The sequence below is a fragment of the Salvia splendens genome, chromosome 2, assembly GCF_004379255.2.
Source record: "Salvia splendens isolate huo1 chromosome 2, SspV2, whole genome shotgun sequence".
Classification (NCBI taxonomy): domain Eukaryota; kingdom Viridiplantae; phylum Streptophyta; class Magnoliopsida; order Lamiales; family Lamiaceae; genus Salvia; species Salvia splendens.
This window is the reverse complement of record NC_056033.1, coordinates 2,137,182-2,244,237: the sequence shown is the minus strand read 5'-3', so window position 1 is coordinate 2,244,237 and position 107,056 is coordinate 2,137,182. Positions and strand designations below refer to the sequence as shown.

The 107,056-nt window shown below is 38.5% G+C and overlaps 14 protein-coding genes across 18 annotated transcripts; 6 read left to right on the top strand and 8 right to left on the bottom strand.

The window, feature by feature from the left end:
- Positions 1-21,550: 21,550 nt before the first annotated feature.
- On the bottom strand, positions 21,551-23,256 carry LOC121782829 (xyloglucan 6-xylosyltransferase 2-like). Its single transcript, XM_042180799.1, has one exon. It carries the CDS (start codon positions 22,999-23,001, stop codon positions 21,625-21,627), a length of 1,377 nt encoding a protein of 458 aa, XP_042036733.1. The 5' UTR covers positions 23,002-23,256; the 3' UTR covers positions 21,551-21,624.
- Positions 23,257-24,167: 911 nt separating this feature from the next.
- Positions 24,168-26,160, top strand: LOC121766004 (heat shock factor-binding protein-like). The gene is made up of 5 exons (XM_042162332.1): positions 24,168-24,248; positions 25,150-25,197; positions 25,482-25,505; positions 25,595-25,637; positions 25,845-26,160. The coding sequence occupies exons 1-5, from the start codon at positions 24,246-24,248 to the stop codon at positions 25,982-25,984; spliced, it is 258 nt and encodes an 85-aa protein (XP_042018266.1). The 5' UTR covers positions 24,168-24,245; the 3' UTR covers positions 25,985-26,160.
- Positions 26,161-26,760: 600 nt separating this feature from the next.
- On the top strand, positions 26,761-28,240 carry LOC121768081 (40S ribosomal protein S21-2-like). The gene is made up of 4 exons (XM_042164437.1): positions 26,761-26,835; positions 27,132-27,206; positions 27,372-27,504; positions 28,002-28,240. The coding sequence occupies exons 2-4, from the start codon at positions 27,157-27,159 to the stop codon at positions 28,065-28,067; spliced, it is 249 nt and encodes an 82-aa protein (XP_042020371.1). The 5' UTR covers positions 26,761-26,835; positions 27,132-27,156; the 3' UTR covers positions 28,068-28,240.
- A 1,188-nt stretch (positions 28,241-29,428) lies between these two features.
- LOC121782822 (probable protein phosphatase 2C 40) lies at positions 29,429-33,127 on the top strand. The gene is made up of 4 exons (XM_042180786.1): positions 29,429-29,934; positions 30,849-31,924; positions 32,029-32,293; positions 32,727-33,127. Exons 2-4 carry the CDS (start codon positions 30,851-30,853, stop codon positions 32,855-32,857), a joined length of 1,470 nt encoding a protein of 489 aa, XP_042036720.1. The 5' UTR covers positions 29,429-29,934; positions 30,849-30,850; the 3' UTR covers positions 32,858-33,127.
- Positions 33,128-33,412: 285 nt separating this feature from the next.
- Positions 33,413-35,860, bottom strand: LOC121765254. 2 transcript variants are annotated; one of them, XM_042161331.1, is made up of 7 exons: positions 35,698-35,860; positions 35,568-35,606; positions 35,430-35,483; positions 35,098-35,151; positions 34,069-34,122; positions 33,910-33,981; positions 33,413-33,806 (listed from the first exon to the last, which is right to left on the bottom strand). In XM_042161331.1, the coding sequence occupies exons 1-7, from the start codon at positions 35,740-35,742 to the stop codon at positions 33,696-33,698; spliced, it is 429 nt and encodes a 142-aa protein (XP_042017265.1). In that variant the 5' UTR covers positions 35,743-35,860; the 3' UTR covers positions 33,413-33,695. The 2 variants fall into 2 exon arrangements, with proteins under 2 accessions (XP_042017265.1, XP_042017274.1); XM_042161340.1 differs by having other exon boundaries at positions 35,693-35,841.
- A 4,001-nt stretch (positions 35,861-39,861) lies between these two features.
- On the top strand, positions 39,862-42,254 carry LOC121759291 (vesicle-associated membrane protein 724-like). Its single transcript, XM_042154828.1, has 5 exons — positions 39,862-40,265; positions 41,084-41,225; positions 41,323-41,443; positions 41,807-41,869; positions 41,955-42,254. Exons 1-5 carry the CDS (start codon positions 40,076-40,078, stop codon positions 42,096-42,098), a joined length of 660 nt encoding a protein of 219 aa, XP_042010762.1. The 5' UTR covers positions 39,862-40,075; the 3' UTR covers positions 42,099-42,254.
- A 2,115-nt stretch (positions 42,255-44,369) lies between these two features.
- On the bottom strand, positions 44,370-45,009 carry LOC121768676 (flowering-promoting factor 1-like protein 3). Its single transcript, XM_042165222.1, has one exon. It carries the CDS (start codon positions 44,914-44,916, stop codon positions 44,608-44,610), a length of 309 nt encoding a protein of 102 aa, XP_042021156.1. The 5' UTR covers positions 44,917-45,009; the 3' UTR covers positions 44,370-44,607.
- A 20,482-nt stretch (positions 45,010-65,491) lies between these two features.
- On the bottom strand, positions 65,492-66,319 carry LOC121768229 (60S ribosome subunit biogenesis protein NIP7 homolog). The gene has a single exon (XM_042164658.1). It carries the CDS (start codon positions 66,236-66,238, stop codon positions 65,672-65,674), a length of 567 nt encoding a protein of 188 aa, XP_042020592.1. The 5' UTR covers positions 66,239-66,319; the 3' UTR covers positions 65,492-65,671.
- Positions 66,320-70,735: 4,416 nt separating this feature from the next.
- Positions 70,736-74,523, top strand: LOC121782799 (mitochondrial thiamine diphosphate carrier 2-like). 4 transcript variants are annotated; one of them, XM_042180768.1, is made up of 8 exons: positions 70,736-71,035; positions 71,249-71,396; positions 71,568-71,684; positions 72,654-72,765; positions 72,986-73,113; positions 73,352-73,504; positions 73,658-73,801; positions 74,061-74,523. In XM_042180768.1, exons 2-8 carry the CDS (start codon positions 71,280-71,282, stop codon positions 74,277-74,279), a joined length of 990 nt encoding a protein of 329 aa, XP_042036702.1. In that variant the 5' UTR covers positions 70,736-71,035; positions 71,249-71,279; the 3' UTR covers positions 74,280-74,523. The 4 variants fall into 4 exon arrangements, with proteins under 4 accessions (XP_042036702.1, XP_042036693.1, XP_042036684.1 ...); XM_042180750.1 differs by having other exon boundaries at positions 70,738-70,899; XM_042180775.1 differs by having other exon boundaries at positions 70,797-70,814.
- Positions 74,524-76,373: 1,850 nt separating this feature from the next.
- Positions 76,374-78,401, bottom strand: LOC121793134. The gene is made up of 2 exons (XM_042191320.1): positions 77,799-78,401; positions 76,374-77,672 (listed from the first exon to the last, which is right to left on the bottom strand). The coding sequence occupies exons 1-2, from the start codon at positions 78,399-78,401 to the stop codon at positions 76,590-76,592; spliced, it is 1,686 nt and encodes a 561-aa protein (XP_042047254.1). The 3' UTR covers positions 76,374-76,589.
- A 6,184-nt stretch (positions 78,402-84,585) lies between these two features.
- On the bottom strand, positions 84,586-87,152 carry LOC121770247 (pectinesterase-like). The gene is made up of 3 exons (XM_042167014.1): positions 86,653-87,152; positions 85,788-86,276; positions 84,586-85,528 (listed from the first exon to the last, which is right to left on the bottom strand). Exons 1-3 carry the CDS (start codon positions 87,110-87,112, stop codon positions 84,825-84,827), a joined length of 1,653 nt encoding a protein of 550 aa, XP_042022948.1. The 5' UTR covers positions 87,113-87,152; the 3' UTR covers positions 84,586-84,824.
- Positions 87,153-88,459: 1,307 nt separating this feature from the next.
- Positions 88,460-90,751, bottom strand: LOC121770753 (pectinesterase-like). The gene is made up of 3 exons (XM_042167525.1): positions 90,283-90,751; positions 89,737-90,201; positions 88,460-89,323 (listed from the first exon to the last, which is right to left on the bottom strand). The coding sequence occupies exons 1-3, from the start codon at positions 90,731-90,733 to the stop codon at positions 88,620-88,622; spliced, it is 1,620 nt and encodes a 539-aa protein (XP_042023459.1). The 5' UTR covers positions 90,734-90,751; the 3' UTR covers positions 88,460-88,619.
- An 8,389-nt stretch (positions 90,752-99,140) lies between these two features.
- Positions 99,141-100,725, bottom strand: LOC121762961 (phenolic glucoside malonyltransferase 1-like). Its single transcript, XM_042158991.1, has 2 exons — positions 100,343-100,725; positions 99,141-100,297 (listed from the first exon to the last, which is right to left on the bottom strand). The coding sequence occupies exons 1-2, from the start codon at positions 100,588-100,590 to the stop codon at positions 99,520-99,522; spliced, it is 1,026 nt and encodes a 341-aa protein (XP_042014925.1). The 5' UTR covers positions 100,591-100,725; the 3' UTR covers positions 99,141-99,519.
- A 2,666-nt stretch (positions 100,726-103,391) lies between these two features.
- LOC121793133 (probable sucrose-phosphate synthase 2) lies at positions 103,392-105,330 on the top strand. The gene is made up of 3 exons (XM_042191319.1): positions 103,392-103,499; positions 103,635-103,864; positions 104,142-105,330. The coding sequence occupies exons 1-3, from the start codon at positions 103,392-103,394 to the stop codon at positions 104,521-104,523; spliced, it is 720 nt and encodes a 239-aa protein (XP_042047253.1). The 3' UTR covers positions 104,524-105,330.
- Positions 105,331-107,056: the final 1,726 nt, after the last annotated feature.

Genomic DNA, 107,056 nt, shown 5'->3' with positions numbered 1-107,056 from the left:
AACAGTATATAAATTGGAGTATTTGGTTGAATTCAAATGGATTAATTTTTCTACCAAATGACTAGAGGTATTTGAAAATAAAAATGTTACGACACAAATGTTACGAATTAATCGTCACTTGCTTCCATCTTCTATTTATGAATTTTCATATATCTTCATTCAGTAAACCAATTTGTTTGAATCATTAGTCCAGTTTCCACACACTGTCATCAAATTTACTGGTAAAAAATCCAATTTCTTTAACTTAAAAATTAACTCAAGTGATTAATCAATCTCACCCTAACAAATTAACCCACATTTTTTTGTATACAAACTTGCAATTATTTTATAATGCACTGTGTCTTGAAACTATTTTATTTTTAAATACTCTCTACAATTAGAAAGGTTAATTAAAAGTTGAAATATATTTTATACCTATATGCTTTAATTCTTTGCTTCTAAAACGAAAAAGTACAAAGAATATTTTTATTTTTCAACAATATGATTTTGTTGAACTTTTTCTTTTTGGTTTGACAACAGTCTACTGAACTCGTCTTTGGTCGAAGTTAACTTGTCACGACCGCACTTCCTAAGGATAGGAGGCACGGGAAATCGTGACTCGTGGGGGATTTAAGAAGCGGGAAAGAAGGGGGAAAACAATTCAAGGCAATACAACTTAACAATCAAAGAGGAAATTCCATTTAAATCAATCAACGTTTCAAAACCCAAGTCTCATAATGAAAGATAACAGAGTTCAACAATAACGGAAATAACAGATTGAATAGCGGAAGCAATTTGAGAGTGTAGTTACTACTACGTATGAAGACGTAATAGTAACCGGACCAATTCTTGATAACATCACTCAACATCCTCCGCCTTCCGACCTCGCTCAACCTGCACATAGGGAAAACATATGCAGGGGCTGAGTACTTGATGCACCCAGTGAACTCATGCCCGAAATACATTTATCATTTAAGTTATGTCAAGCCATCATCGTGTGAATCCCGGGTTTTTCTTTTAAAGAGACCGAGAAGCACATAAATCCATTTCCATAAAATAGTGTCCGCGCGGACTAACATCATCCTCCATCATATACCATATCTGAACCATCATGTGAAACGAGAATGTGGCCACAAACTCGATCACTGGACCGGCCGACCTAGGGGACGGCTCACGATCCCCATCAGTGCACTAGTCCGAGTAGGGACTCACTCCCTAGTCAGACCCGAATTCGTTAACCATCAAAGTCTAGTAGAGTGTTATTCTAGTAGACAATCAGATAGGCAGTTTCAAAACATAAACACGGCATGACATACTTGTAAAATCATCCTTATCACACCATAAATACATCAATTTAAGAATAAACTTTTAAAGAATAAAGCCCACCTCAAAAGCTTAGGTTTTCCGTAACAATCCTCGTTCCGACTTTTAGCGTGCGTGCGAACCACCTTTTCGCAAATTACATAAAATTCATATCAAAATTCGGTAACGATGATAATTAGAATGCATGCACTCTAATTAAATTCTTTTAAATCTTCTTTCTCGATTTCCGTGTATTTTCGGTTATTCGGCGGCCGCCCAAGGCGTCGCGTGCGACGCCGGTCGGCCGCTTACGCTCGTTCTTTCCTTCGTTGGCTCCTCATATTTTTTCCATAATCGTCGAAAATAATTTCTAAAAAAAAAATTATTTAAGCGCATACTTTAATTTCTGTATTTATTTACCGTTGAACAAGTATTAATTCATACTTAGGTAAATTATTCATTCTTCAAAAGTCTTCCGGGAATTAATTAAATAATTTTCCCCGATTAAATTTTAATTATCGACCCAAGAGACTAAACTTAGCCCACCTTATTCCTCAAAAAAAACAATTAGTGAGCCCATCAATTAAAAGAAAAGCCCAACATCAATTTAATTAAAGTTCCAATTAATTAGTAAAAGGCCCAACAATTAAAAGAATATATGGCCCAAACTTAAAAAAAATGTTGGCCCAAACTCATCTCCCTCTCCAACATACTCTCTCTCTCTTCCTTCTTTCTCTCTCTCGGCAATCACACAACAGCCGTGGAGCTGCCGTCGCCGTCGTTCTCCCTCCGGCTCGCCACCGTCGCGGCTGGAGCCGCCGAGGAGGCTGCTGTCTTCGCTGCTCGCCGGCGGGAGCTGCTGCCGCGGAGGAGAGTCCACGTCGCCGCTGCCGTGCGGCTGGAACTGCTGCCTCGCCACTCCGGGAGCTGTTGTCTCGCCGTCGCGCCACTGCCGCTGCTGCCTCCCGTCGCAACTTGAGATGCCTGCCGTCGGGAAGACGTCAAACGGCTGTCCGCCGCTGCCCGTCGCCGGCGGCGGCTTCTCCTCTTCCGAAACGACTCCGAAACATCCCGCAACATACGTTATGTTTATAAAGTTACGTTCTTTCTTAGTTTCGGTTACGCGCGGCGATTGTTTGGTTGATTCTTACGGATTATTCATAGCTTGGTTATGAAAATAAAATCAAGGCTATATGCATGCAAAGTTAGTAAACAATTCATGCTTTGAGGATGGAAGAAATGGTATACCTCAAGAGCTTAAACTTGATGTGGTTGAACAAAAAAAAATAAACCAACTCCTTCTTCTCCCCTCTCCTTCCCGTCGACTTCTCTCGGCCCTTCTCTCTCTCTCTTTTTTTTTTCTTGAAGTGTGAATGATGAGAGGAGTTAGTGAGGAGGGTAATGAAGGAGTGGTGGTGACTCTTGGGATGGTGGGAGATGGAAGGGTGAGAACTTGGAGAGTCTCCCATGAAGAATAGGGCCGTCGGCCATGAGGAGGAAAGAAGAAGAAAAAGAAAGAAAAAAGGAAAAGAAAAGGAAAAAGACTTGGGCTTGATCCACTAAAATTAAAATCCACTTGGGCTTCCATGATTTAATTTCCATTGGGCTAAAGAAATAAATAAGTTGCAAGCCCAAGAAAAAACTACTACTTGATGGATTTTAAAGAGTAATTAAAATCCATATTATCTTATTTTTAATTGGACTTCAAATTTATTTTGAAAAGTCCAAAATAAATTCATAGTTTATTTTTTTCCGCATTTTCCCTCGTTAATTAAAATTCACGGGTCTTTATTTATTTTGTTATCTTCGTTCTTCACAACCAAAATTAATGTACGTTTACCGGCATAACTTATATTTGGTGTTATTCCAAATATAATATTCCTTCAACCATTCCTCGATTTACGCGCGTCGTTATCCATAAAAACATATATTCCTTCCCACTACATTCCTTCGTTTGCTCAAGAATAGCAATTTCATCATCGATCTTTCAACGAGACCTTAAACGTGTCACCAACGTTCACAATTAAATATAAACATGCACGCTTCTTTTCACATTAACCACAATAACCATAATTCTCCGAGAGCACATTTATCGAGAAGCATCATAATTCGAAATAATTTTATTAATTATTTCATGATATACATTAAATTAGTACTTTAAAAAGTACGGGTGTTACATAACTAATCCTGCTTAACCGAGTTTGCAGATTAAGACCGAAATTTTCTCAGCGGATGGCGGGTTTGAACCGTGACCATGCTGCCTACTGCACCATGACCCGTTGTATTTTGTTGAACTTTTTGATGCAACATATATAGAAGTTGTTGGAATACACTGATGAGTGATGAATAAACCGAGGCTTCATTATTAGAGATTAATCTATTCGTAGTCTTTCTTCTTATATTTAAATAGACTATTTTTTGGAGTAGTAATTTATTGCTGCTCAATTTGTTTTGGGATGAGATCACGGATCCTATATTTTTAGAGTGCCGTTATGTACGAGTATGACTCTTGCATTATAATCTAAATAATAATAAACAGATTAGGATGAGTTAGAGATTGTAACTGGATGAAGCATAGCAAACGACGCAATGGTGAAGAAAGCTACACACAATCAAGAAGAAGCAATTCAAAAAGTAGTTAGGCTTCAAACGGCTACTAGCCGTTAGTGGCAGTTGCTGAGCTCGGTTGAGCTTGGCTGTTGCAACCGTTCAAGAAGTAAAGTCTTGTTCACTTCATTAGCTTTCTTCATGTATATAGTTAGTGAGATAGAGACTTCTTGGTGGTTGAAAGTCGAATCATCATTTCAAGAAAGTTCAATAACAGTTTCTACAATTCTCTCAAAAAATCTACTTTTCTTTCTTCTTTAGTTCTAATCGATCAAACTCTATTGTTTCATCAATTGGCGTCGTCTGTGGGAAGGCGAGTTGATCGATCGAGTGTGTAACAATGGCAGCAAGGCTCGAGGCAGAGAAGTTCTCGGGCAAGAATGACTATGGCTTGTGGAAAATGAAAATGAGGGCGGTTCTAGTGCAGCAAGGGCTTGCAGCAGTTCTGACTTCGGCTGAATCAGATGGGAAAACAAAAGCTCCGGCACTAGATGAGAAAACTCAAGCCAAGTTCGATGAGATGCAAATGAAGGCTCACAGTGTTGTCATTTTATGCTTAGAAGACAAGGTGCTAAGAGAAGTTCAAGGGGAGAACACTGACGCTGGAATCTTGAAGAAATTGGATGAAGCCTATTTGGCAAAATCATTGGCTAATCGCTTGTACATGAAGAGGAGGCTTTACTCTTACAGCTTCTCTGATGATAAATCGATAGTTGAGCAGCTGGAGGACTTTTGCAAGGTTGTAGATGATCTAGAGGCAGTGGATGTAAAGATGAATGATGAAGATAAGGCAATTCTGGTCTTGAATGCCTTGCCAAATTCTTATGATCAGTTGAGAGATGCGATTCTCTATGGAAGAGACAAGGCCATTACATACAATGAAGTTTATTCTGTACTCATGGCCAAAGAGTTGCAGAAGAATGGCTCAAGAAGCTCAGAGACACAATCAGAATCTCTAAATATCAAGAAGTGGAACAAAGGGAAATTCAAAAAGAAATTTGAGCAGTCGAGGATTGATGCATCTGGTGTGAAGGAGAAAAGATCTTGCCACTGGTGCAAGAAGCCGGGGCATATAAAAAAGGATTGCTATGGATGGAAGAAGAAGATGGCATCCGAAGGGAAATCTCACACCAACATGATCAGTAGTGATGGTGAAGATGCGGCTGAAGTAATGAATGTGGCAGATAGAATTGAAAAGGGTTCTTGGATTATGGACTCTGGGTGCTCATTCCACATTTGTCCGAATAAAGAATGGTTCCACAATCTTGTTGAAGCACATGGATCAGTATTGCTTGGAAACAACAAAGCTTGCAATATTGTTGGTATAGGGAGCATAAAGCCGAGGCTCACTGATGGCTCTGTCAAAATCCTATCAGAAGTAAGATGCATACCTGAAGTCAAAAGAAATCTGGTGTCACTAGGAACCCTTGAAAGAAAGGGATACTCCTTTGTGTCTGAGAATGTAAGAAATGAAAGTAATCAGAGGGCAACAAGTCAAGATGGTTGCTCACAGAGCTGGGAGTTTGTACTATCTGCAGGCTGCTGTCATTGTTGGGGAATCTCATATTGCCACCATGAGTGATCTGTGGAGATGGCACCTCAAATTAGGCCACCCTGCAGAAGGAACCTTGAAGGCCTTGATCAAAGGGGGCAGATTGAAGTCAGGGGCCAAGAAACCACGGAGAAGTGTGAAGATTGGTTGTTAGGGAAAGCAAAGAAACTGTCATTCCCAACAGGTAAGCATACTTCATCCTCTCCTCTTGATTATGTTCATTCAGATCTATGGGGCCCATCTCCTGTCAAAAGTCTGGGTGGAGGAAGGTATTACATGTCCATCATAAAAATGGCACTGCAGAAAGAATGAACCGAACCTTGCTAGAGAGGGTGAGGTGTCTGTTGTCTTCTTCTGGGATTGGGAAGGAGTTTTGGATAGAGGCTGTGAGTAATGCTGCTTATTTGATCAATAAGTGCCCTTCCTCGGCTATTGGTGGATCTATTCCAGATGAAAAGTGGTATGGCTCCAAATCAGATTATTCCAAGTTGAAGCCTTTTGGCTGCAAGGCATTTGCACACATTAAGCAAGGCAAGCTGAGTCCAAGAGCCTTGCAATGTGTGATGATAGGCTATCCAAGAGGAGTAAAGGGGTATAGGTTGTGGTGTTTGGAGCCAAACAATCAGAAGATCATTATTAGCCGAGAGGTTGTATTTCTTGAAGAATATATGTCATTCTTGACTTCTAGAGATCATGAAAAGCAGACTGATAGAGAGATTGAGATCACTGATTTTCATATACCACCAGTTGAGACCCAAGATCCAAGGATGGGGTTAAGTGAAGCAGGTGGAGCATCTGGTGAGAGACAAGATTCACAAAGTGCTGATCAAATTCCACCAAATGATACCCAAGAACATCAGCTGGGAAGAGATAGACCAAGGAGAGCAGTCACAAAGCCAGCCAGATTTGATGACTATGAGATGCTCTATTATGCACTCCATGTGGCTGAGGAGTTGGAGTCAACTGAGCCTAGCTCATACACTGAGGCAGTAAATGGGCCAGAGAAGGATTAATGGATCCAAGCTATGAAGGAAGAGGTTGAGTCTTTAATCAACAACAAGACATGGATTCTGGTGGACAAAGCAGATTCCATAAAGGTAATTGGGTGCAAATGGGTGTACAAAAAGAAAATTGAGACATCTGATGCACAAAAGATAAGGTACAAAGCAAGACTTGTTGCTAAGGGGTTCAACCAAGAAGAGGGGGTGGATTTCAATGAAGTATATTCACCTGTGGTTAAGCACAATTCCATCCGGATTCTATTGGCAGTTGCTGCAAAGCAAGGATGGGAATTGGAGCAGCTAGATGTCAAAACGACATTTCTAAATGGTGATATAGAGGAAACGATTTATATGTGCCAGCCACAAGGCTTTGAGGTTCCTGGATTAGAGCAGAAAGTGTGTATGTTGAAGAAAAGCATATATGGACTCAAGCAAAGTAGTAGGCAGTGGTACTTGAAGTTTGGGGAGAGCTTGAGTAATCTGGGATTTACTAGATCTTTATATGATAGCTGCATTTTTGTGAAGAGGCAGAAGAATAAAGGGCCTATCTATCTACTCCTATATGTAGATGATATGTTCATCTCAGGTCCAGATGTGACAGAGATCATGAAAGTGAAGAAGCAGCTCAGTTCTGATTTTGAAATGAAAGATTTGGGGAGTGCAAGAAGAATCCTTGGAATGGATATACTCAGAGACAGAAAGAGTAAAAGACTTTGGTTGTTCCAGTCTGATTATGTCCATAAGATTCACAAGAAGTTCAGAATTGACAACATGAAAAGCACATCAACCCCAATGGCTATGCATTTCAAACTGACCTAGGATCAGAGGGCCAAGGCAGAGGGAGAGAAGAAAGAAATGGAGTTGGTGCCCTATTCCAATATTGTAGGTAGCTTAATGTACCTGATGATATGCACAAGGCCGGATCTTGCTCATGCAATAAGCACACCAAGTAGATATATGGCAGACTTCGGCAGGCAGCATTGGAATGCTCTTAAATGGACACTCAGATATCTTGTTGGTACAGATAAGCTTGGGATTTTGTTCACTGATATAGGTGGAGCTGAGGAGGAACCTTTGGTGGGGTATTGTGACTCAGATTATGCAGCAAATATGGACACAAGAAGGTCCCAGACCGGCTATATCTTCACACTTTTTGGATCTACAATTTGTTGGAAATCTAGCTTACAAAATGTGGTTGCTTTATCTTCTACCGAGGCTGAGTATATGTCCTTAACATCGGCGGTGAAAGAAGGGAAATGGCTACTCGGTTTGATAGCAGAATTTGGAGTGCAGCAAGCTAGTGTTACAGTTCATTGTGACAACAATGGAGCTTTGTGTCTTGCTAAGCACCAAATGTTCCATGAAAGAAGCAAACACATTGATGTGAGGTTACACTTCATAAGGGATGAGGTGGAGTGTGGCCGAGTGAAGTTGGTAAAGATAGACACAGCCCATAATCCGGCTGATATGCTTACAAAACCACTAAGCAAGGAAAAATTCTCTTATTGCTGCAGATTGGTAAGAATGTGTGTAGAAAATGGTTAGCATTACTTCATCAGTTAAGGTGGAGATTGTTAGAGATTGTAACTGGATGAAGCATAGCAAACGTGCACAGACGCAATGGTGAAGAAAGCTACACACAATCAAGAAGAAGCAATTCAAAAAGTAGTTAGGCTTCAAACGGCTACTAGCCGTTAGTGGCAGTTGCTGAGCTCGGTTGAGCTTGGCTGTTGCAACCGTTCAAGAAGTGAAGTCTTGTTCACTTCATTAGCTTTCTTCATGTATATAGTTAGTGAGATAGAGACTTCTTGGTGGTTGAAAGTCGAATCATCATTTCAAGAAAGTTCAATAACAGTTTCTACAATTATCTCAAAAACTCTACTTTTCTTTCTTCTTTAGTTCTATTCGATCAAACTCTATTGTTTCATCAGGATGCATTTGAAGCATACCACATCAAATTAGTGAACCTAAGCCAAGATATGTAGAGTTTAATGATCGAATATATCATTACTTTTAGTGATTTTATCAATTTTTTCTAATTTGGTAATAATGAACTATGACACAGTGCAACGATTATTATATAGTTTTAAATTAAAAAGGATGTGATCCAAATCCAATTAATACTAAATTTTTACACAAAACAAAAAAAAAATCAAAAGTAAAAAAGAAGAGTTGAGAGGGAAGGGATGAGAGAGAATGAAAATGAAAAAAAGAAGCGCCTGGAGTGTCTGGAGCCTAGAATAATTGTCATCGCGCTCGATAAGATTGAACAACTTGCACAAGACGAAGAACAGGACTTGATTCTCAAAGAACATCAGTTCACGTTGTTGGATGTTGATAATCCAATCCATTTGTAAGATTAGGCCAGTAAATTCGGGTACCCGCGGGTACCCAAACCCAACAATTTGGGTACCCGAAGCCGAAATCTCAAAAATATCATACCCAATACCCGATCCACATGTGAATTCGGGTACCCTAATACCCGATGCGGGTACCCAAACCCTACTAATCGGGTACCCATAAACCCGAAATTATTATATTTCAAATTTATTCTTTTTATATAAATTATATTGAGATGAGAATATAAATTATTAAAAATAACACAATACTACTATTTATTGACTACTATTAAAAGTCTAAACTTCAATTCTAAATTTCTAATGTTTTAGCTTTCTCTAAATTTCTAATATATAAAATAGACATTAGACAAATAGTCAAATAGTGTACTTAATTTTAAAATAAAGAAATTATTGGCATAAATTGAAACATAAAAGAGATTAAATAAATTTACCCTAGATTTACCCAACGAGCCTATGGCCCTATACTAAATAAAAATATTTATCACAAATACATAATTAATCGGGTACCCTAATACTGGTTTCGGGTACCCTAAACCCGAAAAATTCTAATATTAACTACCCGAACCCATAATTTCGGGTTTCGGGTACCCAAAACCCGTCGGATATTGGGTCGGGGTCGGGTATACCCGAAACCAGCGGATTAAATTTGCGGGCCTATGTAAGATTGGATTAATATGATGTGACGCAAACTTGCGAAGTAGTTGGATGATGAAACAACCATCTAGAAGAAGCATTCATACGAACTGAGATCGAGTAAGAGTATCAGATATATCATTGTAACATCTTCTTGCTTTAGCTTCAACTGTGGCTAAGTGGTGACATACATTTGAACATTGTCGAGAGGGTTATTTTCATGAAGCGGAAGGTGCAGATGGCGCAACTTGTGGTATTCCGTGGCCTTCAGATGTTCCTTATCTTGATGATAAGGACATATAACGATCACATCATGTTCATAAGTTTTCAGGTTCAAATCACATAAATGTCGATGGTCTTTGTGTATCGAGCATTTTGGAGGTGCATTGGAGAGTTCAACAAGTTTTGCTTCCAAGTTGGAACATGGTTCCTCCAATTTGGAAGCAAAACTGGCTGAACTCTCTAGTACACTTCCAAAATGCTCAATACACAAAGTCCATCGATAGTTATGCAATCTAAACCCGAAAGCCTATGAACCTGATGTGATCGCTATAGGTCCTTATCATCACGATAAGGAACATCTGAAGGCCATGGAATACCACAAATTGCGCTATCTGCACCTTCTGCTTCACGAAAATAACCCTCCCGACAATGTTCAAATGTATACCACCGCTATAGCCATAGTCGAAGCTGAAGCTAGAGGATGTTACACTGATCTACCTGATACTCTTACCCGATCACAGTTCGTACATATGCTTCTTCTGGATGATTGTTTCATCAGCCAACTACTTCACAAGTTTGCATCACGTTTGGGTCATGATATTGATCCAATCTTACAAATGGAATGGATGATTGAAGGACTGTGCAATATAATTATACAGAGAGGTGATTCCCCTCAACCTAAGGACTCTAGTTCACACAACAGGTTTTTAATATGTCGATACTGCTTAACTGATCCAGTTAATGATGAAGTGATCAAGTAAGCAATTATCCAGTCGTTGGTTATGCAAATGGAGAGGCTTAGGGCCTTCAATACCTTAACCTACAATACTATAGACTAGTAAAGGGAAGTAAGGGTCGAATCCCACAGGGACAGAGGCATGCAGAGTTGTGTATGAGACATGTTGGGGGTTGGCTGCTGCCACGCTTTATTACGAGTACTAAAGCGATAAACTAACTTGATCCACTAAAATATCAACATGAAACAACATAACTTGAACTGATCAACTTGGACAGAAATCACACGTCAACATAACATCGGGAACCATTGAAAGAAAAGCGCACTACAAAAAGCTGCAAGCAACAAAAAGGTGACATGGACCGCGATCCTAACTAACTATGACTACCTTCTTCGCTAAGAATCTACGATAAACATCACGGCAAGGAAACAGAGCATGCAACATTAAAGCAAGAACCAAGCAAATTAGACACGGATCCATGCAATTTAACTGAAGAGAAAACAGATTAAGGGGGCCTAACCTAAACTCATGCAAGTTAACGAAGTGAAACTTAGATCGAACCACGATGAAAAACATAGCAACGAAGGCAATCCAAACAAGATCTAACTCCCAAAACATCAAACTCAGCTCAACATGTATCGCATATTTCATCCTAAATTCAGATCTGAACATCAATCATAGAGTGCGCAGAGATATTTCTGATTTAAAACAAAACTAAGCTAAACGAAAGAAAGCACGACAGAGGACATCAGATCCAAGGCAGCTTGTATCGAAAACTCCATTTCATAAACGATCTTCAACAAACAAAACAGAATCCCAATTCTCAAAATCAGAAGAACGACCAGCAACAAGGAACAAAGTATCAACTAAATCAAAATAACAGCTAACAAAACGAAAGAAAACAGGAATGGAAACTGAGCAACAATTGTTTTGACCCCTCAGGGTTTTAAAGAAAAACAACCTATGAAGGCTTCTTAGGCGGATCTGCGTCTTTTCTTCCCGATGAGGAAGAAAAGAGGACAGTTGAAGTAGAACCGCGACTCCGATGACTACTAGCTCTCGTTCTCCATGCTTGAATATGTAAAGAGGACTGTGTGATAACTGAGGTGATACTGGACTTGAAAGGCGGAGGACCCCTTTTGCATGCATTCTCCTTGCTATTTATAGGAAGGTGTTGGGCCCGAATTCCTAAGTTAAGCCCATCCTATCTTGACATTTATGCCCCTTGAGATGACATATTTTCTTCTCTCTCCTGTGACTCATCACTTCATGGGGTGAACTCCACTTGATCAACTTGTCGGCTGGGCAATTCCGCTGCTCGTACGCAACTGATCACTTAGCTCCAATTCTGGCCTTTCTTCACTCCTTTCCTGAGTTGATCAAGTCGATCCTGCATTTGCCGCTTTTACACTTTATAGCCCCTACACACTCAAATTCACCATTCTTTTCTCACAATATCAGCCATGTTAATGTAATAAACCCTATAAAACCATACTTGTAACGAGCCCTCTCAATGATCAAACAATCTACCTCGTGTTTTGATGCTCCTTGAGAATGAAGTCCCGTTCTTCGTATTGTGCAAGTTGTACAATCTTATCAAGCCACATAACATATTACTATAATTCAATACAATGAAAAAATAATAAATGTCAATTTCAAAACTGTGCTAATTCACATTCAGTTTATTTTTTTCATTGTTCGAGATCAACTTACCTAAAACTTGTATCAATTTCAGTTACCACCTATTAATTTGAGGTTGGTCTATGGAGTATTAACTATCACATGGGAAATTTAACTACTCGATCGGGAGAAAAAAGTCTAAACCCAAAGAAAGATGAATATATTACATAGAGAAATATGGGCATTACATTATTATTTTCTTAAATAGTTATATAGCGCATAAAGTGATGAAAAATTAAAAGCAATGAGGTGAATTTAGGGTAGCAAAACAATAATACTCCATATGCTATGATGGGGTACGGACTAAACAAGCCCAACAGCAATGACGGCCCATCAGCCCGAAGCCCAAGGAAGAGTATGAGTTCGGCATGACCAAAGAGTTCGGATGAGTTCGGCATTACCAAAGAGTTCGGCCTCAGCCTACAGCTCGGTAAAAGCCAACCAATCAAGCTCTGCTCTCAGGTCGGCATCAAGCTCTACTCTCAGATCGGCAACCAAAGCAGTTCGGTCTCAGTATTCGACCGAACAAGGAGTTAGTGGACCCATGCAGGATTTCCACAACTTCCAACACACCCACTACCACGTGGCGTCAACTCAGGCCACGATCTTAGGCCATGACCTACACGACATCCACGACCTAGAGTGATGATGTAAGCCACGATCTTAGTTCAATGTATAAATAGAACTTAGATCTGGTAGAAAAGGGTTAGAATCTCTCTAGAGAAATAATCATATAGCAAGTCTGTGTTGTAAGCTGTAATTCGCAGATCAAGCAATACAAACCTGCCCCCATTTCTCCCCGTGGACGTAGATTTACCTCAGTAAATCGAACCACGTAAAATTCTCTGTGTCGTGATTTATTTTTACGAGCATTTATCATCATCAATAATTCGCCGATTCATCACTGGCGCCGTCTGTGGGAAACAGAGAACAAAATTTGTGATAAAGCGAATTTTTGATCCATTTTTTCCACCCAAAAAATGCATACCAGATCGCAGAGTACCCGTATTCCTGCCCGTGAGAACCAGGAGGAAGCCAATCCATCCCATAGGTCGGGAAAACAGCCTAGGGATAAATCCACCACCAGTTCTCATGGTGGAGGAACAAGCCGCTCCAAAAGCCGTCACACCGAGTCTTCCCAGCAGCCCGATTTGAACGAGGCTGTCAAGCTGTTTTTGGCGGAAAAGCAGGAGGAATTCTTAACCTTCCTGCAAAAAAGCCAAAAGCAGCCGGGGACAAAAACGGCGGATTCTCCCTCTCCCTCCATACGAGACAGTCACTACCGCAGTAGTGTCATGTCTTCCAGAAGAAAGAATCCTCGGTACCGGAATCACAGGAGAACTCCATCTCCTCCATACCGAAGAAATGTCGGGTTCGCCATGTACGGAGTATTGAGAACTCCGTTCTCGGACGATATTACCCGAACTCCCCTTCCACAGAACTACCGAACTCCGTCGATAACCTATGACGGACTCGTGGATCCTCATGACTTCCTGGGACGCTATCAGTATAATATGGCGAACCAAGGTCTCAATGAGGTCCATATGTGCAAGCTGTTCCCCGAGCTGCTCATCGGGAACGCCAGAAGGTGGTTCGACAGCCTTCCTCAAGGCAGCATTAGATCCTACCGAGATCTAATGGATGCTTTCCACAGGAGGTTCTTTCAGAAAGCGGAAGCCCGGATTACTTCGGCTCAGCTGCTTTCTATACGTCAAGGTCGCGACGAAAAGATCAGCGACTTCCTGACGAGATTCCATAAGGAATGCCTACAAGTAGATAATCTCAATGATCTACTTATCATTTCGGCATTCCAAAATGGAATCCTGCCCGGAGCTCTCTACAGAAAGCTCGTGGAGTGCGGTCCGCAAACAGCTCAAGAGATGTGGGACATTGCGGACAAGTTTTCTCGTGCCGATGAGGCAGACCGTCGAAAACGGTCTTTAGACAGCTCATCTAGAGAAGACAAAAAGAAGCCCGGTCATAGCGATCAGAGGCATCCTCGCCGAACACCTTCTCCACTAAAGGAGAGATAGCGGTCATCCGAGGTGATCGAAAAAGAGCAAGTGTGTTCGCAGATTGCGCTTAAAAGTGCCGAGCAATCAGTTCGGCACCATCAAGCATAGCAATCACAGCAGCCGGAATCAGAGGCCGGCGAAATGACCGAAGTCACACCGGAGCCGAACTCGATGGTGTACGGCACTGAAGCCGTGATTCGGTTGAGATCGGCATATCCAGTCCCCGAACTCAATTTCTCCTCAGAAATGAATGGTGACGGACTGAGAGCCGAACTAGATCTTGCCGAAGAAAGAAGAGAATTGGCCTACCTAAAAGCAGCCAAGTACAAGGAGCAAGTAGCCCGGTATTACAACCAAAGGGTGAAGAAGCTGCAATTTCAAGTGGGAGATCTCGTCTTGAGAAACAACGAAGTAAGCCGAGCAGAAAAGCTGGGCGAACTCGAACCCACATAGGAAGGTCCATATCGGGTGTCAGAAGTCCTCGGCAAAGGGTCTTACAAATTGACTCACGCGTCAGGAGCACAAGTACCCCGAACATGGTACGTTTCCAACCTCAAAAAGTTCCATTTGTAAGAGACAGTCCGGTCAGTCAGTCTTATGTGTTTTCTTTGTTTTTTACTTGTTCTTGTCTCTACGTGCGTTGTGTCTGTCTATGTGAGTGTCGTCTCTTACAAATAAAACTGAGGTATCTCGTTCTTCAAAGGCTGATCCCCTTTTTAGAACATACAAGCCAACGATTGTGCGTCAAAGCTTCTAAAGAGGATACAAGACCACAATTCAGCTTAAACAAGCAGTTCGTCTGAAACGAGCTGCAACAAGCCCACGATTGTGTGTCAAAGCTTCTAAAGAGGATACAAGACCACAATTCTGCTTAAGAATCAAGCACTTCGTCTGAAACGAACTGCAACAAAAGTCCGATTCTCGCGATAAAACTTGCCTGAATTAGGACAAGGGAAAGTCCAATCCACGCGATAAACCTCGCCGAATTAGGACGACCAAGTTCGGTCAAAGCAGTTTACCTCATAAGACCGAGGACGACCATGTCTAGTCAAAGAGGTTTACTGCATAAGACCACTTCGGTTAACTGGGAAAGTCCGATCCACGCGATAAAACTCGCCGAATTAGGACAAGGGAAAGTTCGATCCCAGCGACAAAAATCGCCAAATTAGAACAGACCAAAGACGAGTCCGGTCAAAAGATGTTTATTTCATCAGACCAAAGACAAGTCCGGTCGAAGATGTTTATTTCATCAGACCATAGACAAGTCCGGTCAAAAGATGTTTATTTCATCAGACCAAAGACAAGTCCGGTCAAAGATGTTTATTTCATCAGACCATAGACGAGTCCGGTCAAAGATGTTTATTTCATCAGACCAAAGACGAGTCCGGTCAAAGATGTTTATTTCATCAGACCATAGACGAGTCCGGTCAAAGATGTTTATTTCATCAGACCAAAGACAAGTCCGGTCAAAGATGTTTATTTCATCAGACCAAAGACGAGTCCGGTCAAAGATGTTTATTTCATCAGACCAAAGACGAGTCCGGTCAAAGATGTTTATTTCATCAGACCAAAGACGAGTCCGGTCAAAGATGTTTATTTCATCAGACCAAAGACGAGTCCGGTCAAAGATGTTTATTTCATCAGACCAAGGACCAAGTCCGGTCAAAGAAGTTTACTTCATAAGACCGAGGACAAGTACGATGAAATTTTTTCGCTAAGCTGTAAATACAGTGTTAGAAGCGAAAACAAAATTTCATTTATCAAATCTTGTTCGGCATACAACTCCGCTACCCTACAAAATGGCGTTACGCTATTACAAAGGACTATTCTACTGTCCAGGGTTGCTGAAGTTAAGCCACCTATCTGCAAAATCCTCTGGAAGCCGAGTTCGGTTGTTCCGAGCAGATGAAGAATAAGCAGGTCGACGAGATGCTATCCTCGACCCAACGCCTCTTCCCCGAGCCCGAGAAGTCCTAACACCTCGGCGATGAAGAGTCTCTGCAATAAGCATCTGCTGATCTTGCTCGCTCATAGTCACAACTCCTCGGCGAATTTCAGTCCGTCCCCGTCTTGACGATTCCGGTTGCTCCTGAGCCCGTTCTCGTCTTGACGTTTCCGGCTGTTCCGGAGTTCGTTGTTGGCTGGGAGTAGGATTTTGAACAAGGGAACCAGAGGTTTGATCTGGAGTGCGAGCATCTGTTGGCGCGATATGCCGGAGGAATCTCTCAATTGAGGGACGCCGGGCAAGAACAATGTCATACCGAGAAGCCCAGCGCCGCAATGATTTCACGACTTGTTGGCAAGCCGAGCTCTCCAGCGCATTGTTCCTCCGGAGTACATTATACTCCTCCCACAGTTCGTCAACTCGTTCCTGAACCTCTGATATGGTCATTCCCCCGCGCACACGGATGTAATCCTCATACGCAGTCCTCTCAGCAATGGCCGTATTCAGCTCGGCCTCCAGATCTTTCTTATCGGACTCTAAGTCCTTGATATCGGCCTCCAGCTTCACTAAACGAGCCAGAAGCTCGTCATTCTTCGTCTGATCGGCTATAGCTCTTCTCTCAGCTTCGTCCAAAGCCGAAGAGTACAGCCGTTTCCAGTGAAGTATCTCCATCTCCTTGGGTACAAAGCAGCTATATCAGTTCGGCAGCTATACCGAGCAGATAGTAAAATACAACAGGAATAAAGGCGAGTACGAAAAGCTATACGAAGACAAATGTAGAGAATTTTTCATTCACAAGGAAAATTTTTTACACTAGGGCTTCAAGGCCATTTTACAAGGAAGAAACTAGACTAAGAGAAGGGAGACGAAATCATACTCCGCCTGCTTCGTCTCCGGCTCCTCGGTCTGGTACAGCTTCCTTCTCCTGGGCTACCTCAGCCTCGGCCTCGCCTCCTGCCGGCCTCGCCTCCGCCTCCTGATCGGCCTCCTTCTCCGGATGCCCGGCCTGATCGACTTCGGCCTCCCGCTCCAGCGGCTCGGCCTCACCCTCTCCGTTGTAAGTCGAAGCGGGTGAAACGGGTCCCACGGAGGCAAAGATAGCCTCCAGGTTCTCGTCCCGATCAGCTCGACAACTCCGGACTCGGTCTGCAGAAAGCAGGACCGAAGATGAAGCGAGCTCCTCAAGGAGCGGCAGATTCTGAAGCCGAGCTGCTATCTCTCGGCTGTACAGAGGCAGCACGACGTCGGCCCCCTGCTCGCCCTTATCGGCAATTAGCCTTACCAGACTACCGACAAAGGCCGAGAACTGGCTGCTCAAAAAGAGTCTCTCCGTGTAGGCACGGAGACCCTCTCCTTGGGCAACCACGGCGGCAGCATCCCTCCGTTTCGTCTGCTCTCGCTGGATGACGAGCTGGTTTTTGGCAAACTGAGCTTCATCCTGGGCCGAAATCCTAGCAGCTCTGGCCTTCTCAAATTTAGCCTCAGCCTGTTCGGCCCGATGACAAGCAGCCGCCAATTTCCTCTGCATCTCGGCATAGTCGTTGGACGCTTTGGAGAGTTCGACGGCGACGAGCTTGGAGAGCATATCATTCCTCTGAAAATGGATAAGGAAAAAAGTTAACAGAGGGCACCAAAAATACAAGACAAGCCAAGCCAAGGAATCAAGAAGACAATTCACCTCGGCGAAGTCCGTGGGCCATAAAAATGGCTCACAGATATGCTCCGAAGGAGGCGCCAAGACCACGTCTTTCTCTGGCGCCCTTGGGGGCTTCTGGGTCTTCCCCTTCTTGCTTGCCGAAGTCGACTCCGGCTTCTTTGGACCCGAAGAGGTCTTTTGCCTCTTCGGATTCTTCTCGGCATCAGGCGCCGAGCTGGTAGCCTTCTCTTTCTCCGGCTCCTCAAGCTCGGAGGACTTTCGGATAGCCTTATTCAGCATGAACACTGCCAAAAAGCAAGAAAACAAGGTTAGTTTTCTTCGTTAAAGCAGTAGAGCATAAAGATAAAGAGAAATCCTCACCCTCGGCCTCTTCGTCCGAAGACGAGATATTGAACACGAGGTCGCCCTTGACGAGCTCAGTTTCCGAATACTGTTTCCTAATCATAGGAATCTTATTGAGCTCGCCCTCAAGCTCGGCCAACGGTTCTAACCGAGGATGGGGAATCACGGACTTCGGCCTTCTCCAAGGAAAGCCCGGAGCCGAAGTCCTATTATAAAAAAAGAAACGGTTTTGCCATTTCGGCCACTTGGTTTTGCAGAAGGCCCTAAAAGGCTGTAAGGGGATCAAGTAAAACCAAGATCCCTTCCTTTTAAACTGGAAAAAATTAAGGATTGCCCTCAGAGACAGATCCTTATCTAGCCTACGCAGTTCGGCAGCAAAAGCCGATAAGTGCCTCCAAGAGTTCGGAGTCACCTGACCTAAAGGGAGTTGAAAAAAATCAAGAAGCTCTACAAAAGGTGGGGGAAGAGGAAAACGAAGCCCGCATTCTAAGCAGGCTTCGTAAACGGTGGCATAACCCTCCGGCGGGTCGTTAGCCCTATGATCATCGTCGGGAACCACCGCCTTCCCCCCAGGTAAAAAATATTTCTCGTGAAGGGATATCACAGTATCCTTACTCAAGATACTGTGAAAATACTCTACGGTCTTCTCCCCGGATTCTTTCCGGCTAGAAGACCCCTTATCCCCTTTCCTACCGCTACCCGACACCGAAGAAGAAGAAGAAGACATTTTTCTTACTTTTTGAAAGTGAAGAAAGTCTGAAGAAGCTCTTGAAAGCGGAAGAAAATTTCTCGAGAAAGAGAGAGTATAGAAGACGCAACAGCAAAGGTGTTCAAATGAGGAAGAAAGAGCATATTTATCAGATTCGGCGAAGATTTCAAAATCGTCGCACCGTTTCGAATCCCACCTTTTCAGGATTCAACGGCCGGATTTTACTGTCGCATTTAATGCAGTCACATGCAAGGCACGTCCCCTGACGTCAGCCTCCCCCGTACCTTTATCCAGAATGCCGAAGTGACTCGCTTCGCCGAAGTGATTCACTTCGTCTTTCGGGGGGGGTAGTGATGGGGTACGGACTAAACAAGCCCAACAGCAATGACGGCCCATCAGCCCGAAGCCCAAGGAAGAGTATGAGTTCGGCATGACCAAAGAGTTCGGATGAGTTCGGCATTACCAAAGAGTTCGGCCTCAGCCTACAGCTCGGTAAAAGCCAACCAATCAAGCTCTGCTCTCAGGTCGGCATCAAGCTCTACTCTCAGATCGGCAACCAAAGCAGTTCGGTCTCAGTATTCGACCGAACAAGGAGTTAGTGGACCCATGCAGGATTTCCACAACTTCCAACACACCCACTACCACGTGGCGTCAACTCAGGCCACGATCTTAGGCCATGACCTACACGACATCCACGACCTAGAGTGATGATGTAAGCCACGATCTTAGTTCAATGTATAAATAGAACTTAGATCTGGTAGAAAAGGGTTAGAATCTCTCTAGAGAAATAATCATATAGCAAGTCTGTGTTGTAAGCTGTAATTCGCAGATCAAGCAATACAAACCTGCCCCCATTTCTCCCCGTGGACGTAGATTTACCTCAGTAAATCGAACCACGTAAAATTCTCTGTGTCGTGATTTATTTTTACGAGCATTTATCATCATCAATAATTCGCCGATTCATTATCAGCCATGTTAATGTAATAAACCCTATAAAACCATACTTGTAACGAGCCCTCTCAATGATCAAACAATCTACCTCGTGTTTTGATGCTCCTTGAGAATGAAGTCCCGTTCTTCGTATTGTGCAAGTTGTACAATCTTATCAAGCCACATAACATATTACTATAATTCAATACAATGAAAAAATAATAAATGTCAATTTCAAAACTGTGCTAATTCACATTCAGTTTATTTTTTTCATTGTTCGAGATCAACTTACCTAAAACTTGTATCAATTTCAGTTACCACCTATTAATTTGAGGTTGGTCTATGGAGTATTAACTATCACATGGGAAATTTAACTACTCGATCGGGAGAAAAAAGTCTAAACCCAAAGAAAGATGAATATATTACATAGAGAAATATGGGCATTACATTATTATTTTCTTAAATAGTTATATAGCGCATAAAGTGATGAAAAATTAAAAGCAATGAGGTGAATTTAGGGTAGCAAAACAATAATACTCCATATGCTAATATATCAAAGAAAAGAAAATCCTCAACCACAAAACAGTTGGACGAGCGAATCGGGGATACAAAACAAACATTAATAATAATGGGAAAAAAACATTCAGAAAACAAATTTCATGTGTAAGACAAATTTGTAGAAGAGTAAGAAGAATACCTAAAACGTAGAGAAAGATTTGAATAAAATTCAGTGAATAACGTAGTAATGGAAAAAAAGATAAAAAGAGAATGGACTATAATAAGCTACCAAATGCATATATTTATAGTAAAAAAAAAAGAATTAAGTCCCTCTTCTAGAAATTTATATTTATAATCCAGAAAATATTTTATTCATAAATTTTGGAAATAAATCGTTTGTTTTCTATAGTATTGAAAAATTAATGTGCATGCACACCAATAAAGTGGAAATATTCATAAATTAATATTTTCTATATATATACTTTAATTGGGTTTTCAATTGTCATTTACGTCTCAAAACATAATGTTGTAATCTCTTAATTTCCAAATCTTCTACTTAAATAAATTCGTATATTAACTGGTGGACAATTGAGAGTGAAACAATGTATTTTTCAATAATAACATACATATTCATATTTAAAGATTGGGATTTTGACACCTAATATCATGAAACTTTCAAAAAGTTGGGTTTTTCCCACGAACTTTGAAATTGACAAATAATATCATGAGCTTTACCTTGTGTTTGCTATTTCCCACCAATAAAAAAATTCCGACTATATTAATAGATTGAAGAACAAATTTGGAGGGCGTGTTTCAAGAAAAACTATCCTTGAAAACTATCCTCAAAGATTGAAAAACTTAAAGCTCTCAAATTGTTGTCGAGAAATTTCGAAAAAAAATCCGTATCATAATATTATTTGCTGAAATTTTTTCATTAGTGAGAAATAACAAACTCGGGATAAAGTTCGTGATATTATTTGTCAATTTCAAAGTTACGTTGTAAAAATCCAAATTTTTGAAAGTTTCATGATATTAGGTGTCAATATCCCTTAAAGATTCTGCAAGTGAATTAAAACTAATGGAGACGACAACTGAAAGCCAACATCAGCAAATGCTATTACAAGGCATAACAAAAGATCCAACTACAGCAGTTCATAGCAATCAAATGTTCAAATCCTGGCATATGTGGTAAACTAGACAGCATGGTATAAATAAAGCTCAAGGTAAACTTTAATGTCTGGTAAAGAATATGATCTGGTTCCTGTCCTTTTTTGGCAATGTGGCGAAGAACAATCACCACAAGCGTAGATTACACTATGTCACAGCATAAATCGCCATAAATAAAGGAATACATCAACAATAACTCTAAGATCACGTGATATAAGTAAAAATGAAATGTATTATAACTTAAAAATACAATCTCCAGTTCAAAACCACATTTTTTTCTATGTCCACTCAAGATGAAACAGTCTTCACAGCCTTAAACGAGGGGTGAAGCAAGCCGAGCTCATCCCTCACTTCAAGAGGCTTGCTCGTCTCGTTCCTAATCCTCACCACCTTCCTACTAGAAAGCGACTTATGCGTGAAGCCATATATCTGCAGAATCTGATTATCCCCAAAGTTGAATGCACGGTCCATCTGCTTGAAGCACCTCTCAACGGGGTAATCCCCAAATTTCCCACAAGGCTTGCAACCCACAAAGTGAGTAACAAGAGGCCATCTATGATCACCAAAACCGGGATGGTAGCTCTCAATCATCTGCTCATATTTATCCACCAAAATCCCCCAATAACCGTGCAGATAATAGTGGTTCTCGAGATAAACCTTCTCACCCCACTTCTCCTTCTCCGTTGCCAAGATATACACCATTGCAGACTGATCATCAGCCTCAAACACCGGCCTGCCCGTCAGCTCCCTCGTCAGAATCTTCCCCGCATCCTCCCTAACTTTCCCCTTCGGCCCCATTGGCGCCCACGTATCAAGAATGTCCAACGACCACTGGCAATTCCTCAACAAGAAACTCCCGGTGTTCAATCCAATCCAATTCTTTTCATCATAAATCATCTCATCCCACCCGTGCATCACAAAGTTGTAATCTTTATACCTCTCCCACGGCACTTCATAAGCCATATCTGTAAACATAGCATCACTATCCATCCACCATAGAAACTCCACTTCAGGGTGAGACAGCAAAAGCTTCCTAATCAACGGCAATTTCGCCCAAAAACCAGCCATTTCAGCATCAAGCAATGCCATATTATAGAAGATCTCAATCCCATGAAGCCTAGTGTAGTCAATCTTGTTCTTGATCGATTTCAGCAAGTAATGATCCCCAACCGGATTCTCACACGGCTTCGGCGATGAACCCGTCACCAGCAAAACCCTAGGCTTATTCTCAGCGACGAAATTGGGGTAATCAGGATTGTTCTTCAGCCACTCCGATCTCTGCTCATCCCAATCCGAAATTTTCGGGCCGAGAGAGTAAGGCTGCGACGGATCTCGCTTGAATTCGGGGAAGCCATCGTCCTCATCCTTCAAGATCTTCTTTATATCGAAATCGGCGTAGTTTTTGCTACCGGAGTCCGCATTCCCGGTCGATTTGAGCTCGGAAACCTCCTCCAAGACGCGGCGCGGCTCGGCCCGCTTGCGGATGTGAGAGAAGGTATCGCGGATCTCGTCGAGGTCCTTCTCCGGAGTGCCGAACTTCCCGGCGCCGATGTTGGCGCGCAGCACGATCAGCGTGAGGAAGAGGCAGAGCACCGTCAGCTTCGCCTTGCGGAAAGCGCGCTGGAGGCGGTGCGAGTTGAGCGGGCCGAGAACCCGATCCAGCATCGCGATTCGGGCCCTCTTCGAGCTGGAGCGTTGATGATTCTCTTTCTTTTTTAAACTTTGATGAGAAGTGGAGTTCGGAATCTGGGATTTTCGAAGGAGGAAAATGGGGATCTGGGATTGGGATTGGGATTGGGATGCAGAGGTCAATTATTGAATTTAAAAGGGTTTTGAAGGGGAGAGGTGTCGGTGGAGAGAGTGATGAAGTGGGGGAAGGTAAGATGGTGGTGACCAGAAGTTGCTTTCAGACAGGAAGTTTTTTATTGATTAGAGTTGTTAATTGTGTGTTTAATCTTTTGTTAAGATGCAATTGCGCGTGGAGCCCACTTGCCAGTCAAGGTTTGGAAAATATTGGCACGATTTTATTTGCAAAATATGGTAATAATATAATTGAATGTTTTAGCCTTTTAGGGGTAGTATTATTCACCAAAAATAAATCATCTAATTCTACATCGCAGATTCACAATCAATTAATCCATATTTAATATTCGACAATCACTAATATAAAACGATTATATTTGTTAGAGATGGACATGGTGATCTAATGTTTATTTTACCCACCTAGTTCTCGTATTTATAAAGTGATTTATTCTCAAAATTGTATATATATTGACAAATCGCAAAAATTATATACGTAATAAAATTGATAAAATCACTAATATAAAATTGAAATGAGTTGAAAAGATTGAAATAGGATTAATAGATTTAAAATATTTTTAAAATAATTGATATAATAACAAATTGTAAATATTAGTAATAAAATTGGTAAAATTACTAAAAATCAAAATAATTTCGACCATTAAATTTTACATATGACATGATCGTGTAAACGATGGACAAGTTAAAATAACAAAAATCTAATCACATACTCACACAAAATAGATAATTAATTAGGTTCTCAAATAAACATGATTTATTAAGTACTAATTTTATTAAGTACTAATATAATGAAATATGATGTGAATCATTTACCCCAGATTACTAGTAAAATTGAAAAGAAGTCTTAACTGGATTGGACCTTAGGAAGATTGTATACTCATAAAACTCGTGGGCTTCAAATTATTTGGTAAATGGACCGGTCCAGATGGTAGCCCAGTTGTTTGAAAATCGACCCGCCCCGGCCTAGTAATGATTAGCTCCATTCCATTGAATTAAAGCTGAGTCACAGATTCACATTTCACAATTCAAAATCTCAAAAATTTCCATCCCAAATTCTCCATTTCCATCGAAGATTGCACTCCCAAATAATGGTAAATTACTCGATCATTCTCTTAGATTTCCGTCTCGAGTCGTTGATCTTGCATTTGGATTCTCTTTTTTGTTTGTTTTTTTACCCGTTCAGCTCACACATTTTTATTTCACCGGTTGTTTTTGGATGTGAGTTATGTGGAATTGCTCGATTGAATGATCAAATTGCTTTCGCATCTTACTCCGAATCCGGTTCTTAGAATCTATTATGTGACTTTTGTTGCTATTTCATGTTGAAATTTTCGCGGTTTCATGGAGGCAATATAAATTAGCAACTGTAATTTGAATAATCGAATGTTTAAGACATGCTTTTGTGATCGTGGACCCATGTATACAGCAGAGGATTGGCGGATGCAGAGGTGAGGTGACTATTCATATTGTTGGAGGATAAGGATGCATCACAAATATGTTGCTATTCTTAATTTTGCAGCCAATTGTTCGTATATACTCCTAATATGTACTGTTAGAATTTATTTGTTGTATGATAGCTAACACATCTGTGCGATACTATATGAGTTGTCTAAGCTTCCTCTTCTTCAGTGAGTTAGGAATTATCAATGCCACAAATCATATTATGCGATACTAATGAAATTACATAGTGTGTTATCTAACTTCCTGTATCCTGATAAAGGGTTACAATGTTTCTTTCAGATATAAGTGTTATGAATGGTAGTAAAATATAGTGCTCTTGTTTGTAAATATAGTATTTCACATTTAGAATTATATAAGACATTCATAAAGCACTTTTGTGGATGTTTTGATATCCAGTTGATAGGTTCTTGTTCAAAACCTTTCTTCTGTTCAACATACAGGCTTGTTTTTAGTAGTTCTACCACGGGAACTTTTCTTTGACTTACTATTTACGCTGGAGTATTACTTACAATATTTATACTTCAATTGCAGGATGGTCAAGATGATGCTAAACAAAGCACGGCTGACATGACTGCATTTGTAGGTTTTCTCGTGTGAACTAAAATTTATGGTTGATTTGTATGTTAGTATTGACTTTTACTCAAGAAGTTGATCAACCAGGTTTAGAAACCTGTTAGAGGTTTCTGGTTTGCCAGTATAAGTCTCATCATGTTTATAACATCTTTTTTTCTATTGTCTTTTCCTTTATGCTAAGGAAGGGTGGGTATTTGTTTGTTCTGGCGTACATGTATGTGAATGTGACTAGATTAATGGTCAATTGCCACTGTTGCTTGTGCTAATCTTTTGTCTGTTTTACTGTTTAGGTCCAAAATCTTCTTCAGCAAATGGTCAGTAGATATTGTTATATTTCTATGTTTCCATTCATGTATTTTTGCTCTTGGATTCTTCCTAATTTTTTTCCTTTGTCATTGTCCAGCAATCAAGGTTTCAGGCAATGTCAGGATCTATCATCTCTAAAAATATCCTTCAGTAGTAGACATGATTGCTTTTTTTATGGATGCTACCTGGTTTTCTTTACGAACGTATGAGTAAATTATCAATTAAACTTGGAGATGGGTTATCATGGCATTTATATGACTCTTGATAAGTGATAACTGTATACTTCTTTGTTTTTCCGTTCATATTCAATTGATACATATTGCTTGAGTTCCTTAACAAGACTGCACTTGATGAGATGGGTAACCGGATTGATGAGTTGGAGCAGAGCATCAACGATCTTAGGACCGAGATGGGTCAAGAAGGCTCTGCATTGTCCTCAGATCCAGCGAAGACTGGAGAAGAACCAAAGTCCGGTGGAAATAGCTAAAGAAATGAGTGTACATTCATATTCCGGAGTATTGCTGATGCTATTTCTTGCTTGTTTTAGATTGTCAATTGTATCAATTTATAGTCTCAATTACTGTTGAGGAGACATTATACAAGAATCACTAGCTCTAGGAGCACAAACTCGTGATTGACATTCAACTGTGTTTTCTAATCAAAGATCGTTTTGCAGTTATGCAAATTAGTATACTTACTACTCCTATTTATGTTAATCATGTTATATAGCCAAAAAAATTATACAGTTTAGGTAAAACTGTACAATGATATGTTTTCAAGAAATTATATCATCTTAAATTCTCGTACAATGTTTGCTCATTACTTAACAAATCTTAATGAAAAATATTAACGGGATTACTTGGTTTATGTTACATCCCTTATTTAATAGGAGTACTCCATAATTCGTGCAAATTATTGCGGTTGGTTCGTATTTTATAATAGCATTATTTATTTTGTTTTATACATTTAATTGATTTCAATAACTTAAAGCTCATACATAATTTAGTATTGTAATTGAAGTTATAGAGAAAATGAACAAACTTAGTTTTAATTCTGTTAAGACAGTAGAAATAAATTAAAGATGTAAAAAAAAATATTACCCCTGCTTACTAAATTAGACTCATATAAGTATTAATTAATCATATAATCACTGGATTTAAAATTTGTAAAATTGTTAATACAAAATTCTGGGCTGAATTCAACGGTTAGATCCAGGCCCATATAATCAGCCCAAAATACAGTAAATATATTGGGCAGGATTCAAGAAATTAGGGTTTTACTCGTCGTTCAGCTTCCGTCGTCTGCTCTGCTCTTCTTCGCCAGCTGAGAATTAATCAGGTGTGGTTCTCGCCCTTGAGTTTTAGCTAGTGAGATTCGCTGATTGTTGAACGTATTTATGATGGTTTTGTCGTCGATTCTTATTCTTTCAGAAATCTATCCATTTTTACTGCCCTTGCTTAGTATTCATATGGAAGTTGAGAGCCAGATTGTTAAATTTTTAGGTCAATTTTATTGTGTGTAGTCGATGTTGATAAAATGTGATGGATGTATATGGAAATCATGATTACTTTGTTTGTAATTTCTCATTCAATTATTCCGGCGTATTTATCTTCGAAATTTGTCTGATTTTATAGATAGTGTTCAAAAAGACCTGCCAAAATGCAGAATGAAGAAGGGCAAAACATGGATCTTTACATCCCGCGGAAATGGTATGATGCTCATTTTTCACGTAGCACATTGATAGTATTTTTCACCGTTTAGATTCAGCTTTTTTGCGGCACTTTGAAATTATTACGATCTGCTCTGTGGTGAATTTATTTGCTGTGTCCATATTGTATTATAATGTGAAGTTGATTGTTGTCTGTTATGTTTAGCTCCGCCACCAACCGCCTGATTACGTCCAAGGATCATGCTTCGGTGCAGCTTAACATCGGACATGTGGATGAGAGGGGCGTTTACACTGGCCAGTTCTCTACTTTTGCCCTATGTGGTTTCATCCGTGCCCAGGTACTTTGTTAGTTGAATCATGTCATGCAAATGCCATTTATTTGTTGCCTGACTTGTTTATTGTTGCCATAAATTGAATAGAATAGTCGTAAGGCTAGCTGTTTCTATGATACTTAAATTTGTAGTAAACTCCTGGTTACTTTTCCAAGCTGTTTTTTGTACTGTAGTAATCTTGGAACTCCTTTCACCTGTTAGGATTAGTATCAATTAGCTTTATTAGATCTTCTATTCGAGTGTGATGTTATGGATGTGGACGTTTGCATCGACCTAGTCCTTCTTATCTTGATTTTAATGTGTAGACTGAACTGCTCTCGCTTATATAAGTATGTATCAAAACTCAGTTCCTGCAACAATTTTGTGTCATATGCACTCTACCTGCTTCACTTAACTCTAATTTTGGTTTTGCCGTTGCGACGTCTTCCTCTTTCATACTATGTCACCAACATCATAATTTCAGACGTTTTGGAACTAAACTTGTTCTTGATTTCTCACTCCAGGGTGATGCAGACAGTGCTTTGGATCGCCTCTGGCAGAAGAAGAAAGTTGAGGCCCGACAACAGTAGGCCATTATGTTCTTGTCCTCCGCTCTTTAATGTAGAACTAACTGGGTTCACAACGTACCTATGTTTGGATGTTTCTCTTTTTGCATATTGTTTGTTAGTGACTTTGATGTGGATGCAATTTTGTGCCATTACTCGTTGAGTTTTTCTAATACAATCGTTTTTGGCCCAACTTATATTACAGGTATTTGCATTTACAATGCATAACATCATTGGCAAAAAAAATTCTGTCGTTTTATCATGGTAGAGCGGTTAGTTTTATTGATGTGAAAAAGCATTGTTTCGACTGTTAAAATCATGTATTAAAATAAAATTTCATATTGATGTATACTAATGTTGTTTCTGCCAGTTAACATATTCAATATTGATTTTAATTCTTTACTTGCATTTTACCTTTTTATATATTTGGCAATTAATTATGGATGATTTATGTTATAAATTTGATGCATCGAGCAATTAATAGAACAAAGAATTAGTTGGCGAAAATGATAAATATTGGTAACAAATAAAATTCATTTTCAGTTATTTATCACAAAAATATATGAACCGCAAAAATCTAGGAGTCTATGAATGTAGCACATGAGTTTGAATAATACTAGAAGCGTAAATTTTATCTATATTCATTTATCTCGTATGATTGAATCTTGTGTGTTTCTGCCATTCTCATCTCTTATTAAGCAATTGTTATTGTTGAATTTGTCATCACTCATGACTATATTTTGGATCTCCTCATCTCCCATTACCATGTTATAGATGCTAGTATTAACTTTTAACATGGTAATTTCCTTCTTAGCATATGGAGTAGTAAGTAGTCATTGTCATTATGTCAAAATGAAACATATTTCAGCTTTGGGGTTCAAATGTCACTTTTAAATTTTAAATTTATTTGTAAATATTACTACCATTGTGCGTCCTAAATACATCTATGTATGGACTACAGTATTATATTAAAAATTCAATAATACTCTATTTCAGAATAAAACCAGTACTATTATTTCCGTCTTCTTTTGTATAATTATTGGAGAAATTATACATTCCATATGTTTTCATTGAAGACAATAGGTAAGAACAAAAATTGAATTATTATGCTAGTGCTTCGATTAAATCAAACATGAAAGAATTGTCTTCTATGCAATCCACTTGCGCACACACAAACTTATTGTCAATATTAGTAATTATTTAAATGAATATCCAGCTCATCCGAAATCAGATCAACGGTAATGATCGTCTTAGATTTTAATGGTTAATTAAAGCGCAATAAGAAATTAAAGCTGACTTTTATTTTGATACCAACATCAAGACATGATTTTTATGGATTTGTATAACTATATATAAAAGGCATAGTGTGTGTTTAATGAATGCAGATCAACTCGACAAAAGGAGAGAGGTCAAAGTAGAGAGAGAAAGGAAAAAGAGTGGAGGGAAGAGCATCTGAGAATGGGGGAATTTAGCTGAAGAGGAGAAGAAAAGAGGGAAGAAAAAAAAAGGTCTTTTGGTGAAGAAAAAAGGGGGAAATTATTTTCATTAGGAATTCAGCAAATTTCTACAAAAGACTGATTCTTGATCCCGGTATTGCCATTGGTGAATCTTAGCACATTTTGACCTCTTTGTAGCTACAAACACCTCCCTTCAATTTTCCTCTATATTTAGCGCGCTCCTTCCTCTCTCTCCCTCCCCTTTCTCTCTCTTCTTGTGCAGTGCTAATACTTCCAAAAAAGATTTGCCTTTGTGCTTTATTGCACCTCGCTAACAGTGTGTTTGTCTGTGTTGGGGCCCACTCAGTTTCACATATTCACCAAGTGAGGAGAGTTGGCATTCTGAGGTCTGAAGGTTTGTGGGTGGATTCTTGGTTGCATATACAATCAAGAAGGTGAGTTGTGCATTTCATCTTCTTTTTGTTGTCTGGAGTGATGGGTTGTGTTTCTTGATTTAGTTTTATGTTTTTTCTATTGAATTTGCACTTTTGATCTTCTGCTTCAGGGAGTAGTTTGGATTGTGTGAATTTTCATTTGATTGGTATTGACTTCTATAGAGATTTTTTATGTCATCAAGGATGTATTAGTATATACATATAGCTTAACATCCTGTGATTTCAGTTGCTATATCTGAAAAAAAATTAGATCTTGTTTCCTCTTGAGCAACCATTTTCAATCAATTTTGAATAATTATGAGCACATCCCTGAAAATTCATGTTTATTGATGGCATGTTCCAATCTAGCAAGTAAGATAATGGTAATCTATGCTCTTCAATTTCCCAAATATACAGTGATTAAGTTATTGTTTCAATAAATTTGAGAAAATATTAGCACATACCAGAAAATTCATGTTTCTTGATTGTAGGAGTATGTCCAGTCTAGCAAGTATGTTACTGGTGATCTATGCTCTGCAAATTCCCAAATGCAGTGATTAACTTGTTATTTTCGACACTTTTGCATTTTGATAGAGCTCATGTATATAATCCTGTTATAGGACAGATTATTTAGAGAAATAGTCTGATTTGATCTCTCGGTAGTTTACTTCATTAGTGTGTCATTTCGGGCTTTCTGGTATTGCAATAGCATTTTTTTGTCTGTAAAACTGATTATGGAAAAGTGGATGTTGCTTCTGTATTGAGCCAAGCAATCAGTAAAAAGTGGTTATGGCTTCTCTGTTAAATCTCTTTAGCATGATTCCACAATGATTCTGTCTTCGCTGTGACCTATTTGTATAGCTGTGTTATTTAATTGCACTTGTATGTTAAGTTTCGATCGACTGGATGAAGATCTTCTTGTTTGTGCTTCTCAGCTATGATGATGCATGGTGAAACCATAAGCAACTCCGAAGGGGAGATTAAAGTCAGTTTTGGCTATTATTGCAACGGTGAGAGCGATAGTTCTTGGGATAGGCCTAATTATATTGATATCCCGTCTTCTGGTGGACTCCGTAGAGCCAATAGTTCTTTCTCTTGCCTCTCCGGTGCTGCATTGAGTGCTAATGCTACGCTAGCTAACACAAATATTTGCAATGGGCTGATTGCCTCTGAGATACTCCCGACTCTGGACTCTCCCAATTCATTCAGGAGGATTCCATCTCTAACAAATATGGACCTGCTCTCATCTTCTCTCCAGAGCAACATGTCGATCTTGAGCTTAAGCCCGTCCTCACCAAGTGAGACGCTTGATCATGAGTCCTTTTCTCTTAAGTCCATGAGCGCTCCTTCGAGAAGTGAAAGTTTTCTCAATGCAATGGAATTGCAAATTGCTGGAGGTGCAGCTGGTGAGGATAGAGTTCAAGCTGTTTGCTCCGAAGAGAACGGTTGGCTTTTTTGTGGTATCTATGACGGCTTCAATGGGAGGGACGCAGCTGACTTTCTGGCAGGAACGTTGTATGAGACAATCACCGCTCACCTCAACTTGCTTGACTGGGATCAGGATCAGGATTTGTCAAAAGGCGCTGATTGTTTGTACACGCAAAATGGGGATGAATGTTTCAAGCGGAGTGTGCTTAGCAGCCTTCAACGCGCGCTCAATCAAGCGGAAAGTGAGTTTCTTTACATGGTTGAACAAGAAATGGATGACCGTCCCGATCTAGTATCTATAGGATCTTGTGTGTTGCTTGCTCTACTTCACGGGAAAAACTTGTACTTGCTCAATCTTGGTGATAGTCGAGCGGTGTTAGCTACCTATAATAAGGGGAATGACACGAGGGACAGTGAGGGGCTGCGAGCTGTCCAGCTCACCGATAGTCATACTGTCGACAACGAGGACGAAAGGATCCGAGTTCTGAATGAACATCTCGATGACCCTTCTACACTTGTGGCTGGAAAAGTAAAAGGAAAATTAAAGGTTACAAGGGCTTTTGGGGTTGGTTACTTGAAAAAGGTACGGCCTTGCACAACCTAGTTTGCTCATTTGTTCGTTTAATGGCTTATAGGTGACTTTACTCTCTTCGTTATATCTTATTTTTCGACTCTTGTTTTCTGCAGAAAGACATGAATGATGCTTTGATGGGTATTCTTAGAGTCCGTGATCTCATAAGTCCTCCTTATGTATCTCTTGAACCTTCTGTCATCGCACATGAAGTATCAGACTCTGATCACTTCGTTGTGCTCGGGAGTGATGGCTTGTTCGACTTCTTCAGCAATGATGAAGTTGTGAATCTTGTGCATTTCTACATGCTAAGGAACCCTTCTGGCGATCCAGCAAAGTTCCTAGTCGAGCAGCTCGTTTCAAGAGCTGCAGATTCAGCAGGTATGCCACCACCACTTCTATTTCGTTTCATATCTCGTTTATTGTTATTGCAGTTAATGACACTTGCTTATAGGTTATTTTATATATTTCATAAAAAATATACTGTTCTGCTAATATTTATAAGTCGAGCTACTTGATTCGCTTATGTCACGTAGACTGTTGAATAGTTGTTGCCTCTGCATGCTTCCTTTTTCGAGTATTGACTTCCTGCTTCGAAATTACTATATTGTAATGAACTACGACATCAGCATTATATGGTAGGCCAGATTAAATAATCGTCTTTGCAACTTGCAAAACCTCTTATGATTTGCTGCCTTCTTTGGTATTACATCATCTGCTTCAAACAGTAATCGAACGAAGCAAAAGTCTTGAATAAGTCTCTTTCAGTTACGCGACTTTTGCTGAAAATGCCGTGTTATGCTATTATCTACAGGCTTTAGCATGGAAGAGCTGATGAGCATCCCTGCTGGCAGAAGGAGAAAATATCACGACGACATCACAGTCATGGTGATCGTCTTGGGGACGAACAAACGCACCTCGAAGGCGTCAACGTTGTGTCTGTGAAACAGGCCAACTTTTTGCAACTTCTTAGCTTTAGATTCCCTCCTTAGATAAAGGTATGCGATAAACTCGGGGCGTACATATATCTTCTTATAACGTTGCGAAAATCGCCTGTTTGTATGTGGATTGAATGTCTTCATCTGCAAGGTGTAATGCCTTATGCCATTCTTTTTTGTTTCTTCCTTTTTTTTCATCAAGAGTCAAGAAGCTTGATTCTGAAGATTATTGAATTTGTGGTACTTTTTTTATGGATGAAAATAGCATTTGCAGAAAGGTTGTACTGTGCTAGTAATATCGAGAATCTCTTTCGAGTATAAAACTCAAAACGAAACTAAAATCGTTTTGTTTTATGCTCGATTCCTCGTGTTGGTGCGACTTCTCGACGTATAAGGCTTTGGTGATAACGGAATAGCGATTTTAACCACTCCTTTTGATATATAGAGAATTTTATTGACTCAATTATTCAAGTTCAGTTCGTATTCAAATCATTGTGGTGGGAAACGGACCACTTCAAGGCTATTATTAATGGTGAAAATAAATTAAATGAATTGTTTACAATTCACAATGCAAAAATAAATATATTCCGAATAGCAATAATGAGCATATTGCCAAACAGAAACCTTGGCAAGTATGAGAATTCAACAGCAGATTTCAAATGAAAATGCCTAAATAATTTAAAATTTGGATAGATGGAAACATATTAGCATCACTGTTAGTGATAGAGAGCTTAATGTCACGTGATGAAATTGAGAAGAGAGTTAAGACACATAAAAATTTGGGATGGCAAAAGAAGTCATCCCCAATAGTAAGCGATGGAGGAAGAAATGAGTCTACTCATGAATCATGACTGATGAGTTGCTTTACCCTCGTCTTTTGGTGAATCTTGATCCACACTCTTGTTGGCTTCCACGTCTCTCGTGCCTCCGAGCTCCTTTGGTTCTCCAACATCATCCTACAGTTAAGAAAGATTTAATGAATGGAGTAGAGCATTTGCAAAAATCTCATATAAAAGCTAAATGAAAAGAAGCCTAGACATGTTGGAATAACATACTGACCCCTAGATTTTTTAGGCTGGCTGCAACGTCTTCCTGCTGCTGTTGGAGAGTAGTCCTCAGCTCTTGAAATTCCTTTGTGTATCAAACAAACAAGGATGTGATAAGTGCGTGCAATTTTACAAGTACGGCATAAGTATGAAGCGAAGGAGGGGAACTGACTGTTCGAAGCTGATCAACTTCAGTATTTAGTGACTTCTTAAGCTCTGAGAGCTCCTGTAGGAAGACAAGGAATGGGTTATACTGGATCATATCTGAGGATTCAAGTATCAAATTCACCGAGTTTAGATGCAAAGAAAGATTTTGATCACTATTGATTGCTACATCCAGACAATTTTGCCGTTTCTGGCTGACAGCACACAACTCTTGTAACAGAAGCACAACAACTAAGTTCCAAACTTCTTATAAGTGGTTACTCAATTGTACAATTAAAAATACACTATACAAATTACTACTTCGATTCATCCATAGAACTAATGTAAATTTGACAACTACTCAAAAGGTTCAGATTGATGTCCAAGAGACCGAGTGCACCCAAAAAAATTTGTTCAAGTGTTAAGCCAGAGGTGGTTATTGATACCCAACGCGAATATGTATCACGAGTGTTACAAGAACAGCATCAACCTTCTTTTGCCTGTTAAATAAATTAACAGACTTTCACATCACTCTCATGATCTCACCAGTTGCCCAATTATCCTATTGTTTGGACTAACATGCATCTGATTTTAAGCTCATTGCCATTGATTAATCATGTATAAGGATGGCTTTCTTGTCTTGCATCCAAATCCCAGTTCATTGCTCACACTGGTATAGTGTTTCATGGAATGATGATATCATCAGATACATCACACTTGAGCTATAGTTGGTCTAATTACATCCTAAGCACTACAAGGTAAAGACTTTTGTTAGTTTGTAGCTTGACAATAAGATAAAAACTTATTCTTGACATCATCCAAATGCATGTAGCATAATGATTGTTTGCTAGCAACTCCATCCAAACTAACACATTCTGTTTCAAGTTACAAGAATAACCTAAGCCGACTATTTCCCACAGAGAATAGAAACACATTTACACAATCTATGAGACTCAAGATTCGAGACTACAGAACAGTAACTAACCAGAATGATAGGCTACATGTTACAAGGCATATCAACTCATCAAGTCGTTCATTAAGAATTACCAATACTTACATCGCGGTAAACCTTAACTTGCGTGTCCAGCTTCATTCTCCAGTTTTGGAGGTCCTAATTCATTGCAAGAAAAGGAACAAGTTGAATAAATTACTGAACTCAAAAGCAAGAAACAGAACACTACTCCATCCCATGTAACATATACTCCAATTCCAAACCCTTCATTAGTTCAACTAGCCCTAGTTAATTTCTTCAAAACAGTAAATTAACAAGCCATAGTTAATTTCCCCATCGAAACTAAACAAATAACTAAATAAAACCAACAAACACCTGATTCAGTCAAGAGAAAAGCTCAAAAAACGCATCAAACAGTGAAAAATTGTGTAGAAAACCTGTTTAAGATTCTGTATTCTGCTGACAAGCTCCTGCCGGGATTCGGCCAATTCCTGCAATACCCAAATTCAAAATGAAATATCCCTACTCAAACACTATCTGAAACACGAAAAAAAACATAGATTTGCAATCGTCACCGCTATCTTGGGATTAATCGGCGTGACATTCTCCTTCTTCTGAAAAAAATAAGGGCAAAAATCAGAAACTAAAACAATCAAACGACTGAATGAATGAACAAACAAAGAAGATCGAATTGTTACACCATGCCTCGGAGAGAGGAGCTGGAGGAGGAACGGATTCCGGAAGTTCCATCGGAAAATCTGCAGCTAAATTGGAATCGGAGTTGGGGGTTTGGGTATTGAAAAAGGCTACAGCAATAATTGAAGCAATAGAAAATATAAAAGTTGAATTTCGATTTCAAACTTAGGGCGGGCGAATTTATACTGCATGTGACGCAAATTAAATGGATTAAATTAAATTATACTCCTACTAACTACTGTATTTACGTTTTGTACATGAAGTTTTATTGCAGCAAAGAATAGGTAAAATAAAATTCCCAAATATCCAACCGATTATTGCTAAATTATTCGATTATTGCATTGCTAGGTATGGGAAACGAGTATACCCGATTAATACTAAAGTTCGGATATTGTGTATATGTGATAGGGTATCGGGTATATATAACTAATGCTAAATTTTAGCCAAGTAATTACACTACGCCTAGGAATAATTATTCTTCTATTAAAAGCAAACCAAGCTAGTAAGCTTATTTTAATGATCATTACTAGTTGTTCGCAGCCATGATATCTCACTCTTACCCATTATTCATTAAACAGTAGACTACGGCAGAGTCTAACTTCTAAGGATTTGCTTTTGTATTAGTATTTATTATATAGTTGTTAGGGCACCCGCAGCGGCATCCTGTAGCTGTCTCGTCTCGCCGAGTCTTCGGTCTCGTCGCTTAGTTCGTGGGGGAGGGAGGGTCGGCTGGCCATCTCGCCACGTGCCAGCGCCGTCCCGCGAGTGGGCGTCGTCATTACTGACGCAATAAATATTTTTTTTAAAAAAATCGATTTTTCGCAAAAAATAAATATAAAAATTTCAGCTGTAAATTTTTTTTCTTTTTTTATTCTATAAATACTCATACTCTTTCATTTTACACACAAACACGCTATCCCTCATCTTTTTTTCTTCTCGTCACTCTCATATCATCTCTCTTTCCTCTCCAATCCAATTCTTCTCCCAAATTTAATCAATTCATGGATCCATTTGAGCAAATGCGTCGAATAATGGAAGAATCGCTAGAAGAAGAGCGACGTAGGGAGGAGGAGGCAGCCGTGGCGCGTCAAAAGCAACCCCGGAAATACATCCATCGTGACCGGGAGGAAGCCGCCGCAAGGTTAGTACGAGATTACTTTTGTTAGAACCTGGTTTTGGGAGATACCTACTTCCGTCGCAGTTTCCGCATGCAGCGGGAATTATTTCTGAATATCACAAATACATTGGCGGCCCGGGAAGAGTACTTCCAAGAAGGGTTCGACGCTACTGGTCGTCCCAGTCTCACGACGCTGCAGAAATGTATTGCAGCAATCCGTCAGCTTGCTACTGGACAAACGACAGATTTGTTCGACAAGTACCTGCACATTGGGGATAGCACTGAGAGACTGTGTTGATGAACTTCTGCAAAGGCGTCCAGGCAGCCTTCACCGACGAATTCCTGAAGAAGCCAAGCACCGCAAATTTTCAGTTTCTGCTCCGACTTCACGAACAAGCGCACAGATTCCCCGGGATGCTTGGCAGCGTCGATTGCATGCATTGGCAATTGAAGAATTGCCCTGTGGCGTGGAGGGGATCATACACGAGTGGCCACAAAGGCACCCACCCCACCATTATTCTCGAGGCCGTTGCCGACTACCGGCTATGGATTTGGCATGCATTTTTCAGGGTTCCCGGATCGAACAACGACATCAACGTGCTCAACCAATCCGACCTCTTCACCGAAGTTTTGAATGGTAAAGCGCCGGCCATCACCTTCACCGCTAACAACCACCAGTTTAAAATGGAGTACTATATTGCCGACAACATCTATCCGAAGTTGCCAACCTTCGTGAAGACGTTCAACAGGCCGATAAACGAAAACATGCTCTTTTTGCGCAGAAGCAAGAGGCTGCTCGCAAGGATGTGGAGAGAGCATTCGGGGTTCTACAAGCTGGATTCAACATTATCAAATCCCCAGCCCGTACGTGGTTTATGGAGAATATGGTCGACATCATGTATACGTGCATAATCTTGCACAACATGATTGTCGCCGACGAAGGACATAATGCGGGAAATTGGTTCGATCCTGAAACCGCGGGAAGCTCTTCCGCAAGTAGTCCGCCTCGCAGTGGAGTGCATCCTTCTTTGCAAGAGCGAATATCTATTCGGGAAAGTACACGTGATTCTATGGCCCACGCCCAACTCCAGGAGGATCTAATGGAGCACATTTGGGTAAAATTTGACAACCGTTAGACGATCACCGCATCACTTTCCATGATTATGCGGATTTCAATAAATTGTAATATTAGGATTTCAATTATGTATTTTTCGTATTTTCGGAAGTTGTAAGTTTCGTGATTTTTAATGATTTTATGAATTATTAGTATTAATGTAATATTTCAATGAAATATTAATTGAATTTGTTAGTAATAAAAATAAAAAATGAAATTGAATGAATAGTTAAGGGATGAGACGGTTAAGAGATGGATGTATGCATGTGCTATCTCTTAGTTAAGAGATGGGGTAAAAAGTGCAGTGGGACCCATGAATAGTGAATGGATGAGACGGTTAAGAGACGGTATTGAGACACGGGTATACTCATATAAGATGATTGGGTTATGAATTTAATGATAGTTATGAAATAAAAACCGTATATGTATGTATAATCGGATGAATTGATGTAAAAAAAATTTGCATGATACTAAAAACCTGCATTTGATGCATAAAGTCATTGCATTCACAACAACATTAACTAAACATAAAATTTAAATGAAATTTTCAACACTATATATTTGGCACTTTTATATATTCGCCTAAAAAAAGTACTAGGTTGACTTTTTGACCTTCTTTTGGTTGGGCCCAATATAAACATATTTACATCGTTAAGATATTTGGGCTTGTGTTGAGTAGTGGCCCAATATAAAGTGAGTCATTCTATTCATAATTTAATTTTAATTATTATAGCTTTTTATTTACAATAAAAAAATAATCATGATATGCCTATCGGATTGTAATTTTTAAATACATTTTGGAGAATTTAGAATTTAATTTTGGGTTTTAACTTGGGGACTATATGGGTCATTTATTATGGATAATTTAGTAAATTAATGAGTAAAACAATGACTTGATTAGAATTAACATTTTTAATGAAGTATTATTTGATTATTTCAGTCTTGCAAATAAATAAGTAGGCCAAACAGTGTAAATGAAAATGGAGTCTATAGCCATTATTCAAAATTGACTAGTTTTTTTACATAAATCGCTCTGCATGATACAACAGTCAAAGTCAGGATTCATAACCGTTTTCAACTATTTAGACAAATCTATGTCTCAAAATCCAAGTCAACAAAATCATACTGCAGTTACATTATTTATTGATTAAAAATTACATACTGAATTGATTCTTCCCCTACTTCTCTCTACCCAATTAAAGAATAAATTTCAATAAGCTACCTTACTTGCAAAGCAAAATAATTCTATGTTTCCCACATTACAAAAGTTTCATACTCCCTCCGTCCCGAGCTACTCGCTCATTTCCTTTTCGGCAGGGAGATTAAGGAATGAGTGTATAGGAAAGTAAAAAATGACGGCTGTAGGTGAAATTTTTTACTAAAAATGGAAAGAGTGCAAGTAACTTGGGACGCCCAAAAAGGAAATACGTGCGAGTAGTGCGGGACGGAGGGTGTACCAAATTATTTGCTTGAAGGTATACGATACAAATGACACACGCATTAAATAGATACAATTGTCCAAATTTGTTAATGCCATGAATTAACAAAAATATAGTTTGGATTTCCAATAAATTTCGATAATATTTTTTGAGCGTTAAGTATATATTCAAACAATTAATTACATTGATTTAATTAATTTCTATATAGAGAAAGTGCATTTAATTCAATTTTTTTAAATAAATACAGCAAAATGAAAGAAGTGTTGTTTTCTTCAATCTCGCAATCTAAAAAAATAGGAATATGAAGTGAAATATTATTGAAAAATGTAATCTAGTTCTAGAAATTAGACCTGGCCTTCCTCATTTCATCAACTATTCAAACGAATTCACTCGGTGATTACTAGTAATATAATTAAATTTGAAAAAATATTCCACTCGGTTTATAATGTGAAAATCACAATTATAAATAAAGAAACCGTGTTACGAATGATTATATAACAAAATTTAGAGCCAAGAAAATTATTAATACAAGAAGAATAAAATTAAAGAAATCAAGAAAGTAATCAAAAAACAGCAACGGCCAATCAGAAGCAGCCCACCACCCAAAACCGGCGGCTCAACGTTAAAGAAACGAACTTTCGACTGCTGCGGCGGCGGGTTTCGCTAAATCGCTGCTCAATTCATTTCTGCTGCGGGAATCGGTGAGTCGACTCAGCGATGGGCCAAGAATCGTTCATATACAGCTTCGTGGCGCGTGGCACGGTGGTGCTGGCAGAGTACACCGAGTTCACCGGAAATTTTCCGGCGATCGCCGCTGGCTGCTTGCAGCGGCTGCCGTCGACCAACAACAAGTTCACGTACAACTATGATCAACACATTTTTAACTTTTTAGTTGAAGATGGATACGGTAAAAATTCTCTCTTTTGCTTAATCATGATTTGGGCTGTCTGAATCTTTCATGCTGCTATTGGTTTTGTTGATTTGGGTTGGAATTTAGGGGAATGAGGGTTGAATTTGAGCTGGGATTTTCTTGGATCTCTGAGGTAGCAAGGTGGAATCTTGATTTTTGTCTGCTTTCTTTAGCTAGAAGTTATAGTTTCAAGAAATTTCGGTGGTTTTCCAATTGGAAATTTGTTATGCTCTTTTTGGGTTGCCAAGATTTTGGAATTTGATCTTTTTAGGTTTTGACTATGGGCAGGGAAGAGTTGTTTACAATTCATAGAAAAGCTTATGCTTTCTTGATTTTTCATTTGGTTTTGGTTTTGTTTTTGTTTTTCATTGCCTGAGCTGCTTAAGTTGTGATTTCAATAGATGTAGAACTGTTTTACTTAGGATACATTTGAATTGTGGGAAGAAAAAATAGAGCAATACTACATAAGTTATGTCCTGTTATATTGCAGTTTTCTTGCAAAAGAGTCTTGTGCATTTGATCATTTTCTGATAATTAAGATGTTTTTTTTGAGTTTGGAGGGAAAATAGTCGTCTGCTGATCAGATCCTATTATATATAGGCCAAAGAACAATGATCATCACAATCTCCCTACATGTTGCTGTGTGTTCAAAAGCTCTTTGCTGTTTTCATTCTTTATTTTTCAAATCATGTAAATGATGAAAAAGAAGCACATAACTTAAAATTCAAGAAGCAGAAGCTAAAGAATTTTGTATTAAGCTCTAAAAAATGATTTTTCTGAACTTTTGCTTGACACCATGCTTACCTCTAATGCAGCTTACTGCGTCGTTGGCAAAGAATCTGTCGGGAAACAGATCTCAATCGCACTTTTGGAACGCATTAAAGCCGATTTCAGGAAAAGATACGGTGGTGGTAAAGCTGATACAGCAGTTGCCAAAAGTCTCAACAAAGAATTTGGGTAAATTTCTCACTCCCAAAAGACAAAATATGATTTTAATGTTTAGCATTTGACATGAGCATTGGCAAATACGTATAACTCGAAATAATTCACGCAGGCCTCTAATGAAAGAACACATGCAATATATCATTGATCACGCTGATGAGATCGATAAACTATTGAAAGTTCAAGCCCAAGTTTCCGAGGTCAAAAGTATTATGCTGGAGAATATAGACAAGGTAGGCAAAAGGAACTGCACTCACGAATATACGACACTCTTCTTTGCTGCTTGTTACGTTACTGCCTTCACTAAATGCAGGCGTAATTGTTCTACCTTGCTCATTTTAGTGTGGTTCTACATAGGCTAAATTTCTTGCTTTGATCATAATTTGATAAATCATACAGTACGTTTGATTTTTTCGATTTTTAATGGCTCTTTATAGTTCAACTTACAAAAGATGAGGTGATACTAAGTAGAGTTCCTTTAACACAGAATTTATCCATCCATCTTCATGCCTCATAAAACTATATGATCTCGACACATGGATTCGAGCTGATTTTTTGTCTGGTTTTAACGTTCTTATCCCCTGTGCTTCTTGCAGACTATAGAAAGAGGCCAAAACCTTACTGATCTCAACGACAAGGCTCAAGACCTGCGCGAATCGGTTAGTTTGAGCTATTTTTTCTTCCTTTCTCTTCCCCACACCCTTCTTGAATCTAATCTCTGAGCCCATTTTCTCATCTCTGCAGGCTCAAGTGTTCAAGAAAGGAGGGGTACAACTCCGGAGAAAGTTATGGTACCAAAACATGAAAATGAAGTTGGTTGTGCTCGGAATCATCCTCCTCTTGGTCCTCATCATCGTCCTCTCTATTTGCCGGGGGTTTAAATGTTAGTATTCTCGGCCTCTGTCTCGCTTGTCGGGGGCCATGTTGTTCGATTCCCATGTAACTGCTTCAACTGTTTTCTCCATGTAAGATAGACTCAACATATATTTTTTACTTGGCAATTTTATAGTATAAGAAATGATAGAAGATGTGATTGATACAAAATGTTGATCTCAATAGCTTATTTAATCTCTTCGACTCCACCCATCCTAAAAATAACCATAAAATTAAACGGCGTTTGTATCTTTTTAGAAATCTGAACAGAATGGATTTATCCAAAAATCAAATCGAAAAAACTCGAAACATCGAAAAAATAACCTTTTGATTTTGGTTATATCATATAAAGACTAATTTGCAATATGTTTTATGCCACTTGTTTCCATGCATACCTTTTGAGAAATACTCCATAATTTTGTATAAATTTTCTATAACGAGATTGTTAATTACTTTGAAAAAAATGATATTCGTCTAAAAATAAATTAGATATTATGTCATTTTTTTCGTATATTCGTATAACTTTAAAGACGTGTTAAGCTTGAGATGATTCTAAGATAGGTGACCTGATTGAGAATATTATTATTTTTATTCTTGAGTAACAAAAAAAAAGTTACGGTTACCTAACTTCTGGAACTTGTAAAATCTCCTTTATGTGGGAATATGAAGACTTAGTAGGGGTAGGAGGGGTGAAAAATTAGTCCTAATTCTAGAAAACATGGTGGGCAAAGATTAAAAAATACTACTCTCAAAGACCATTCTAATTTTGTACTATAAACATATTCTTGGAGATGGAACAAATAAAGCACTATAGTAGTTTATTTTTCTTTCATAAAAGTATTGTAGCTTAATGTGTATGGAAAAATAGGGTTGTCATTCTCATTATATTCTGAATAATTAGGGTTAGGGGGAATATGTTTTTCTTTTCTCTTTCTTTATTTAGTTTTAGAATTTTTATAGGAGAGATTAAAACTGACTTTTGGGGTTGGAAATCACCAACCCTTTTGAAGAATCTTTGTCAAAAAGGGATGTTTTAAAGTTGGAATAATCTACCAAATTAATAATATAGTATTAGATCAAGTAAGTCTTATAGAACTATTTCTTTATGAAGAATATTAGGCCCGACCAAACAGTAGATACCCCCCACGCTGAAATTGCCCTCAATATAATGCGGAGACCAATATAATTATGGTGAAATAATGAGAATATAAATATGTACTATACATGAAAATTATCATATATGACTACACGTCTACACGTAATCACATAAAATGACTACACTACACGCATCAATATGCATGTCCTTATAATAGTCATATATATAGATGTGGCAAATTGGGTGATATATATATAATACTGTATATAATAATAATAGATAAAATCTAGCCATTTGATATACTACATCCGTTCCATATTACTCACTTTTTCTATTTCGGCTCATCTTAAACTACTTGTACTATTTCTATTAATTAGGGTATTTAATTAAGATATTATAAATAATTAATTAAGTATTGTCTTATTACATTGAAAATACTATTTTTTATACTAATTACTCAATCATGAATTTACAATCTAAAACGAAAAGTGTAAGTAACATGAGATGGAGGGAGAATTAATGATCCAACTAGCTCAAAATTTGTTAATCCACCAATAAATAAGGTAGATTAGCATATTAATTTGAGTTCAGATTTTGTTTCTCTTGAAGCAATTTTGGTCCTCCTCCTCTTCATGCTTTCCTATGCTCTTGATAAAACGTAGTCTTTAACAAGGAGTGAACATTCAAATTTCAGTTTAGATTTTTCTATCTGAATATATGATTTATAATAATAATAATAAAAAGTGCAGTATGAACTGAAAATATATAGTTGTAAAATTAAATGCAAATGTAATTATTATGATTTTTCCTTATATATAAATACCCCCCTTCGTCGTAATTGTACGAGTACACCATATTCTCGTAGAGATTATTGGGTGTATAGTAATTTCTATATCCTTTGAATTTTTTTGTGTGATTATTATATGTGTGTCATTTCCCGGCTCCCGCACTAAGAAATTATAAGAAAATAGAATGAAATTTTGTTCGTTCAAAGTTTCAAACGTCATATATGTAAAGCTCAACAAAAATAATTGTAAATCAAGCACAAAATCAACGGTTCAAAAAATATAACCTAAATCACCATCTCTTTAGAATTTATAGTTTACATCAATAATAATACATAAAATATAGCAAGTACCTTTCACATATTGTGGCATTAGCTTGAAAAATTCAAACTAGGCGATACATTATACTTTAAATTCCTACAATATACATATCTTATTTCATTTCTCTTACATCTTACAACACATCAACCCAAATCAACCAGAGATTACACAATACTAATATTGGATCCATTTTTCACACAAAAACAAAGATAAATTAAAAACCCTGACCTTAGGCAACATCCCTAAATCACACACACAAATTTAAACACACAAAAACAAACCCTAGAAATTACTTAATTAGGTGCACGATCACATCACATCACTAAACATCTCTAACTTCAAACTCATTTCGATTCTTGACGACGATGTCGTACATGTGTATGGATTTGAACTTGTTGAAATCTTTGGGGAGAGAGATGAGATGAACCGTTGATCTCTTGTGAAACTGCAGAAGATCAGGATCATCATAGTACCTCTCCCATCCAAGATCCAATAATTTCCTCTCCAACATAGCATATGATGCAATCACCTCGTTCGAGGGCACGTGGACTAGCATTTTCTTGCTGTGGCACTCCCCGGCATTCTCCACAAGTCGAACGACGCCGTTCTTGAACACCCAAACCCCAGACATTGTTCAAGGGAAGAAGGGAGGTGGTGAATTTGTTTGAGTGAGAGGTGGTGAATGTGGGAATATATATAGGGGTTTTTAGGCTTGTGTATTGTTGAATTTTCCCCACTTTTTATTTTTATTTTATTTTTGCTTATGGAGAAAAGCTGTGTTCAAATATGTGGAGAAAGTGTCCATTTAAGCTAGGGAATAAGCTACATATGGAATTGATTTGTTGCTTTTTTATTTTGTAGGTAGGGTTTAGAACTAGGTTCTTTCTTGTAGTAATATTAAATGAAAAAGTAAGTTTTTTTTATCTAAGACAAAAAAACTAGATTGCAAGCTTTATTTGGGCATGTATTGTAATGCCATAGTGTGTAAATTAATCATACACAATTAATATAATAATATACTTGATCTTTGTCTTAATGGGTTCTCAAGAACCTTCCCCCCATTATATTCTTTCAAGAAAGTATTCACACACATGTACACATATATGATACTCCATATGTGTGTCCATTATATATAGAGATGAATTGATTATTGTGAGAACTTTTTTTTATCATGAAAACACTGCATTAGACGTATGAGATTATTACAGTAAAATTCAGTGCAATATATTCTCACATACTCACTTTGATAAGAAGGTTCTCTTTCTATATAAGAAAATTCTAAATGGGAGGATCTATTCTCAACTTATGCATATGTTATACTCCCTCCGTCCCCAAAGAATATGCACTTTGGGGTCGTCACGGATTTTAATGTAAAATTGATGAAGTAAGAGAAAGGTAGAGATAAAAAGTAAATAAAGTAATGTTAGTGGACAATGGGTCCCACCTCATTAGCGAGAAAAGATTTTCTAAAATTAGAAAATGCATATTCTTGTGGGACAGACTAAAAAGGAAAGAGTGCATATTCTTAAGGGACGGAAGGAGTATCCTTAATTAAGCATTTGCAACAAGATTGAGTTTTGAGCAAAGAACATAGAGTGTCTATCTTATTCTAATGCATGTGCCTATATCTTATTCTAATCCATGTACTTATTTATGCATATATAGACTTTAATTAGGTGGCACTCTCTCTCTTTATCTCTCTCTATCTCTAAATAAAAATATATTGGATGGTGGAGGTAGAGAATCAGAGCACCAGATCTGGAATAGGAGAAATCATGAATGATCAATGTTTCCAGCAATGAAAAGACAATAAATTTTGCAGACTGATCAATAAAAAGGAAATAAAGAAAATAAGTTTCACCTAAATGGAAAAATGCATGCATGGCATGAGTGTGAAAAAAGCTGTTATGGGGAACTCTCTTGCCCCATACTTTATGTATTACGATAAGAGAATCATAAATACCACCAAACAAATGTATACAAAATCTTGATGACCATATTATATTAATGTCAATTAATTTTTTTAATCTCTACAAAATGATTACTGAGAAAGGAAGAGTGAAATGTATAGAAGCCCATTAAAAGAAAGGAGTGGGCTTTTGAAATTAAAAAGCCTCTTATGTTCATATATAATTCTCAATGACCCAATCTTATCTACACAATATAAATTTGGTTTTATAGGATAGTTTTGCATTAGTATTTGCTAGGAGAATATGTTTTTTTGTCAAGAATCTGGAATCTAGCTAAATTAGGGAGATATGTATATTGCAGCCTTTGAGGCACTTTTCAATATTCAAATTCATGGCTATATATAATGCAAATTCTTTCTAGAGTTAGCTATTGCTATAGTAGAAACATGTATAACGTGAATTCCGTCTTCAACATCCTAAAATACTTTTTATCTTATTCATTATTTAACATTCATTAACTAAGGTTGTAATATATACAGAATTAATTCCTAATGCCGAACCAACAAATAATTCATTATTAGATAACACGAAGTTTATTTTAAGACCGTTATACTTCATTATTTCTAAAATGCAAAACGGTCTAAAGATGAAGTCCGTATAAAATGAAGTAAAACGGACTAAAAATGAACTAAAAATGTTCTAAAATGAACTTTAACAAACTAAAAAATGAAGGGTTCGATGGTTCGGCACTAGAAATTAGTTCGACGTCGGTTACAATCCTTTCTCGAATCTCTATTAATTCCACGGAGAATATTTTCCAAATCCTTGAAACTAATATCATGATTTTCCAAATCCTTGAAGCTAATATCAGGATTTAAATGGCAATTAAGGTAAATAATATTGTTAGGTAATTACTTGTACATATAAAACAACGTTGCTAAGTTTTTCTCACGTCTGTTTATTTTCTCCGGCGCCGCCCACTCGCTTCACCGGCTAAATCGCCGGAGAAACCAAGTAAAGATCTCCCCTTTCATTTTGCTTTACTGTTTTTTATTTATATGAATTAGGTCGGATGCTATATTATTACTCCAGTCTGGATTTTGATATATGATTAATTTCAACCTATATTAGTGGATTTGATGTTACGGAATTCCATATTTTTCCAAAACGTAACTTTAAATAATTAGAGATTTTCATACCTAAATCTAATTCCATCTCTTAATTCATTGTTGATCATTCTAAAACTAAGAAAGATAGTACTCCAAGAGAACTGAAGGCCATGAATCTTCGTCTTCGTTTTGGCATAGTAAGTTTGATGAATGGGCGAATTTTTTATGGTAATAAATGCGGGTAAAAAATATATAGATCACGACACAAGGAATTACGTGGTTCGATTTACTGAGGTAAATCTACGTCCACGGGAAGAAAGGAGGGCAAGATTGTATTGCTTGATCTGGTTTACAGCTTACAAATACAGACTTGCTATATGATATTTGATGTTTAGAGAGCTTCCTCCTTGTCTATCTGATCTAAGTTCTATTTATACATTGAACTAAGATCGTGGCTTGCATCACCACTAACTAGGTCGTGGCTTGCATCACCACTAACTAGGTAGTGGATGTCGTGGAGGTCATGAGATCCTGCATGGGTCCACTATCTCTTTGTTTGGTCCGCTATCCTGCCTGAGATCCTGCATGAGTTGACACCACTAAATAGATCGTGTAGTGGAGGTCGTGGAGGTTCTGCATGAGTCCACTATCTCCCAGTTCGGTCGAATACTGAGACCGAACTGCTGAACTATTGCCGAGCAGCTTTTGCCGATCTGAGAGTAGAGCTTGATTGGTCGGCTTTTACCGAGCTGTAGGCTGGAGCCGAACTCTTTGGTAATGCCGAACTGATACTCTTCCTTGGGCTTTGGGCTGATGGGCCGTCACTGCTATTGGGCTTGTTTAGTACGTACCCCATCACTACCCCCCCCGAAAAGCGAAGTGAATCACTTCGGCGAAGCGAGTCACTTCGGCATTCTGGATAAAGGTACGGGGGAGGCTGACGTTAGGGGACGTGCCTTGCGCGTGACTGCATTAAATGCGATAGTAAAATCCGGCCGTTGAATCCTGAAAAGGTGGGATTCGAAACGGTGCGATGATTTTGAAATCTTCTCCGAATCTGATAAATACGTCCTTTCTTCATCATTTGAACACTTTTGCTATTGCTTCTTCTGCATTCTCTCTCTTTTGCGTAAAAATTTCCTTCCGCTTTCAAGAATTTCTTCAGAATTTCTTCAGACTTTCAAAGAGTAAGAACCATGTCTTCTTCTTCTTCTTCTGAGTCAGGTAGCGGTAGGAAAGGGGGTAAGGGGTCTTCTAGCCGGAAAGAATCCGGGGAGAAGACCGTAGAGTATTTTCACAGCATCTTGAGTAAGGATACTGTGATATCCCTACACGAAAAATATTTTTTTCCTGGGGGGAAGGTTGCGATTCCCGACGACCTTCATAGGGCTGACTCGCCGCCGGAGGGTTACGCCACCGTTTATGAAGCCGGCTTGGAATGCGGGCTTCGTTTCCCTCTTCCCCCTGCCTTTGTAGAGCTGCTTGATTTTTTCCAACTCCCTTTAGGTCAGGTGACTCCGAATTCTTGGAGGCACTTATCGGCCTTTGCTGCCGAACTGCGTAGGCTAGATAAGGATCTGTCTCTGAGGGCAATCCTTAATTTTTTCCAGTTTAAGAGAAAAGGATCTTGGTTTTACTTGATCCCTTTACAGCCTTTTAGGGCCTTCTGCAAAACCAAGTGGCCAAAGTGGCAACATCGCTTCTTTTTTTATAATAGGACAGCGGCTCCGGGCTTTCCCTGGAGAGGGCCGAAGTCCGTGATTCCTCATCCTCGGTTAGAACCGTTGAACGAGCTCGAGGGCGAGCTCAATAAGATTCCTATGATTAGGAAGCAGTACCTGGAGTCTGAGCTCGTCAAGGGCGACTTCGTGTTCGACTCTTCGTCTTCGGACGAAGAGACTGAGGGTGAGGACTTCTTTTTTGTGCCTTACTGCTTTTGTGGCGAAAACTAACCTTGCTTTCTTGCTTTTTGGCAGTGAACTTGCTAAATAAGATTAGCCGCAAATCCTCCGAGCTTAAGGAGCCGGAGAAACAGAAGGCTACCAGCTCGGCGCCTGATGCCGAGAAGAATCCGAAGAGGCAAAAGACCTCTTCTTCGGATCCAAAAAAGCCGGAGTCGACTTCGGCAAATAGGAAGGGGAAGACCCAGAAGCCCCCAAGAGCACCGGAGAGAGACACCGTCTTGGCGCCCCCTTCGGAGCATGTCTGTGAGCCTTTTGCATGGCCAACGGACTTTGCCGAGGTAACTTCTCTTCTTGATTCTTTGGCTTTGCTTCTTTCCTATGTTTTTTTGGTGGCCCCTCTGTTGACTCTTTCCTTTTTCCATTTTCAGAGGAATAGCATGCTCAGCAAGTTCGTCGCAGTCGAACTCTCTAAAGCGTCCAGCGACTATGCTGAGATGCAGAGGAAGTTGGCGGCTGCTCGTCACCAGGCCGAACAGGCTAAGGCAGACTTTGAGAAGGCCAGAGCTGCTAGGATCTCGGCCCAGGATGAAGCCCAGTTTGCCAAAAACCAGCTCGTCATCCAGCGAGAGCAGACGAAACGGAGGGATGCTGCCGCCGTGGTTGCCCAAGGGGAGGTTCTCCGTGCTTTCGCGGAGAAACTCTTTCTGAGCAATCAATTTTCGGCCTTTGTCGGTGATCTGCTGAAACTGATGACCGATAATGCCGAGCAGGGGCCCGAAGTCGTCCTGCCGCTGTACGGCCGAGAGATAGCAGCTCGTCTCCAGAGTCTGCCGCTCCTTGAGGAGCTTGCTTCGTCCTCGGTCCTGCTTTCTGCTGACCGAGTTCGTAGTTGCCGAGCTGACCGGGACGAGAATATGGAGGCTATCTTTGCCTCCTTAGGGCCAGTTTCACCCGCTCCAATTTTCCACGGAGAGGGTGAGACCGAGCAGCTTGATCAGCAGACCGGAGACAGGCAGGCCGAGCAAGAGGTGCTGCTGATCGGTGATGGGGGCACCGAGCAGGCTGGGGGGAGCAAGGAGGCCGAGGCTGAAGCTGAGGCAGACAAGGAGAAGGAAGCTGAACCTCACCGAGGAGCCGGAGACGAAGCTGGCGGAGTATGATTTCGTCTCCCTTCTCTTAGTTTAGTTTCTTCCTTCTTGTAAAATGGCCTTGAAGCCCTCCTTGTGTAAAAATTTTTTTTCTTATGAATGAAAAAATTCTTCTTTCTACACTTGTGTCTTCGTATAGCTTTTCGTACTCTCTTTTACTCCTGTTGTGGTTTACTACCTGCTCAGTAAACTGAAATGCCGAACTGACATAGCTGCTTTGTATTCTTAACTCTTAAGGAGCTGGAGGTACTTCACTGGAAGCGGCTGTACTCTTCCGCTTTAGACGAAGCTGAGAAAAAAGCCATAGCTGACCAGATGAAGAATGACGAACTCTTGGCTTGTTTAGTGAAGCTGGAGGCCGACAATAAGGACTTAGAGTCCGAAAAGAAGGATCTGGAGGCCGAGCTGAATACTGCCGTCGCTGAGAGGACTGCGTATGAGGATTTCATCTGCGGACGCGGGGGAATGAGCATATCTGAAGTTCAGAATCAAGTTGATGAACTGTGGGAGGAGCTTCATGTACTCCGGAGGAACAATGCGCTGGAGAGCTCGGCTTGCCAACAAGTTGTGAAATCATTGCGGCGCTGGGCTTCTCGGTACGACATCGTTCTTTCCCGGCGTCCTTCAATCGAGAGATTCCTTAGGCATTTCCCGCCAACAGATGCTCATACTCCAGCTCAAACCTCTGATCCACTTGCTCAAAATCCTACTCCAAATCAGCAACGAACTCAGGAGCAACCGGAAACGTCAAGACGAGAACGGACTCAGGAGCAACCGGAAACGTCAAGACAAGGACGGACTGAAGTTCGTAGAGGAGCTGTGATTATGAGTGAGCAAGATCAACAAATGCTTCGTGAAGAGACTCTTCGCCGCCGAGGTGCCAGAACTTCCCGGACTCAAGGAAGAGGCGGTAGGTCGATCAGAGCATCTCGTCGACCTGCTTATTCTTCAGCTGCCCGGAACGCCCGAACTCGGCTTCACGAGGATTTTTTGAATAGATGGCTCAACTTTAGCAACCATGGACAGTAGAATAGTCCTTTGTAATGGCGTAACGCCTTCTCGTAGGGCAGCAGAATTATATGCCGAACAAGTTTTAATAAATGAAATCTTCATTTCGCTTCTATCACTGCGTATTTACAGCTCAGCGAAAAAATTTCATCGTGCTCGTCCTCGGTCTTATGAAGTAAACTTCTTTGACCGGACTCGTCCTCGGTCTTATGAAGTAAGCTTCTTTGACCGGACTCGTCTTTGGTCTTATGAAGTAAACTTCTTTGACCGGACTTGGTCCTCGGTCTTATGAAATAAACTTCTTTGACCGGACTCGTCTTTGGTCTTATGAAGTAAACTTCTTTGACCGGACTTGGTCCTCGGTCTTATGAAATAAACTTCTTTGACCGGACTCGTCTTTGGTCTTATGAAGTAAACTTCTTTGACCGGACTCGTCTTTGGTCTTATGAAGTAAATTTCTTTGACCGGACTAAGCTTGTGTCCTAATTTGGCGAGTTTTATCGCTCGGATCGGACTTTCCCTTGTCCTAATTTGGGGATCGGACTTTCCCTTGTCCTAATTCGGCGAGTTTTATCGCGTGGATCGGACTTTCCCTTGTCCTAATTCGGCGAGTTTTATCGCGTGGATCGGACTTTCCCTTTGTTGCAGTTCGTTTCAGACGAACTGCTTGTTTCTTAAGCTGAATTGTGGTCTTGTATCCTCCTTAGAAGCTTGGACTCACAATCGTTGGCTTATATATGTTCTAAAAAGGGGATCAGCCTTCGAAGAACAAGATACCTCAGTAACATTTGTAAGAGACGACACGCACATAGACAGACAAAACGCACATAGACAAACATGAAAAACAAGTAAAAAACAAAGAAAGCACATACCCCTAGGACCGAACTAGACACAAGACTGACTGACCGGACTGTCTCTTACAAATGGAACTTCTTGAGGTTGGAAATGTGCCATGTTCGGGGTACTTGTTCTCCTGACATGTGAGTCAATTTGTAAGACCCTTTGCCGAGGACTTCTGACACCCGATATGGACCTTCCCATGTGGGTTCGAGTTTGCCCAGCTTTTCTGCTCGGCTTACTTCGTTGTTTCTCAAGACGAGATCTCCCACTTGAAATTGCAGCTTTTTCACCCTTTGGTTATAATACCGGGCTACTTGCTCCTTGTACTTGGCTGCTTTTATGCAGGCCAATTCTCTTCTTTCTTCGGCCAGATCTAGTTCGGCTCTCAGTCCGTCATCATTCATTTCTGAGGAGAAATTTAGAGTTCGGGGACTGGGTACGCCGATCTCAACCGGAATCACGGCTTCAGTGCCGTACACCAGACTGTACGGAGTTTCACCGTTGGAGGTTTTGGGTGTAGTTCGGTAGGACCATAGGACTTGTGGGAGATTTTCTACCCATTGTCCTTTGGCTTGTTCTAACCGAGCTTTTAACCCTTTCACCAAGATACGGTTTGTTACCTCCGTTTGTCCGTTTGCTTGTGGGTGGGAGACCGAAGTGAACCGCTGTTGAATATTCAGCTCTTGGCACCAATTCTTGAATGTCTTGTCGGTGAACTGAGTCCCATTATCCGAAATGAGGATGTGGGGTATGCCAAATCGGCACACTATGTTCTTCCAGACGAAATCCAATGCCTTCGAGCTCGTTATCGTAGCTAATGGTTCAACCTCTACCCACTTTGTAAAGTAATCCACGGCAACGATAAGGAATTTCATTTGCCGAGGAGCTTGTGGTAGTGGTCCTACTATGTCTATGCCCCATTGCATAAAAGGCCAAGGGCTTTGCATAGCACATAGATCGGTCTGCGGCATCCTTGGGATATTTGCATGGATTTGGCACTTCGTACATGTCTTGACGAGCTGCACTGCTTCTTGTACCAAAGTTGGCCAATAATATCCCCATCTCAGAACTTTTTTAGCTAAAGCTCTAGCTCCGATGTGGCTACCGCAAGATCCTTCATGAACTTCTCTAAGGATGTAATCCGTCTCTTCTGGCCCTACACATCGCAATAACGGCTGAAGGTAGGACTTTCTGTATAGGACTCCTCCATGAAGTTCGTACCGAAGTGCTCGGCATGTGATTTTCCGAGCTTCTCTCTTATCCTCGGGCAGTTGTCCTTGATCTAGATACTGTAAGATTGGCGTCATCCAGTTCGGCGAGCTGGCTACTGAATGTACCTCAGCTTCATCAATGCTTCGGTGCATCAATTCCTCCACCTTTGAGCTTGGATATGAGGCTAACTTACTTAAAGTATCTGCTCGGCTGTTTTCCGCTCTGGGAATGCGGATTATCCGAAAATAAGAGAAACTTCGGCTAATGTTTTGCGCTTTGTCCAAGTATTTCCTCATCCTCTCACCACGGGCTTCACTTGTACCCAACAGGTGATTCACTATGACTTGTGAATCACAATGGATTTTGAGAGACTTGATAAATAGACTTTGCGCTAGCTGGAGTCCGGCAAGGAGAGCTTCGTATTCGGCTTCGTTATTAGTGGTTGGGAACAAGAACCGAAGTGAATAAGTTACCTCGTGTCCGTCGGGAGCGATAAGTAGAATACCAGCTCCACTTCCCGTTTTATTCGAAGCTCCATCTACGAATCCGCTCCAGCAATCCGGCGGCTCTACTTCGGATTCCAGGGGCTGTGCTAGTTCGGTATTGGCAGAATTTTTCTGTTCGGCAATGACAGGGATTACTTGATCGAACTTTGCCTCTGTAAGAAAATCTGCCAAGGCTTGTCCCTTGATGGCTTTCCGAGGTAGGTATTCGATTGAGTGTTCTCCCAACTCTATGGCCCATTTGGCGATTCTGCCTGATGCTTCTGGCTTGGTCAAAACTTGCCGAAGTGGCAGATCGGTTAAGACGCATACCTTGTGAGCATAGAAGTATGGCCGCAGTCTCCTTGCTGCATTTACTAACGCCAGAGCAATTTTTTCCAGAGGTTGATACCTTGTTTCTGGACCTCTTAATGCTCGGCTTGTAAAGTAGATGGGAAGCTGCTTTAGGCCTTCTTCTCGTACAAGCACCGCGCTAATGGTTTGATCTGATGCCGCTAAGTATAAGAATATCACTTCGGCATCTGTTGGAGCAGAGAGAATTGGAAGCTTGGCTAAATAACTTTTGAGCTCGTCAAAAGCCTTTTTCTGCTCGGCTCCCCACTCAAACTTTGGTGCCTTTTTCAACACTTTGAAGAACGGCAGTTGCTTTTCGGCTGCTTGGGAAAGGAACCTATTCAGTGCGGCTAGACATCCAGTTAGCCTTTGCACATCATGTATGGACTTCGGTATCGCCATGTTCTGAACAACTTGAACTTTTGAGGGATTTGCCTTGAGTCCGTCTTTTGAAACCCAACAACCCAGAAACTTTCCCGAATCTACCAAAAAGGTACATTTTTGGGGATTGAGTTTGAGGTTGGCTTTTTTGAGCACGTCGAGGGTGGATTTGAGGTTGTCTTCGTACTCCGAAGTGCTTCTGCTTTTGACGACTATGTCGTCAACATACACTTCAACCTCTTTTCCGATCAAATGCCGAAAAAGCTTATCTACCATCCTTTGATATGTGGCTCCGGCATTCTTTAAACCGAATGGCATCTTTTTATAAGCAAAGATGCCGAAGTCAGTAATGAAAGCCGTTTTTGAAGCATCATTCTCATCCATTAAAACTTGGTGGTAGCCTTTGTATAAATCAAGAAAACAGAAAATTTCGAAGCCGATCAAAGCTTCTACTTTTTTATCTATGTTCGGAAGGGGATAGCAATCTTTAGGACAGTGCTTGTTTAGATCGGTAAAATCTATGCACATCCGCCATCCTCCTTCTTTTTTCTTGATCATCACAGGATTGGCCACCCAAGAAGGATATTTCACCTCGAATAATACATCCGCTTTCAGTAATTGGCGGACTTCGTCATGGATGACTTGATTTCTTTCTGCCGCAAAGAGTCTTTGCTTCTGTTTTATAGGCCGGACTGAAGGATCAATATTTAACCGATGAGTGATTACCTCAGGGGGCACTCCGGTCATGTCCAACGGAGACCATGCAAAGACATCTTTGTACTCCTTGAGGAGCTGGATGGTCTTTTCCCGGAGTAGAGGCGTTCCCGCGAAACCGATCTTGACCGTTCTGGATGGATCATCTTCGTATAACTGAACGGTCATTGAGTTCGACTCTGGTGTGACTTCGGTCATTTCGCTTGCCTCTGACTCCGGCTGCTGTGATTGCTATGCTTGATGATGCCGATCTGATTGCTCGGCACTTTTAAGCGCAATCTGCAGACACTCTTTTGCTCTCTTTTGATCACCTCGGATGACCGCTATCCCACCTTTAGTGGGGATCTTGATGGTGAGGTGATAAGTAGAGCAAACGGCCCGAACTGCGTTGAGCCAGTCTCTTCCCAAGATGATGTTGTACGGGGACCGAGCTTTTACCACAAAGAACTCGATCATCGTACTGGAGCTTGTAGGCGCTTTTCCCACCGTGATCGGAAGGCTGATAATACCTTCAGGGCGGGTGTCCTCCTGGGCGAAACTTTTCAGAGGAAGTGGAGCCGGACTGAGCCGAGCTGGATCCACTTCTAGTTTATCGAAACATTCTTTAAAAAGAATGCTGACTGACGCTCCGGTATCCACAAACACTCTGTGGATCAGTTTGTTTGCCACTCCGGCTTGGATGACAATAGCGTCTTGATGAGGAGAGATGGCCGGGACGGGATCTGCATCTGAAAATGTAATCACTTCGTCCTGCTTCAGCCTTTTATGCGTTGGCTCCTCTCGATTGAAGCCTCTGCGCTCTGACTTCAGGGACGATTTAGTCTTCCCGGCAGGGAGAGCATCAATAGTCAAGATTACTCCATCATATTGCAGCTCGTCATCGTCTTCGGGGTCCTGTTGCTTTTTCGGATCCTGAGGAGCGCAGTTCGCACCTCTCTGCTTTTTGTTCTTTTTCGGCTGCTTGCTTTGGTATTTTTTTAACGTCCCTGCTTTCACAAGAGCATCAATACCTGCAGCCAAATGTCGGCACTCCTCGGTATCGTGACCGTGGTCTTGATGGAAGGAGCAATATTGATCCTGAGGTCGACGCGCGGCCGATTTCGTCATCCGCTTTGGTTTTTCGAACATATCGGAATGCAGTTCGAAAATTTCCGCTCTCGACTTGTTCAATGGTACGAACTGAGCGGGCGGCTTCTCAGGATTGAGACGTGGTCCCAATCGGTCTTGCACCGGAGTCCTTTGAATCCTTTCAAAAGGAGTTCGGCGAGGATGTCCCTGATCGCCAAAAGGAGTTCGGCGAGGATGTCCCTGATCGCTATGATCGGGCTTCCTCCTGTCTCCTCGGGATGAGCTGTCTAAAGACCGTTTGCGACGGTCTGCCTCATCGGCACGGGAGAACTGGTCCGCAATGTCCCACATCTCTTGAGCTGTTTGCGGACTGCATTCCACGAGCTTTCTGTAGAGAGCTCCGGGCAGGATTCCATTTTGGAATGCCGAAATGACAAGTAGATCATTGAGATCATCTACTTGTAGGCATTCCTTGTGGAATCTCGTCATAAAGTCGCTGATCTTTTCGTCGCGACCTTGACGTATAGAAAGCAGCTGAGCCGAAGTGATTCGGGCTTCCGCTTTCTGAAAGAACCTCCTGTGGAAAGCATCCATTAGATCTCGGTAAGATCTAATGCTGCCTTGGGGGAGGCTATCGAACCACCTTCTTGCGTTCCCGATAAGCAGCTCGGGAAACAGCTTGCACATATGGACCTCATTGAGACCCTGGTTCGCCATGTTATACTGATAGCGTCCCAAGAAATCATGAGGATCCACTAACCCGTCATAAGTCATCGACGGAGTTCGGTAGTTCTGTGGCAAGGGAGTTCGGGTGATATCGTCCGAGAACGGAGTCTTCAATGCTCCGTACATGGCGAACCCGACATCTCTTCGGTATGGAGGAGATGGAGTTCTCCTGTGATTCCGGTACCGAGGAGGAACAGGAACATGTCGGGGTTGAGGATTCTTCTTCCTGGAAGACACGGCACTACTGCGGTAGTGACTTTCATGTCTGGATGAGGAGGGAGAATCCACCGTTTTCGTCTCCGGCTTTTGGCCCTTTTGCAGGAAAATTAAGAACTCTTCCTGCTTCTCGGCCAAAAACAACTTGACAGCCTCGTTCAAATCGGGCTGCTGGGAAGACTCGGTGCGATGAGTCTTTGAGCGGCTTGTTCCTTCTCCGTGAGAACTGGAAGTAGATTTCTCCCGAGGCTGTTTTCCAGACCTGCGGGCTGGACTAGCTTCCTCATGGTTATCATGAACGGTATTATGGGTGTTACGTGATCTGGTATGCATTTTTTTGGGGTGGAAAAAGGGTCAAAAATTCGCTTTATCACAAATTTGGTTCTCTGTTTCCCACAGACTGCGCCAGTGATGAATGGGCGAATTTTTGATGGTAATAAATGCGGGTAAAAAATATATAGATCACGACACAAGGAATTACGTGGTTCGATTTACTGAGGTAAATCTACGTCCACGGGAAGAAAGGAGGGCAAGATTGTATTGCTTGATCTGGTTTACAGCTTACAAATACAGACTTGCTATATGATATTTGATGTTTAGAGAGCTTCCTCCTTGTCTATCTGATCTAAGTTCTATTTATACATTGAACTAAGATCGTGGCTTGCATCACCACTAACTAGGTCGTGGCTTGCATCACCACTAACTAGGTAGTGGATGTCGTGGAGGTCATGAGATCCTGCATGGGTCCACTATCTCTTTGTTTGGTCCGCTATCCTGCCTGAGATCCTGCATGAGTTGACACCACTAAATAGATCGTGTAGTGGAGGTCGTGGAGGTTCTGCATGAGTCCACTATCTCCCAGTTCGGTCGAATACTGAGACCGAACTGCTGAACTATTGCCGAGCAGCTTTTGCCGATCTGAGAGTAGAGCTTGATTGGTCGGCTTTTACCGAGCTGTAGGCTGGAGCCGAACTCTTTGGTAATGCCGAACTGATACTCTTCCTTGGGCTTTGGGCTGATGGGCCGTCACTGCTATTGGGCTTGTTTAGTACGTACCCCATCAAAGTTCTTTTTTTAGCAATTTCTATCATCTTGATTCATATATATATATATATAGAGAGAGAGAGAGAGAGAGAGAGAGGAATGTGATCAAATGCAAACTCTAAATATTGTACAAACTTCAAACTATGATCTGAACCGTTAGAAAATGTCAACAGATGATAAAATAGTGGTGAAGGAGAGTATAAGAAAGAAACAAACCAACAACTACAACAAAAGAAACACAAACATAAACGATATGACAACACCTTGTATATGAAATTTGAGAGTATTATTGTTGTAATTTATTCTTTTATTCTTTCATTTTTATAGTGATTATTATATTTTTAGAGAGAATTACGCAAATGATCTTTGAACTATGCGTTTCGCACGCAAATGGTCCCTGAACTTTAAAAATATCATGGGTGGTCCCTGGATTAAAGTGTTATCACATTCATGTTACTTTTTCACTATTCATTGCAATTTTGCACCAAAAATACTCCCTGAGGCATGGAAGCATTTTTGAACTTTCATATATAGGTACTAGATAAGATATTTACTCTATCCGTCTCTAATTAGATATGATTTTTTTTTTAATTTGAGTGCTTGAAATAATATTTTTTACCCCGATACATTTTCAGTTAGTTTATGTCAAATTAAATTGATTTTCAGTTAGTTTATGTCAAATTAAATTGATGTCAATGAATAGTTTTATGCAAACGGCTACAATTGAATAATTGATCACTCACCATTATAAAAGGTGGCATATTATAAATTACAAACGGCCATAATTGATATCCCAATATATGATAAAAAGTATTTTTGTACATTTAATTTATCATAAATAGGACAATTCAATTAAAGATGTAGCTTTTGATTTATTTCATGGTCATTACCAATGTTGCGGCTAAGAATATTCTTTAATAAAGATATTAAAGATATGCAGGAGAGAAATCTGGAGTATTATGTTATATAAATATTTCCTACATTTATTTCTGAGATTAAGTTTTGGAAAACTCTACTAAAATTCAGCATTTGAATATTTCCGCTTTATTGGTGTGAAACTGTGAATGCACAATATTTTTCAATACTATAGAAAACAATTGTATTTATTTTAAAAAATTATGAATAAAATATTTTCTAGATTATAGATACTACTATAAATTTGTAGGTTTTAAACATTGGAGAGTTAAAATTCCTTTGAATTCTTATCTTAATTGGTGAGAGTGAAAGGTTTTAGAAAAGGAACTTAATTCTTTTTTACTATAAATATATAAACTTGGAGCTTATATGAATATCACTTAATTTTATGCAATACTGCAGTACTTTCTTTTGAGGTTTCTTCTAACTCTTCAGCAAATATTGTTTTGCACGTGAAGGTAGTTTTTTTCATTTTTGAATGTTTTTTTCCGACCTCGACGACAATTGTTTTGTGGTTGAAGATTGTCGGTACTTATACATGAAACTCTAAAAATGTTTCCATGTCTTGGAGGTATTTTTGGTGCAAAATTGTGATAGAATAGTGAAAAAGTATCATAAATATAATAACACTTTAATCCATGGACCACCTGTGATATTTTTAAAGTATTGTAAGTATTATCACACTCAAATTATAAAGTATCATGGATGTTATCACACTCAAATTATAAAGAAAGATCATATTTAATTAGAGAAAGATAGAGTAAATATTTTATGCGATACTTATACATGAAAGTCCAAAAATGCTTTTATGCCTTGGAGATATTTTTTGTGTAAAATTCACCTTATCACACTCAAATTATAAAGTATCATGAATGTTATCACTCAAATTATATAAAAAAACGTATCTAATTAGAGACAGATAAGAGCAAATATCTTATCCAGTACCTGTACGGCTATACCGATAGAGTAAATATTTTTTAAAGTATTTAATCCAGTATGTTATCACATTAATGGTACTTTTCACTATTCATTACAATTTAAATATGAAAATTATAAAAAAAAGTAGCATGAATGTGATAATACTTTAAAAATACTTTTAAAGTATTTAATCCATAAATATTTAAATATGAAAATTATAAAAAAAAGTAGCATGAATGTTATAATATTTTTATTTTAAAGTATTTAATCCAGTACCTATAATTTGAGTGCTTGATCTCTAATTATATATGGAAAAAGTATTGTAATGTGCATAATACTAACCTTTTCCAATAATATTTTTTTTGCAATTGTTATAACTAGGTATCTCATAGTGATAGCGGTACGATGTACGGCCCGTTTATTATTTGATTTATTTCATAATTTTATGGTTATTTTGCCTAAGTAAGATGTCATAGCGGTAATGAACATATCATATAACTTTACATGCTTTAATTGATTGGTGTGTTCAAATTTTTAGTATATCAAAATATTTTAATTATACTAATGTTAGCCTTTTTAGTACTATCATTATTATTGTTTTAATTATGTTTTGTTAACTTTTTAAGTACATCAAATAAATTTTTTTGTTATAATAAATAGTATTGTTACCGCTTGTATTTAACTTACAAATAAAATTAAATCTATGTATATATTTAATAAAAGTTTTAACGTGTAATAACAACGTTTAGCTAAAATGTCATAAATTGACTCAGAAAAATAATTAATAGTAGCAGTAACTTATTTAAAATCTAGTGAATTGAATTTTGAAAATCACATTGATTTCTATTTTCGGTCCTCCCACAAATTTTGTCACATTTCAATTTTTACCTCATATTCCAATAACTCATTCTCATTAATCCTAACTTTCCGGTTGTACAGTGATTAAAGCTTGGCATCCTAACTAGTCTATATATATTCTAGGTGAAGCATTTGTTCGACTGCATCCATCGCTGTTGGATTCGACCGCCCAATTGCTCGGATGAGGGCTCATCCACCATAAGAATGGTGATAGCTGACGTAGACAATAATTTGAGGTTCATCAACTCCGCGACGAGACTTGATGATGCTAACATCAAGTTTGAAGCCAGATTCCCTTATAACGGAATAGAAGGAGTACTATATTGAATAATATTAATTGCCATATATATATTGAATGATTATTAATTGCCATATATTTAATGACGAGGGACTATTAATGCCAGCGTGAGTAATTGCAATGCCTTATTTTTATTTATTTTGTTTAACCACGATAAATAAAAGGATGATTTTTAAGTACTAGTATGCCAAAATATATGCCTTATTTTTAAATAATTAGAACACTGTCGCCTTGTCGGTGTCGTAATTGCAATGCCTTATTTTTATTCATCTTGTCGAATTTAGGAGGGTTATTTCAAATGAATTATGTGTAGTCTAATAACGAACTATTGTTTTTTAGTTCAACGATTCGGCATTAAGAATTAGTTCTGTCGGGTTATTTTCAATGTCAAACTAATTTTATACACCGAACTAGAGACTAAATCTCAGTCACTCATTTTTCTAATCTAGTGGATAAAATGAATCAAGCAAATGGTATATACTTCATTTTTAGATTGTTTTACTTCATTTGATACGAACTTCATTATTTAATCATTTTTATTTCATTGCAGAAAGATTGAACTAAAATGATTTTACAATAAGTTGTGTGTTGTCTAATAATGAACTGTTTTTAGTTCGACGGTTCGGCATTAAGAATTAGTTCTGCACCCCCAATTTCCTTTTATTTTTTCGAGGAATATAGTAAGATCTTATATTGAATGATTATAAATGTCATATATCTATCTATATATCGATATAAAAGACGAGTTTTCTAAAAAAAAATTAGTTAAAATTTATATAATAATTTTAAAAGCAAATTTGAATATTCATCGGTAGTTTTGCACTCCTTTAAATTGTAAATCAAAGCTTATGATATACTTAATAAGTATAATATATTTGATGAAATTGAAAAAAATATTCTCATAGTTATTGTGCATTAAATGCACACAATTCCTACAACCGTTTATAACATTTTTCACAAATGAAAATTTGAAAATGATCATTGCATAGTATTAATTAAAAAAAATATTTTCCATTACTATTTTGCATTAATTGCACGCACGCTAAATTTCTTTTTACATGCGTCTACTTTGAAGGCATGCAAGAATTGAATTAATTCATTTAATTAGATTTAGAAAATCTAAGATTATTGCATGCCTTCATAGCCTGAGAAATCATCTATAAATATCAGCACGACAGCACCCATTTCTTTGTCTCCATATTCATTTCACTTTCTTCTCTCTTGACTCATACCTCTCTATCTTAGGTTTGAATCTTTTTTGTAATTTCTTGCATTTTTCTTTTTTTAGTTTGTTATCTGTGCTATTAGTTTTATCTACAATTGTTTTCTCATCTATTACATAGTAGTAGTAGCAGTAGTAGTAGTAGTACATATTATAATTAGAAACGATAATTACAAAGATTGAGATGTTTTTTCCTTCTTCATTCAATAATTCTTTTTCTTCATGTCTTAAACAAGTGATATCTATGAGGAGTATATTACTCCTATTTACTAGGTACTATAAGACAAAAGATAACACGTGAACAAATTACAGTATCAAGGATGTGATATATGTATGATATGATAGTTTCACATGAATTATATATGATACACCTAAATGTTTTCTTATAAATGCATGTTCTCACATAGAAATTGTCATCTCATCATCAATCCCAGTTTAAGTTTCACATTAATTTTTCTTCTTTATGATTGAAGCCCATTTCTCAATTCCACATTTTTCATGCAATGGTATTTTGTAAAGAAGTGAAAAAGGTCACAAAAATATGCAACGTGAAATAAAAGTTTTTCTACTTTGGAAACCATGAGGCATAGAGAGTATAATTAGTATCTCATCAGGCAAAATGCTTCATATATTCTTCAAAAAATTCTACAAATTCTTCATCCTGGCAGAGAACTACGTGGACAATAAGATTTTTCCAATGTCTATTTAGATGAAGCATTTCAAATATAAATTTGAGGTTTATCAACTCCACGACGAGACTTGATGATGCTAACATCAAGTTTGAGGTCAGATCAGAGGGTGCTTCTTTGTTCGACGTTGTGTTCGAAGGAGGTGTGATGATGATGGCACCACTTACCATCGAGGACAGGGCAGAGTCGCTCCTCCGGAGCCTCGTGGTGTTCGAGCATCAACACAGTTACGTGACTGACTGTGTATCATTTGTAAAGGGTAATTGAAGATAAAGCATTATCAAATAAATAGCATATATACTTAACTATCCATTTCCCTTACATACACTACAATTTCCTTTTAAATGATTGTAGACCGCCGGTGCAAGTGCATTTAACTGGATAGATATGACTCAATAGTTAATTTTAGGATCATTTCAGGTATGATTTGTCTTGACTTATGAGTTTTGTCTTCCCGTGACAGAATTAAATCTCAAATGATCTCGGGTCAATTCAATCACGAGCATTCTCGGAATCTTCAACAACCCGATCCTAATATATATTATTAGTATTGATTTCAACTATTAGAAACTAACAAAAAGCGCATCTGGTGTAGTGGTATCATAGTACCCTCCCACGGTACTGACCAGGGTTCTTGTCTTGTCTCCTCTCCTCTCCATAGTGCCAAAATTATCACCTAGTTTTATTAAGTACAGTGCTTTAATTTTATATCATATATATTGCATCGAATTGCAAGTATAATGTCATCAAACGTATACGAGGTTTCTACTCTCTTGTACTCTCATTTAAAAAGGCAACATCATACTAGTTTCTTATTTCTTATAGTAGATAATAAAGTGGGAGATTTGATGATTGGATCTTGTGCCATTTTGAAACAGTTACCACAACACAGAGGTTAACTCATTCCAATCTCTCCTTTGACAAAAAACCATTAACGCATGCCCTGTACATATTGGCCAATTGGCAAAGAGTTTAGGCACAAGCCCAGCATATCTAAGTAGAGAAAGAAAAGATTTTGTCAAACCCCCACAACATAATATGTCAAGTAGTGTATAGCACCAACTCCAAGAACTGGAGGTACAAGTGATGAAAGTGAGTCTAATGATATAAGCATCCAAGCAAAGATATGTCAAACAATGCTCCTCTCATCTCGCTCGACAGTTTTGTTAACCAGTATAAAGATAACAATGAAGGCATATCAAGGAAAATATGGAAGAAATGATTAGGAGTGGAAACCCAATCTTATTTAAAATGAGAACACAGCATTTTAACTCTGCCAATATATGGATCATGAACAAACAACCATATGAATATCTACCACAGCCTCTTTTTGTTGATCACTTTTTAATGAGCATACACTTGTGCCAAACATATGCCTTCACCAAATTCATAGTACTGAATTGCCAAAACATAAAAAGAGGTAACTAACTGAAGATTCAAACAGCTCTAACGCAGATGGATTCAATATAGTATATATGAAAGAAGGAAGAACCTCCTCCTTTACAATTAATCTTTTACATCAATAAACCAACATAAAGAGGCAAAGGCACAAAAATATCAGTTTGATTATTTCACCTCTGCAGTGGAAGGATCTGAAGACAGACTGAGAACCCTCGTAAAATCTACTTGTATTTCATTTACCATGGAGTATGGACCACAAAACAAAGCACAAAATGATTTCCCTTTAAAATCAGCAGGATACACACTAGTCCAACTTTAAAACGAAACCAGTATACATTCATACTAAATTACTAATATCTAAAGTTCAACTGGCTGACAATTGTATAAGAATAGCAATTGTAAGGTGCAACAGAGGTGAAGAGTAATATCCAGCATAAGCATTAAACAAACAGACAATCCCAACTTAAGTATTCCTAGAAAGTAAAAAGGAACTGAGCTTCCAACCATTTAGAAGAAGACACACGTAACAAGTAAGGAAGAAGTAACCATGGTTCTACCAACGAAAATTCGAAATGCAATGATATCGGAATATCAACCACAGAGGCTCAATCATAACTGGATGGTGTTCTAGATAATCCATCATTTACTTTGATAGAATGATTAATTCTGCACTTGTTTTACTATATTAATCTCCATATAGTCAATCCCATTTCATATCAATCTATCATAGAAAGATTTCAGAAAAAGGGATTACTCAAAGTAAACTAAACGCCCCCAGGTATATATAAATACAAGTAAGAACTCATTAATTATAAAGAACTTATAATACCAAAAACAAAGTGGAAGAAGTCATCCCAATTAGTATTAAGGAGTAGTAACCAAATAAACAAAAGATATCAAACACTAATCAATATCTTCCAACACAAAAATATATTACCCAAAAAAAGATCATGAATATCATAATCAGAGCTAGAGATCATCCTCCATCCTCAAATACTCCCCAATATCGGCGTGGTGGTGCACAACGATCCCATTGGGGTCCATCTTCCGGTAATCCACCGTGCTCTTCGCTGCATCCCCAAATCCCAGCGGCACATCCGACATCGAGAAAACAACCACGCCGTTGTTCACCTGAATGCCCTCGGTAATCCTCCCGACCCCGTCCTTCTTCAAGCTGTGCCCGTACAGGAATTTCGTCTCCGACGTCGGCTTCAGCCAGACCTTGTGCTTGGCGTTCGCCGCTAGCAGGTTGAGGCACTGGACCGTGAGGTGGAACTTGCCGCTCTTGGTGAATTTGCCGATTTGCGTCCCCAGCGAGACGAGCTTGTCGCGCTTGACGTTGGTGGCGCGCTTGACGAGCGATTCGGAGACGTAGTAGACTCGGTTCTTCTGCATTCGGAAGCAGTAGCGGCCCGGGTTCGTCTCGGGGCCCTCGTGCGCCTGGGACTCGAGGACGATGTTTTTGAGGTTGTTGCCCACGAATTTGTGGAGCTTGTTGAAGACGGCGACCGTCTCGTTCTCGTCGAGAGGTCTCATGGCGATTTGCGATGGATTCGATTAGGGTTTTGGAAATTGGGATTTTTATGAGGCAGGGTTTAGATGGTTGCAGTGGTCATGGGCTTGTGATTTGTTTGGAAGGTACATAATAATTGGTAAAAAAAAACAACCACTAGTGAATTCAATTACATTAATAAATTAAAATATTAACAAATTCTATTTAATCCGAAATCATTCCTATAATAAATTATTATATTTGGATATTTAAAGCGTAAATATATTTTAGGAAATACAGTAAATATTAAACAACAAAAGCAATATTCTGATATTTTAATATCAATAAAACAATTAATGAGAGTTTAAATTTGTCTTTACAAAATTAAATTGCGTGACATTGTTTCAAGTTGTTGATTCAATTAATTAAATATCTATACATTTTGTTAATGATGATATACGGAGGAGTCATAAACCCTACTTGTAATTTAAAAATAAATAGTTGTGCTAGTTTAAAAATGAGAATTGGATTATAAAACTAAAAACCAGGATGAATGTAAAATACAAGATGCATGAATTTAATAAACAAACACACTACTTGGGTTAGTTTTAGTCTTTCCTGCCCCCTTGCCCAAAATGGCATCTCTTAGGTCCGATCGACGACATCGGTCTCATACAATGTGCCCGTGGCTTCGCCGGTGTTGAAAGTAGAATTCTGGTCGGCCTGAGTTTGGCCGGGCTTAGAAGAAGTGGTACTGGTAGGTTGATGAGACGGGTTGGGGGGCGGCGGTTTGAAGACACGCTCATTCATCTTCGCTACAATTGCTATCTCAGTCTTATTCTTCTTCGGCCCCCAATCAAACCATCCTGCCTTGTTCTTCGGTAGGAAGTCAAGATGTTAAGGAATAAGTTCCTCAACGAGAACCCTTTGTTTTTTCCATCCTTGGATTCAACCATCTTCTTCGCTTCTTCACGCCTTTCACAAGCGTTCACATCGCTTCATTAGCTACATTCGCAGCCGCGTTCAGCGCTCCGCCAGCTCCATTCGCAGCCGCTTTCGTCGCATTCTCCACCCGATTCCATCCACTCCCACTCGCATTCGGTGCTGACTCGTCGATGACGCTGCCGACGTAGGGGGATTTCCTAGAGTCAAACAGCTGTTTTACCGAGACGTTGTTTGTCGTCTGCGGCGTTGCAGAGGAGCCTGAACTCGAGGACGAGGGAGTTCTTCTGCAGCGCCGTCTCGCCCACCTTGAACTCCATCTGGAAGTTCCACGTCGGGTTGGCGCCGCCGTCGATGCCAATATGAATATGAATACAAATTATTTGGTAGAAAAAGTATACGCTTTTATTTTATCAATATGAATACAAATTAATTAGTCTAACTATCGACCGACTACTAATTAGTCTAACATAAGAAGAAAATATATATAGCTGTAAACCAACAAATAAGATAAAATAAGAACGAAATCAACGTACGAAGTATATTAGTAGTAGGAGTAGTAGGTTTTATTCGATTTATTTCGAATTCTTTTAATTTTGAACCGAATCAATTGAAAAACAAGTATAAAAGGTTTGTATGATAAAATAGTCGAAATGAATTACTCACTCCATTTTCCTAATCGAATTGAACCAATTCCAAGATTATTGAAGATTCTAAACAACATCGTCACTTAATTAATTCCGTGAAAGAATTCTATTTGGACCGAAAATTTTTATATTTCTTCATATATCACTTGTTCGTTGATTATATGTGTATGATATGGATCAGATAGAATGCATGACACGTTGAATATATTGATCCAGTTTGATGACTCCAAGAGTGTAAAAATATCAACGCGTTAGCTATAGATCAATTAATCAAGAATTTCAATTTAATTGAAGTCCACAAAACCTTGCTTTAAGTGTATTGACAAGCTCTTAAATACGATGTGAAAACTCTACATGAGAATTTAACTCATGGTAATGTCAATTATCATTGTATTAAAGGGTGCGATTACAAAATCGAATTATAGCTAAACGTTCTTTTTGATAATATAGGTAAAAGTCAATTTAGTTGTGGTGCATTACTTCTGGCTTCTGGCCAAAATATGGGTTATACTAGAAATTTGTGAAGTTTAAATGTATTTGGGCTTGTTTTTTATTCAAGAAATAGCTAGATTGTCTGTCTCTTTTTAGGTATCATACATTTTCTTACTATAATTTCTTTTTCGCCGAACCCGCTTGACTCGCAAATTTTAGATGTTTCAATCGGAAATGAAATTAAATAAAAATGAGTTTTGATGTTTCAATAGGAGATGATTTGTGGGATTGCTTACTCGCTTTAACAAAAAAAGGTCCTCTAATTCCACTCTTAAATTGTGGGCCAACGCATTCAATATCAATTTCTTAAATTATTAATCATTATGGTTTATGAATTCAATATCAGTTTATTGTAGGAGTATTAATTACTCACACGAATAATTACATTTTTCATTTATAAACTGCCTCAGTTTGGAAAATAGGCAAAGGTACAATTTGACTATATATAGATAAATATAAGATAAAAATAAAATACTATTAACAGCGCAATTGAACAAGAGATAAAATTAAACAATAAACAAGACATAGAAGCTTGAGGTTTCGCCTGACGAGATGGGCCGGGCCGGGCCGGGCCGGGCGGATGGAAACTCAGTCTTAAACTCATTCTTCTTCTTCGGCAACGATGATAAAAAATCGACAAACGCAGCCTTGTTCTTCTTCACCGTCTCGGATCCCAACACAGATTTAACATTCTGGTTCACTACATCAGCTCCGTACAAAACCGTTTTCTTCACACTCTCCATCATTTCCGCCGAGATGAGGAGGCGGCTGGTTTCTCGCTGAATTCGTAGGAGAAAGTGAGCTCCCCCTCGTGCTCGACTCGGCCGACGAAGGGGGTGTTGTTATTGGTCGAGTCGAGAAGCTCTTTGATGGAGACGCTGAGGCGGCCGACGTCTTGCAGAGGAGCTTGAATTCGAGGGCGAGGCGGCTCGTCTGCAGCGCCGCCTCGCCCACCTTGAACTCCATCGGGAAGTTCCACGTGGGGTTGGCGCCGCCGTCGTTGTGTGCTCTTGCTTGGAGCCGTTGATCTCGTTGGAGATCGAAACGACGGCGTAGACGTCCATCTTTCTAGAGGGGGCGACTTTCTTCAATTTTTTGGCGGAGAGTAGAGTGATATGCAGAGTTCGGAACTGCATTTTGTTGAGATGAGATTCATTAAGAGAAATAAGGAGAGAGGGGTTTATAAAATAGGAAATGGCGTATGCATAGATCAGCGATGATAAAAAATAAATTAAACCAATAGTTTTGTAGACAGCTCACTTATAGTTTTGTAGACAGCTCACTTGTTCATTTGACTGTATTACTCCCTCTGTCCACGATTAATTGTCACTCTTTGACCGGGCTAGAGTTTTAAAAAATATAAAGAAAAGTTAGTTGAAAAAATTAGTGGGACGTGAGACCCACTTTTTTACATTGATTTTATAATAAAATGTGAGTAAAGTGAGTTAGTGGAATGTGAGACCTACTTATCATTTATAGTAAAAATGGAGTGTGACAATTATTGAGAGACTGATTGAAATGGAAAAAAGTGACAATTAATCGGAGACGGAGGGAGTATATTACTTGCATGTACACTTTCCTTGAAATTACTGTATTACTCGTCTTAGATGTCTAACTTTGTTAAGAGGAAACTCTTCGTGAAGCCACTATGAAGGTGATTCTTAATTTTATTCATTGTGTCAATTACTCTCCACTAAGCATCATGTATTACTAACACAACATCATGCACAAGGGGAGTGACAGTTTTGTTGCGATTTCCGTGTTTCTGGGGTAATTTTAGTGAGCGTTGAGAGCAACCACCGTAGGACGGATGTCCTGGCGGACTTCCCAAAAACACTTCCTACCATGTCATAAGGACCTCTCACTGCACAACCACGTCATAAGGACATTTCACTGCACAATGTCGGACATCCCCAAGGACACCTCGACGGACATCCACAATAATAAAAATTCACAAATTCCCCAAATTAAACAATTTACGGAATTAAAATTTCGACACGAATACGGACGGATAAAATGCAATGATAATTTCATTAAATAAAAAAAATAGAAAATACATTTTAACAAAAAAAATACTAAACAAATTACATTTTAAATATCAACGATGACCCCTCCGCAACTCTTCTTTAATTCGCCGGCGTACGTCATCAGCACCCCAACCACTACCACCCGCACCACTACCACTAGCCATTTTGTATATACTAAAAGAAATGCAGAGAGAAAAACTCGTTAAAACAACATACTACTCCTAAGCATCATTTTATTTCCAACTTTTACTATTACCATTAACACTTATACCTTTATAATAATATGGATCTCACTCTCCACTAATGTTATTATTTTCACCACACTTTCTCTTCCTCTCTCTTACGTTTCACCTTATTTATTAAAACTCGGGCAGAATTTAAGGTTTAAAAAAATATCCTTAAAAATCTATTTCTCTGTCACACACACGCAGTCAGAAACGCACTCTGCTTTCAATTGTAGACAGCGATTGCAAACGCGAAACTCGACGCAAAGACCTTTAACCTTTATATCGGTATTAAATCATAAACTTGGAGATTCTTTGACTCCATCAGAATATTGTTCAATGTTTTCTTTCTCCCCTTCTCCATTCTTTGCAGGTCGGTTTCTTTAATTCTTTCCTCTGCTGTGTGTGTGGATGATTTGAATAATCAGACACCCCTTTAGACTCCACCAAATCCCTACTATTTCTGAGTCCTTGCCTTCAATTATAATTCTAAAACCCTACAATTTTGGGTAATTTTTTTTTTTGAATTTCCAGTTGCTTTTAATTGTTGTTGGCAACTATCGTGTGAAAGTCGACAACTTGCAGCATATTAATGCTTTTTGTACCTTGTCTTTGTTGTGGTGCATTAGTTATGGCTTCTGGTGGCTGGATGGGGCCAAAAAAAGGGTTATAGAAAATTGTAGAGTTTAATTTGGCAATTGGATCTTTATTTATTGTTGTAGGTTTTTGAAGCTTGATTGTTGAAGGAGGGGAATGGAGGAGCCGGGGCAGCTGAAAAGGGCTTTGATTGATGCATCTGCCGGCGCTATTTCGGGTGGGATTTCAAGAACTGTCACATCGCCTCTTGACGTGATTAAAATCCGATTTCAGGTTGATTTTCTAGTTCAATTGTTTTGAAAAGTTGGTTTATTGAAGAATTGTGGTCTACTGCAGATTTCTTGAGTTAGATACTTATTAACTTCACTAGTGTTCTGCTTATCTGCACATGTTAGTACTTGGGTTTAGCTTTTCGATGATGAATGCATTTGTTGTATGATGCAGGTTCAATTGGAACCCACTACGCAATGGGCTTTGCTTCGGCGAGATGTGTATAGTCAATCAAAATATACTGGTATGGTGCAAGCAACAAAGGACATTTTTAGGGAGGAAGGCTGGCCGGTATTGATTACCTATAAAAAATAGACTTTGTTTACATTTTATAAGACGCATGTGGATCCACATGCCTTATTTTCTTATAGGTCGAGTTTAGCATGGTGTTCTCATTGTTATACTTGGTATTTATTTCTTACATGCTCATGCTGTATTTAGAGATTATGTGCAAGATAAAGTCCTTTGAGAATGGTTGGTGGATATTTTTTGTATTGGGGCTTAAGTCTAGGAATTAACTGCAGGATGGGGACAAAATATGTCATCAAAGTCTGCCTGTGCAATTTAAAAATCATGTGGTACATGGGAACTGAGTTCAATAGATTTTGCTAGTGAACTTGGACCATAGAGCTCTGCAAAATTCATAGCAGAATGAAAGTCAAGAAAGGAGAGAAAAGGGAACGAGCCATCTTTCTTTTCATTTCAGCATATCCAGTAAGAATAAGAATTAAAGGCATAGAGGTGAATGGAAAAATAAGTAAATAACTATGGCTCAGACAAAAGAAAATTGGGGAGGAAAAGATATGTAATGAAAGAAGAATGATACTACAAAACAAGAAATAAATATTGGGTTCTCTTCTTGACATGTTGAGTTCCACAGTGCTTAGGCTGTTTCAAGATTCCATTATTGCAAGTGATGCCATGGAAATATTGGCAGGATTTGCAAACGTAATGGAAGGGACTTGCACACCACGACATGTTATGGAGAGAGAGAGAGAGATGCTTAGGGAGAAAGCTGGTATTGTTGATGTTACAACAATGTAGTAAAAGAGTGGGAGAAAGAGGTTTCTGTTGCCACTTGCCTGTTAATTATGAGTTTTCTGACAACGATTAAAGAACTTAGTAGTGCCTACTTTTTGCATGGAACTAATCGTAGATGTGTCGTTTGCATTCTCGTCCTGACATTTTGTGAGCCTGCTGTAACTTCTTCCTTTTTTCCATTCCATGTTCATTTTGTTTCTCTCTCATTTTCTCTATCAGGGTTTCTGGAGGGGTAATGTCCCAGCCTTGCTTATGGTGATGCCGTACACGGCAATACAATTTACAGTTCTGCACAAATTGAAGTCATTTGTTTCTGGTTCATCCAAGTCAGGTTTGAAACTTGCTGCTCCTATTCAGTCTGTTGATGCACATGATATTGTTATACCTAGTAAATTATGCTTTCGTCTTTCTTTATTACAATGAGATAGATAAAAACTGTAGTAGCTTTGAAGAACTTCTGTCATGATAAATTCTTGTGCAATGTTGATCCAACTGCCCTACGTATTTTTTCCTTTTTGATGACATTGTGCTCTCTTGTTTTCTTTATGCAGGAGACCATATCAATATAAGTCCATATCTTTCATATGTAAGTGGGGCATTAGCGGGATGTGCAGCCACTGTTGGATCCTATCCGTTCGATCTTATAAGAACCCTTTTAGCTTCACAAGGGGAGCCAAAGGTATTGTGCAATACTCTTGCAAGTAATGAGCATTCCCCTCAATTGTTATCATTTTGTTGAACGGGGTTACGGTATTAGGAACCAACGTTTGGACACATGTTTGAAATCACTAAGCTATTGTCCTAGTTAATTTTGCTAATTGTAACTAGAACAAGATAATTTGGTTATGCATTGATGTTTCGTCTGCTACATAGATAAATAAGGAGGTTTTTCTGAATGGTTCTGTATAATCAAACAGGTTTATCCTAATATGAGGTCTGCAGTCTCTGATATACTTCAAAGACGTGGTTTTCGAGGGCTGTATGCTGGACTGACACCCACACTGATTGAAATAGTTCCTTATGCTGGATTGCAGTTTGGGACATATGATACATTTAAACGTTGGACCATGGTGATCTACTATGATCTCTGCTCCCCTCCCTCACACACGCACACGCTCTCTCTCTCTCTCACATATGTATCTGGAGTTCATTGGTGCAACTTATTGTTGAACATTAATTATATTGTCATGGTTTTAATTTGATTTACGTTCTTGGTTGTCCAGGTTTGGAATCAGTACAGATCAGGTTATGATATGGGAGCCGATGATACTCTCTCAAGCTTCCAGCTTTTCCTTTGTGGATTGGCTGCTGGCACTTGTGCTAAAGCTGTATGCCATCCACTCGATGTGGTGAAGAAGAGGTTTCAGGTATATTTCCAGCTCCAACTATTGATTATTCAATTGATTTTCAATCTCAGCTGCTGCATGATTGAATTCCTACGTCTACAGTGAAGACTCTAGATAATCCTAGGATTCAAACTTCTACTATATAATTGTAATTTTGATGGTGTCCTTGTCCAAGTGTCGTCCCATTCTTGCTCATGGCTCCCTCATCCTAGGAACTTCTCTTTAGTCGTTAGTAGCTTTTATTATCACCTCACAAGTCATGAATTGACTTTACTTGTAGGTCGAAGGGCTGCAACGTGATCCAAGATATGGAGCTCGAGTGGAGCACCGTGCTTACAGAAACATGTATGATTCCCTACGCCAAATTTTGCATAAAGAGGGCTGGCCGGGTCTATACAAGGGCATCACACCATCAATTGTCAAAGCTGCGCCCGCAGGTGCTGTAACCTTTGTTGCGTACGAGCTCACGTCAGATTGGTTAGAGTCCCTTTTGACATAAATCTGTTTCTTCTTTCACCTTTCTCTTCTTCAACCATTCATTCCTTTTGCATTAGAGCAATTTTGTTACAGTTAATCTTGATATGTCCCCTCAAAATGGAGGGGTACCACCTGCATATTGTTTTGTACTAGGAATAATCCATAGGCATAGATATAGTCAAAACAGCAGAAACTCAGTGATATTAATGAAACAACGTTTGACTATATTACTATTTCTCTTGTAATGATCATTTTGCTTCTCCCGAGTCTTGGAATTCTCTTCATATTTGTTGATTATAAAGTCTTTAATATATATTTTTTGCATTTTTTTCTTCCTCAATTTTACGTATGATGCATGAAAAGTAGCTTGGAAATGAAAGGGTAATATCGTATCATTTAAAATTTGAGGTTGCTTCGGAAATTAAATTCTTGATGTTTTTGTTATAAATCTTTGATCAACCATCTTTTCTCTTTCGTTTTTTTCGTTGCCTTATTTCTTTTTATTTATCGTAATTGCAGTTTTAGTTATGTAATTACAATTCTACTAGATCTAATTGACCCACGATATATCTCATAAGCCATACACATGAATGTATGATAAAAAATACTTCTTCTCAAAAAATAGTCTTGTTTGGGGGTGACGTGTTTTATCGAAAGTGTTAATATTGTGAGTGGAGAATGAGTTTCAATATTAAGAGTTAAAAGTGAGTGAAGAATGAATGTCAGGCGGTATAAAAATATAAAAATAAGATCATGTTTAGTATACGTTGGGAGTATTATTATTGGCCCACTAGCTCACATTTCCACCGAGTCTTGGTTAGGGGTGGCAAATCGTGCGTATTGAGTTGTATATGACAACTTGTTAACGACCTGACTCGTTAAGGATAAATACGAACACAAGCTCTTAAGAAAATTCCAAACCTGAGCACGAACCTGACATGTTACCTTCAAACTCGAGCCCAACACAAACTCATTAATGACACGATAACAACACGTACATGACACGATACTATAACAACACGACCTGATAACACAACTAGAACCTGATAACAACTGCTCTCGATTAACAAAAGTTACAAAACCTTGAATCTGATACTTAAGGGGGCTACTTGGTATGGTGAAATGGAATGGATTCCTACCTCCATTTCATGCCTTTGCTTAGTATTTTTATTTCTTAGGAATCACCATTTCATTTCACATGCGAATAGCATTCCTTCTATTTAGCTAAGGAATGGCTATTCCATTCCATTTCACACACAACCCCCACCCCACACACACAACAACAAACAAACACAAGCAAAACACACACACAGAGAAACACACGCACGGGCACACACACAACAACACACAAACACAAGCAAAACACACACACAGAGAAACACACGCACGGGCACACACACAGCAACACACAAACACAAGCAAAACACACACACACACGCACGCGCACACACACAACACACAGAAACACACACACACACATACACAGCAAAGCGCGCTTGCACACACACACCAACAATAAATACACCACACATGCACACACTCATTTACCTGTATAGTAGTACTAATTAATATGATCCAAATTATTTGACAAAAATATTATTAAATAAATATTTTTTTATAGAATCAACATATTAATTATTCATATTTCATTTCATTCCATCATACCAAGAAACCCTAAAAGTCTAATTAAAAACGTAATAAAATCCAACAAAAAAAAGTATCATTTTAAAATATTAAAAATTAATAATATTATACGTAATTTTATTTCTTAACGGGTACCCACGAGCACGACACAAAATTTTCAGGTCGACTCGATAAGGACACGAACCCAATAAGCTTTGATCAAAACCCATTAATTTCGTGCGGATTCGTGTCGTGCCAAAAACTGTCAGCCTTAGAATCTTGATAATTAATTCTTAAAAATCATCAAATTTGATTTAAGAAAGAACTCAATATCTATCTTAAATTAGAGACCGTGACAAAATCTTCAACTTGGTGTAAAAATCATCAAAAAAGAATTTGAGACCAAGTGTGCTAATGGAGCAATGGACACTCAACTTTATCACCATTATCCACACTTGAAATGTTTTTCATGGTATTCGTTACATTCAAAGTTGCAACAATGAAATCACTGCAAAGTTGATTGGTATTTGGTAAGAAACATCTGCAGCACCTAAATCAGCTGCAAGAAAATACTAGTATGTGCTTTCTCACCTACAAAATTATTCTTGAATGCTGCCAACCAGGACCACTTTCTTTACTTGGTTTTTCACATGGAAGCAGCAAAAACACAGAGATTGTCAGATAGATCTCCTCTTTCAACATCGCTTGCTCATTGCCCGTCTTCCTTCTTCTTCTGCTTCTTGTTCACACTCAAGTATCCGTGCGCAAAAGCTTCTAGAACTCTCATTGTTGGAGGCCTACGCCTCGTGCTAAACCTTGTTTGGTTCGAGCTAGCAGTTTCAAGATTGTTTTTTGAAGTGATGATATCTTGCTCGGACTCTGGAGGCAAGTTGAGGTCAATAAAAAACTGAGGTTGTTTCTCTTCAATGCTGCTGCTGCTGTTGTTGCTGCTGCTGCTGCTAGTGGATGGCAATATATCAACATTCTTGCTTACTTCATCTTCATTTTGACCTCGAGTGGTGCGTTTCTTGTGCACTAACGCGGTTCTTGCATCAGGGGAAGTCGGACGAGCTTCTTCATCCAAGGCCATGGCATCGTGGCCGCGTTTCTTGCCTAGAATTGTAGCCTCATCAGGTGTTTCGCGACCGATCTCTGCTGCAGATGGGAAGGTTCTGAATTCGACTACCTTCCCATCTGGGAGGCCTGTATCCACAACAGTGATGGAAAAACTGCAATGATTCTCATCATTAGCCAATCCACATTGTTCTACCTTGTTGCTGCAACCAACGCCTTCTTGGTCGAGCTCGAGCTCGAGCAGGGCAGGCTCTCGAGCAACTTTTCTCAACACATCAGCCACAGTATCAAAATATTGATCACCTCTCACCAGTTCTCTCCTCGAAAATCTCTTCACTCCGGGAATAAGAAAAACTAGGCTAGGACTTGCATTTGAACTAGCAACGTCTCTGTAGTTCGTGGCCTCCTCCGAATGCCAACCGCTTGCTAGCAGACGCGGCCAGACTGCCTCCCAGAAGAGATCATTCGATCTGGCCTTGCTCAGCCGGTGCTCTCCACTCAACAAGTTCGATATCTCAGCTGTTGTGAGTGAGGTATACACGTTCTCTGATGGCATATCATGGCGTGTCTTTGAGTGTCTCGTAGCCATTGCAGTGAGATCTTGATGCTCTCTCCCAATGCCAACGGCTTCCACGAGCAACTCTGTACCAATCATCGCCTTCAAAAGGAAGGCATACTCTGCCACTGATATCTTTTCATTCTCAAATGATTTAGAAACCTAGAAAAAACAACCAAATGCACAAAATCAGCACAAAAGTGCACTAAATGAGCACATTTCTGCACTATTTGGCATTCAATCAAGAAAAAACGCAGATGTTTAGACGAAAACATAAGCAATAAGTACCTCCAATAAAGCATTCTGAGACTCCCCTACTCTTGGTAGCACCCTAGATAGAAATTCTTGCAGCCTTAGCCCATAAAACAATCCCCGGCCTAATTTGCATCTCTTGTGCTTAGCGCTGTACCATCTGTGATACTCCGGTGAAGAGTAGAACGTCCCATAGTAGTACGACTGCACAGCTACCATATCCTTCGTCCCAACAAATTTCTTTATCTCGACAAAGTTCTTTGCAAATATGTACAATCCAAGAAGGAAACAGCCCTTCTCAGCTTCAGACCAGCATTCATCACAGCTTTCAGGAACCAAACGATAGTTTTTACCACTGCGCTCGTCTATTTCATCCATCCAATCAAGTGATCCCCTCATACCAGATTGCTCACTGCTTATCCACGCCAACTTTATAGACGAACCAAAGTCGAAATTTTGCAGGGAATCAGCTCTGGTCTCATCATCTGCACAGTCCATTGAGTGACACAAAGTGTTTGAATCTCCAAGAACCTGAGGCAGTTCAGCCTGATATTCATTCCCAACTCGAGGCGCGATTTTTGGCTCCCCAAACGTATCATACAACGAGGACGCAACATGATTCTCCATACAATTAGTCATCTGCCAACTAAAGATGCATCAGTTTGTGCAGTATCAAAATTAGAATGCCTGTGCAATATCAAAACTCAATCAAGAATAAACATGAAGTCAATCCATCATAGCTTAGATATATCATCATAAACCAAACAAAGGGAGAAAAACTAACCAGCAAAACAGAGTTTTTCCAAAACCGACCCTTCTCTCTATGATCTGATTAAAAAATGGAGTATAAAAAAAGTTTCTTGACACATAATGATATACATATGATCAAAATCAAATCACCATGATTCCCAAAACAGCAAAACAGATAACAATGTACCAGAAATTAAAGAATGAGCTCTTTACACAATACCCAATTGCACCTTGAACAGACTCAAATTTTGGAAAACCAAAACCAAAACCAAAACCGTAAAACCTAATCACAATAAACTTAAGATCAAGTCATTAAAGTATCATAGATACAAACAAAATTCCATCTTTCACCATAAATATCCCAACTTTTCACAAAGCAAAATATAAAAGAAACCGACATCGGCAAGAAAGAATATGAACATAAACATATAAAAAACATTTACAAATACATCTATGCATGTATAAAAAAGAAGAAAAATAATTTGAAGGGCTTGTTTGGAGGGAAAAGAATGGGGTTTAGATGTGAAACAAGCATACACCAAAAATAGAGAAACAGGGGACGTCGTCTACGTCCGACCATACATACAAAAGCTTTATGTATACGCGATAAAGAGGGAAGAACCTGTCTTTTTTCGCAATGGGCTGCGTTTTAAGACTCATTTGAGTTCATGAGAATGGAAGAAGAAATATATAGCGAGTGATGAACAACTCTTCCCCACGCGCCATGGAGGAGCGTGTGGATGAATTTCTTTTTTCTCGAAATAGATATAGGAATAAAACAGTACTACTCCTATCTATTAACAAGAAGTTAGTATTACCAATAAAATACTAACAAATATTGATTAATTATGCATAATACAGTATATGTTAGAACTTAGAAACACGCGAATAAATCAGTACTTAAATTAGAATCATGATTTGACCTATTCTGTAGATAAAAAAAGAATATAATATAAGCCCATGAACGCGCAGGAACACGCACAGATGTGTTCGTGCGTGCGATAGAGAGCGATATAGAACATACATGCATGTATATTACATTGTGCATTGATTTATTAATTTGTGACAGTGAGATAAATCTTTTAAGTAATGATTCATAATTTATGAACCAATATGAAAAGAATCCAATTGTGATTATTAATAAAAAATGAGATATAGATGGATAGGAAAACAAATGAATATAACAGTTGGGAAAATGAATTAAAAAACAATGTGATTTTTCGCAGGCAGAGAGAATTACTATGAGTTATGGTTGAAAAGGAAAAGAATCAACTTATAATAAATCGGTGTAATTCAAATAAACAACAAATAAATTCGACTAATGAAATGTACAAGTGCGTGTAAACAAAGTGAAAAAAACTAGTCAACTTACCGTCATCGAATGGTCTAATTGGTATAACAACAAATTTTCAACCAAAAGACTATAAAGTTAACAACATTTTAAAATGTGTTTTCAGTCTTTAGTCAAATAAACGAAAAAAATTAAATAATTTGCGTGTTGGAGGAAAAATAATCTTATTGTAAGATATAAATCGACTTAATGTGGCTGCAATAAGATTGTCTAAACTGACTAAAATAATAATGGGGCCTGTATTTACACGTGAAAAAAATAGTCAACTTACCATTAGTGAATGGTAAATTAGTAGTAACAATTTTATAAGTAGGGCCGCAGGCGGCCGAGCGGATCTCCTGCACCAATAATCCTACACCATTCCTACTCCCACCTTCACAATCAAATAAAATAATCTTATAAACACATAAGTGATGGTGAGATTATTTTATTTTATTTTGATTGTGAGTGTTGGAGTAGGAATGGTACAAGATTGTTAGTGTAGGAGATCCGCTCCGGGCTGTAGGACTCTATAAAGATCACACCACCTTTGAAAACATTTTCATCGTTAACACAAATTATTATCTAATTCAAATGAAGGGCTAAATTAATTAAATGATTTGCGTGTGAGAGAGCTTTGTAGGTGCACGCATAAAGAATCTTTTATTATTTACAGGTCAGAAAATTCTTCTACACTCACTCTCGAGTGAGGATTTTCTCTCTTGGATTAGGTTAGGAATATTGTTTCTTATGATATCTCTAATTAATATATAAAAGAAAAATCCAACCCAAAAAACTATGTGTGTTTACATATTTATATAAAAGAAAAATCACGTTAATCAAAAACTAAAATCATGAACGGAAATTCTACCACGCTGAAAATTCAATTCGATTTTACCAAATAAAACTAAACTAAGATCCAAAACTCACGCATTCTCTAGAGAGAAACGATTTCTCACAAGTAAATCAAACTGAAAAATATTGATCCTCGATAAAATAGAAGTACTCGATATACATATAACTCAAACCTGGCTAGTTTGTGACTTGAATCGACTCTTTTCCACTTTTGCTTATCTTCAGATAGAGCTATATTTTTTTTAAGGGAGAGAGGAGGGGGGCGATGCTTTTAATGAAAATGGATGAAAAAGGAATAAAAGGTAGGTCTTTATAGAGCGACTAATGAGGGATCGAAAAATAAAATGTAATTAATGATTTTTTTTGGCTAAATAAAATAAGTTGTAGAAAATTATAATACCAGGAGATTTTATCTAATGGATTAGTTGACTTCGAACAAAATCACAAAAATAAATATTTATCACTGTTATAGTTGTAATGTGATTGGGAGAAATTTATATATATAGTCAAAAGAAGAAAGTATATAAGTAAAGTATCCTAAGTAAATTTTATAGAAACTTTTATGACACAAATATTCCTTATGATGACACTATTACCTATATGCATATTTTAACTTATTTCAAAATATCCTCTTAAATAATTCAAAATATTCAATAATTTAAGTATTGATGATTTTATAATGTTTTCACCTTCAACCAACTATCAACCCGCAGCCTATTGGGCTTACACTACAAGCAAAGAATAAGAAAGAAAGCCAATTAGATTGACTTCCACACATTTAAAATAATGTGAAGCTTTATGGGCCCAATAGATATATATAGCCTATAAAGATCACAATACTTTTGAAAACGCATTTTCATCGGCAACACAAATTATTTTAGGAGTATAATTTAAATGAACCGCAAAAAGAATTAAATGATTTGCGTGTGACAGAGAAGAGATTTGCATTACAAGGTATAAAAGAATCTTTGTTTACATGTCTGAAAATTTCTCGAGTGAGGAATTTCGCTTTTCGCTTGGGTTAGGAATTTTGTTTCTTAATCTTACCCCTAAATAAAAATCATAAACGGAAATTCTACCACACTAAAAAATCAATGCAATTTTACCTTATAAAATCTAATCAAGATCCAAAACTCATGTATTCTTTAAAGATAATCAATTTTTCACAAGTAAATCAAACTAAAAAAATATTAAATCTTAATAAAATATGGAGTATATCAGTATACATACAACACGAACCTGACTAGTCTTCTTAATTGGAGAACACAATTTGCGATTTGAATCGACTCTTTTCTACTTTTGCTTATCGTCAGAGAGAGCTATTCGGAGTAATTTTTTTTTTTTTGGGGGGGGGGGAGAGAAATGGGCGATTCTTTTACTGAAATGGAAGAAAAAAGAAATAAAAGGTAGGTCTTTATAGAGCGATGAAAGAGGGATCGAAAAAATAAAATGCAATTAATGACTTTTTTGTTAAATAAAAATAAGTTATAGAAATTATAATACGAGAGTACATTTTATTTAATGGATTAGTTGTCTTCCAACAAAATCACCCACATAAATATTTATCGCTTTTAAAGGTGTAATATGAATGGAAGAAATTATCTATAGTCAAAAGAAAAAAGTACTTACATGAGTTTACTGTCCTTAAGTAAATTTTGTAGAAACTTTTATTTAATAAGACAAAGATATTCCTTATGATGCGAGTATTACCTATATGCATCTTTTAACTTATTTCAAATATCATTATAAGTAATTCAAAATATTTAATAATTTAAGTAGAGATGATTTAAAGTATTTTATAATGTTTTCACCTTCATCCAAACCTGCAGCCAAGAATGAAAGACCATTAAATTTACTACCGCACATATAAATGAAAGCCCATTAGCACATCTCTCTCTCTCATTTTAATTTTTGAAGAGCGACGCTGTTCATTTTATTTAACATTTGTATAAAACAAACTTGATGTATATAACTTTCCATATAGCTAGTATACTATACGCATTTTTATGTAAAATAATAAAGTAAGAAATCTTATTACCATAAAAAATTTAAGTAAGAAATCTATAGAAAAAAGTAATTAGAGAAAGAAATTTATCATAATATATGAGGATTAATTTTGATAGACGACATAGTAAAATAGAAAAATAAAATTATGAGGAAGGTATAACTTTTTATCATTCGGAAATCATATTGGGTAAATAATAATTACCTGTGGCCAAAAACTCTATCAACCCCACCCCAAATAAAAATATTTCCCCAATATTACATTGCAAAAGTAATAGTCTCATAATTTAATATCCTTCACACTAGCAACGAAATTTTAAAAGGAGTTGGAGATATATGTGAACAAAATGTCTGAAATCTGATTCAAAGTAAATTAAAAATTTAAAATTTGATTTGGATTTTTTGAGTTTTAGTTTCGAATCAGATTAGATAGTTCGAATAAGACTGGATCAGATATTTTTAAAACTAACGCATTCTGAAATCCAAAATATATTTATAGTACATACTATTTATTTTACATAATAAAATATACTCTATTTATCTTTTAAAAATAGTAACTATTTTTATTTTGGTCCGTCCTTTTTCAACTATATATTTTTATTTTGGTCTGTCTTCTAAATTTATGCACTTTTCTTTTTTATCTTTATTTTACTTACCAATTGGATATTAAAGCTTATATGCTACAAAAGATACCTGTTTTTAAAAGATGAATAAAATATTATGAATATGAGTATAATAAATATAAAAATTTATGCTAAAACAATTCTGATGATATTTTGAGGTATTAAATTTATTGAATTTTCAAATTTTCAGATTCCTGGTATTGAATAATTTTATTTTTGTAATACAATTTAAGATCGGATTTCATAATTCGAATTTGAATTTTCAATTTATCAAAGCAGATTAGACGAAATTTCAATCCGAAAAATCGAATACTCACCGCTGTCCTAACAATAGTTCAGTCATTTCACTGTGATAGATAGAGCAAGAAATAATAGAAATTTGGATGCCATTTTGACCGTCACGTTGTTCTTCGCCTTCGCCGTTATCATGGTGGGCCTCCACCTCTACCTCCGGCGGTATTACAACAGGCAGCGCCGCCGCCGCCAGTTCCAGCGACCACTGCTTTCATGGAGATTGCGTAGACACGTGGTTCCGGACGCACTCCACCTGCCCGCTCTGCCTCTCGCCGGTCGAGCAGGTGGACGCAGGCCGCGTGGGTGAACATTAATATAATGTTAGGTGTATAGAAGAAGAAGAGGAAGAGGAAGAGGAAGAAGAAGAGGAAGAGGAAGATTTTTAATATTGTTCTTTTATTTGTAAAAAATATGATAGAAATATATGTGTTTCATCCTAAAACCAATTGGTGATAGGAGGAGGGGCCCATGAGACTTATATACTAGTTTCAGTTTTCTCTTGACACCGATGTGGGACAGTTATGTGTTATATTTTTAGTTTCAATTGCCAACACCCTCCCTCAAACCCTTCAAGGTGAACCTTGGAGGGGTTGGACTTTTTTTCTAATCGATTGGACAATCTGCCCAATTCTAATCGATTGGACAATCTGCCCAATTTTTTTTTCGATCGGTTGGACCACTTGGCCCAAATTTTAGCCCAGTTATACTGCTGGGTCAGTCATTTTTTTCGGTTTCAACCCAGATATACTGCTGGGTCAGTTAAATATGACCCACAGTCGGTGACCCGCTCTGATACCATGATAGAAATCCATGGGTTCCATCCTAAAAACAATTGGGTGATAGGAGGAGGGGCCCATGAGACTTATATACTAGTTTCAGTTTTCTCTTGACACCGATGTGAGACAGTTATGTGTTATATTTTTAGTTTCAATTGCCAACAAAATACACAGGCGATCGACACATATAATAATAATAATAATAATAATAATAATAATAATAATAATAATAATAATAATAATAATAATAATAAATTTCTACTACATTTTAAAAACTTCATATCATCAAAACCCGTACATCAATCATACAGGTGACATACTAATTCCTAGTAAAAACAAAATAAGATAAAAGACCACAGCGCTCCTAATCGTATATCATAGCCTAGTTTATTTGTCTCACTTATTTATTAAATTCCATTAGTAGGAGTATTTATTTAGGGTTGACCAATCCTGCAACATAAGGAATTGCGGTGTTCTTAACCCAGCTGTCGTCGCCGTCGTAGACCTTCACCGGAGTGAATTTATCGGCAAGCTCCGGCGTCATCTTCTGAATACCCTTCCACGTCACCCTTTTCGCGGTGGCCGCCCCTTGCCCACGGTTCTTGTACTCGCCGTAGTAGAGCGTGTCGAGGCCGAACGTCCCCATCCAAGGCGCCCACCCCTCCGGCGAGATGAAGCCATCGATGTTCGACTCCATCACGATCGTCCTCGAGAACGCCTTCATCGGCCGCCCCAGGTACGCCATGGCTGCGGGCTTCAGGGCGAAGAATTCCTTCTCCACCGTGATGCTGCAGTTCTGGAGCACGGTCACGCCCACGGCCCGGGTGTCGTTGCGGGCCTGGGCGGTCACCGTGCAATCTTGGTTGGGGAGAGGCTGCTTCACGGCGACGACGCAGTTTTGGAAGACGACCTCGGCATCGCCCCAGATGATGTCCATGGTTCCCGAGATGTGGCAGTCGCGGTAGAATTGGCGGTAGATGTGGGCGTAGAGTGTGCTCTGGTAGCCGCTCATGTGCACGTTGTAGAACACCGCCTTGTCCCCGGAGACTCGCACTGCTACCGCCTGGTGCCCCGAGGCTCCGGCCGTGTTCTCGATCTTGATGTCCTTCGCCATAAAGTCATCACCATCAACGGCTACAACACCACACGTCTTAGTTAGAATTTAAATAAAGAAATTTGGTTATGATCAATTTTATAACATTTGAAAATAAAATACTAGTACTCCATTAGTTTTAATATAATAACGTCACCATGAGTAGTAACAAAAAAAATGTTAAAATTGAGAAAAGTTGAAACTAGGATAGTTAATGGAGTATTTCGTTTTAAAATTTTATACGATTGATATGATTTAGATAAATAGAAGATTAAACACAATTTTGTAGGCAAAGCTTACATAGAGTTGCAGTTTGGAAGGTAGGGATGCCCGATACGAAGCTTTGGCTACCGGTGATGACGGTCTTGGTGGGGCCTTCTCCGATGAGGACGACGTTGTTGGCGCCACCGGGGACCTTGATAACCTCCTTGTAAACACCGGCCTTGATTTGGATAATGAACAACTTGGTACTATTAATGGGCGCGGCGGCGATGGCTTCCGCGATCGTCTTGTATTTCCCGGTGCCGTCAAGTGCCACCACCGCATTCGGTGTGAACTTCCCCGGAGCCGCACCGAGGAGGCTTCTCTGATGCGGTTCCACGAAACCTGGGATTCCGGTGTGGACGGTCTCCCTCACTCTCTGCTCGAGAACCCTCTTCGACCCGCTGAAAAGTTTTCCGAGATCAAGCGCATCGAAAAGCTTTGCCACACCATCGACTATCGAGAGGCCATTGCTGAGCAGCTCACCGGTGGTCTTCAGCAGATCCTTTATCTTCGCGCCAGTCTCCCCTACCAACACATAAATACTGTTAGCATTGTTCGGTTTACAGTTATATCTCATGATTGAATAATCTTATGATAATTAGTGTCCCCCAACTAAAACAATACCACAATTTAATCATATATGGATAATCATATGATAATGAGTCACTATAACCGAACGACACTTTGATCTAAAATTAAATACGTACTGCCTCCCGTCCGATAATAAATGTCCCATTTTCATAGGTGAAAGTTGTATGAAATTATTTGACATTCATAAAAGAAAGTGAGTTATTAATAGTGGAATGAAGGGTGCACTTCATAAGACATTTAACTATAGATAGACTAAAAAAAAAATAAAAAATAGACATTTAACGGCGAATGCTGTGAGAGATTAATTTACCGGTAGTGTTCTCGAAAGCGTCGACGCAGGTATCCTTGCAGGTGACACCGGCGCTGAGCCAGACCTTGACGTCGTCGACATAGTCGTTAACGTCGCTGACCTCGGCTTTGTCGACCTTGGCCATCGATCTTTCGATATTGTCGATGGTGGTGTTGAGGACCTGCTCGCAGACGGCCAGCGCCCCCTGGGTCCGCTTGTCGGTGGCGGCGTCTTGGTACGTCTTGGACTTGGTGATGGCGTCCCGGAGGTTCGCGACGGTAGAGTTGAACGACGAGAGAAGAAGCCCCTTGGGTTCGCTGCTCTGGGCGTCGGAGAGGGTCTTCTTGCAGGTTTCTTTGTACTCGGCGTTCGCGCACATCGTGTCCACCTCGGCGGCCTGGCCGGCGCCGGCGGAGTCGGCGGAGATCATGCATGCCGCCAGGAGGAAGGTGGCCAGGATTGCCTTATTCATATCGCCCATCTTGGCTACTTATTTTCTACACTTTTATTTTTAATGTGTGTTGTTTATTTACTCTTATTGATTTTAGGAATGTGGAAAATATGGAATTTATATAGTTTAGGAGATGTAACTTTTGTGGTAGTGCATGATTCTAGATTTGTTGAGAGTCTAAATATAGATAGATGGTTGGAAATTGTGGGGTGGAGAGATCTGGTCTCTTGCATCCAAAATTGGTGGACATGGTATGAATTTTTTTTATTGCATCCAAAATTGGTGGACGTGGTATGATTTTTTTATTGCAAAGTAATAATAAATTTTACTATTTGAATGTATATGATTGTACTAGTTTTAGATGGATATGATATTACTCCGTCCTCCTTGAAATTTTGTCATATTTTTCCATTTCCATCCGTCCTATAGAATTTGTCACATTTCACTTTTTTTTTATCATTTTTGGTAGTGAACCCCACATTCCACTAATAACTTATTTTCACTCACATTTATTATAAAACTAATACTTTAAAAGTAGGACCCACATCTTACCAAAATTTTCAACTCACTTTCTATTACATTTCTTAAAACCCGTGCCCAATCAAATTGTGACAAAATTTGGGGGACGGAGGGAGTACTATTTATATGAATATATGGCATCGTTTAACTCATTTGCAGTGACGTCTAATATGATTATCCTATTTTCACATAAGACACAATTTTCCAAAAATATTTCATTGTAACAATTACGAACAAATCTAAATTTCATAATTTTTTCAAGAGTAATTTTAAAAATTACTAGACAAGACTTGATTTGAACCAAACTTCATGATTTTTTTATGTGTATAAGGTGTAATGAGAAGCTCGAATGTGACTCTAGCTACTCAATATTGATTTCTTTACCCCTATATTCAATGGAGGTTTTTGTAGTCTTAATAAGCGTTATATGTAATGTCTCATGCGAGATAACTCTTTATCTGTATCCCCGTCCCCAACTTCTTTATTCGCTCTTTTTTATGGCAAGCTATAATTTTCATTACAAAAATATATAAGATGCATGGATCCATTATGATGTAATGCTTGTCTAATAGTGGAATTATGAAATATAATTAACTAATAATTAAGTATAATTAGTTATATTGGTTGCGATGCATGGAAGATGTCATTGACACTCTGTTTTAGTTAATATTGCCATTGATTTCAATGGACAATGGCAATATTGGAAGAATAAAATAGGGATACCGCGCGAATTGATATTAAATTAATCTAAGTATATTCACTTTTCAAATTTTATAAGATTGACTAAAATTTGATAAAATTTTGTTATTAGTGACTAGTACTATCAATTATACTCTATTTATCTGTATTCAAACAATATTTCGGCTAAACTGATTTTATTAAAATTATAAGAACAAAAAAGATTGAAATTCAACCAAATTTCAATTTGGTTTTCGATATTAGCTTGAATACTATAACATATTAAGATGTCCAACTTATTATAAAGTGCAGTATAAATGTCACACTAAACTCAAATTAATCACTTAGGGTTGACCATTCCTCCAATATAAGGAATTGCAGTGTTCTTCACCCAGCTGTCATCGCCGGCGTAGACCTTGGCCGACGTGAAGCTCTCCGCCAGCTCCGGCGTCATCTTCTGAATACCCGTCCACGTCACCCTTTTCGACGTATCCGCCCCTTGCCCACGGTTCTTGTACTCGCCGTAGTAGAGCGTGTCGAGGCCGAACGTCCCCATCCACGGCGTCCACCCCTCCGGCGAGATGAATCCCTCGATGTTCGACTCCATCACGATCGCCCTCGAGAACGCCTTCATGGGCCGGCCCAGGTACGCCTTGGCCGGGGGCTTCACAGCGAAGAATTCCTTCTCCACCGTGATGCTGCAGTTCTGGAGCACGGTCACGCCCACGGCCCGGGTGTCGTTTCGGGCTTGGGCGGTCACCGTGCAATCTTGGTCGGGGAGCGGCTGCTTCACGGCGACGATGCAGTTTTGGAAGACGGCCTGGGCGTCGCCCCAGATGATGTCCATGGTGCCCGAGATGTGGCAGTCGCGGTAGAATTGGCGGTAGATGTGGGCGTAGAGTGTGCTCTGGTGGCTGCTCATGTGCACGTTGTAGAACACCGCCTTGTCCCCAGACACGCGCACAGCCGCGGCTTGGCGGCCGGATGCTCCGGCCGTGTTCTCGATCCCGATGTCCTTCGCCATGAAGTCATCACCGTCAATGGCTACAATTACACGTGACACAAATTTTTTTAGTAGTAATAATGAAATTTGATCAAATTCTTTATTCAATTTGCAAAATAGGATATGAAATACAGTAGTTTGTTTTAATCTCACCGTGTATGAGATTATGTCTTTCCATTTATTCACATATTTACCTCTTTCCATTTATAGTGACCCCACATTCTACATTGTTACTTCTCGCGTTCAAAAAAATATAGATAAAAGTGAGACCTACAATCAACTAAGACATTTTACCAATTTTTTTTGATAAAGTCAGACAATTTTTTAAAATATGAGACTAGTCCAAACGTGTTTTTAAAACTTTAAATGGCCAACGATAGGACTATTTTCAAAACTTGTGAGAGCATAATTTGACCAAATTTGTGATTTAAGAATTTAGAACTAGACCACTCACAAAGGATTGCAGTCTGGAAGGCTGGAATGCCGTCTGTAAAGCACTGGCTGCCGGAGATGACAGTCTTCGTCGGGCCCTCACCGACGAAGACCACGTTGTTAGCACCGCCAGGGACCTTGAGAACCTCCTTGTAGACTCCGGCCTTAATTTGGATAATGAACAACTGAGTACTATTCAATGGCGCGGCCGCGATGGCTTCCGCGATGGTCTTGTATTTCCCACTCCCGTCCTGCGCCACTACCGCGCTCGGCGTGAACGTCCCCGGCGCAGCGCCAAGTAGGCCCCTAGCATGATGGCCGAGGAACCCGGGGACAGCCTCCTCAAGGACCCTCTTGGAGCCACTGAGCAGCTTTCCGAGATCAAGCGTCTCAAAAAGCTTCGTCACGCCAGAGACTATCGCGAGGCCGTTGCTCAGCAGCTCCCCAGAAGTCTTCAGCAAATCCTTTATCTTATCCCCAGTTTCCCCTGTCGCCATCAATTGCATGTACCAAACAGACCCTTAAATTAAAAAAAAACCCTAATTTCGAGAAATGATATGTTACGTACCGGTGGTGTTTTCGAAGGCGTCGACGCAGGTGTCCTTGCAGGTGAGGCCGGCGCTGAGCCAGACCTTGACGTCGTCGACATGGTCGCCGATTTTGTTGACGTCGATTTTGTCGACTTGCTTGAAGGATCGTCTCATGTTGTCGATGGTGGTGTTGAGGACTTGCTCGCACACAGCGAGGGCGCCCTTGGTGCGGGGATCCGAGGCCGCGTCTTTGTAGAGAGCGGATTTGCGGATGGCGGTTTTGAGGTTGCGGATGGTGGAGTTGAAGGCAGAGAGGAGGAGCTCCTTGGGCTCGGTGTTGTTGGCGTTGGAGAGGGTCTTTTCGCACGTCTCCTTGTACTCAGCGTTCGCGCACATCGCGTCGATCTGGGCGGTGGCCGACGCCGTGGACGCCATGACGAGGAAGGTGGCGATCGCCGCCACCGTTGCTTTGTTATTACAATACCCCATTTTTGGGACTTATTTTCTTTCTTTATTTACTTGGGCTTTGGTGAAGATGAATGTTTATTAGTTTATGTTGAGGTATTTATAGTTTGGGAGATGGAATTTTGCGTGAGATTGGGGAATTGTGGGGTGGAGATTTTGATGCATTTTCCGGCGGCACCGGACTAGTATTATTACTCAAATCAAAATAAGTATGGTTGTAATGTGTGGTTCAAATTTGATAATCACGTTTTTAATTGTTAAATATCAAATGGACCAATTTTAGTATTTGAGGTCTATATATGCAGTTTTATTTATATTGGCCCAATTATTAATTAATTACACTGAGTTAACATACAGTCCAATTCGTTAACTTTACATTGTATTTCTTTAATTTAAGTTAGTGTAATTTGCATGACATTGATGTGCTTCCAGATTTCATGAAAGTTGTGTTCGGATTCATTATGAGTACATATGAAGACATTGTAGTTGATGCTGAAAAGAAAGGAAAATAATTTGTTCTTCCTTACTACAGAGAAACAGTAAGCCTTTTTATTAGTATAATGCATGCTTTCTATTTCTCACACGTGAGTCTAAATTTTCTTTAGAGCACCCACAACCGTGCTCTTGCCAACGAGCACGGTTGTAGGCCCGACGCCACTATTCCTGCCTGCTCTTAGACAAGAGCACAACACCCACATATGTGCTCTTTCGCAAGGACGAACACAATTCATTTTAAATAAAAACATTTCCATAACATTAAAATTCATTAAAAAACCGAAATAATATTACAAATTACAAATAAAATAAAAAAGACATAATTAAAATCCTAAAAAATAAAAATTACATAATTAAAATCCTAAAAATTAAAAATTACATAATTAAAATCCTAAAAATTAAAAATTACATAATTAAAATACTAAAAATTTAAAATTACATAATTAAAGCTAAAAATATCCCTGTGGAAGACTACTCATCCGGCGGCACTACCCCCGATTATTTTTGGAGGCCCGATATCATGGCCTCGTGCGATCGAAGTTGCGAGGGGGTCATAGTTGACCTATCGGCCATATTGAGTTGGGCCAAAAGGGTCCACAACGAGTTGGTGGGGGTGGAGGTGGCGCATAGGGAACGAGAACGGGAGTGGGGTCGGGAGCATCGCCGGATGGAGTCGCGGCGCGACGGCGGTTGGTCGCCGCCTTCTTCCTTCCTTGCGGTCGGCGTTGGGAACCGCTCGGGCCGGCGTCGGGGCTACCCAAGTTAGCTCCGGCGAGTTGGCTAACCACGTCTTCGGAGCCGGAGTCGGATATGGATACCGACCTTGACCGTTTGGAGGAGCCACTAGAGGAGGATGTTTCGCCTCCCCTATACTTCGGATGCGACCGCGTCTCCTGCCAAATGTTGAGGTACTTGAACGCCTTGTAGTTCATGAATTGGTAGGTCGACATGGCGGAACTGATGATGTTGACCTCGCTCCGGCCGCTCCCCGCCGACCGCTCTTCTTGGAGGTAATACCCCTGGAACTTGTTAATTTCTTCCTTGGCTCGGTAGATGGCGTTGCACACCATACTCTCATTGCACTCGATTGTTCCCTTCGACCGATTTTCATTGTACCGACGACAGATGCGCCACCAAAAGTGATCGCCTGATAGGTTCGTGCCAACCTCCGGATCTTCGGAGATTGACAAATACGCCTTGAAAATTTGCTCCATCTCCGCCGGCGAGTACGGTGTGCGGACACCGCGAGTAGGAGGAGTCGGAGTTTGGGAGGGGGCGGTCGACCTCGCTCTAGGCTCGGGTGTCCACCCGTATCGCCCTTCGGGGGAATCTTGGTTGTCGATTGGGTATGGCCGGTAGCCACCCGGAACCCCCAAACTTTGGGTTTGAGGAGGGGCCGAATATTCCGTTTCCGTACTAGGAAACGAGTGTGAACCGAACCAATCGGGGTTCCAACCGTGGGAGCCCGGAGGGTGATCGCCTTGGCCGGACATTGTTATGTTGTATGTGTGGAAGAAATGGAGATGAGAGAATGTAGATGAAAATGGAAATGAGAGAATATAGATGAGAATGGAAATGAGAGAATGTGGTGTGAATTTTTGGGTGTGAAAGTGGGGGTATTTATAGATGAAAATGTGTATTTTTGGGGGAAAAAAAAAAAAAAAAAAAAGTGGTAGAAAACGGTAAAAACGGATATTTTTTTTTGGGAAGTGGAATTTTTTTTAATCGGTTTTTTAATTAAAAACCGATTTTTTTAAAAAAAAAATTCAAAGGCAACGGCTATGCAGTTGCCCAATCGCAGCACACCACGTCACCTGCTCGCTGGTACGGACGTGCTCGATGTATCGAGCAGCGCAACAGCGGACGAGTTCTTCCGTGCCGCTGGCACGGACGGACGGACGCTGTCCGTCCACCGTTGCAGATGCTCTTAGAGATGGTCGAAAATGCTATATATGACCACCGTCTCGATTATAACTTTTTAAACGTATGTTGCTAATTGCAATTATACCCTTCACCAAAGTTAAAAACACTTCTCCATCCCTTATGTCAAAAGTACCCCCTTTGCGAATTGCAATTATACCCTTCACCAAAGTTAAAAACACTTCTCCATCCCTTATGTCAAAAGTACCCCCTTTAATTAAATCTATTTAGTTTGTTTTAAATATAAAGAATTAAAAGTTAATGTTCCTTTTTTTTGTGACAAATTGATTAGGTGAAGCAGCTTGGTAGGGCTTATAACAAAGAGCAGAAGTGGATTATGGAAAGGCAAATGGCAGGTTTCGAAGAATATACGACGAATTCAGTGATAACGAGCTGTATATATTTGATGTTCACATCTCTTGTACCAGGCATGAAATCTGTTGATGAAGCATCAGTTCAATGGCTCCTCAGAAGGGAAGCAGCACAGTGCCTAAGGAAATGGTGGAGCTACTCTTAAACTATGGTCCAATAGCTGAGATCACTTACAACAATAAAGAAGATGGCTACACTGATCCTGAGAAGTCTTTGGGGCCATTGATTGCAGCTCTTTATGTGGATCCTCTTCCTCTGCACTTTTGATTTTGCTTTCTTATCATTAATGTGAGACATCATCTTGTTTTATTTAGCTATGAATAAGCTTGGTCATTTTCTTGCTTTATATACTATATGTGTACCGGAATTGAGCTTTTCAAATAACAAGTTGTTGTAATATTTTATTGTTATTTCAAAGATCCCCCCTCTATAAATATACTACTCCAAGTCTCCACTCCCACTTCATTTCACACCATTTTCCTCAAATTCTGCATCATCTTCTCCTTCTTCTAATATTCAGCTTTCAAATATATAAGTTTAATGTTTTAATTATATAATTTTCTAGTTTTAATTATGTAATTTTAGGATTTCATTTATAAAATTTTATTAAATAAATTAAGTTTTAATATAAATACAGAGTGGGCGTAAAAAGATGGTGTAAAAATAGCTATGAATTAAGTTATTAACATGGAATCGTGGAAGAATTTGTTACTGGCTTGCAAATAAATGGAATTGGATTGAGAGTTAACTAAGTACTCCTACTATAACTGGGCCAATATAAATTGAACTGTAAATATAGCCCTCAAATACCAAAATTGGTCCATTTGATCTTGAACCATTAATTATAATTAATGATAATAATAATAATAGTTAAAGTTTGTGTCCTAAATTTTAGATATTAAAAGAGAAAAGATAAATGTACATAAATTGTACATGTACATAATATCCTGAAAATTTTAAATTTAATTAAATTTACTTAAAAATTAATTATGTTATTTATTATATTATATGTAGCAATAAGAAAGAAGTGATATAGAAATTTTATGTCAAATCGTAACATGATTTCGAGATTGATTTGAATTAATTATACAATATTTAGCAAAAAAAAGTTTTTTTTAAATATACAAATATTTAAGTTAAAATTTCAAAATTTTTTCAAAGTGTTGCAAAATGATTAGTATAAAATTTATTTTAAATCCATTAATGTTTATAAATCTATTTTCAATGTAAAATATCAAAAAAAGTTCGATTATGTACGTACAATTATGTACAAATATCACTGCCAATTTTAAAAAACCAAAACTTTTCATACATGTTGGAAAATATGCTGAAATATAGATTTCAGAGAACTTTTTTTTTTCCTGGAGGATCGACGGTGGTTCCCCCACCTACCCCCGAAGTGACTTGGACCCCCGGCCTAACGGTCGGAGGTGAAGCGTCTTACCAAGACGCGCTTCGTTGTCAAGGTGGGACCCAATGGGTCCACCAGCCCCGCAGGAACGAGTCCAGGATTTTTCACCTCCCCCAGCTCTGGAGTCGGGCCAGTGAATCCACTAGGCTCCAGGGAAATTAATCCCCAAGATGGGCCTCCCAGGGGTCGAACGCGCGACCTCTAGGATGACGCGGTATCCTTGCCTCCCTCCTCAACCAGTTGAGCTAGGAGGCTTGGATAGATTTCAGAGAACTTTACATGGATCTCTTTTCACCGAAGTATCAAAGCGTGTATAACTTATGATCCGGATTTTGTCTTAAAAAAATCGCAACATATTTTACTTTTGTATTTTTTTTCTGAAAAAAGAGTCGCTAACTTATTTCTTATTTTTTAAAATATCAAACTTTGAAAAAAAAAGTAATTTTACATGAAAGTATTTATTTTCTATGATTGATAAAGACACATTATGGGATAATTTTTATCCTCATTATTACGATTTATGAATGTAGCAACATTAACTCAAAAGCTAGAATAATCAAGAGTCGTGAGATAAAAGTTTTAATAAACAATATCTTTTGTTTTCGGGACAGGACACTTGATCCTTGTTGTATTCAACATTCTTATAAATAAATTTCATGATCATCATATACGCTAAATTTAATCAAAACTATGAATACATCATAAGATATCGTACTGAAAAATAGATTATACATGATGCTACTTTTAGTGAGTTAAATGAGGACATCTATTCACAAAGAAAAAGACGTCAACTGGTTGAAAAACAACCAAATATATTATACGTAAAAATTTGATCATTTTTCGCTACGGAATCATTAGGAGCAACTTCAAACTTATAAGTTTTAGTTAATTTTTGAAGTTATGGGATATATTAGAATTGAATCAACTCATAATTTTTCCAACAATTTTATCTATGTCTTATTTCTATAGTTATATAATGAAATCTAAATTTATCAGGAGTAAAGTAAGATCTTTCATATTTTGAACACATAGACACGACTTTTTTTTATAATGGTACTAAGATATTTCATATTTGAACATGTAGATTGGACATTTTTATCTTGTATATTCAAAAATTAATTATACTGTCATGTTTTTTAAATGGTAGACTAAGATCTTTCATATTTGAACACGTAGATTGGACAGGTTTTAACCTTGTATATTAAAAAAAGTAATTATACTTTATAACTTGGTGAATTATACCTTTTCACACATCTATAAATTGGTGAATGTTAGTATCTTTTATTCCCATATCATAGTATAATAACGTATACTAATTATATTCAATAAATTAACGACATCAGTAATCAAATTTAGAATGGACTTTTGGTATTCAAATAAGAAGTTGACCAGTACAAAACTTCAAAACAAAATCAATTTATTGTTTTATCGAATGTTTGACTCTAACTATACTCAACTTTAGACATGATACATAATTAGATTTTTATCAAATCTTATCATGCTGGTGTCTTATCGTGTCGACACTATAAGGACACAACAATTTCGTGCCATACCCACTGTCATGAGTAGCTTTAGTAAGATAATTCGAGAGAAAAGTAAAAGCGATTAAATATATTATTTTTTTAATTTTTATATTATAGAAAATTACATGACTATATATAGTGCAATAATTCAAAATGGAATACGATACAAATATACTATTACAGTGGGAAAAAGTGAGTGTTAGTATTTTTATTAATTTTTTATTTACTAGTTATCAGTTATTCGAGTGATGGTCTATAAACTTTGAGAATTTAGAATTTGTATGACTGTCCTTATATGTATGGGTCGTGTTTGTTCGTGCTAAGGATTTCCTTAGCATTTCGTGTTCGGATGATGCAGATGTTTTCAACAAATTCGTCGATAAAGACAGCAAATGGAGATCAGAAAGCCATAGCATCGACATCGAAGGCATCCTAAGCCGAATTCACAACGAAAAATCATTAGACGAAGACAGAAACATGCAACTTGTTTCAGCTATGAATGACAACTATGATAATTATGCTACACTTGAAGAAAATGACCTCCTCACCAACATTCTCGAGAGGTATATTATATTTTTCTTTTTTATTTTTGTGTTTCTTTAACCAATCACTTTTTTCTCTCTTGTAAGGTGGGATTTGGATGAGATTGACGTGCTCCCTGATTTCATGAAAGTTGTGTATAGAGCTTTTATAAGTGCATACGAAGATTATGTAGTTGAAGCAAAAAAGTAAGGAAAGCCCTATGTTGTTCCTTACTACAAAGAAGCAGTAAGTTTTACTTTTGGTTAATACATGAATTTTTACATTAGGTTGTGTCAAATAGGTCATGAATAGCATACATTAACCGACAACTCTTGACACGAACTCCCGTGTTGTTTACTTGTTGGGCCTTGGTACTAGTGGACAATGCAAGTTTTAATGTAATAAAAATTACTCTCTCCGTCCATGAAAAATAAGACACATTGGGAATGACACGAGTTTTAATATGGAATTGGTAAAGTAAGAGAGAAGAGAAAAAAGTAGTGTTAGTGGAATGTGAGGTCCATATTATTAGTAAGAGAGAAGAGAACAGTAAGAGAGATGTAGTGTTAGAGAAATGTGGGGTCCACGAGGCATATGAATGGTTTAGGCCGAGAGGTGAGAGACTTCTGGGTTAAATATGTCTGGAAGAACTCTGTCCCTCCTAAGTACTTGTTCATTACTTGGCTCGCACTTCGAGGACGTCTTTCCACACGGGATCGCCTCCACTTCGTGGAGAACTTAGACCCTACTTGTCAGCTTTGTCGTTGGGAGGAGGAATCAGCAGACCACCTCTTCTTTAAATGCCCGAAGACTTGGGCTGTTTGGGGAAAGATCATGTTGTGGCTTGGCATCGCGAGGAGATCGACGACGATCAGGAGTGTCATCAAATGGGCAGGACGACAGATCAGAGGTTCACAGATTGTTCAGATGGCGAAGATGATTGCACTCATGGCTTCAGTGGCGATCATTTGGAGAACGCGTAACAAGATTATCTTTGATGGGAAGGCATGAGATGCAGTTAGGGTCATCTTTGAGATCAAAGAAGCTACCTACAACATCTTGTATTCACATTTCCCACAAGAGCAGGTCCTTCTCCACCTTCCAGACAGATGATGGTGTTCACATCTTTCGGATGTTTTGGTCTTCGACACACTTTGAGTCACTCATCAGGGTACTCTTTTTCCCCTTGGGGAGTTTTATCCCATGGGGTTTTATCCCCAAGGGGTTTTAACGAGGCCCGCCCCCTCTATGTTTCGATGGGTGACGTGAACTGGGGTCGTTCTTGTTGGGGCCTTGCTCTTTGGTTTTTGTTTCTCAGTCTCTACCATGTTTTTTCATTCTAGCCGAATTGTGGCTTTTCACTTGTTTTTTCCTCAGGTTTGCTCGAGTGTATGATGTAAACAATGATTTCATTTTTTACTTAATTTATTCATCAAAAAAAAGAAGAAGAAAGAAGTTGTTGAAAACTTTCATTTTTTAAATGTGTTATATTTTTCGTGGACAACCAAAAATGAAATATATGCTCTATTTTTCGTGGATGGAGGGAGTATATTTTTAACTACATTGTATATTAAATTTAATTATGATATATATTTCCAAATTATATGAAATAAAACAAAAATTAAAAATTATCAAATATGGCCATCATTTGCTGGACAGAGGGAATAATACCCCTACCCACCTTGTACGAAGACATAGATGGAACAATTAAATTCACGGATTTATTCGTGAATTTTATTTCATTTCCACTTCAAAATTACTGAAGTCACATGGTCGGAACAAAAAAACGTTCAAATGCTAGTTCTATCTCCCAATTTCAAAAATAAATCAAAACGCCACTAATTATAAATCTATTCTTAATTGTTTTACAACAAAAAATTGCTGAAATTACATTAGATACTCTCTCCGTCTCACAATAATTATTACACTTCATTTTTACAATAAATAGTAAATAGGTCTCACATTCCACTAACTCACTGCACTCACATTTTATTATAAAACTAATATAAAAAAGTGGGTCTCACATTCCACTTAACTTTTCCAATCAATTTTTTTTACATTTCTTAAAACTCGTGTCCACAATAAAAGTAACAATTATTATGAGACGGAGGGGTATGATTCTTAGAAAATTATTAGTGAATGTCACGTTAAGATATTTAAACGATGTTGTAAATTAAGTAAACAATGCTTTTTACTTAAAAATATAAACAATATATTACACATGAACAATCATATTAATAGAATAATTGCAAATTACAAATTGTGAACCAGGTTGATTTTATCGGCTATTCATCCAATTACAAATTGCTATCGAGGATAAGATTTTTGTTAAACACATCTGCAAAAATACCCATCTTACCCTTGTCCATTGCCAGCCCAAACTCCACTCCTCCTTGTCTACCCTTGCAAAGATGAACAGCTCCTTGATAATCAGTATGAATACATTCATACTTAACTGCCTTCCCCAATCCAAAATCTGCATCTGCGCTATAATGATCAATCCTCGACGATCCCGCGATCCAAACCGCCTTCTTCCCGATCAACTCCGACATTATCTCCGATCGATTCTAAAAAAACTCCGACACCCTCGTGTTTTTTCCGACTACCTTAATAGCCTCGACAACCGCCGCCACCGCCCCCGCAAACCCTCCATTCCCTCTCAGTGTTTCTCGTGTGGAGACCGCAATCAAAGGCATCACGCAGTTGCCGAAGTAGCTGTCCGGAAGCGGCGGAACAAGGCGGCGGCGGCAGTCAACGGGAGAGCCTAAGTAGTACGGCTCGTCGTTGGAATCCTCCGCCGCCGCATCCGATCGGGCCATGGAGGTCCAGAGATGAGCGCAGACCACCACGAAAGTGGAAGGATTCTTGATCATGGCGAAGCTCTTGAGCTTCGCGATTTGGGAATCGCTTAATGTGAACGTTGCTCGGACTAGTTTGTCGAAATTAGGAAGAGGGAGTGTTTGTGAAACCGTAGGTTTGCTTTTCTTGATTTGATTCCAACGGAATAGGGTTAGTCTGTTGGAATCTTGGATGGAATCTCGGGTGTAGGAAGGGAGAAGATTCTTGACAGATTTGGAATCTTCTCCTCGGCCTCTGTTGAAGGCGGCCCACAGGCGGAGGAAGCGGGAGAGCGTGCTGGCGTCGCAAATGGAGTGATGGACGGTGAGGCCGACGCAGAAACCCTCGTCTGGAAAGAAGGTGAGTTGGATTGCGACGGGGCTGAATCGGATGTCGGCGGAGGAGTGAATCGGCGGCGGCATTTGTGGGACGAATTGATGGAATTCGGCGGCGGGTTTGGGGGAGTTGGAGACAAGGGTGGCGAAGTCGGCGTCGGAGATGGCGACGGTGAGGGAGAGGGCGGCGGCGGCGGTGGCGGGCATGGCGGAGGGGGTGAGGGGGAAGATGATGTTGGATGCGAGAGGGTGAAAGTGTTGGAGAGTGGGGGAGAGGGAGTTTTTGAGGTGGATGACGATGGTGTTGAGGAAATGGGATTGGGAGCATTTGAGGGGGTAGAAGTGGAGAGCCTGGGTGAGAATGAAGTCGAGCCATATCATGTCGAAGTATACGAGAGGGAGCGACTGCTCGGTGCCGGAGGGTGGTGGCGAGAGGGAGTGGGTCTCCACGATTTTTACAGCCATTGAAATTATGCTTCCTTTATGAAGAAGAATCTATATTACTCCATATATAGTTGAATATTCAAACAATGGATGTAACTTTTTGTGCTTCTTGATTTGAATATAAAATAGGAGTACTGTACAAAAAGTTATATTGACAAAACTAAAGTAAACTTATATTGACAAAACTAACGTTGTGTATATAAACTACAAACTATGATCAGCACAGATAGAAAATGCTAATAAATGATAAAATAGCAGCAACAGAAAATGTTAACACAACATCAACTGTTGACACTATGTTGACATTATTTTGTCATCTGTTAACATTTTCTAACGATCTTGATCATAGTTTAGAGTTTGTACAATATTTAAAGTTTGCTTTTGATTACATTCCATATGTGATAGGGAAGCATATTTGATTAATCTAGTATTAGTTTGTAAATTGTCTATGTTTAATTAATGGAAAAGGGAATTAATCAAGGGACATAATTTCTTGCGATTAGTGCTGAAGTGATGTTTGGGACAATATGATGAGCCTTCAATAATGAGGGTTATAAATGTTTTGTTGTATAAATAGCTAGCTATAGCCTATAGGCTACTCCCTTCCAGCCGAAAATGATCGAATTTTGTTTTAGGTTTGAACCAATCAAAAAGATCAATTATTAAAAATAGAAATTAATATATTTATATTTATTTTATAATATTTCTTTTACTTTATTCTGTATACTTAACATACAAAATAAAATTATATAATCCATCCTTCCGCTATGTATAATCCCATTTAGACTCATGAGTTTTAAAAAATTGTTTATTTGTAAAGAAAAATAGTGACATGAATTGGTGGACTGTGACTCCACTTTTATATATTGACTTTATAATAGAATATTAGTGTAATGAAATTAGGTGAATGGTAGATTCTCCTACTTAATATGGAAAAAAACAAATGTGACTATAAATCACAAACATTCTAAAATAACAAAATGAAATATTATTACATGAACGGAGGGTGTGAAATTTTGGGTGGCCCAAGAAAGAAATCATTTTTATTACGATGGAGAGGGAGTACTTATAATGATTGAATGATCCGTGTATAGAGATTGAATTTGAACTTTGAAAGATTAGTAGTAACTTTTTATTTTCCTGCATTAAAATGCTAACTTTTCTTAAATTGCTAACTTGTTAAGTCATCAACATAGTGTATTAATAAACTGTGTTGACATTTAAATATCAATGTCAACATAATGTATTAAAATATCAACTTAAGTTTATGTTGACATTTCAGTATCATTTTAATACATTGCATTAATGAGTTAGCAAGTTAGTAACGGATCACACCCCTGATATATGTATATATGGACTCTGGTTAAAATTATTATTTCAAACAAAAAGGATCAGGAGTGATTTCCAATTTACCTCTATTAGGTTGATTCCAACTCTCTATTGAATAGAAGGAAAACATTTCAACTAGGTTTGGTTTCATGACTTCATCGTCTACTAAATTACTATTTTCCATGCCCCATTAAAAATGAAATATTTTCCTTTTTGAGTTATTCCATTAAAAATGAAACTGTTTCATAAAATGGAAATGTCATCATCTCTACTTTTTCACTTTGTCTTACTTTATTAATTCCCTTTTCATTAATTCACAAAATAACACTACATAAAATCTTGTGCCGAAAAGCAAACTTATATATTTAATGAGACGGAGGAAGTACTAGATAAATTGAAACAAAAATAATATTCCCTCCGTGCCTTGTTAATAGAGCCGCTTCTTTTTGGCATGGAGATTAAGAATAGTGTGGTCAGTGTATAGTGAATAAAGTAAAGAAGAATAGAGTAAGAGAGAGTTAATTTTTGCAAATAGAAATGATCAATTATCTTGGAACTTTATAAGATAGAAAAATGACTCAATTAATATGGAACAGACGAATTATGCAAAAGCACACACCAAACACTACATTGTTAGCATATGCATGCATGTGCAAAGTACAATCTAGTGAAAGAACAAAAAAGTGTTAGCTGATAAAAGAAACATGAGTAGATGCCCTTTCCTTAAACTGGCATAATGTCACTCCCTATATAGTTGGAATCTATAGAGTATCACAAAAATAAGCCTATTTCATTGGAGTATTTGCTTTCGTTGCTTTTTTATTTTAGAGTTTGAGTCATTCATATCATGTGCCGTTGATGAGAATCACCAAAATTATTACAAGATGGGAAGCCATTGCGAAAGCTACTTGTTTGAATCTGTTCTTAGCAAAAGATGACAACTAGATAAAGTTTGGTTAATTGTGGTTATTTTCAACTTGGATGATGACTCTTGTACCACTACTATTTTCTTTTTTTATATATACATGGAAGAAACACTAGAAACACTTGAAGATGAAATTGCCGAGCAATAAAGTATTAGTACATGAGCAGCAATAACAACAAATTCAATGTATAAATAAAAACAAACTTTGTAGGAAAAAACTATTACTCCATTGTATGAATAGGGTGAATTACCTGGTGAGTTTTAAAATTATGAATAATGGTGTAGTTTTTTTAATTTAGGAAGTTAGATCAAATTTCGATCAATTTTAAAGATAGATCACAATCCAATCATACTTAAATTTTTTCAATTACCATCTTATTTGGGTAGGACGGCATCTTCCAGTGTTATTCAAAATTACGTATCATAGGCATCACTAACAGACATTTTTTTTAATACGAATAACACAATTGCAAAAAAATGAAGCTTTGTATTTAATTGATTATGAAAGGTGACGGGACAAAATGATAAGCCGTTAAACATCCGTCGATCTACATGCCACGTGTATTCCATGGGACCCACCTGTAACTGCCATGTGGTTCTCTCCCTCCGCCCCTCTGCAGTAGAGGCGTTTCATTTTCAACATCTGTCGATCTACATGCCACGTGTATTCCGTGGAGTATGAATCTTGGAAATGGTTTGATGGTTATTTAATCTGTCTATATTACTCGGTCTTAGTAATTAACTGCAATTGCATGGTCTCGGGAGACACGGTCATGGCTTTAAGTAACATATGTGTTTGGTAGTTGCCTAGTTGGAATTGGAGGATGTGCAGCGTGTAGCACAAAGGGAGGGCGAAAGAGAGGAAGGCCACAAGGATGTAACGGATGACATGTCCGAAGATCTGTCTGATGGCGAGAAGGGAGACATTATTGAGCCAGTTAAACCGGACAGCCCCGGGAAACACTTGGATCGCAACTTCTCAACCTTGGAAGTATGGTCCGAGAGTAACAGGGAGAAGAAGCTTTATATTGTTCTCATAAGGTGTCACTACTATCTTGTTCTTGAAAAACTTGAGCATCTTTGATTCTGCATTATAGTATCTGATTGAATTTGTCTACGTGGACTTGTCCGTGGTGAAAATATGGAACTTGGTCGGGACTCTGATACCGGTGGTCAGGTAATGACAGTATACATGTTATAATATATAACCAATGATTTTTTTTGTCAAGTGCTTACACTAACTAGTTTAGTTCAAATGATAGATAAAATATGTTGTAGAACTTGCTCGAGCACTTGCTAAGATGCCCGGTGTGTGCAGAGTAGATCTCTTCACAAGGCAAGTCTTGTCTTCAGAGGTAGATTGGAGTTATAGTGAGCCCACGGAAATGCTAAGTACTGGTCCCGAGGAAGCCAACCTCGGAGAAAGCAGCGGGGCTTACATGGTGAGGATACCATTCGGGACCCGAGACAAGTATCTTAGGTTGTTATGGCCTCATATCCTGGAGTTTGTTGATGGAGCACTCGCTCACATTCTCAATATGTCGAAGGCTTTGGGTGACCAAATTGGTGGGGGGCAGCCGGTCTGGCCATATGTGATTTATAATGATCGCCTAACATCTGGATTTCCTTCAAGAAGAATCCATCTCTTGGAAGAAGGGGTTGTCGCCATTTTTATTCCTTCTCTCCAACCCTATTTTTAAATAGACTAAAGGCCCTTTTTGGTCCTAAACATATGGAGATTTTATGATTTAAAGGGCTAGTTTGGTCACTTGATGTTTATTAGAAGGAAAATAATAAGACAAATAAGAGAAAAAGATCAAATAAATAAAAATTCATTTTTCCGAAAAATTCACATGACTCGATCTCATATTTCGAAAGGTCAACGAATTTAATGTCAAATCTCAAATGGCTAGCGAATTGAGATCCATATTCCGAAATCTCTCTAACAGGTGTCTCACTTTTCTTTTTATATGCTCCATTAGTTTTTTTTAATGTGAGTGAAATGCAAATATATGATCTACTTACAACTTATAATAAAAGTGAAATAAGATTTTATTGATGAACATATAAAAATCAAATAATATTCTTTTAGTATTTGATCTGTTGCCTCATTTGATTAATGATCTCGTAATTATTTTTCCTTTGAATTTGTTGGACATGTTGATCAAATACTTTATAAGGTTATCAGTTAACAATAAAAGTTAGACATAATAATTAAAAGGCGTCGTTAGGCTGAGGGTGTCGCACAGTGGAGCCGACAACAGTTCTAAAGGTTGAACAGGGCTGACGGTAGGGTTGGTCGATCCCAAACCCTTAACAACTGACCGTATAATTAATATGGCTCATATGCCTGAGTGGTTATTTATTCCAAATAACTTTCAAAAATACAAAATAACAGAAACATGGTAGCACTATATAACAATCAAATAGAAGCAGTAATCCTTAGCAGCCGTATTGGCATGGAGCTTGTGGATATCGTGGAAGATCTTCATATTGATCTGTCTTCACTGCTGAGTTCAAATTAATGGTGTTAGTAAATCAATTCTAAATACTAACTCCATTAAATTATTAGTACTAACTAATATTAATGGACTTTCAAGTATCATAATGTAAGTCGTTCATGGAAATTAACTACCTATAATGCATAAATAAAGAATTTGGATATCTCATACAAAAAGTTAATAAAAAAAAATTGGAGATGAATTGGAAATTTAAATACTTACATGTGCGAACTGTTTTGGTAAAATCAAAAAGTTGTCTCTCTTCAACTTGTGCAGAGGAAATGGAATTGAATTGCCTAGCTTCTGCAACTTGTGACGAAATTAGAAGAAGCATAGTTAAGAAAAGGCCAACAAAAGCAATTGCTTTGAGTCCCATTTTCTTCATAAGTGGTCTTTGTTTTTGCAACAATAATATGTTTATCATTCATATTTATATTCAATTTTTGGTGATCGATCACTGTCAACAGTCAACAAAAGGCATATATTTCAAATATATAGTCTCCGATTAGGAATGATTTATCAACAATGTAATGAATGGACCGAGTTGTGCGTTGATCATTTGCTTTTATTTAATGTGAAGATACCCTTCTTAGAAATAGGTTATATTTCTTTATTTATTCATTTATGAGTCTCACTATTCATTGCGCGATTTCAACTATTTATTCTCTTTCTGTTTTACTTTACCAATTATATAGTATTAAAACTTGTGTCAATCCTAATAGCTTATTTGTATAGGACTGGGGAAATATTTTATAGTAGGATTGTCTTTTGTAAGGTTATTAGAACTGACATTCATGTGTTTTATTTTTATTTTTTTGACTGAAACTCAACTTTGAAAGAGTGTAATGATGATGTGATTCTTATGTGTCGAGTAGGAAGTTGGATTGGACTAACTCTTCATCAAACTAGACTAAATTTAAAGTTTAGATATATTGTTGAGTTGTCAATTTTTTTACCTGGTTAGACTAGGTCTCTATTGAACTGGACTCAATTTAAAGTTCAATATATTGTTGATCAGTTTTCCTTTTCTTTTCTTTTTTTACCTAGCTATGTTGATGCGTAGTAAAAATTTCATATATAAGTTTATTTAAGTCTTGCAACAAGATAAATTTGTAGATTAGTTATTATGTGCAAACCTGAAACTTTTAAAAAGCAATTATATGTTAAATATCATTCTAAGAATTGTATTTTTAATAAAATTTTCTCTCGTGCAAGATACATATATAATATATATAGATGGGTAGATTTGTGTTAAAATGACAACGCCTCTTAAAGTGACATCATACCACCATTCCTAGCCAATTATTTGTACACTTGGACGAATAATCAGCTGCCATGTGGCAATCATAAAAAATGCTCAAGGGTAAATTTTCTCAGACCGCAATATCCAATACAGTAGACTGCAATTTTTGCCCGACTGCAATATCCAATACGCTAGACTGCAATCTATAGATTGCAATGTAGCGTTTATACTATTGCAGTGTAGCGTTTATAATATTGCAGACTACGTGATGTCACAGTGTCACTTTAAAAGGTGTTGTCATTTTAACGCACCCTTAGGTGCGTATGTTATGTGTGTTTAAGTTTTATTTTGTTCGTTTTATAATTGTTCTTTTTTGATTAAGTAATTATAAATTCTACATATTTAGTTTTATAAAATTATTTCTTATTGATTTTATAGTTGATACTACTTTTAACCAATATAATATCCTTTTAATTGCATAAAAATAAG

Bases quoted from the DNA above. Each gene is read 5' to 3' on its own strand.
- LOC121770247 (XM_042167014.1), bottom strand. From the start codon at position 87,112: ATGGGCGATATGAATAAGGCAATCCTGGCCACCTTCCTCCTGGCGGCA. The intron at 86,277-86,652 runs GTAAATTAATCT...ATGTGTTGGTAG, and splicing joins CGCTTTCGAGAACACTACCG to GGGAGACTGGCGCGAAGATA. The intron at 85,529-85,787 runs GTAAGCTTTGCC...GTGGTGTTGTAG, and splicing joins CTTCCAAACTGCAACTCTAT to CCGTTGATGGTGATGACTTT.
- LOC121762961 (XM_042158991.1), bottom strand. From the start codon at position 100,590: ATGGCTGTAAAAATCGTGGAGACCCACTCCCTCTCGCCACCACCCTCC. The intron at 100,298-100,342 runs CCCCTCCGCCAT...CCTCTCCCTCAC, and splicing joins AACATCATCTTCCCCCTCAC to CGTCGCCATCTCCGACGCCG.
- LOC121765254 (XM_042161331.1), bottom strand. From the start codon at position 35,742: ATGGAACTTCCGGAATCCGTTCCTCCTCCAGCTCCTCTCTCCGAG. The intron at 34,123-35,097 runs GTAAGTATTGGT...GTCTTCCTACAG, and splicing joins AAGTTAAGGTTTACCGCGAT to GAGCTCTCAGAGCTTAAGAA. The intron at 33,807-33,909 runs GTCAGTATGTTA...TCTTAACTGTAG, and splicing joins CCAGCCTAAAAAATCTAGGG to GATGATGTTGGAGAACCAAA.
- LOC121782829 (XM_042180799.1), bottom strand. From the start codon at position 23,001: ATGCTGGATCGGGTTCTCGGCCCGCTCAACTCGCACCGCCTCCAGCGC.
- LOC121782822 (XM_042180786.1), top strand. From the start codon at position 30,851: ATGATGATGCATGGTGAAACCATAAGCAACTCCGAAGGGGAGATTAAA. The intron at 31,925-32,028 runs GTACGGCCTTGC...TGTTTTCTGCAG, and splicing joins GGGTTGGTTACTTGAAAAAG to AAAGACATGAATGATGCTTT. The intron at 32,294-32,726 runs GTATGCCACCAC...TATTATCTACAG, and splicing joins AAGAGCTGCAGATTCAGCAG to GCTTTAGCATGGAAGAGCTG.
- LOC121768676 (XM_042165222.1), bottom strand. From the start codon at position 44,916: ATGTCTGGGGTTTGGGTGTTCAAGAACGGCGTCGTTCGACTTGTGGAG.
- LOC121770753 (XM_042167525.1), bottom strand. From the start codon at position 90,733: ATGGGGTATTGTAATAACAAAGCAACGGTGGCGGCGATCGCCACCTTC. The intron at 90,202-90,282 runs GTACGTAACATA...TGATGGCGACAG, and splicing joins CGCCTTCGAAAACACCACCG to GGGAAACTGGGGATAAGATA. The intron at 89,324-89,736 runs GTGAGTGGTCTA...GTGTAATTGTAG, and splicing joins CTTCCAGACTGCAATCCTTT to CCATTGACGGTGATGACTTC.
- LOC121768229 (XM_042164658.1), bottom strand. From the start codon at position 66,238: ATGAGACCTCTCGACGAGAACGAGACGGTCGCCGTCTTCAACAAGCTC.
- LOC121768081 (XM_042164437.1), top strand. From the start codon at position 27,157: ATGCAGAATGAAGAAGGGCAAAACATGGATCTTTACATCCCGCGGAAA. The intron at 27,207-27,371 runs GTATGATGCTCA...TGTTATGTTTAG, and splicing joins CTTTACATCCCGCGGAAATG to CTCCGCCACCAACCGCCTGA. The intron at 27,505-28,001 runs GTACTTTGTTAG...TTCTCACTCCAG, and splicing joins GTGGTTTCATCCGTGCCCAG to GGTGATGCAGACAGTGCTTT.
- LOC121793133 (XM_042191319.1), top strand. From the start codon at position 103,392: ATGGGACCCACCTGTAACTGCCATGTGGTTCTCTCCCTCCGCCCCTCT. The intron at 103,500-103,634 runs GTATGAATCTTG...GTAGTTGCCTAG, and splicing joins TGCCACGTGTATTCCGTGGA to TTGGAATTGGAGGATGTGCA. The intron at 103,865-104,141 runs GTGTCACTACTA...CGGTGTGTGCAG, and splicing joins CTTTATATTGTTCTCATAAG to AGTAGATCTCTTCACAAGGC.
- LOC121793134 (XM_042191320.1), bottom strand. From the start codon at position 78,401: ATGACTAATTGTATGGAGAATCATGTTGCGTCCTCGTTGTATGATACG. The intron at 77,673-77,798 runs GTACTTATTGCT...TGTTTTTTCTAG, and splicing joins CTCAGAATGCTTTATTGGAG to GTTTCTAAATCATTTGAGAA.
- LOC121766004 (XM_042162332.1), top strand. The intron at 25,506-25,594 runs GTCAGTAGATAT...GTCATTGTCCAG, and splicing joins AAAATCTTCTTCAGCAAATG to CAATCAAGGTTTCAGGCAAT. The intron at 25,638-25,844 runs ATATCCTTCAGT...ACAAGACTGCAC, and splicing joins AGGATCTATCATCTCTAAAA to TTGATGAGATGGGTAACCGG.
- LOC121759291 (XM_042154828.1), top strand. From the start codon at position 40,076: ATGGGCCAAGAATCGTTCATATACAGCTTCGTGGCGCGTGGCACGGTG. The intron at 40,266-41,083 runs GTAAAAATTCTC...CCTCTAATGCAG, and splicing joins TTTAGTTGAAGATGGATACG to CTTACTGCGTCGTTGGCAAA. The intron at 41,226-41,322 runs GTAAATTTCTCA...TAATTCACGCAG, and splicing joins AGTCTCAACAAAGAATTTGG to GCCTCTAATGAAAGAACACA.
- LOC121782799 (XM_042180768.1), top strand. From the start codon at position 71,280: ATGGAGGAGCCGGGGCAGCTGAAAAGGGCTTTGATTGATGCATCTGCC. The intron at 73,114-73,351 runs GTATTGTGCAAT...ATAATCAAACAG, and splicing joins CTTCACAAGGGGAGCCAAAG to GTTTATCCTAATATGAGGTC. The intron at 73,505-73,657 runs GTGATCTACTAT...TTGGTTGTCCAG, and splicing joins CATTTAAACGTTGGACCATG to GTTTGGAATCAGTACAGATC.